Source organism: Macrotis lagotis, chromosome 1 (genome assembly GCF_037893015.1).
Source record: "Macrotis lagotis isolate mMagLag1 chromosome 1, bilby.v1.9.chrom.fasta, whole genome shotgun sequence".
NCBI classification, from domain to species: domain Eukaryota; kingdom Metazoa; phylum Chordata; class Mammalia; order Peramelemorphia; family Peramelidae; genus Macrotis; species Macrotis lagotis.
In genome coordinates, this window is record NC_133658.1 from 36521457 (window position 1) to 36665635 (window position 144179).

General features: G+C 37.9%; 2 protein-coding genes and 3 pseudogenes across 3 annotated transcripts; 1 reads left to right on the forward strand and 4 right to left on the reverse strand.

Moving 5' to 3' along the window:
• Positions 1–21258: 21258 nt before the first annotated feature.
• On the reverse strand, positions 21259–82551 carry LOC141495669 (uncharacterized). Of its 2 annotated transcripts, none has more exons than XM_074197277.1 (5): positions 82349–82551; positions 45708–45780; positions 32112–32238; positions 31268–31363; positions 21259–28175 (listed from the first exon to the last, which is right to left on the reverse strand). In XM_074197277.1, exons 2-5 carry the CDS (start codon positions 45738–45740, stop codon positions 27226–27228), a joined length of 1206 nt encoding a protein of 401 aa, XP_074053378.1. In that variant the 5' UTR covers positions 45741–45780; positions 82349–82551; the 3' UTR covers positions 21259–27225. The 2 variants fall into 2 exon arrangements, with proteins under 2 accessions (XP_074053378.1, XP_074053371.1); XM_074197270.1 differs by lacking the exon at positions 82349–82551 and adding an exon at positions 46156–46951.
• Positions 59624–59974, reverse strand: LOC141495676 (mitochondrial import inner membrane translocase subunit TIM14 pseudogene; annotated as a pseudogene).
• Positions 61635–79142, reverse strand: LOC141495661 (uncharacterized). The gene is made up of 3 exons (XM_074197258.1): positions 78525–79142; positions 66493–66619; positions 61635–63612 (listed from the first exon to the last, which is right to left on the reverse strand). Exons 1-3 carry the CDS (start codon positions 78654–78656, stop codon positions 61649–61651), a joined length of 2223 nt encoding a protein of 740 aa, XP_074053359.1. The 5' UTR covers positions 78657–79142; the 3' UTR covers positions 61635–61648.
• Positions 82552–82826: 275 nt separating the features above from the next.
• On the forward strand, positions 82827–88194 carry LOC141501429 (methionyl-tRNA formyltransferase, mitochondrial pseudogene; annotated as a pseudogene).
• An 11751-nt stretch (positions 88195–99945) lies between these two features.
• LOC141495685 (uncharacterized) lies at positions 99946–118483 on the reverse strand (annotated as a pseudogene).
• Positions 118484–144179: the final 25696 nt, after the last annotated feature.

Here is a 144179-nt window from a genome sequence, read left to right on the forward strand (position 1 = left end):
AAAAAAAAGTAACAAGACCACATTAGTTATTGGACACACAGACTCCACAAATACTATGGTGATGTGGAGGGATCCCAAGGACAAGGTACAGAAAGGCCCTGATAGATTATTAAGGGGATGAGGATATGTTTGTGTATCCACAGGTCATGGCAAAGAAATGGTCTGTGTCCTGGAAAGAAACATCTGACTTATCCATAAAAGTAAAGAAGATGTACATCCAGGAGCCCCCTAGGAAGCAGCAAAAATGGAGATTTAGCAGACTACAGAGAAGAAAAATCCACTCATACTACATTTGATTTTACTCATGGGAGGTCTCATGGTGACAAAAGACGAGGAATTGAGATGTGCATTTATAAATAACCCATCTTGGGTTAGAGTAATTACTTGGGGAGAAAATTTTCCAGAATTTATACTCCTGGCAATGTCTCCAGGTGTTTATTAAAGAATTTGATGTTGTGGGAAGAGGGAATATTTCTGTTCCTCAGGCAAAAATTAGTTTTACAGGGATGGCTAGTGAGACTCGTTTGTTTTGGGAAAGGAGATACACCTCAATATTGCATCAAATTAAGGACAATCACTCTGAAATTTTTCATCCCCTCTGTAGTTTGGACATATATATCAGCAGACAGTGGACCATACTTTTCATATTAGGTATACCTAATAATATTACTGCTTATGTTTCTTTACCTCTGCATCATAATTCTAGACCATTATATATTAATGGATCTTTAGGGTATAATGATTCTTTTATATACCCTCCTCTCATACAATGTCAGACACCATTTAGGAAAACGTATGTGAAAGATGGGAGCTGAGTTGCAGACATGGATAAGCCAAGACAACAAACACCTGACGTCATATGGAGGATGGGTTGCACCTGAGTAGATATCATTGAAAGGACATCCTGAAAGTCAGTTGTAGAAGGCAATGGCAGCAGGATACAGGCAGATCAACTTTGATGCCTGGGTGTGGGACAATGGAACTATGCAAGCATGCTTAGGAAACAATCACACATTTATGTTTGGGAATAGACTGATTAACACAACTTTTGAAAGATGGAATGTTACCTGTCTTAACTGTACTGTGACTGAATGTATAGGTCCTGATGTTAGGAATAACTTCACTGTATTCATTATCACTAGTCCACACTTCACACTTATGTCAGTGAAGAAAAAGGCTTAGTATTCATCTAGAGCTGATGAAGTATTGAACCATTTTATAAGTAAAGAGAATAATGCAGTACAAGTTCATCGAGGAAAAAAAGATGTGTTAGTTGTATAGTTATGGGTGTAGTAATGTCACTAAGTGTTAAAATATCCTCTGTAGAGATGGCTATGTCAGTCTCTACAATGCAAAAATCAGAAAGCTGTAGCAGAGTTTATAGAAGAGTTAAGTAAAAATATTACTCAAAAATTTCAAATTCAAAGCAGAATTAATGAAGAATTTTGTCACATGGTAACAGGATTGAGGGATACCATTGTGGCTGTTGGCAAAGAAATGGATGTATTAGAAATCATAATGAATATGAAATGTGATTATAGATATTCACTTTTGTGTAACACCTGTTTTGTATAATGGTACTCATTATGTTGGGAAAAGAATTAGAAGTCATCTGAATGGTTTATGGTGAAACTCCTCTGTTGCCCTTGATATGGAAGATTTAAGAAAATTAGCTAAAGATATGGACCGTGCCATTACTTAGGGAACTTATGGCTGAACAATTGTATAACTGGTTCAAGAATAGAGCCCCTTCACTTCTCTATTCCTCATTGGTTTATGATAGGTGTTCCCATTATAGTAGCCATACTTCTATTGCTATGTAGTGTCTCACTTATTGGCAACTTTCACAAAGCTGTCTGTCCGGGTGCATTATCTGCATTTGCGAAACAAGTAAGGGGGATATGTAGAGGATTGGCTCAGAGTGTTGAATTCACAATCCAGGCCTTATCTTAGCTAGTACCTGCTTTTGTGGGAAGCATGCTCAGAGATTGCTGCTACAGTTCTGCATGAATCCTGAAGATTTAGGCAAATGCTAGATAAGGACCCTGAGAATCGAGAGAATATCCAACTTGGGAAGAAAATACGTCTGAAAATATTATACACAGTTATGCAGGTGCAGAGACCAGTACTGAGTTAGACAAAGCAAATCCCATACCCAGGACGTGGTAAAATAGCGCACAGAAGTCTGTGACCAGATCAAAGGGTACAATTGTCACAAGCTTGCATTTTTGCTTAAATATCCTTTGTGGTTTTTATCTTTAAATATTCTGGCTCTTTGGACAATAAACGGATTGCTCTTTTGCAGTGCCTGTCTGCCTGTGTCTTGTTTCTATACAGCTTCTCACCAAAGCAGTGGGGACATTGGCCATTCCCTACACTGAGTTATGATAGGTCAGTCCCAAATCCTTACATTTATGAGGAATCTCTAAAAGAGGAGTTCTCTGATATTAAATACCTTCCTCAGACTAAAGGACTTCCCACTTGACTTACACACTATTCTTGTGAATGAATTCTTAGATGCCGAGTAAGTTGAATTCTCAGTCTGAAGGTCTTCTCACATTCATCATTCTTAAGGTCTCTCTCTAGTATGAATGTTCTGATGTCAATCAAGATTTGCTTTGATACTGAAGGCCTTTCCACATACATGACATTCATAAGGTTTTTCCCCAGTATGAATTCTTTGGTGTTGAATAAGTCCTGAGTTATAGGGGAAAGCCTTCCCACATTCCTTACAGTCATAAATAATCTCTCCAGTATGGATTCACTGATGCATGTAAGTAGTGTCTTACTCTTGAAATTCACTACATTCATATGGTTTCTCTCCAATATGAATTATTTGATGTATAATAAATGCTGAGTTATAAGAGAAAACCTTCCCACATTCCTTATAAAGATTCTCTCCAGCATGAGATTTCAGATGTACAATAAGGTATGTCTTTCTCATGAATGTCTTCTGACATTCACTGTCATAATGTCTTTCTCTAATATGAATTCTTTGATGTCAAATAAGTTCTGAGTTGTATGAGAAAGTCTTCCCACTTTGCATACATTCAAAAAGAACCTTTCCAGTTTGAATTCTCTGATGAATAGTAAGGTGCATCTTATTCTTGAAAGACTTCCCACATTCATTACATTCATGAAGTTTTTCTCTAGTATGAATTCTTTGATTTTCAAAAAAGTTCTGAGCTGCTGAAGAGGGCCTTCTCATATACCTTAGATTCATGAGGTATCTCCCGAGTATGAATTCTCTGATGGACATAAAGTTGTGTCTTCTGTTTAAAAGTTTTCCCACATTCCCTGCATTCAAAAGGTTTCTCTCCAGTACAAATGCTCTGATGTTGAGTAAGATTTGCTTTCATATTGAAGGCCTTCATATATATAATATATATATATATATGTATATACACACACATTCATAAGGTTTTTCTCCAGTATGAATTTTTTGATGTCGATTAAGTTCTGAGTTACAATGGATAACTTTCCCACACTCTTTAAATTCATAATGAAATTCTTCAGTATGAATTTTCTAGTGTACAGCAAGATGTTGCTTACTGCTAAACACCTTCCCATATTCACTACTTTTATAAGATTTATCTCCAATAAATTCTTTGTTTTCTGAAAAAAAAGAGAACTGATTAACCCTGTTATTTAAAGTTCTTAGTTGACCAAATTTAAAGCTATTCCCTTACCTTCTCACTTTGGAAGGCTAGTCTCACTGTCTTTTACTTTTACTTTTACTTTTTACTTTCATCTAGGATAAAGTTACGTGGAGGGATGAATGAACCTTTACTGTAAGTGACTAACATTTGAATGTAATAAAGAAAGGAAAGGAAAGACTATCCATAAAAAGTCGATGATTTTGAGAGGCTGCAAATGTATTCTTGCCAATCTAGGTAAAAATAAGAAAAGAAAAGACTGAACAGAAAGCAAAAGGAAAATTGATGAATTTAGGGTGGAGGAGAAAAGATAGAAAGAGGCATGAAGGAAACAAAGTAAAGAAGGAAAGGGAGTCATATCAGTTGATTATTGCCAAAAATTTACTCTAAAAATTTAACATATCTGCTTTATATAGAATTGATTCACATTTTAATAGTATCAATATAGCTATTTTTAATAAGAGAAATTATTACTAATTCCCTCAAACCTTACTGAAATGTTTACTCAAAAACTCAAATACTTGTATACAGAGAAGTAAAAATTGAAAATAACTTGGATCTATCACCAAATAGCCATCAGAAGAATGAAGACACTTCAAAAGTATAACAAATTTTGGCAGTTATGCTGACATTTTCCAGAAAATAATATAGGAGTTTCAAGTACAGCCATATGACTTTTCATGCCCTTTGACCCAATTGTCCCACAAGCTCCATCCTCAAAAGGTTATTGAAAGCAAATAAAGATCTCTTCAAAAATATTCACAACATCTATGTGTGAAATAGTAAAATATTAAAAACCTACATCTTTAAAGACAGGGCTATGGCTAAAAATGTCCTGTTATATGAACATATTAGTGTGGCTTAAAGCATGTATTCAAAGCATAAAAACATAGAGACATATTTCATGGGAGATTAAAAAAATATTTAATCTTAATTTCCAGTAAATTAAAAAGGAAAGAAATATAATCATAAAAATAACACAAAAGAAAATATCAGAAGGTAACTCAGGGCATCTTGCTAATATTTTAAGTAATCTGTGTATTTTAAATGGGAAGATGAATTAATGGAAAAGAGATGGGAAAATGTCTCCTTAAATCAATCTTCAATAAACATAAGGGAAATGCCTGCCCTGTACTGAGACAACAACTTTCTTTGAGAGTGGAGGTACATGTGAGTAAAGAGATACATAAAAAAGTAACTTCATAAGCTAAAAAAATGAAGCTTTAAAGCCTTAGCTCCTTTCCGCAGTCCTAAGGAACTTTAATAAGACTAATTTCTTTAACATTTTACAAGAGCTTTGACCTAAAAAAACCAACAGAGCTGGATTTTGCAATAATCCATTTCCTTGATTTTTATGTAGTCACCTGAACAGTTGTTTCTTGGAATATCTGTTTCTGGAATCCAAAAGTCTTCCTTTCTTTCCAATTGATCACACTGGCTTTAAAACTGCAAATCCTGTTTATTAAAAATGAAAAAGTGCTAGGGACAATCACCTCAGAATCCCATCATAGAACAGAGAGATTAAAGATTCCAAATCTTTCTAGAAAAATTTGAAATTAAAGGTGCAGTCATGGAGATAGCAATGGATGCAATTGGACTTTTTAAGTAAGATCTTTCCCAGGTATCAGTTCAAATGTGAATCCTTTGATAGTAGGGACTGTTTATTTTCAAAACAATGTATTGCCTGGTGCATAGAAGGCACTTAAGAATTCTTCTCCCATTATATTGGAAGCTCCTTGAGAGCAGGGACTATTTTTGTATTTCTTTGTGTCCTCAGCACTTAGCCCAGTGCCCAAGATTTTTTTGTCAACCATGGAGGACTCAATGGGCAGACTAGAGGGGAAGGCAGGTTTTTGCTTGTTTGTTTTTAAAGTGGCAATGGGGAGAAGCATCCATAAAACTTCATAAAGAATTAAAAACAAATTCAATTTCTCTTTGAAAATAAGGATACGTGCTAGGAAGATCGAAGGAGAATACAAAGGACCAGTGAAGGATATTTTGTATTCTGGAGGAACGGGTTAGAGAGCAGAACTAAGGAAATATAGTTCATTTAACTCATTCCATACACAGACAATGAAAACACTTTATTTGAAACCCACCTTGGGATTAAACCGAAAACTTTGGATTTGAAACAACAGAAAGGGACAGATTCAATCTCAAGGATAACAATAAATCAAGAAATCAGTTTCCAGACATGCTAAACATTTTTCTGGCAAGATGTAGCACAAGTACTTTGTTTCTTGGCTACAAAAAACCTAGGAATATCTTTTTTTGTATGTCAAAGAATAACTGTTAAACTCTTTTAAGATCTTAAAAGTTGTTATACTGTAAAAAGACTTCAAAGGAACAGCTGTTCTTACCCAAAGAGACCAAGTTCTCCAGCATCACATCCCTGTACAGCTTTTTTCTGAGACAGGTTCAAATATACCCACTCCTCCCAGGTGAATTCACAGTCACATCCTTGAATGTCACCAATTCCTGAAATATCAAAAATATTGAAGTCCTAATGTTGATGCTCACCCTTTATTGTCTAAGAAGATCATGACATTAGGAAAGTGAATCCATGACAAGCAGATCAAGTGGATTAAAGATAGGGAGGGCTTTACCAGCTCCTCAGCAGCTGTCTCAGTCCAGAGTGATTAAAATGGTTTTTTATTAAGATATCTTAACAAAATGGCACACCTTCCTCATGGTAGGAGAGAGGGGCAGGGAATTCCCAAAATGCAAGGTCTTTCATGAACTTTCAAAGGCTTTGCTCCTGACCCCTCATGCCAGTCATAGGCTGGGGTCACAATCTAAGTGATACATTGGTCCCCATACATATTGCCTGCCCTGCTCATTATACTAATGAGTAAGAAAAGTAGATCTTGAGCATGGAAAGGAGAAGGTCAAGACTAGGTTAACTTAAAACAGGTGGGGCAGTTTTTGATCAAATGGAGGCAAAATGTTTTATCTTAACTTAGTATCTGATAGATCTGTACTTTGAGCCCATGTCCTCTAAATTCTGAATTCAGAGTTATTCTCCTTGTACCAAGCCCAAGGTTAAAATTGAGTTTATACACAAAAACATTCACAAGAGTACTCGTTTGGGACAGCAAAGAACTAGAAACCAAACTAAATTCTTACCAATAAAGAATGGCTAGGAAAAAATAGTATATGGATACAATGAATGGACTATTAATATATAGTAAGAAAGGATAAATCTGACTGAGAAACATTGGAAAATGGTACATATTATGAAATATATAGAGCCATCAACATTATACACAAAGAATACAAAAATAATTTTTTAAATGAAAAAGGTACTTAACTCAGAGCAGAAGATGGAGAGCACTAGAGGAGAATAGTCAGATAAAAGCACTCTAAAGGTTTACCTGCATTTCCATGGTATAAAAGAGGGTAAAGTTTGAAGAGTAAGAGATTTTTTTTTCCAGAAATGACTGTGGTGAAATAGCACAAAGCATTAAAAAAAAAGAATTTTTTTTTTATAATAGCTCCCTAACCATTTAGTTTATCAATGTACTGGACTAGGCTTTGAAGAATCTACCCTCTTTTTTTTAGTTCTGTGGTGCCTTCCCCATTCTCTAAAATTTTTCAGGGCCAAATGTTAAATAAAGGCTACACACTAAAATACATTATAGACTTCTTTCCAAAAAAGTGGATCCTGTCTCTTTTTAATTTTGAGAGAAATTATTTTACTAGTTTATTAATAATCAATGATTAAATTGGGATTCAGGCTTTTCTCCTTTATTTTCTCATTAAGGTTCAGTTCCTATAAAAAGTCAATCTCTAAAAAACATGACTGATTGAGAATAACACTAGCCCTCAAGGAACATGCTTTTCACTCTTAGGTGAGATCACCATCCAACTTGGATTTAGAGTATTAAAAGAATCAGGTCTTAGCCTGAGGAAAAGAGTCCCTGTCCTTATACTCATTTATTAGAGTTCAGGGTAATCCAGCTCATGAAGGAGAAAACCAACCAAATGGTCTTGATGGAGATAGATTCCCCTGTCCAGGTTTCTGGAGGTGACTGAGTCCCATGATCAAGCCAGTTCTGAGGAGGAGATGAAGACTTATAGCCCAACTCCTCATTAAATGTCCACAAATCAGTGATTTCCACTTGTCAGGTACATTCCCTTTCAGTCTCTCTATAGCTTGTCTTTGGTTAGTAAGAAAAATCACTGGTCATCAATTTAGTAATTGCCAGTCAGCCTAATTAATAAATAATTAATTACCCAGAAGCTCTTTCTGTCAGGGATTTACATTCATTTCACCTTGGCTTATATACTTCCTGTTGACAACTTTAAGCTCCAAATTCAAAAACCAGAATTTTAAAAAGTAAATAAATATATATGTAATTTAATATTGTATATATAATATTTTAAATATATCTATATCTTTTAAATATATACATAATATAAATATATGTATATATTTATAATATATATATATATTTGTAAGGCAGTGGGGTTAAGTGACTTGCCCAGATCACACAAGGTAATTAACAAGTGTCTGAGGCTGGATTTCAACTCAGGTCCTCCTGACTCCAGGACTAGTGCTCTATCCACTGCACCACCTTAGCTGCCCCTCAGAATTTTTTCAAAGAGAAGCCAAGGCCTAGGAAGATTTTAGTTTTTTAACCTTGTAGGTATCCTTCCTTGTTGCTATCATGTCTAAAACATGATCCTCCTTTTTCTCTACTTTCCTGCTTGCCTACAAATCTTTTGCTACTATTTAGCACCATAATCAGTTCTTCTGAGTTTTCTATTACTTTTTTAAAAAAGCTTTATTTCTTTTTTTAATCATCCTTAACTAATATTACTTAAATCTATTGTAATTATCATGATGTGTTATGCTTCAATTAAATCAGTTATTAAGAAATATTTAATTCTCAAATATAAATCATCTGACACACAGACTAATGTTTTCTTTATCCTTTTCTAGCTTTTACTCTTTAGTTTAATTCACTTTAACACAGCACTTCCCCAAAAAGCAGTGTTTACTATTTGTCAGGCATTATCAGATTCCAATATGGTTTAACAAGATTAGCTAGGTGGTTAAAGGACCTGCTATTTCTCTTGGGAACAGGAATTGTTTTCTACCATTAATAGCTAGACTGTTACTATCCCTAGGAAAATGCATTTTAAACTCACTACATCCTTGGAAAATTACTAGTCTACTGATCAGTTCACAAATAGATTAATATTATTCTGAAGCACCAAATATCATTTAATTTGACCAATCAACTCTTTTCTTATTAACTTAAAAAATCCAAATTTTATCTTACTTTTAAAATTATTAATTTTATTAAATGTCTTCATTTTATATATATATATAAGAAAAATTTTAGCATTCATTTTTAGATATTTTGAATTATAAATTCTCTCCCTTCTTCCCATCTCCCTTCTTTGAGAAGGCAAACAATTTGAAATGAATTATGCATGTAAAGTTATACAAAATATACTTCTATATTTTATTTTGCAAAAGAAAATATACAGGTAGACACACACACACACACACAAATTGAAGATATTTTAAGAAAATATTCTTCAGGGGCAGGTGAATAGTAAAAAAGAATAGAGCACTGGTCCTGGAATCAGGAAGACCTGGGTTCAAATATGGCCTCGGATGCTTGACACTTTCCAGCTGTGTAACCGTGGGCTAGTCACTTTACCCCCAATTACCTTGGAAAAAAGAAAAAATGTATTCTTCAATCTGAATTTGGAGTATATATAGTTCACTTTCTGAAGTAGGATAGCATTTTTCATCAAAGATCATTCATGGATCATTCTTTTGAATGGGGCAGCTAAGTCTTTACAGTTGATCATCTAAAACAAATTGCTGTTATGTGTACTGTGCTTTTGTGTTCTGTTCACTTCACTTTGCATGAGTTCACATAAGTCTGCCCAGGTTTTTCTGAGTGTTTCTTGAATATAATACATCACATTCATATATACCACAATTTGTTTATCCAATTCCAAACTTATAAGTATTCCTTCAATTTCCAATTCTTTCCTACTATAAAAGAGAGTTGTTATAAACATTTTTACCCAAAAAGGTCCTTTTCCCATTTTGGCTCTCTTTGGGAAATAGACTCAGTATAGCAGTATTTGCTGGGTAAAAAGGATTTGTAATTTTAAAGATTTGGGGACAAAGATCTAAATTGTTCTCCAGAATGGTTGGAACAATTCACAACTCCACCAACAGTATATTGGTGTCGCAATTTTTCCACATCCCCTCCAGCATTTGTCTTTTATCTTTTTTGTCATGTTTACCAATCTGTTATGTGTGAGATGGTACCTCAGAGTTGTTTTAATTTATATTTCTTTAATTGTTAGTCTTTTAGACACTGGCCCTGGAATCAAGAGGACTGGAGTTCAAATCCTGCCTCAGACAATTGACACTAACCAGCTGAATGACCTTGGGAAGTCACTTAATCCTAATTCCCTAGAATTCAGACCCATCTTCAGTCATCCTGATTCATATCTGGCCACTGGACCCAGATGGCTCTGAAGGAGAAAGTGAGGCTGGGGACTTAGCACAGCGCCCCTCATTCAGATCCAATTCATTTGCATGTCATGGTGTCACCTCCCTAATATCATGGTCTTCTTCAAGAATGAAGGACAGGAGACAGCTAAATGGTGCAGTGGATAGAGTATTGGTCCTGGAATCAGGAAGCCCTGAGTCCAAATCTGACCTCAGACACTTAATAATTAATTAGCTGTGTGACCTTGGGAAAGTCACTTTAACAACATTGCCTTGCAAAAAACAAAATTAAAAAGAATGAAGGACAAACATCATCAGTCATTTAAAGCATTGTCACATAGCTTTGATTTCTCCTGAGTACTATCCTTTTTCCATCTATCAACTAGAGAATGGCTCTTATTTTTATAAATTTGGCTTGGTTCACTACCTTTGTGAAAAATGAGACCTTTATTAGAGAAACTTGCTATAAATTTCTCTATTTTCTTAATTTTCTTTCTACCTTTTTGCTGTATATTAGTTTTAATTGTTTAAAAGCTTTTTGATTTCATATAATGAAAATTATTCATTTCACTTCTCGTTTGACCATAAAGTCTTCCCTTATCCATAGATCTAAAAGGGCCATTTTTCTATGCTCTTTTAATTTGATGATCATCATTTGTGTCTAAATTATTTACATTTTGATTTTTCTATTCATATGTGTTGTGAGATGTAGACATGTACCTTGTCTCTGTCAAACTACTCTTTAGTTTTCCCCTAGCAATTTTTTCAAATGGAGAGTTCTTTATCATAAAAATTTGGATCTTTAGATTTATCAAATATTAGATTACTAGGATCAAGGGGAGCTAGGTGGCACAGTGGATAGGGCACTGGCCCTGGAGTCAGGAGTACTTGAGTTCAAATCCAGCCTCAGACACATAATAATGACCTAGCTGTGTGGCCTTAGGCAAGCTACTTAACCCCATTACCTTGCAAAAACTAAAAAAGAGAGAGAGAGAGAGAGAGAGAGAGAGAGAGAGAGAGAGATTACTAGGATCATTCAGTACCATGTATTTGTTTATCTAATCTATGCTCTTGATCTAATACTGTTTCTTGGCTAGTATCAGATTATTTTGATGATTATCACTAGGATATAATTTGAAATCTGGTAATGCTAGGTTACTTTCTTTCACATTTTTAAAATTATTTCCTTAATATTCTTGATCTTTTGTTCTTCCACAAAAATTTTGTTATTTTTTCTGGCTCCATGAAATATATCTTTGGTAGTTTGGAATGGCACTCAATAAATTAACTTAGGCAGAATTGCAATTTTTATTATATTGACTGGGCCTACTGAGCAATTAAAATTTCTCCAATTGTTTAAATATCTATTTGAAAAGTTTTATAATTATGTTCATTTTTCTTTGTTTTTTTCCTGTCAAATAAACTTCCAAGTATTTTATATTGTCTGCACTTATTTTAAATTTCTTATTAGGACTTTGTTGGTAATAAATAAAAATGCTCCTGATTTACATAGATTTATATTGTTAAATAGAAACTCTATTAAAGTCCTTCATTGTTTGATAGTATTTTTAGTTTGATTCTTTAGAGTCCTCTAACTTTACCATCACATTATCTGCAAAAAAGTAATTGTTTTATTTTCTCACTATTTAGTTTTATTCCTTCAATTTTGTTTTTTTATTGCCAGAGCTAGCAATATGAGGACAATACTGAATAATACTAGTGACGATAGACATCCTTGCTTCACCCCTTACTGAATCTATCCTCATTACAGATAATGTTTGCTCTTGGTTTTAGATAGATATTATTTATCATTTTTAAAAAGGGCTCCATTTATTCCTATGTACTTCAGTGTTTTAGCAGAAATGTTGCACTTTGTCAAGTTATTTCTGCATCCACTGATATATTTTTGTTTTGTTATTGATAGGGTCACAGACTTTCTTAATCATTAATGTCTCTTTCATACTATTTAATTCTTTCCTAATCACTATTGTCTCTTTCATACTATTTAACTCATAATTAAAATCTCAGACTCAAATTCCAGAATACCTATGGCCTATATCAGTGAGTTTCTGTGCTTCCCAAGTAACCTCTTTCTATATATAACCATAAACAACCTGCTTTGAATTTATGACAATCTTTGTAATGCTTCATTTTCTCTTACCACTTAGTGAAGTACGATATCAATATTTGTGACAGGACCCAAATGCTTGACTCTGGGGTCACAGACATTCCATTAATTTGCAATATTGATATTTGTGTATAGTCTGACTGGATCCAGATGCTTGACCCTGTCACAGATATACCATGAGTTGTCTAAAACTTCACAAAGCACCCTTGTTAGCCCAATTACTTGCTGTATCTGTTAAACCATGTCCATGCCTCCCTCTGCCCCAGAGGTGGCTGAAACCATAAGGTAGTAATTTCCACCACCCCCAAATCTGTGGGAAGTCTGTGAATTCCTCATCCCCACTATCTCAGAAAATAAGTTCTAACATTACACAAAGACCCTGACCCTCTTCTTACCCCTATCTATGTGGAACCTTATGACAGGACAATATATCTAACTGTTGTCTTTGCTTCTGTAACCTGCTTGCTCTCAGTACCTCCCCCTCAAAACACTATAAAACCCTATCCCCTGAATACTCAGGTACTGTGTGATTTGGGTACTCAATCCCCAGACAGTCCCCGGGAATAAAGATCTCCAATTTTATCAAATTCTGGTCTCTATCTCACTCTTTGGGTACAACATTAGCATATGACTATCACTCCAAGAGAAGTTTTTTTCTTGCTGTTTTGTTTCAACCATTATATAAGAACTTAAAAACAAAGAATTCTACATTTATGCAAAACTGTGGTATCTAACTCTAATGGAATATTATTGTACTATAAGAAGTGAAAAGCAGGTTGATTTCAGAAAAACCTGAAAAAATTTAGAGGAACTGATGCAAAGTAAAGTGAACAGTACCAAAAAAAAGTTGCATATAGTTAATAGTAATACTGTACAATGAAGAATAGCTATTTTAGCTATTTTCAGTAATACAATGATCCAAAGGACTAAAGATGAAGCATACTACCTGCCTCCAAAGAAAGAATAGATATTCTTTATATATAGGAAGAACCATGTTATTTTTCACTTTCTTTCCTCTTTTTTCTTTTATTTGAGTCTTCTTGTACAAAATAAGTAATTTGGAAATGTTTTACATGACTGCACATGTATGAACTATATCTGACTATACCATCTGAAGGACGGGTGGGAAGAGAGGGATAGAATTTAGAACTCAAGACTTTTTTTAAAAGTTTAAAAATTATTATAGCATGTAATTGGGAGGGGAAATAATATATATGCATATGCATGTGTGTTTATGCATATGTATGTGTATAAATATGTCCACACACATATTAACCAACACAGTCCATATCTGTATCAAGATGAACATAGATACAGGCTGTAATGGGTAATACAGAGCTTGATATTGAAGTCGTAAACATGGATAGGTTTTTATGAGATGAGATTTATATAGTTATGAGGAAACTTTGGTGCTCTTACTCCTAGCTCTGACCCACTGCTCAGTCTCTCCCACTGTCAGAGTTCTTCAGTATTTAACTAGCATTTATTAAGTATATAACATGGGCAAGGATCTAAGATAAGAACTGAAGTCATAAAAGGAAAATAAAATATTCCCTGCTTTCAAGGAGTATACATTCTGGTAGAAAGACTGTTCACACTTCCAATATCAAAAATATAAAACATATACACAAATTGTGAAATGGACTCAAAATGGTGAAGTCAAACTTTTCTACTATTCCCTTCCAAAAATCTTTAAAAGAACACAACAAATCAAAACAAGAAATGATGCAGGAAATAAAAGTCAGGATGAGACATTTTTCTATCCCAAGATAACTTAGGTCAGAAAGAATAATTGTGCCACAAGCAAGAGCTGGCTTGCAGAAACAAGCTCTGGACCTAGGAGATGCTGGTGGAGGTGTCAGCAGGAACTATTTCCAGAGCTCTATTTGCCTAAAGACAGAAAAAAACTGGATAGTCAAAAAAAATTACATTGGACTACTCTATGGGTTACTGGTATGGGTCTGGAGACTTGAGGCACTTGGCAACTCCACTATGCAGAATTCACTTGAAAATTCAACTGGTCCTGGGGATTTTTCCTAGGGAGTTTATTTATTACAATTTGAAAAAAAAGGGGTAAAGAAAGAGTACTTCTAAATTCCTTCTATGACACAAATATGGTTTTTATCATTAAACCAGGGAGAACAAAAAGAGAAAGAAAGTAACAAACCTATTTTCTTAATGGATACTGAGACAAAAATTTTAATAGAAAATATTAGCAGGACATTACAACAATATAGCATAAAGTTCATATAATACAATCATGCTGTATTTTTAGGTTTCTTTTTTTTTTTTGCAAGGCAAATGGGGTTAAGTGGCTTGCCCAAGGCCACACAGCTAGGTAATTATTAAGTCTCTGAGGCCGGGTTTGAACTCAGGTCCTCCTGACTCCAGGGCCAGTGTTCTATCTACTGCATCACCTAACCGCCCCTATCATGCTGTATTTTTATACCAGATTAGGAAAAGTAAAAGCATAACTGATGATGTTCATAACAAAAACAACCATGTTTATTTCAATAAACAGAAAAAAGCTTTCGACAAAATATAACATCCAATCTTATTAAAACACCAGAAAGTATAAGAATAAATGTAGCTTTTATTAAAATGATAAGAAGTATCTATCTAAAACCAAGAGTACACATGATCTGTAATGAAGATAAACTATTATTCTTCCCAGGAACATCAGGTGAATTAAGGATGGACACTACCAACTTTTATTCATTATTGTACTTCAAATGCTAACTATAATAAAGAGACAAGAAAAAGAAACTGAAGGAATAATGGTAGGCCACAAAGAAAAAACTATCATTCTTTATAAATAACTCTAGAGAATCAACTAAAAAACTAGTTGAAAAATGAAGAATTTTAGCAAAGCTGGATGATATAAAATGGGTCCACAAAATCATTTCCATATATTGCCAACAAAACCCAACAACATGAGATAGAAAGAGAAATTCCATTTAAGATAACAGAAACTAAATGAACATAATTATAAAACACTTAAAAAAACAACAGATCTAAACGATTAGAGAAATATCAGTTGGCTAAAAATAGCAACTCTACCTAGGTTAATTTATTTAGCACAATCAAATTACTATATAATGTTTTATAAAGTTAGGAAAAGCAATAAAATTTATGAGAAAAACAAAAGGTCAAAAATACTAAAGGAATCAATTTTTAAAAATTGTACAGGATGAAATGGAATAGATTAGGAATACAATATACAGAAGTAAATGACCACAGTAATCTAGGGTTTGATAAACCCAAATATCCAAGCTATCTGACAAAACTGTTACTATATAACTATTTGACAAAAATGATTGGGAAAACTGCAAAGCTGTCTGGAAGAAACTAGGCATAAACCAACATCTCACATTGGATATTTAAAGTTAAAAATGGGTACAAGATTTAGATCTAAAATAAAAGGTAAAACAGTAAGTAAAATAATACTTCCAGGTGTTTTTAATAGAAAGGAGTCTCGTATCTCATGAAAAGCTTTTTCTGCATTTGATATAACAAAAACTGTCAGTTTTTTTATATTGTTGATAGTTAATTTGTCTTCCTTATGATAAATCATCCTTGTAACATTTTTAGTACTAATCCCATTTGATCATAATGTGCAATCTTTGTAATATGTTGTAATCTTTTATCTAGGATCTCATTTAGAAATTTTGCATCCATATTCATTAATGAAATTGGTCTTTAATTTTTTTCCTTGTTTTTGCTCTTCCTGATTTGGGTATAATCATCATATTTGTTTAATAAAAGTAGTTTGGTAGGACCCCTTTTTTTGCCTATTCCAAATAATTTCTTTGATTTTGAAATTAGTTAGTTTATATGTTTGTAAATTCATCTAGTCCTATTGTTTTTTTTCCTGAGCATATTTATGCCTTGTTCAATTTCTTTTTTTAAAAAATAGTTCTTTTTAGATATTCTATTTCCTCTTTTGCTAATCTAAGCTGTATATATTTTTGTAATCTTCCATTTCGCTTAAATTATTCAACTTATTGGCATATAATTAGGAAAAACAGCTGCAAATAGCTGCACATAATTTCTGTAACAATCTTTCTTTTCACTCTTTTCCTGTTTGATACTATTTTCATTTTCTTCTACAAAAAGAGCCAGGCACGGGGTGGGGGGGGGACGGAGCCAAGATGGCGACAAGAGTGGATCATGTCTTAGGTGCTCTCTCATAAATCTTCAAAACTAAGGACTCTAACTAACTTTTCGAGAGACAGAACCCACAAAGGGACCCAGAGAGGCAGTTCTCCTACTCAAGGTAACCTGGAAAAGGGCAGAAAGGCTCTGCTCCCCGGGGCCGGAGGGGCAGCCGGCAAGAGGGGTGGCCCACTAGAGCCAAAGAACTTCAGCCTCCCGGAGGCAGCCCCAGGGCGCTGGGAGCCTCAGCTCACAGCAGCGGGGGAGTCTCCTGAGCTGCACCCAGGGGAGCACCGGGCACAAAGTGGGGGAACAGCGGGGGACCTCTGCCAGAGCCAGCACGTGGAGCCCAGCCCTCGGGGCACACAGTGAGCAGCATGGTCTTTCCACAGCCTAGACCCTGAAACAGAAGCAAGTGGAGCCCATAAGCAGGAGCCCCCAGGGCATGAGCCCATTGAGCTGAGGGAGGGGAGTGAAGAGAGACTGCCAAGCTCTGTCCTCTGCCCCTGGAACAGGACTCTGGGGCTGTGACCACATTCAGATCCTGATTGCAGTGTAGCCCCCCCCCTCATAGAACAGCAGGGGCCCCCCACCTCGGCCCCGTGGCAGAGGTGGGGCGCTTATGGTCATTCATAGACCAGGAGGGAGGACAGAGCCTCACGCACTGAGACCCTTGTGGGAGTGTCCCAAAAGCACCCCAAACCAGGCCCAGTCTGGGAAAATGAGCAAGCAGAGAAAAAAGAGGCACACCATTGAGAAATATTTCTCCTGTGAGCCCAAGAAGGATCAAAATACTCAGTCTGAAGATGAGGAAGCACAAGCTCCTGCATCTAAAGACTCCAAAAAAAAAAACAGAAATTGGGATCAGGCTATGACAGAGCTCAAAAAAGACTTTGAAAATCAAATGAGAGAGTTGGAAGAAAAACTGGGAAAAGAAAGGAGAGAGATGCAGGAAAAACATGAAAATGAAGTCAGCAGCTTAGTCAAGGAAATCCAAAAAAATAGCATGCTAAAAACCAGCTTAGATCAAATGAATAAAACAGTTCAAAAACTTATTGAGGAGAAGAATGATATAAAAAGCAAAATTGGCCAGATGGAAAAAGAGATAAGAAAACTCTCTGAGGAAAACAAATCCTTCAGACAAAGAATAGAACTCAGGGAGATTGATGAATTTACAAGAAATCGGGACACACTACTTCAAAACCAAAAGAATGAAAAATTAGAAGAAAATGTGAAACATCTCATTGAAAAAACAACAGATATGGAAAACAGATTTAGGAAAGAATTTAAAAATTATTGGAATACCTGAAAGTCATGATCAGGAAAATAGTCTTGACATCATTTTCAAAGAATTACTACAGGAAAATTGCCCTGATATCCTAGAAGCAGAGGGCAAAATACAAATGGAGAGAATCCACTGATTCCCCCCGAGAAAGAGATCCCAAAAAACCAACCCCTAGGAATATTATAGCCAAGTTCCAGAACTCCCAAGTCAAAGAGAAAATCTTACAAGCAGCCAGAAGGACACAGTTCAAATACCATGCAGCTGCAATCAGGATCTCACAGGACTTAGCAGCAGCTACATTAAAACCTCATAGGGCTTGGAATATAATATTCTGGAAGGCAAAAGAGCTTAGAATGCAACCAAGAATCAACTACCCAGCAAAAATGAATGTCCTCTTCCAGGGAAAAACATGGACTTTCAATGAACCAGGGAAATTTCAAATGTTCCTGTTGGAATGGCTAGAGCTGAACAGAAGGTTTGATTTTCAGATACAGGACTCAGGTGAAGCATGGAGATTAGAGAAGGGGAAAATATGAGGGACTTAATGAGGATGAACTGCATGTATTCCTGCATAGAAAAATGACACTGATAATACTCATATGAACCTTCTCAGTTAATAGAGCAGGTAGAGGGAGCTTTTATAGTTGAAGCACAAGAGAAAGCTGAATTCAAAGATAAAATATGGTGTAAAAATGTAGTTAATAGAAAAAAGGGAAATGTAATGGGAGAAAGGAAAAGGAGAGGGGGAATAGGCCAAGATATTTCATATAAGATTTTTCTTTATTACAATGAGCTATTGCAATGATATGAAAGGGGGGAAGGCAAGGGGGAATGAGGGAATCTTCACTCTCATCAGAGGTGGCTAGAAGAGGAAACAGCATATATACTCAATGGGGTATAGACATCTGGAGTAAGGAGAAAAGGGGGGACAGGGGGAAGGGATGGGGATGTGAATGGAGGAGGAGAGGATGGACCATGGGGGGAGAGTGGTCAGATGTAACACATTTTCTTTTTTACTTCTTGTAAGGGGCTGGGACTGGAAGGCCTGTCTGGGACCATAGGGCCAGGTGGATGCTGGGCCTAAGAGGTGGTATGGGGGCTCAGGGCCTCTTGGCCCCAGGGCCTGGGACCTGTCTGCTGCGCCACTCAGCGACCCTACAGCAGAGTCAGAGTAAAAGGAGAGAGAAAATATAGTATATGGTAGTGGAGAAATATGAAAGGAGGGAGTTGTGATCAGCAATGGCAATGGTGGAAAAATATGGAAGTAACTTTTGCCATGGACTTATAAAGAAGCACATTTTTATTATTATTATTTTGGGGGGGTACAGGGCAAATGGGGCTGGGTAGCCTGCCTGGGGCCGCATAGCAGGGTGATTGTTGGGTGTCTGAGGCTACCTCCCAGCCACCCCTACTATTATTACTATTTTATTTTAGTTTTGGTCTTTTTTTTCCTTTTTTTTTTTTTTTTTTTTTTGGTTTTTGCAGGGCAGTGGGGTTGGGGTGGCTTGTATGTCACACAGTTGGGTGATTGTTGGGTGTAAGGGGCTGGATATGGGCTTGGGTGCTCCTGGCTCCAGGGCTGGTGCTCTGTCCATTGCACCACCTGGCTATACCTACAATTATTACTATTATTTTTTTATTTTAATTTTTTTCTCTCCCCTTTACTTTATCACTCAAGTGAGTCTATTTTTTGGGGGGGAGGGGTTAATTTGTTTACTCTTAAACAAGAATATTTTATTAATGTATAAGAAAACATTATTTGTACAAAATGAGAATCAATATTAAAAGAAAAAATTTAGGGGCAGCTAGGTGGCGTAGTGGATAGAGCACTGGCCCTGGAGTCAGGAGTACCTGGGTTCAAATCCAGTCTCAGACACTTAATAATTACCTAGCTGTGTGGCATTGGCCAAGCCATTTAACCCATTTGCCCTGCAAAAACATAACAATAAATAAATAAATAAAAGAAAAAATCGAATAATGCCATTTGGAAGAATTATACAAGGATAAATTACTCTTCAGGGGTTCAGTATTTGATCTGGGAAATTTTTTTTTTTTTACCAAAAAACAGTTTAGGCCAAGCTATTGTCTAAAACAGACATTCCTTCCTCCTGGTGTGATTTAATGTTCTCTGGAATCTGCCAAGTTCTGATGAGAAAGAGCTTTACCAAAAAAAGGAAATCACTTTATATTCAGTTTTCTCTCTGGTTCACAGATTTTAACATGCTTCTGGCTATGCAAATAAACACTGTTGAAGGGTTGTTGACAATCCACACTGAAAAAAGCTTAAGGTCTTGGAGAATTATTTCCTAGAATTTGGAGAGATCCATATTACATCGTTCCAAGTTGAAAGACTAGACACCAAGTCTTATTAAAAATACTGCTTGTAGGGGTGGCTAGGTGGTGCGATTGGATAAAGCACCAGCCCTGGATCAGGAGGACCTGGGTTCAAATCCAGCCTCAGACACTTAATAATGACCTAGCTGTGTGGCCTTGGGCAAGCCACTTCACCCCACTGCCTTGCAAAAACCTAAAAAAAAATATTGCTTGTATTTGGAACTATGCCCATAGGGCTATAATATTGTCCACATAACAAAGATAAAAAGGGCGGGAGAAAATAGGCTCCCTATGTACAAAAAATATCTCTGAGCAGCTCTTTTTGTGGTAGCTGAGAATTGGAAATCAAAGTGTTGCCTATTGAGGAATGGCTAAACAAGCATTAGTATATGCCTGTAATTGAATATTACTGTGTTGAAAGAAATGACAAACAGGATGATTTCAGAAAAATGTGGACTTACATGAACTGATGCAAAGTGAAGTGAACAAAACCAGAACATAGAATTATGAATTCCTTGGCTATTCTCAGCAATACAATAAGACAATCCCAACAGACTCGTGATAATACTTACTATCCACCTCAAGAGAAAGAACTGAATTTGTTTGAATAGTGAACTGAAGTATGCTATTTTTCAATTTCTTTCACCTTTTTACTGAATCCTCTTATACAAAATGATTAATTGGAAATGTTTACAATGATTGTATAGGCATAACTTATGTGTGACTTACTGTCACATAACTTACTGTCTCATGAAGGGATGGGGAGATAAAGGGATAGAATTTGGAACTGAAAACTTTTTAAAAATTGTTTAGAATTATTTTAGTATGCACTTGAGAGAAAATAAAAATATGTACGGAAAAAAGAAGAGCCAGGCGGGGAAGGTTGGGCCAGGCATGCGCATGAAGTGCCTGGACTTCCGAACTACGATTCCCAGAAGGCCTTGCTCACCTCACTGCTGTTTCCTAAGCGGAAGCCGGGAGATGAAGGTCCCTTCGAACAACACTTCCGGCTTTTTTCCCGCCTCTTCCGTGCTTGGCGGCGGCCGCTTTCCTATTCCATCCTGAGCCGGACTGGGGCTTGAAGAGGGGAGGGCGCGGCGGGGCACCGGGGGCAGCGCATGCTCAGTCGTGGAGGTCCCAGCTGCGTGGGCAGGCCTGGGGGCGGGGCCCGCCTCTGGCCCCGCCCCCCGCCCGGTCCTGGTGCCCGCTCCTTCTGCAGGGAGGCGCGGGCCCCCGCCCAGGCCCCTCCGGGAGAGGCATCAGATCCCCCGACTCCCGGGCTTGGCACACGCACCTGTCCGTGTCTACTGGTAACCCTCGGGGAGGGCAAAGAAAGAAAAAATTAATATAACTTTATTCTATATTTCAAAGGAATAGCAAGTTGCACATAACATTGGCATTTTCAGTGCGATTATCTTATACTATATTATGGCAAATTTGTGTTTTCCGTAAGTTAAAATTTATTATATTAAAATTTATTTTTAATACATATGAAAGTGAACAGAATTAGGAGACGGCTAGGATAGGCACAGTAGCAGCACTATTGTACCAAAGGCTAAGTGTGAACGATTTAGCTACTCTGACCTGTAACCTACAGTGATCCACAAAGTCCAAAAGACTCACCCCAAAATTAAGAGAATTGATGAACTTTGAGTGCAGACTGAAGAATATTCTTTTTCATTTTTTTCTTGCTGTTTTTTGGGGGCACCAGTTCTAATATGGAAAGATTTTCCATGTCTTCATATGCATGATGACTATCCTCAATTGGTGCGGGGAAGGATTAGAGAGAGGGAAAAAATTTCGAAGTCAAAATTCAAAAAAAAAAAAAAGGAAATATAATTTTTTTGAGACAAAAGGATATCTAAGTCTCTATGGTATCTTTTAGCTCTAAATATATGATTCTAGTGACCAGAATTTCTAGGATTATACCATATGAGAAAGAAATGTCTCCCATGGTGCTTGGGCTGAGACAGGCCTTCCAGGCCTGGCTGTCAGTAGAGGAGACATTCCTACCTCTTGGGGCAGAGCAGAGGCCACAGGAGGCAGAGGTTCTAGAGAAGAAATGAGCACTGTGAGAATTAGGGGTCACGCTGTAGTTGTCCCCTAAGCACAGGCAAGAAGTGGGGGGACACAGGAGGTCATAGTCCCTGTTGCTCTGTCTTTACTCACTTTTTTTTTTAGGTTTTTGCAAGGCAAATGGAGTTAAGCATCTTGCCCAAGGCCACACAGCTAGGCAATTATTAAGTGTCTGAGCACGGATTTGAAATCAAGTACTCCTGACTCCAGGGCAAGTGCTCTATCCACTGCACCACTAGTGGCCCCATCACTATCTCTTAAGAGACAAAACAGAAAAAACCAGCTGCATTTTCAGGAGGGCAAGGTACTAATCCCTGTAGTAAAAAGAAAGGTTTCCCATATGAGGGGGTGGTACCAGGAGGATGCTGGAAGGTTATGAACCTCAGCAAAACCTGGACCAAGTACTACACAAACGATAAGAGTTTATTTCCTTCCATCTGGGAAACCAGGGAAGGCCCGAGGTGGGGTGGGTGGGGGTGTCAGGTCCTGGTAGAGTTCATGTGATGAGTGGCATGGAGAATTGGAATCCACCTCGATTATACCTAGATGCAATCCTTCAACTAACTCCCATATTGATTCTTTTCTCTTTTTTTTGGGGGGGGGGGGGAAGCTACTTGCCTCTTTCCTTTCTCATGCCTGAATCCCTGAGTTTTACTAAGAATGTTTTTCCCTCCCAACAATATATTTTCCTTCTCTTTTTGATGTAGTTTTTCTTAGCCTCTTTGTCCCATCTCTCTGTTACTTAAGACCTATAACTAAACAGGTTTTGCCTCAAACTACAACCTAGGAAAATCCTGGCTTTAAAAAAGCCGAGGTCTCCCAACAAGTTCTGGGTCTTTCCCAATTGTACTGATCCATAAATCTTCTATTTAGACCTAACAAATTGTCAAATATAGAAAAATTTTATATTTATGGGGATCTGAAATTTCAACCAAACATTCCCATCCTGTAGCTGAATGTGGGTCCAACTATGTTAAAAAACACTTCAGAATTCACAAGCTGTTCACATTCTCCGATCCAACTAGCTAATTCTACAATTGAGTTTAATATCTTGAGCTATTTAGTGACAACAGAAAAAAAATCCACATACAAAAAACAATTCTTAGTGCCCTCCCCATTTCTCATTTCCAACTACATTCCTAAAGATTGAGGATTGGCTGCTTAAGTTTTAAGAAATGAAAACCATTCCAAAAGATGAAGGGATTTTTTGAGTGATATAGAATGACAAGTGCAAGATGGAAGAATAAACATGATTATGACAGCTAATTATTAACATTTTAATTGGTTAGAAAAAGCAGATTAAAAAAGATTTGGTTGGTGAAATGGCATGGATTTGTAGGAGGGCTGGATGTGAATTGTTTTTGCCAATTATTGCCTCAGTGACCTTTGTTAAATCACAGCCTCTGAAAGATTCCTCATCTAAAGGATAAACTTCAACTAGAGTGAGACCTGTAATGTCCCTTCCAGCTCCAAATCAGTTAATATTGGACAATATTACCAAGGCATTATATAGCACATAGCTAGAAGATATTGCCACTCTCTTATCATGTTTCATTAATTTTTTGACATTGCTTTTTAAAATTTTAATATGCAGCTCCTGATTCCATCCCTTCTTCCAACCACTTTGGTAACCATTGAGAAGGCAAGAAATACAATTAACTGTTTTACAAGAAAAGTCAGGTAAAATGTTCCAGGAAAAATAGCATGAAACTTAAAAGAAAAATGTGCTTCAATCTTATCCCTCTGTAGAAGATATTTTTCAAGATGATCCTTCGGAGTTGTGGTGGATTAGATCAGAGTAGAAAATGTTTTCAGATTTGATTATTTTTACAATATTATTATTGTATAAACTATTGCTCACTTTCTGTTCATTGATTTTGAATTCATATCAATTTTCTGAGACTTTTCTGAAACGAACCCTTTCTATAATTTCTTAAATGGCAAAGTGGTACTCAATCACATTTCATTTTCGATAACTTGTTCAGCCATTCACCAATTGATGGGTATCCCCTCAGTTTCCAAATCTTTGACACTACAAAGAATTGATAGATTTTTGTGCATATGGGTCATTTTCCTTTGATCTCTTTGGGATACAAAACTAATCATGGTATTGCTATTTCTAAGGATAGGTACAGGTTTTATAGACCTCTGTTCATAATTTCAAATTGTTCTCCACAATGGTCAGACAAATGCACAACTCCAACAGTAAGAGTTCCTGTTTTTCCATAACTTTTAAAAAATTTGCTATTTTCCTTTTTTTGGTCATAGGTGACAGAACCTCAAAGCTGTTTAAATAGCATATCTCCAATATTACTGATTTAGTGCATTTTTCCAATTGATCTTAGGTTACTTTGACTTTTTTTTCCTCTGAAAAATGCCTGTTCCTATTTTTTGACCATTTATCAATTGGAAGATGCTCTCATTTTGATAAATTTGGGCTTACTTTCCTTTATGTTTGATATGCGAGACTCTAACAGGGAACTTTGCTGTCAAATCTTCTACCCCCACCCTTTCATACCCCTACTGGCTTATTTTGATTTTGTTGGTTGTTTGTGCAAAAATTTTCATTTTACATAATAAAAATTATCGATTTTACCACCTGAGAACTTTTCTTTTGTGTGATCATGAACCCTTCCTATACCCCACATCTATGGAATTGACAGGTTAATTTCTCCAATGCTCCTCCTGAGCAATGATTCCTTTTAACCCCTAATGCTACTACAATCATTATTCATCAGTGTGATATAATTCCATTAAGGGTAGTGTAAGTTCTGTATATTAGACCGCAGAGATCTAAACTGCAAGTTGGAAGCTCACTTGCTTAATCATAGTAAGCTAACTAGAGATCCTCCATCCTAGTTATGGTGACCAAACTCAGCATGGCAGAGATGACTCAATTATTACATCAGAAGACCCCAATTTTTTTTTACATTTCCAGACTCCTTTTGTCTATCTAACATGAGCAAGTGATCATCTTATGTCCACTGAGTCACTAAAGATAACTCATGTTTTGCCCAATCTCAGATCCAGTGCACTGCTGACATATATTTCTAGTTGACGCATCATTTTTAGCCCTCAAAGCAAGGTCTATTAACCAATGGGATCCTATACTTAATATACTTACCTCAAGAATGTTAGATATCAAGCTTTATAAAAATAAGGCACTGGAAGAAAGGAATTTGACAAAGCATAGTAAGATCTGAGGTCCACTGCAGTAGAGGGAACCATTGGCTCAGGGCTCAGCATCAGTGGTTTTTCTTTCATATTGGGCAATGCTCTACATTCTTCTAATTTGTATATCATGTTATCCTTTATGTCTAAATCACATACCCATTTTGAGCTGATCTTAGTATATGATTTAAGTATTTAATGCTCAGTTTCTGCAAGACTACTTTCAAGTTTTTAGTATTTTTTTAAAGAAAGAACAAATAACTGGAATTTTCAGATTTACTTAACACTAGTCTACTGAGCTCATTTATTGCTATATATCTATGTACCTAATCTATTCCACTTCTCAATCACTCTATTTCATGTTTGGTACCAAGTTGATGTGGAGATGACTTTTTAGTAGATTGAGATCTGGTACTACCAGGATCCCTTATTTCACATTCCCCATCCCATTTTTTGCCTTGAAATTCTTGACCTTTTTTTCCTCCAAATGACTTATTTTTTCTTCTTATTCTATAAGGCAGTTTTTTAGCATAGTATGGCACTGAATAAGTAAATTAATTTAGGTAGCATTATAATTTTATTGTAGTAGCTCCTACTCACAAGCAATTAATATTTCTCTAGCTATTTAGGTGTCTTATATGAGGAGTATTTTGCACTTGTGTTCTTGTAATTCCTAAATGTGTCTTGGCATACAGACTGTCAATTATCTTATACTGATTGCAGTTGTTTTAAATGAAATTTCCTTTTTTTTAATTTCTTCCTTCTTGATTTTGTTGTAGGATATTATGCTGTTCAGTATCATTTATACCCCATGTACTGTACTCCTGGTCAGTTCCCATCTCACTGTCTATACACCTCTCTGATTTTCTAAGTTCCTTTTGTAAATACAAGTCACATTAACTTTTCTTTCACTTTATCAAACTGAATTCAGTTTGGAGCTTTTAAAAGAAAGGTATTGTGAAGGGAATTTGTTAAAGAGAATTTAGCAAAAGAAAATTCTGGTTTCACTCTGGCTCTGCCCTGGGTTTAAGTTTCAGCCTTCTAATATTCAATAAATGTCTATCATTTGTTTTCAGTATGAGTTCTCTGATGAATATAAAGGACTGTCCACAGTGTAAAGACATTTCCATATTAAACTGTTTTCATAAGGTTTGTCTAGTAGGAATTCTCAGATATCAGTTAAGTTCTGTGGTCCCACTAAAAAAAAATTCTCATTCATGTTTCTCAACAGCATTAATTTCCCAGATATCAAGTATATTCTGAGTTCAGATAAAGGCATTTTCAAAGACATTACATTCATAATTTTGCTTTCCTGTAAGTACTCTTGGTCACTGAATAAATTCTGAGTTGTAATGGAAGACATTTCCATACAACTTATATTTAAAAGGAATTCCTCCAGTACCAGTTCTCTGATGCACAGTATGTTGGTTCTTATTCTTGAAGATCTTCCAGCATTTATATTCTTAAATTCTCTCAAATACATTTTACTCTGATGCAAAATAGTTTTTGAACTCATGAAGAAGATATTTCCATACACATTATATTCAAATTTTTCTCTAGATGAATTCTCTGATGCTGAAAAAGCTCTCTCTTCAGTTTAAAAGACTTCCCTCATTCATAAGGTTTCACTCTAGGATTTCTGATGTTACAAGTTGTTTCTTCACTCTAAATGACCTTACATTCATGATATTCAGAAATGGATTTTCTGCTGTTAAATGATTTCTTCACTCTGAAGGTCATTCCACATTCATTTATATTCAAAAATGTTTCACTACATTATGAAAATTCTGATGTTGTATAAACTCTAAATTCAGGAAAAAAGACTTTCCTACATTCATTACATTAAAATTTTTTTTAACTTTATGATAAATTCACTGATGTTGAGTAAGCACTGTGGTTTTAGTCAGAAGATCTTCCCACTTTCATTACATTCCTAAAGCTTCTGTCCAGTATGAATTTTCTGATGCTGAACAAGTTGTGACTTCAGTCTAAAACCTTTCACACATTCATTACATTCATAAGGCTTCTCTCCAGTATGAATTTTCTGATGCTGAATAAGCTGTGACTTCAGTCTGAAGGCCTTCCCACATTCATTACATTCATATGGTTTCTCTCCAGTATGAATAATCTGATGTCGCATGAAATCTGAATTATAAAAGAAGCCTTTCCCACATTCATTACATATCAGTGGTATATCTCCATTATGAATTCTCTGATGCTGAGTAAGCTGTATCTTCAGTCTGAAGGGCTTCCCACATTCCTTACATTCATAAGGTTTTTCTCCAGTATGAACTCTCTTATGTTGATTAAGTTTGGCAACCTGACAGAAAGTCTTCCCACATACATTACATTCATAAGGCTTCTCTCCAGTATGAGTACTCTGATGCACTATGAAATCTGACTTCCAATGGAAGCTTTTTCCACATTCATTACAACTAAAAGATTTCTTCTCTCCAGTATGAATGCTTTTATGTTGATTAAGTTGTACAGTAAGGCGGAAGGCTTTCCCACATTCATTACATTTATAAGGTTTCTCTCCAGTATGAATTGTCTGATGTCGGTTACATTCTGATTTGAAATAGAAGGCCTTCCCACACTCGTTACACACATAAGGCTTTTCTCCTGTATGAATTGCTTTATGTGCCTTAAGTGATATAATGCTACTTAAGATCTTCCCACATTCATCACATTTATAAGAATTCTCTCTATTATGAATTTTCTTGTGTGCCTTAAGTGATGTGTTGCTACTTAAGATCTTCCCACATTCATAAGGGTTCTCTCCAGTATGAATATTCTTATGTGCCTTAAGTGATGTACTGCGACTGAAGCTCTTCCCACATTCATTACATGCATAACGTTTTTCTCCAGGAAATTTTTTCTTCTCTGAAAGAAAGAATAAAGGCATTGATTACCCTTTTTTTGCCCTCTTTACCAAGGTCTATAGTTCCTCAAAAATTTTGGAACTATTCTCAAAACAGTTCTACCTGAGAAAGCTACTTTCAATAGTGTTGGAATAAAGATCACAGTTTATCTGATGTGAATTAATATTATGTGAAAATATTATGACTCATAGTGTGTATATATATGTTATATGTTATGTGTTATATGTATATGTATATATATGAATTGATTTAGATAGAAACTACTTGGGGGATGAATAAGCATTTACTATAATGTAAGCAAATAACATTTAAATGGAATACAGAAATGAAAGATCATTCACAAAAATCATATACCTTTAAGATTCTGCAAATATATCCTTACTATCTGAAGACAAAATAAGAAGGGAAAGCATGAACAGAAAAGCAATGATTTTGGAAGGAAGAAATATAGGAAGAGTCATCAAATTAGCAGAATAAAGAAATATGAGGAAAAAGGGATATCAGAAAACTTTGGTCATAAATTTCTAATAATCCAACGTTTATACTTTTTAAGGAACTGATTCAAATTTATTAGAGTACGATTCAATTCCAAAAAAGAAAATGATCAAGACATATAGGTATTTTTCATTGAAGAAATTATTAATAAGTTACTTGAATAATTACTCAAACTTAGGTAATCGAAGACAAAATGAAACAATCTGGATATAGTAACAAATAGACATCAGATTAGCACAAATATTTCAAACTGATAAAAATTTTTGGCAATTATGCTGAAATAGGTTCTTGTTCAGCTGCTCTTACCATTTCTCCAAAAAATAACAAAATAACTTAACCTAGTGCTACAAAACTTGACCCTGTGATCCTACTACTACTAGTTCTTACACTGTCAAAAGCATTTTGAAGAAAGTAAACACTAGGGGGTGGCTAGGTGGCACAGTGGATAGAGCACCGGGCCTGGAGTCAGGAGGACCTGAGTTCAATTCTGGCCTCAGACACTTAATAATTACCTAGCTGTGTGGCCTTGGGCAAGTCACTTGACCCCACTGACTTTCAAAAACCTAAAAAAAAATTAAGAAAAAAAAGAAAGTAAACACTAAAACCCATTTAAGTTCAATGATAGAGTTATGGCTAAACAAATCATATCAAAGTGATGCAGGGGAAAGATGAAGAGAATTGTGAATATAGAAATCAGGTGGACATGTAAATTGACTACTGTACACTCTTAAAATATAAACTGACTAGCATTGTTTAATGTAAAATTTATATCCTGATCACCTTAGACTTCACCTTCTACCTAATTCCAGATCCAGTAAGGGGAAGGGAGTTCACCTTTTGCCCTCTGGATGAGAAGCAAGACATAAAAACCTGGATTGGACTCAGGGTCGCAATCTTCTCTGACCTGCTGGCCCATCCAACATTGCTTGAATGTTCTTTTTTCTCTCTCTCTCTCTCTTTCTCTCTCTACCTATCCCTTCCTATGTGTTGTAACTATTTTAAATAAATTTTTGCTTTATTTCTACCCTTGCTTTTCTGAGCCTGAATAATGTTTCTTCACAGGCAGAACTGAATTCAAGTAGCCAGCGGTACACAATGGTGAGTCAGCCAGGATAAAAATTCTCGGCCCAGACTTGGAAAAATTGGATCAAGCTCCAAAGGTGAGAAGCACACCCTTTTTTTAGATCCTAGACTTTTAGAAAAGTGGGAAAATTATTGGACCTCTAGCCCTCCTGTGTTCCTTTTTCTGGAAAACAAAAAATGTTGAGTTTTGTGGGAAGTGAACTAAGCTGATCTCATGTGGTCACCCTTGTGTGGGCCTGCCCTGTGTTGTTTTTGGCTGCCCTTATGTGGGCCTACCCTATTTTATTCAGACTAACGCAGTTAGACAGTTCTGAGGTGGGTTTGGTTTATACCCCACTGTGGAGTGAGGGTTGTTAAGGAAGGTCTTTTGGCATATGTTCAATTGACGTGTTTGCCTACTTATGGAGAATTAAAATATGGGGAAAACTTCATACCACAGACTCTCTCCCCACCCCCTCAAGCTGTGTGCTTGCTCCTTGAAAGGAATTAGATTTGATTAGCAAACTATCTTGAGCTCCTGGAAATTATCTTTGAGTGGAATTTTCTTTCTTTCTCTTTGAGGGACTTCCAGCCAAGATGGTGAAGACAGGTACAGTTCTAAAGTCTCCTGATCTCTTTCAAATGCTGGCTCTCTCTCTCTCTCTCTCTCTCTCTCTCCATACACACACACACACACACACACACACACACACACACACACACACACACACCTATCCCTTCCCATGTTTTGTAACTTATTTAAATAAATTTTTGTTTTATTTCTACCCTCGCTTTCCTGAGTGTGAATGATGATTCCTCAAAGGCAGAACCAAACTCAAGTAGTCAGCAGCTACAATAGTGCCTTTATATACAAAATTTTAAAGCATAAAGCAAAACAAGATATGTAAAATGACAAAGTGAAGAAAAAGGAATTAGCTTTGTAAAGCAAGTGTGTCCAAACTGTTGCCTGTAGGTAGGATGGAGCCCATTAATGTCACCTGAGTAGCACTGTGGTAGTGTGGGTGGCACTGTATTCACAAATGGGTATTGAACTCTGAATGGAGTTCTTGGCAGGTTTTGTTGGCAATGCTGCCTAGAAGAGCCAAAAGGTTGGACACCCCTGCTTTAAAAAGCAACAGTAGCAAAGAAACATAATAATAAAAAAATGGAAGAAAATATTAGGAGACTTAGAAGAAAAAAGTTCATATTAATACTTTAAGTGATGTGCTTATTTTAAAAGAGAGAATGAATTGATGTAAATAAGACTGAAGAATACCTACATAAGATAATCGTCGTCAAAGAATAGAAAAGAAATACATTCTCTGTATTGAGGCAATAATATTTTTGAGAGTAAAGGTACATGTGAGTAAAGAAATGGATAAAAAAATCTCTTTAAAAATAGTAATCTCTAATCAAAAGAACAAAAGAAATTTTACTAAGACCACCTTGTTCCACATTTTATAAGAACTTTGACTTAAAATGATCAAAAGACTTGTAGTTTAATATGACTGATTTGCTTGGTTTTTATGTAGTCACCTGGACAGCTGCTTCTTGGGATATCAGTTTCTGGCTTCCAAGATGTTCCTTTTGTTTCCATTTGGTAAATCAAATCTGGTTTAGAAACTTCAAATCCTGTTCAATGAAATGGAAAAAATGCTAGAGATGGTAATTTAAGAATTCTAACTTAAATTATTTAAATATTCTACCCTATGCTTAGTAGAAAGGTGTAAGAATAAAGGTGTAAGAATGAGGGTGCAAAATGGATCTTCTATCGTATAGGGCCCTAAATTTGTTTGAATTTTTCTTACTTTTGTTTAACCAGGGACCACTCCAGAGGCTGGCTGAGAAACAATGTAAGAATTTTTATTTAAGTGGAGGGCAGGAAAGAGAACTGATATCAAGTAAAAGATTCATAAAATTTAATGAAAGAGTCCAAAGCTACTTAAGCTTTTTTTTTTGAGGGGAAAAAAACAGTAGGCATGGTAAAAATGACTATGACTACTAAGCTCCTTGATGGCAAGGGCTATAATATGTAAGAATGATTTTCACAGTAGGACTTGAGGAAAAAAAGTTCATTTGAAATACTACTTCCTTAGACAATGGGAATATTTGCATATGAAGATATCGCCACCTTGATTAAAGTGGAAATCTTGGTTCTGATGCAATACAGGGAATCTAGGACAATAACAAAACAATTAGTCAATCTTCACTTATACTAAGCAAAGATATTTTTTACCAGGATAAAGGAAGCATAAGTATTCTGTCTCTTGATTACAAAAGAATTAGGAACAGCTTCCTTTTGTATGCCAGAGAATAACTTTTAAAATCTTGAAAGTGTCCATAGTATAAATCAAGACATCAAAGGGGTAACTACTCTTACCCAAAAAGACCAAGTTCCTATAATTCTCCAACATCACATCGCTGTACAACTCTTTCTGGGATGGGTTCAAATGTACCCACTCCTCTAGAGTAAATTCCACAGCCACATCCTTGAATGTTACTGAATCCTGAAACACCAAAAATATTTTGATTATCAGGTATTTAAAAATTCCTCTTCCTTTAGACTGTAAGCTCCTTGATGTCAAGGGCTATTTTTGCCTTCCTCTATATCCTCAGTATTCAATATAGTGCCTGGCATATAAAAGTTTCTTAATTAATGCTTGCTGTTTTTAGTGGCTCTAATGACACCAAATTTACAATCCTCACTCACGGCTACTACTTTTACCTTTTGAGCTCAAGCAGGAATATGCCTAAACTGTTTCTACTTGCTGAAATTTTAAAAAAATGCAAAAGTAAAACATAGTTGTATGGTTAATGCATAGGATATAAGATTTTCCATGGTAAAGCCTTATAGTTTATTTACAGAGAATCACTGACCCCCAATTCACCCCTGATGTACAGGGAGGGGAGATGAGCAGGACTGATCTCATACACATATTTAAAACAGCTTGAGCATTTAAAAGAATCACAGAATGTCCTAGACTGGTCGTGGCCAAACTCTCAAGGCCATACTTGATTAACATTGCCTATCTCTTCAGGAACTAGTCATTCGTGAATGTAAACACCATAATTCTTGGAGTTTGGGGAGGGGTGGCTCCCTCCTTGGACAACCTGGAAATTTTAGTTTTATTCTAGAAAAAATTGGCAAGAAGCCTTCTTTGTTCTCAAGCTATACAAGACCTAATTAGACCTTAGCCTAATTGGAGTCTCATCCATGGAGAGGATGACCTGCCTGGGACCTTCCTGATCGGGACTCTGGAGGCTGTACCCCGGGACTCCTCAGCCACTATTGATTCAGATGTTGAAGTTCCCCCAATTTGGTGATATTTTCTCTTAATATCTATATTTATGTAGGCTTTGCTCTTTTTACTATACTGGGACTTATTGGCTACTTTTGCTGTAAAACTGATTTATTTCCTACCTGTCTTATAATCACTTTATTAAATATACTTTTTTTGAGTTTTGTTGGTGTAAGCAAGTCAAAACCAAAATTCCTTAATCACATAATAGGCCTGAGTATTTCCTTTGAGCAATCATTATACTCTTTTCACCACCTAGCTGCCCCAAAATAGATCATATTTAAAAAAAGAGGAAAAGACTCATAACATACAAAAATATTGTGTAGCAGTAAAGAATTGAAAATTGAGGGAATGGCTGCTGAACAAGGTATGGCATATGAATGCTATGGAGTATTATTGTAAGAAGTTGTAAGTGGTCTGAATTCAAAAGAGCTTGGAAAGACCTGAATGAATCAATACTGAGTGAAGTAAGAAGAACCAGGAGAACATCATACACAAGATGTCCTCAGTACAGTGATCAAAGACAGGTAAAGTCTTATCACTCCATCAAAGGAATGGGGGGAGGGAAGGGAGTGAGGGAGATAAATGTGGAACTCAAAGTCTTACCAAAAAAAATGCAGAAAACTACCCTTGCAATTAGTTGGGAAATAAACTTTAAAAAATTTTAAAAAAATAAATTATTGGGGGGTGGCTAGGTGGTGCAGTGAATAGACCACGGGCCCTGGAGTCAGGAGTACCTGAGTTCAAATCTGGCCTCAGACACTTAATAATTACCTAGCTGTGTGGCCTTGGACAAGCCATTTAACCCCATTTGCCTTGCCAAAAAAACCCTAAAAAAAAAATAAGAATAAAAAATAAAATATTGGGCTATCTGAAAAGCATCAAAGAAAAAAGCTAGATTTCATAATTTTAAGAAACCATAAAGAAAAACTGCTTAGACCTAGGGGACAAAATAAAAAGTGAAAGAATCTACCAATCACCCTCGTAAATAGATAGCCAAAATAAACCTTCTCAAGGATATTATAATCAAACAGTAACAGTTAGCAAATCAAGAAGAAAATACATCCAGAAACCATTTAAATATCATGGACCCATGGTTAGGCTTAAATATGATTTAGTAGCTAACACGTTAGAAGAGTAGAGGCCTAAAAAAACATTTTTAGTAAATACCTAAGATATTTTTAGTAAATAACTAAGATATTTTTGGTAAATATCTAAGATAATTTCTGCCATTCTGATTACCATTTTTCCCACCAAATTTTACCAAATGATGAATTCTTTTTTTTTAATTTTAATTTTTTAGGTTTTTGCAAGGCAAATGGGATTAAGTGGCTTGCCCAAGGCCACACAGCTAGGTAATTATTAAGTATCTGAGACCGGATTTGAACCCAGGTACTCCTGGCTTTATCCACTGTGACACCTAGCCGCCCCTAAACGATGAATTCTTATCTCAAATTAAACTACCCAGAAAAAGTAAATAATAATCCTTCAGGGAAAAAAAAATGAATATTTAATGAAATAGAAGATTTTAAAGCATCCTAATGAAAAGATCCGAACTGTTTATTTATATACACATCCAAACACACACGCAGTTTAAAACAAAAATGATCTTATTGAAAAAGGAGAAGAGGATAAAGATAAAATGGGGGAAAGTCACATAATTGAAAGGCATGATTAATTGAATCAATGGTCAGAAACAATGTGAAATTTTATGGAGAAAAATAGCAAGAAATTCAGATGAAGAAAAATACACAGTAATTATAAATGTCAAAGGGAATGAGATGAATTCTATATAAAACAGAAGGGGACAGCAGAATGGACTATAAATCAATATCCTTTAATTATTCTTTTCCACTGACCCAGTAGTATTTTAATTCCAATGGATACTAATCATGTCTGATCATATCAATTTGGTTTATAGATGGCAATTCAATGGAGGCATAGCTCTATATAAATAAGAGGGGGGTGAAATTTATATTATTGATTACTGAGTAATAACTAAGAATTGCAACAATTCAACAGAATCAGAAATTAAAAAAAAGTTAGATTTCACCATATAAGTCTTAGTTTAGAGAATTTAGCTTCTTCATTTTTCTGGACTATAGCCTCAATTCTCACTTCAGAAAGGAGGATGGAGCATGATAAGAAATTGGTTGCTAAATAACTGGACTTTCCAACTTAGAGGATAACCAACACTGGACTTTCCAGAGAATGATGATCAACTTCATGTTTTCCCTGTTGCTAGGGCACCTGGAAATCCCCTACTGTGAATAAGACCAGCTGTAAGCCCACCTTTATCTCTGATATGGGTCAATTATTGTCTTACTTTTGTTTTAATTCCAGAAAACAGCTCTGTCAGATGCAACCCTAGCCTCTGTGGATCCTTGAATCTCAATTACTGGCAATTGCTAGCCTTGGTAATAAATGAACTATGCTTGATAGCTTCTGCATCAGCTTCTCTTTAGCACATTTTTTTTAACATGACACATCACAAAACAAACTAAAGTTAAAAGAATAAAAGAAAATGTTAAATATCTCATTGGAAAAACAACTGACCTGAAAAATAGATGGAAGAAAGGAAATGTAAGAATTATTGGTCTACCTGAAAAAAAAAAAGATCAAACAAAGATACCAGACATTGTAATTCCAGGAATTATCAAGGAAAACTGCTCTGATATTTTAGGTCTAAAATTTATAAGGGAAACTAAATCAACCACTGACTGAGATAGTGAAATGCTAGGAATATTATGGTCAAATTCCAGAGCTTCTAAGTTGAGGAGAAATTATTGCAACCAGTCACAAAGAAACAAGTCAAATATCACAGAACTACAGTCAGGATCACACAAGATTCAATAGATCCCATGCTAAAAGAGCACAGAGTTTGAAGTAGATATTCTGGAAGGCCAAGGAGCTGGGAACAACCTATCCAGGAAAAGAGGATAATCCTTCAAAGGAAAAACATAGACATTTAATGACACAGAGAACATTCAAGCATTCATTTTTTTCCCCTTTCAAGCATTCTTGATGAATAATCAGAGATAAATGGAAAATGTGGCATTAAAGCATAACACAAATAAAAGAATAAAAAGGTAAACATGAAAGAGAATGATAAGAAACTTAACAAATCAAACCTTACATTATCATGGGAAGATGGTACATATAACTCCTAAAACCTTTATCATTATTATAGCAGTTAAAGGGAAGCTACAGATAAACAGAGGCTACAGATGTTAAGTAGACAATGTTGGGATGATTGAAAAAAATAGATGGGTGGGACAAAGGTATGCAGTGGGAGAAGGGGAAAGAAGGTGGGGGAAAAAATCTCAGTAAAAGAATCACAAAGCAAAAACACTTAAACTGGAAAGGAAGACAAAGCAAAGCTTGAATTCCACTCCCATGTGATTCAAAGAGGAAAAATAATATAATTTGTGGGATACTGAAACCTATCTTGTCCAATGTGAAACCAAGATGGGAAGGGGATAAGAGAAAACAGTGGAATGATAAGAGGAAGGGCTGGTTAAGGGAGGAAGCAGTAATAGGCAAAAAAAAATTTTGATAAGGAGAAGGGTAAATAAAAGAAAGAAGGATAAATAGAAAAAAAAGGATATTCAAGGAAATGAGTTATCTTAACTATGAATGGGAACAGTCAATTCGCTTATAAAACACAATTAGAATGCAAAATGGATGAGAAAGCAGATTTTAAGAATATGCTGAATACAAGAAAAACATCTGGTGGGAAAAAAAGATACACAGTTAAAATAATGGGCTACTGCAGAATCTATTATAGTTCCACTGAAGTAAAAAGGCAAGGGTAGCAATCATTACCTCAGAGAAAGGGAAACAAAAATAAATCTAATTAGAAGAGATAAACAGATAAAAACTACAAATTACTAAAAGGTCCTGGAGACCATGAAGTAGTATCAGTATTAAACCTATATGTACCAAAAGGCATAATTCTTGAAGAAAAAGTTAAATGAGTTACAGGAGGAAATAGTAAAACTATGCTAGTAGGGTACCCCAACATTTCCCTCTAAAAACCAGGCAAAATCTGACCACAAAATAAGTAAGAAAGAAGTTAAGGAGATGAAAAGAATTTAAGAAAAGTAAGCCATGGTAGAGTTCTGGAGAAAACTGAATGTAAACTGAAAGGAATAAACTTTTTTCTCAACTATGAATGGTACCTTCACAAAAATTCAAAATGTATTGGTCATAAAAACCTCTCAGATAAAAACAAAAGCAGAAAAATTAAGTGCATTCTTTTTGGATCATAATGCCATGAATATAATATTCAACATTGGAATCTTGGAAGTATAAATTAAAAATTAAATGACAACTAAATAACCTAATCCTAAAGAATGTGGCAAATAAATGATAGAAACAATCAAAAATTTCATTGAAGAGAATAATAATGAGGTAACATACTAAAATTTGTGGACTGCAAGAAAAGCAGCATTTCCAAAGAAAAAAAATCTATCTCTAAATACTGACATGAATAAAACAGAGAAAGAGCAGATCAATGAATTGGGAATGTAATTAATAAAAACTAATAAAAGAACAAGTTCCAAATTGAATCTTTAAAATCAAAGAAGGGATTAATAAAAATTAAGATAAAAAGCCACTTGACTAATACAATTAGCAGAAGATTTAATGAAAAATCAATAAAAAAAGATAACCTAGTAGTTGATCTGACTAAAAAATTCAAAAAATCACTATCAAATAGAAAACATCAACAAGGATGATGAAACTAAAGCCATTACAAGGTGTTGATTTGCCCAAAAATGTGTTAGTTATACAACTGACAATCTAAGTGAACCAGGTAAGTTTTTACAACAATGTAAACTTCACAGATGAACAAAAGAGATAATACTTAAGTAACTCTACTATTGAAAAGAAAACAACTTAAGAAAAAAATCCCCTTAGACAGATTTTTAAGTAAACTCTATGAAATTTTTAAAGAATAAGTAATTCCAATATGATAGGAATGATTGGGGGGAAATATGGGTAAAGGAGTCCAATCAAATACTTTCTTAATGAAAATGTGTTTTTTTTTTTCCTTAAGAAAGAGAAAAAACAGGGCAGCTAGGTGGCGCAGTGGATAAAGCACTGGCCCTGGAGTCAGGAGTACCTGGGTTCAAATCTGGTCTCAAATACTTAATAAATACCTAGCTGTGTGGCCTTGGACAAGCAACTTAACCCCATTTGTCTTGCAAAAAACCTAAATAAATAAATAAATAAGAGCAAAAACAAAAGAAAACAACAAAACCAATTTCCCTAATTAATATTAAGGTAAATTTTAAAGACTATAATTAATAGGAGATTCCAACAATGTATCACAAAGATCATACATTATACCAGGTTATATTTATACATTAATGCAGAGTGGGTTCAACATTAGGAAAATGGGGGGTGTAGCCAAGATGGCATCAGGAGACCAGCCTCCTTCCTTAGAAGCTCTCTCCAAAATATTTCAAAAACTTTAAAATTATGATTCTAAATTTTCAAGAAACAGAACCCACAGAAAGATCCAGTGAGGCAATTCTCCAGCCCAGGAATAGGAAAATAGTGGGAAGGCTCTGTTCCACGGAGTTGGAAGGGGCAGCAGCATGCCTGAACTAAGGAGCTTCCAGCTTTCTGGAAACAATCCCAGGGCTCTTGGGTCCCTGGGAGCCTCAGCTCCTAGCAGCAGAAGTAGTTTCCTGCCCTGCCAACACAGGGAGCACCGAGCACAATTTGGAAGATCAGCAGGGGCCCTCTGCCAGAGCAAGCCTGTGAAGGCCGGCCCAGGGAACTCAACAAGCAGCCCAGATCCAGGAAACAGAAGCAAGGAGAGGGTAAGCCGGAGCCCCCAGGCAACTAAGTCTTGAGTGCTCAGCCTAGGTAGGGGAGTGGACAGGGACTGCTGAGATCTGTCCTTTGTACCTGGAATAGGATTCTGGGGCTCTGACAACATCCATAATCTGATCACAGTCTAGGCCCCCCATAGAACAGCAGGCCCCACCTCAGGCCCGTGGCAGAAGGGGTGCTCTTGTGGTCATTCACAAACCAGGAGGGAAAACAGCTTCACACATGGACACCCCTTGTGGGATGTCCCAATAATACTCAAAAGCTTAGGAAGCACCCCAAAATCAGGCACAGGCTGGGGAAATGAGTAAGCAGAGGAAAAAGAAGAACACCATTGAGAAATACTTTGTCTATGAGTCCAAGAAGGATCAAAATACTCAGTCTGAAGATGAGGAAGTACAATCTCCTGCATCTAAAGACTGCAAGAAAAATGGAAATTGGGCTCAGGCTATGCCAGAGCTTAAACAAGATTTTGAAAATCAAGTGAGAGAGATAGAAGAAAAATTGGGGAAAGAAATGAGAGAGATGCAGGAAAAAAACATGAAAAATAAGTCAGCAGCTTAGTCAGGGAGATCCAAAAACTGCTGAAGAAAATAACATGTTAAAAATCAGGATAGGTCAAATGATAAAACAGTTCAAAAAGTTGTAGAGGAGAAGAATGTTTTAAAAAGCAGAAATGACCAGATGGAAAGAGATATGAAAGCTCTCTGAGAAAAATAAATCTTTCAGATGTAGAATGGAGCTGAAGGAAGCTGCTGCCTTTAAGAGAAGTCAAGACACAATATTTCAAAACCAAAAGAATGAAAAGTTGGAAGAAAATGTGAAACATCTTGCTGAAAAATAAAACTAATCTGGAAAACAAATTCAGGAAAGAGAATTTAAAAATTTTGGAATACCTGAAAGTCATGATCAGGAAAAGAGCCTTGACATCATTTTTAAAGAATTCCTACAGAAAAACTGTCCAGATATCCTAGAAGTAGAGGGCAAAATGGAAATTGAGAGAATCCACCAATCTCCCCTGGAAAGAGATCCAAAAAAAACAACCACCAGCAATATTATAACCAAGTTCCAGAACTCCCAAGTCAAAGAGAAAATATTACAAGCAACCAGAAGGACACAATTCAAATATCATGGAGCTGCAGTCCAGATCACACAGGACTTAGCAGAAACTACATTAAAGGCTCATAGAGCTTGGAATATAATATTCTAGAAGACAAAAATAGCTTAAAATGCAACCAAGAATCAACTACCCAGCAAAACTGAACATCCTCATCCAGGGAAAAAGATGGACTTTCAATGAACCAGGGGAATTTCAAATGCTCCTGTTAAAATGGCCAGAGCTGAACAGAAAGTTTGATCTTCAAATACAGGATTCAGGTGAAGCATAGAGAGTGGAGGAAAAGGGGAAAATATGAGAGACTTAATGAAGATGAACTGCTTGTATTCCTGCATAGAAAAATGACACTGATGATACTCAAATGAACCTTCTCAGTTAACAGGGCAGGTAGAAGGAGCTTTTATAGATGAAGCACAGTAGAAAGCTGAATTTGAAGATATAATGTGGTGTAAAAATAGAGTCAACAGATAAAAGGCAAATGTAATAGGAGAAATAAAAAGAAGAGGTGGAATAGGCTAAGATATTTCATATAATAAGATTTTTCTTTATTACAACGAGCTATTGCAATGATATGGAAGGGGGGAAGGCAAGGGGGAATGAGGGAATCTTCGCTCTCATCAGAGGTGGCTAGGAGAGGAAACAGCATATATACTCAATGGGGTACAGACATCTGGAGTAAGAAAGAGAGAGGACAGACAGGGGAAGGGGAGGGATGTGAGTGATGGAGGAAAGGATGGACCATGGGGGGGAAGAGTGGTCAGATATAACACGTTTTCTTTTTTTTACTACTTGCAAGGGACTGGGATTGGATGGCCTGTCCGTGACCACAGGGCCAGGTAGGTGGTTGCTGGGCCTAAGGGGTGGTATGTGGGCTTGGGGCCTCTTGGCCCCAGGGCCGGGGATCTGTCTGCTACACCACTCAGCTACCCTACAGCACATTTAAGAAGAGGGACAGAGTGAAAGGAGAGAGAAAACATAGTGTATGGTAGTGGGGAAGTATGAATGGAGGGAGTTGCGATCAGTAATGGCAATGGTGGAAAAATATGGAAGTAGCTTTGGTGATGGACTTATCCTAAAGAATGTGATCCACCCACAACAGAGCAGGTAGTGTTGGAACACAGACTGAAGCACATTATTTATTGTTATTGTCATTATTATTATTATTAGGGGGGGAGGTTTGTGGGAAAATGGGGTTGGGTAGCTTGCCCAAGGCTGCACAGCTGGGTGATTGTTGGGTGTCGGAGGCCGGATTTGAACCTGTGTGCTCCTGGCTCCAGGGCCAGTGCTCTGTACACTGCATCACCTGGCCGCCCCATTACTATTATTATTATTATTTTATTTTATTTTGTTTTGATTTTTAGTTTTTTTCAGGGCAATGAGGCTTGGGTGGCTTGCCCAGGGTCGCACAGCTGGGTGACTGCTGGGTATCTGGGGACAGATTTGAGTTTGGGTGCTCTTGACTCCAGGGCCCATACTCCATCAACTGTGTCACCTAGCTGCCCCTCTTATTATTATTTTTTTTTTAATTTTTTTCTTCTTTCCTTTACTTTATTGGTCATGAGGGTCTATTTTTTGGGGGGAGGGGTATTATGCTAACTCTTAAACAAGAATACTTTAGTAATGTATAAAAATATAATTAAATAAATGTAATTTTTTAAAAAACGCTTAAGTCAAATGATAAAACAGTTCAGAAAGTTATTGAGGAGAAGAATGCTTTAAAAAGCAGAATTGGCCAGAATTAAAAGGAGATAAGAAAGTTCTCTGGGGAAAACAAATCCTTCAGATATAGAATGGAGCTAAAGGAAGCTTATGACTTTGCAAGAAATCAAGACAATAATTCAACACCAAAAGAATGAAAAATTAGAAGAAGATCTGGAAAACAGATCCAGGAAATATAATTTTAAAATTATTGGGATACCAGAAATTCATGATCAGGAAAAGAGCTTTGACTTCATTTTTAAAGAATTTCTATAGGAAAATTGCCCTAATATCCTAGAATCTGAGGGCAAAATAGAAAATTGAGAGAATCCACCAATCTGCCCTGGAAAGAGATCCAAAAAAACCAACCCCCTAGGGATATTATAGCCAAGTTGCAGAATTCCCAAGTCAAAGAGAAAAAATTACAAAAAGCCAGAAGGAAACAATTCAAATATCATGGAGCTACAGTCAGGATTTAGCAGTATCCACATCGAGGCTCATAGGGCTCGGAATACAGTATTCTAGAAGGTAAAAGAGCTTGGAATGCAACTGAGAATCAACTACCCAGCAAAACTGAACATCCTCTTCCGGGGAAAGATGGACTTTCAACCAAACAGGGGAATTTCAAATGTTCCTTTTGAAACAACCAGAGCTGACCAGAAACTTTGACCTTCAAGTACAGGACTCAAGTCAAGCACAGTGAGGGAGGATGAGAAGGATAAATTATGAGGGATTTAATGATGATGAACTGAGTGTATTCCTGCATGGAAAGATGATACTGATAATACTCATAAACCTTCTCATTTAATAGAGCATTTAGAAGGAGCTTATATACACAAGGCACAGGAGGGAACTGATTTTGAAGGTATAATAAATTGTAAACATGGAGTCAATGGGTGGAAAGGAAATGTACTGGGAAAAAGGAAAGGAGAGGTAGAATAATGCCGGGTTTTTATTTACAACGCCGGCTTCTTTATGCTAGTCCGTCCTCTTACTCACCAGTCCAACGCATGATGAGTCTTCGGGGTACCTCCGGCCCCCACTCTTTGATGGGGGAAGAACCAGACAGAGCGCCTGAGGTGGATAATGAGTCTTTATTCTTCTGTGATCACATCCCGCTCCCGCCCAACCTCTCAGCAGACACTTTTATCCCCTCTGTCCTCCCTCCCATGAACTCTTACTCAATGAGGGGCCGAGTTCTGTAACATTCCCTTATAAGGTGATTATGTTTCCCCCGCTAAGCGACCGCCAAGCCTCTTCCCCCCGCCCCCAACAGAATAAACTAAAATATTTCATGGAAAAAAGTCAAGAAAAAGCTTCTGCAATGGTATGGAAGGAGGGAAGGTGAGGAGGAATGAGGGAGCCTTCATTCTCATTGGAAATGGCTCAGAGATAAAACAACATACATACTTAACAGGGTACAGAAATCTAGAAGGAAAAAGGAGAGAAGGAGGACGAGGGGAGGGGGGGATGTGAGTGATAGAGGAGAGGGTAGATCATGGTAGATGATAGTTAGATATAACACATTTTCTTTTTTTACTTTTTTGCACGGTAGTGGAAATGGGTGATCTGTCAGGGACCATCACAAGTCTGGGTGGATGCTGGATCTTTGGGGTAGGATGTAGGCTTGGGGCCTCCTGGCCCCAGGGCTGGTGCTCTGTCCACTGAGCCACTCAGCTGCCCACACCACATTTTTGAAGAGGGACAGAGTGAAAGAAGAGAGAAAATATAATAGATGGTAGTGGGGAGGAATGGATGGAGGGAATTATAATCAGCAACTGCAACTGCGGAAAAATATGGAAGAAGTAACTTCTATGATGGATTTATGATAAAAAATGGGATCTAATCTAGTGGTTCAAAAAACCAGGGATCCAAGCTTTGGGTTCAAGAGCTCACTAGCTGATAAAAACTGCTGGGAAAACTACAAAGTGGGCAAGAAACACTAGGCATAGATGAACATCTCACAAGGTATATATACCGATATATGTCAAAATAGGTATGATTTAATTATGAAGGATGATATTATTAGCAAAGTAAGAAGAATTTACCTGTCATATATACAGGCAGGGGAAAAATTTATGACCAAACAAGAGACACATAAGATCACAAGCATAATTTTGATTATATGAAATTTAAGTCTTTGCAAAAACAAAATTAATGCAGCCAAAACATAAAGATAAGCCAGAAAATGAAAAAAAGATTTTACAGCAAATTTCTTTACTAAACCACTCATTTTTTACATATACTGAACAAAACTTATAAAAAGCATTCCCCAGTTGACAAAAAAAGGTCAAAGGATATAAACAAGCACTTTTCAAAGGAAGAAATTATAGCTAGAAAAAATGCTCGAAATCATTAATAGGGAAATGCAAATTACAACTGAGAGACAGCACCTGATACCCCTCCAATCAGCTAAAATAAGACCAGAGGTCAGAAAAACTTGTATGAAGTGAGGCAAAGTAAACTGAGAACAATCAGAACATTCTGTACATTAACAGCAATACTGTAACAATGATTAACAATGAAAGACTAGTCTAATCTGATCTATACAATGATCCATGAAAATGCCAAAGGATTCATGAGGAAAAATGAAGAGAACTAATGAACTCCTCCTGCAGATTAAAGCATATTTAAAAAAAAATATTTTATTTATTTTTGATCTACATGAAGCAGTAGATAGAGGTCAACAATCACTTTTATTGTGAGGTTTTGAATTTTACATTTTTTTCCTTCCTCTTTTCCCTCTCGACAAAAAGCAATCTAATATAGGTTATACATGTATGTATAACCATGCTAAACATAGATCCACATTATTCATGTTGTGAAGGAAGAATTAAATCAAAATGGGTAAAGGAAATCTGAGAGAGAAAAGCATAATACATAAGACAATTTTTAAAAAATTGAAGTAAGTAAGCTTTGATCTGCATTTTTTTTAAAGGTTTTACTCATTTGTTTATTTATTTAGTTTTTGCAAGGCAATGGGGTTAAGTCGCTTGTCCAAGGCCACGCAGCTAGGTAATTTTTAAGTGCCTTAGGCCGGATTTGAACTCAGGTACTCCTGACTCCAGGGCCGGTGCTCTATCCACTGCACCACCTAGCTGCTCCTTTGATCTGCATTTTAACTCCACAGATACTTCTCTGGATGTGTATGGTATTTTCTATTTTCCATCACAAGTCGTTTAGAATTGTCTTTGATTATTGTATTGGTGAAATGAACAAGTCTATCACAATTGATCAGTGATGCTGCTGATAGTGTGTATAATGTTCTTCTGGTTCTGCTCAGTACATTCAGCATCATTTCATACAAGTCTTTCCAGGCTATTCTGAAGTCCTTTCTCTCATGATTTCTTATAGTACAATAGTGTTCCATAATATTCAAAGACAATGATTTGTATAGCCATTACCTAACTGATAAGTATTCCCTCAGTTTCCAGTTCTTTGCCCCACCAAAAAAGAGCTGTTATAAATATTTTTGTACTTCTGGGATTTTTTATCCTTTTTTTTGGTCATACCTTTTGGATACTGACTTAGTAGTTTGATTGACCTTTGGATAGAATCCCAAATAATTCTTTAGAAAGGTTGGATCAGGTCACAACTCCACTAACAATATATTTGTGTCCCAAATTTCCCAAATTCTTTCAAATATTGATCATTTTTTTATTTTAATCAAATATATTAAAGCATATTTTTCAAAGTCTCTTTATTCTTACATTTTTTTCAACATGGCTAATATGGAAATGTATTAAGTCTTGACATGTATAATGCATAAGCTATTTGCATTCTCAATAGGTGGTAGAGGGGCTACAGAAAAAGAATTTGAAACTCCAAATGTTTAAATATTTTTTAAAAATCAAAATAATTATAAGGTAATTTCTGTGTAAGGGAGGGATAAATAGATGATTTCCATCTTATCTCTAAGCTCTAACTATGATTCCCTAGCACTCACAATTTCAAGGGTTATGGCAGAGGAGAAAGCTCCGAACTAAGATGGGTGTTTCAGGGAAGAAGCAATGTCACTCACCCTTCCAGGCTGGGCTGTCTGCGCAGGAGCCATGCCCTCTTTCTCAGCGCTCCCACCAACAAGGGCAGAGGTTCTGGGGAGCAAAGAAGACCATGAGAAGCAGGGGAGACCTTTAACGGGCCCAGGGTGGGGAGGTATCAGGGAGGGCCCGGAAAAAGGTCGTTTCTCCTCTGGAGGGGGCGCTGAGTTCAGGGCACTATCTCGCTAGGGATAAGAGGGGGGGTACAGACAAACACGACGCTTGGGGGCGGGGAGTGAGTCACCCGCGGAATCAGAGAAGGCTTCCCGGAGCGGATGATCCCCAGGAGGATGCTGGAGGAGAGCGCAGGCAGTCTGGGGCAGGGACCGGACTGCACTGAGGCTGCGCGGCCCAGGGGCCTCTGGGAGGCACGGGGGCGGGGCCTGCTTTGATCCCGCCCCCCGGACTCCACCCCTGCCAGGAACTCACCTCTGCCCATGCGCGGCCCGGGCGGCCCTCAAAGGGCGCTGAGCGGGTCCCCGCCTGGGCCTGGCCCGCCCCTTAGCAGATCTATACAGGACAGAGAAGACGAAAGGACGAACATGACACCCGGGAAAAGGCAGAAATGCGGCCGGCGGAAGGGGTCTAACCAGTCCTCCCTCTTAGGAAAATGCTAGCAGGGCGCGCGCGGCCTTCTGGGAATTGTAGTCCTGCAGGCTAAGGCGCGTGTGGCCCCGGCCTCAGGCGCCTATTGCGGTTTCACCCGGCCGGGGCCCCGGAATTTCCGGCCACGGAGGGACGCGAGGGCTCCGACCTCCGACGGGGCGGCCTGCGGAGCCCCTCCGAATCTCCCGCATCCCCGCCAGCACTCAGCAGTGCTCGGCAGGCTCTGCCTCGGGCTTCCTACGTGCCGGGGTCCTCCCAAAGGCAAGGAAGGGAGAGTTCCTCCCTTAAAAGAACAGGCTGAGGCTGGAGAGCCCGAGGGAGCGTGCGCCGCACGGGAGGCGCGGAGCGCGCCAGCCGGCAGCCGCCAGGAACGAAGCTCGACGGAAGTGTTGGCTTTGGGCCTCCGGGGGACACCCCAGGCTACGGGCAGGGCCGGGCCCGGGCGGATCCGGGGAGGGCAGGGGGCCGAGCCGCTTCCTTATGGAAGACTGACCCCCGGGTGACTGAGGGGGATCGGGAGCACGTGACTGCCGCTAGACAGCGAGTCATTGGTGGAGAGGCGAGGGGCGGGGTTCCCCCGGGAGCCTGCCCCGGAAGCGGGCGCCCTCACTCGCTTACGTCAGCGGAAACCAAGGGAAGGGGCGTGTCCGAGGTCCCGGCCACGTGGGCCTGAGCCCCGCCCAGAAGTCTCCATGCACCCCAGGGAGACACTGGGGCCCCCCGGGACTGAGTCTCTCCGGAGGGAGACTGCACTCTTCTGCCCCGCTCTTGTCCGGCCTGTAGCCCTGTTGCCCGGGGGGGGCCTCCGCCGCCTCCCGGACCCGGGGAGCCTGGAGGAGTGTGCGGCCCCGCCCCCGCGCGGCCCCGCCCCCGCGCCTGACGTCAGCCCTGGTGCCCCGGGGCCGCCCTTGGGCTCGCGAGAGGAGCGGGCGTGGCCGCGCAGGCGCTGCCGGGACACGGGCAGCCTCAGGAATGGCGGGAGACCGGGGAGCAGGAGCCTCCGTGTGGTTGTTCCGCCCCGTTCAGTTCGGATCCAGTTCGGGGAGCTCCTGGCCGAGATCCCGCAGTTTGCCGTTCCTTCTCCAGCTCCCTTTAGGGTGAGGAAACCGAGCACTGAGCCAGGAGAAATGACCTGCCCCACCGGTGACGAAGCTAGGAGGAGTGGAAAGGCCACATTTGCACTCGGGTCCTGCTGTGATAGCTGTTCTCATAAAATTCTAGGCTGTGTTTCCAAATGCTATTGATGCGTCTGTTTTTATATGGCCTTCCCTAAACAAAGAATCATTCCTTATCATACGGAATAAAAAGAGAGAAAGAAGTTTAAGAAAACTTATTGACACATTTATTGGCCGAGACAGTGTAAGTCATATTACTTGTTTCCCTAGCTCAAAGACAGGCCACATGGTGAGAGGCCCAGGGTGCTCCACTTGGGTTAAGAACATGAGAAAGCCCCATTCTTCTGGACGGGAGCCCGGAAGAAGCAAGTGACCTCAAAGGTACAGTGCTTCCTATTAAATACCTTTCTGTGGTAGGTTGGACTCAGGGTGGCACTTGAGCCAGTTACCTCCCAATGACAAGCTATGCCCAACATGTCACTTCCTGTCACACCGGCCTCTAGGCCAAATTTAAGTGAAGGGGGAAATGGAGGACAAGATACAAACAAGTGTCAAGGGGAGGCAAGATACAATCAACAGAGGGTCAGTTTACATCTCAAGGAGTGGGGAACCTTCACCCATTTAACAAGATTTAACAGTATTTAAGCTCAGTTTTTGTTTCTACTACATTGATAATTCTCCACGTCATATCCCTGCATCAAGTGTAGCATTTCTTTTTTGAAAGTGCCAAGCACTAGATCATTGAGATATTTCTGATGAATATACAGGTCTTATATGGTACCCCCTGTGTTGTTTTGGGGACCCTCTAGTGTGAGAGCATTGGGAGTTTTGTTTGGAATTTGGGGGCCTCTCGTTGGAAATATTCTCAATTTATGTTTTGTAGGTATTTGTTTTAAATTATGTTATATGGGGTACAGTCTTGCTGTCTTATCTCTTTAATCTCCCTCTTCAAATTGGATTGTTTCTTTTTCCAAAAACTCACAATTTTGTGCCACAGGACAGAATTTCCTGAAAACTGTTGATTTTGAAGGAAAAAGGTCTTTTGTTAAGTATGTCTGATTGACCGGAAGAGTTCGTTTTCTCTCTCTCTGGGTCTTTGAAGGGTATTCTATAAAACAGGAGAATGGATTCCTGAGTAGGACTTTGGGGATAAAAATAGGTCATTTGACTCATTCCCTGCTTAGACAATCAGAACACTGTGAATGAAATATGCATGGGAATTAAAAAGAAAATCTTGGACTTGAAACAACAGAGGAGAAATTACATTCTCAAGGATAGGAATGAGTGGGACCTTAACTTAGTGAAGCCTCCCTAATAGTTTTCCCAAAGCCAAGTCAGCAAGAGTTGCAAAGTTTCCACTTGCCCAAGAACAGGTGTTAAGAGATTATACAGCACTGTGCGCATTGAGTTCCATATATGACAGGATATAGAATCACCTCTCTGATAGGGTAAAAAATCTATCTCTTTGACACGGTACAACTGAATCGAATAATTATGCAAACAGGGCTGTAAATGCTTTGCTCTGATTAGCTAGATACTCATGGAAAGATTGTGAACCCAGCTATTTGACCAATAGGTAGTGGACCAGGGGTTTGGAAGTGTGGTGGAGACTAGGATAAAAGGGGCTTGCAGGCCTTGTACTTTGTTTTCCTAGAGCTGTAACTCCTGTTAGAGAGGTTGTACTTTTTGTTCTCCAGTTAGGATCCTCTGACTATTCTGTCAAAGCTGTAACACCTGGTTCTGATCCCATACAGCAATAAATCAAGAAATCAGTTTACAGGCATACTAAGCAAAGAACCTTTTCCTGAGAAAAAGGTAGCACAAGCAATTTGTCTCTTGGCTACAAAAGGTTAAGAAATATCTTCATTGTTTGTGCCAGAGAAAAACTGTTAAACTACTGAAATTTTTCATAGTATATATCAGGACTTAAAATGGGTAGCTAGTCTCTCTCTCTCTCTCTCTCTGTCTCAGAGAAAGATCAAGATCCATAGTTCTCCAGTATCACTTCCCTGTACAACTTTTTCTGAGATGGGTTCAAATGCACCCACTCTGCCAAGGTAAATTCCACAGCCATACTGAATGTCACTGATTCCTAAAATACCAAAGTATTTGTGCTTACCCAGATATAGCTCTGTTATGAACAAACTGCTTGCCAGGAGGGTGAAGGAGTTGAAGGTACAGCAAGTGGTACAGGGAATTCTGGCAAGTGAGTCAAGCACACTGACTCCCTTTTGTGATTCAGTTCTGAAGGCAGTTCTCTTTCTATTCAATTCTAGATCTAGTCCAACTTGTCTAGTGAGAAAAACTTCATTCAGATATGGGATTAGGGAAAAAACATACTGCATTGTTTGAACATAGTCCTGTGTAGCTGGGAAATGAAATGATCTCCAATTGCTGTTTAGAGACCCTTAAATAAGAATTTAGGTGATGCTTACCAGAAACTCAGTCAGATCCAAAGACTGATGTAAGGTGTTTTCTCAACAATTGTACACCTTTTTTTTAAAGTTTTTGGAAGGCAATGGGGCTAAGTGACTTGTTGAAGGTCATTATTAAGTGCCTGAGACTGAATTTGAACTCAGGTCCTCCTGACTCCAGGGCTGGTGCTCTATCCACAATTATACATCTTAAGCAACCCATACGATAAACAAAAACTGGCCCCATACTGAACATTTGGTTATTGTTTCCATGTTTCTTTGATCATATACAGAAACTTGGGGTGAATGAAAAGGGTCCTTTTTCATTTTAGGAAATTTAATCTGTTCCCTCCCTCCTAACATGGGAAGTCCTTAATTTTTCCTCCAATTAGAAATTACTTCATATTTTATTACTTGCTTTTAAGCAATTGGTCTTAGATCTGATTGTTTTTAATGTTTAAAAGTATGTCCCCCCCTATATTCAGGGTCCAGTCCTAAGCTGAGACAAGTAACTGATGCCAATTTGTTGTGTAATTGTCACAAACTGCTTAATAAACGTATATACTATTTGAAAACAAAGGACAAAACATTCATAAACTGATATGCCCAAAAAATTGACTTTTTTTAAGTCATTTCATCTTTCATTTGCCTCACAGGAATTATTTCATTTATTTATCTGTATCCCAGTACAGTTCCTGGTAACTCTTCCAGAAAGAAATGACAAATAGTAGTATGTATAGAATGGTTTTACACAAATGTAATATACACATATATACATATTTGTGTCTAATGGTAGCTGTTTCTAGGATTGGGGGGGAGGGAAAAAAGAATTAACATGATAACTTTATTATATATGTAAAAGGAATAGCAAGTTGTACATTGCTACACAACATTGCCATTCTCTTTCTCTCTACATAAGAGCTTTGCAGGTCCATGTGGAATTATCTTTTCTTAATTATACTGTGTTTTATAAATGCTTGTTTTATTCTGTCAATTAAAAATTAAATAAAAAGTTTAAAAATAATTTTTGTTTAGTTTGCAAGTTTATTAAGGACAGCAGCTATTATTGTCATCCTTTGTATCCGCAACCTTTTAAGCCAGTGACTGGCACTTTTAGGTGCTTAAAAAAATGTATATTGTTGTATATGGTTCCAATGACATCAATTTTAAATGTGTAGGTTTTTTTTCCAAACAACCTGCACACATGGCTCCTACTTCTGCCCTCTGAGGTGAAGCAGAAATCTAACTAATTCCTTTTTCATATACTGAAATAAAACAATGATAGCTGAAGATAGCTATCATGTGACTCTAAGTCTTCTCTTTCAGGTTAAACATCACCCTGATGTCTTCAAGCCCAAGGCAGTTGCCTTCCCCTCTGTAAATTTAATTGCTATTTCTTAATATATGTTGCTTTGAAGTGAATATGATTGTATTTAATTCTCCTATAATCATAAATGCAAAGGGCACAATCTGCCCTCTGTAATGGTCTGTAAAAAGGCTGTTAAAGGACCATTATTTTTCCAATTCACACATCTGTACCTGGAAAAGACTTTAGAGTCCTTATTTTCTCATTTTACAAATTAGGAAAGTGAAGATCATAGAGGAAAAGTGACTTGAGGTCAAAAGGGGAATAGCCAGGTCCTCCAGGTCTCAAATTCTGGGCTACTCTCACTGTATGATGTTGCCATTCTCTTTCTCTATAATCAGATCAAGGTCAGAACTAAGATTTTTATACAAAAACATTCATAAAAGCATTCTTTGGAGCAGCAAAGAACTAGAAACAAACTGAATTCAAACCAATGAAGAATAGCTAGAAAAAGATGCCATATGAAAACACTAAACTATTATGATAGTTAATAATATCAAATAAGAGGAATCCTGAGAAGCATTGGAAGATATGCATTAACTTACAGTGTAAAATAAGGAGTCAGACGCAGAATATAATGCATAAAATCTACGAAAATATTTTTTTTAAAAAATGAAAAAGATTCTGAACTCCCAAGTACTTGAGGAAAAAAATAATGTAGAATAAATTACTTATCAGACTTATGGAATAGTGACCAAATTATGAATAAATAAAAGAGGAAAAAAAACTTGGGTGTAAAATGGATAATTTTAATTATATTAAGTTTAAAAGTTCTGTGTAAATAAAACAAATATAGTCAAGATTAGAAGGAAAGTAGAAAATTGAGAGGAAGGAAATTTCATAGAATATATCAGTAAAGGTCTCATATCCAAAATATATAAAGAACTTTGTCAAATCTAAAAGGAGTCCAGGCCGCTAGGTGGTGCAGTGGATAGAGCACCAGCCCTGGAGTCAGGAGTACCTGAGTTCAAATCCAACCTCAGACAATAATTACCTAGCTGTGTGGCCTTGGGCAAGTTACTTAACCCCATTTGCCTTGGAAAAAAATACACTAAAAAAAATAGGAGTCATTACCCAGTTGATTGTCAAAAGATATGAACAGGCAGCTTTCCAGTGAAGAAAATAAAAAATTATCAACTATAAAAATGCAAATTAAAACAACTTTGAGATATCATTTTAAATCTATATCAGATGGGTTAAAATGATAGAAGGGGAAAGGGACAACTGTTGGAAAGGATGGGGGAAAATTGGGACAATCATTGTTGGTAGAATTTTAAAATGATCCAACAATTTCAAAGAGTGATCTGGAATTATGCCCAAAGAGTTATTAACTAAAATTTGTTGTCTCAGCAATACCACTATTAGGTCTCTTTCCAAAGATGATTGGAGAAAAAAAGAAAAAACACCTACATGTTCTGAAATGTTTACAGCAGTTTTCTCTTTGTGAAGGAAAAGAACTGGAAATTATAGGGAATGACTAATCAAGTTGTGGTATATGATTAGTATGAAAGAAATGAAAAGGTTTGCAAGAAATAGAGTGAAAAAATGAGCAGAAACCAAGAGAACCTTGTATATAATGACAGTAGTATTGTTAAGAATGTTTTTGAGTGAATGTGTCATCTCTTATTTTTATAAATATCCAAATTAACTAAAAAGGACATACAATTAAGGCCACTATCGAGGAAGAACAGATAATAAAAGAACATATAGGCTAATTTTATATAATTTATAACTATATACATAAATATGTACAACACACATATACATAATCACATCTATTTATAGCTAATGGAAGCAGTCTCTAGTGTAAAAGGGAGAGAAGAAAAAGGAAATTTCCATAATTTTATTATATATTTGAAAGGAATAGCAAGTTGTGCATAGTAGATTGGAAATTTCATGTATAGCCATTTCTTATTGTATTGTAAAAAAATTTCAATAAAATTTGTTATTTAACAAATTAAAAAATACTTCACTTCTCAAAGCAGAGATAAACACTAAAGGAGAACAATTTATGAACTGCCAGTTAAAGTCACTGTAATTGATACTTTTGTGCAACTGTTTCTTTGTTATAAAGGAGTTTAAAACTTGATGGGTGAATTCATTTACAGATGAATAAAGGAAATTTCCTAATTGCTTTCTAAGCATTTTTACTAATGTATTCTAGGAAAGTGTCAGAATTCAGGCTAGTCACTGGAAAGTCAAATACTAAAGCTGCAGCTTAAATACTTTGGTCAAATGAGAGGATGAGACTACTGGAAACAATTCAGATGTTGGGAAAGACAGAATAAAAGGAAAATGGCAGATAGAATAATGGAATCAATGCACATGAACTTGGACAAACTTCAAGAGACAGTGGAGAATAGAAGTGTCAGGCAGCTATGGAGGATGGGGACATGAAGAAGCAGACATTTAGATGACAAACTCTTACCTTTTTTAGAGGGTCTTTCTCAGTTCCCTTCAATAATAGTGGCTTCCTTTTGAAATTTCATTAATTCTTCCTATCAAAGCTCACCACTACACTGAGTCTTTGGGAATTTCAGATATGAATTATTTGTATATAGTTGTTTAAATGTTATTTCCCTCTTCTAGACTAAGTTTCTTGGGTGCAGGGACTGCCTTTTGATTTTCTGTAAATCTCTAGTACTTAAGTGGCCAGCACAGCAGGTGTTTCATAAACATTTTCTGATTTGACTCCTTCCTCTTAGACTTTGAGCTCTTTTCTGGGCAGATTTCTCTTCACTAGTTGCACTCCCAGCCCTTAACCCAGTGTTTTACACATAGTAAGTATTTAATAAAGGCTTTTCCCTTTATTCAGGTATCCATTTCTAGAATGAGGGATGAATACTTCCAGAGACCAAAGCTTTACTGAGACAGAATCTTATAGACCAGTAAGTGGAAGCTCTTCATTATAAAGATTTCAGATTGGCAAGAAGGATGCAAATGGTAAAGTAGATGCTGTGACTGAGGTCAGAGGGAACTGTAAAAACCTTATTGATTAAAGTGGATTCAAGTAGTCCTACTGCTTCAGCACAACTTAAACCTAAAAAACTCAACTAAATAAACTAATGTAACTTTAGTTGCAGACAGTACAAAATGATAGACCATATATGACTCTAGTAAGAGATTCTTTGGAAGTGTTTCTTTTAAAAACAAAACTCTGTATGTAACAAGAACAATGAGAAAAATGGCTCTTTTAAAAAATAATTTTCTAAAAACATATTAAGGCTGAACTAATTCTACTTCATACTTTTCCAAGGTCTTGACCTGATCTATTTTTCTCTGACATGCATGCACCTTAGATTACAGAAGGATAAACAGACACACACACACACAAAAAAAAAATAGAAAAAGTGGAATCATAGGATTTGGGCAACATAGCTACTAAGGCAAGGGGATAATTCTCTGCAATGGCTTGTGGGACTGCCATAAGACAAGCACCTAGAGAACAAACTATTAGCTAGTCATTCTGCTAAACACAAAAACACTCCAATGAAACAAGATGGCCTTGAATGATGCTGAGGAAAGCGTCAGGGGATAAAGTGCTAGAAGAAAATAGGGGCAAAGAGAAGGTTTTAGGAGAGGAAGGCAGGGGTGTAATTGAAAGGGTAGTAATGCAGATTACCAGATTGTTTGTCCCTGAAAGGAGGGGAGTGGGAAGGGAGGATGGTAGGAAAATGTATACTTTATAAAGTGGATTTATGTTGAAAAACGTCCATAACATGTAATTGAAAAAAATAAAATTTCAGTTAAAAAAAAAGTGTAGTAACCCAAAACTAGAATCCATAATGAGCTCTGGAGGATGCTTTGAGTTCTAGAATTATGACCCTATAGTTTCTTCTTCCATCAGTTTCTTGGGAGATAACCCAAATATGGGTTCTTAACCTGGGGTCTGGGGTTCATGTGGTCATGGATGAAAAAATTAGATATTTGAATATAATTATTTTCTTTGTTGTTTGTGTTTTATTTTATGCATTAAAAATATGATTTTAGTCAGTATCCTTAAGTTGCACTAGGCTGCCAGATTCGTCATAACAAGGGTAAGAACAACTGCTCTAAGAGTTTTAAAAAAAAGTTTAAGCCAAACAAGGCTGAAATTTTTTTGTTACCTGGACTCCACTGAGTTGTCTGTGGTTAGTCCTAAAAAATATCATCAGTTTTGCTATTTTACCTTTTTTTTGCACTTGTCCCCTGGATACTTTGCATACTTTTAATTTCTCCCATTTTCATAATCAGGAAATTCTATTGTTCTAGGAAGATAAAGCTATACGATTTAAGTTTTGATAACACTAAAATGCCCTAAGACTTCTTGGACATCCTATAACATGTCCCTCATGAACATTATGTATCATTTTAGAAAATAAGAGTTGGTTCAACTAACTTCCCTGTTATTTTGACTATTTCTCAGGAATTTCAAGTTACTGGAAAGTCACATGCTGACTCAGTAACCAGTCTCCTTGGCAATGGCTCTGGGGGAAAAAAATCACATTAAGTCATTAAGTAGAAGGCCAGTTGAAGCACTGAAGCCTGGATGGCCATTCAGTTTCATTATCACTTAGAAATACAAAAGGATTTCTAGGTCAAGTCATATTCAGTGGCAATGGTTATAGACTACACCCTCTCAGTCCTGTGGACCTGGTACCACAGCAGACTATTAGTTAATATAGTAATTATGTACCTCCCACAGTGCTCTAACCCTAACAAAATCCTCTCTGGCAGCCTAATCAGTAAGGCTGAGCTAACCCACCTGTCCTTCACCCTGCCATCTGTGACAAGCCTTGGGTCTGGACTAGTTCCCATGGGACCCTGGTGGACTCTGTATTCTTGGTCCCACTTTGGCATACCTATGGGGCACATTGTTACTGTTGTAATTGAATAGAGTGATATTTTATTTTTGAGGTGATGGTTTAAAAACATTAATGGTCTTGCTGTGAGATTTATTTTATCTCTTTCCCTTATATTTGAGAAGAGGACTATACGTAACAGTATAAAATGAGGACAAAGTCTGCAAAATCTACCAAGTACCAGGCAATTTTTCTCATTGGAATGCCATTTTGGCATATCTTTAAAATGAGGAAATTTGTTCTGACTGTTCTTACTACCGTGAAATTCCTCATAATTCTTTCCTTTGAATCAAAGAAGGCAAAAAAATAATCCTTTTTTCTACATGATAGTCCTTCAAATACTTGATTAGCAGGAAAATGGATCAGAGCCCAAAGCACTGAACAAAAAGGAAATACTGGCCCCCCCCAGGCTCAGGATTTTGGGATTTGAAAACTGTTTATAAAAAATACAGTTAGCATTTCTATACTTATAGTTATCTGTTTTAATCCAAATAAAAACCTCAGTATGTGAATGCCATTCCCCATTTTACAGATTTTGAAAGAAACTAAGGCAGAGTTGCAACATTCCATGCTTGGCAAAATGCAGTTAAAAAAAGTAAAAGCAGATAGGGAAAGGAATTTAGAACAATGAAAAAGGAGGTTCCTTGGGGTGGCAATGAATTTCTCTGCCAAATCTGGAGTTTTAGGGGTTTATTTTTTAGTATTCCCCATGCCCCCAAAATTACATAAGTGGGACCCAAATCAATCTACCTGAGAAGAAACAACGCAAATTATTTCACATTTGCTCTACAGTACCTCATTTACTCACATCAGCACTTGCTGCTATTGTGGGAGTGGAAGAGTTTAACTCAAGTCTCCTGGGTTCCATCAGTGTCCTTGTTTCCAATAAAAATCTATTGGGATCATCTAATAAAGGTCTGTTATTTTACAGCTGAAGAACTCGGATAGGTAAAGTAACTTGTCCAAGGTTCCACAGAGAAGTAGTGGGTTAGTTCTTATCATCTAAGATGACCCAAACCAGGGAGTCAAGCAGACACAGGAATCTTGTAGATCAGAGTTCAGAGACTTCAGATGTAGGTGAGAAACCAATGTGATGTTTTGGTTGCAGAATAGAAATCTCTGCAAAAATGAATATCAGGAAGGTGGGATAATTGTACGGAGATCACTAAATCTGCTAATCCCCCTCAGACCCATGACTCCCTGTCAAGATTCTACAAGAAGGGGCAGCTAGGAGGCACAGTGGATAGAGTACCAGCCCTGGGGTCAGGAGGACCTGAGTTCACATCTAGCCTCAGAAACTTAATACTTAGCTGTGTGACCTTGGGCAAGTCACTTAACCCCATATCCTTACCAAAAAAAAAATTCTACCTTGAAATCTCTCATCCCATCCACCCCCTCCTCTCAAATGTCTAAGATACTATCTGGTTAAGCTGAAGATTCAGAGTCTGACCTGACTTGAAGATTCTCTGAACAAGAACCTATTAATAGTCTCTTAACCTTGAGACAGCATCAGTGTGGTGGCTGTTGTCCTGTGTACTCAAAGACCAAAAGGACATAGCAGTTGCCCAACAGTAGCTGATCAGATCAATACAATCTCAGAAGCCTCTTCCACTGTCAGGCACAGTAGTCATATGAAGAGTTGGGAGTGGTACATCCATATAGGTCTAAGTCAAAGGACCTGTATGGCATGAAAACTCCTCCTACTATTTTTAGTTCCCTTACCATGTTGGCTAAGCTGTCTCCCATTATCTTCATGATAAATCATTTGTACCACATTTTCTGTCCAATTACCTATAGGAACAAGGTCTTATACAAAGTCCTAACTCCTCTTGCTGGTATCTGTACAATATTTTTCTCCCTCTTCCATCTAGCAGGGCATGGAAATAGAATTAGAGAAGGAAGAAGATATCACTGCCTATTCAGGTTATACAGAGTGAATCATGGTCATAGTCAGAACCATAAGGATGCTGGTACTTGTTTCTCTGCTTCTGCTGCTGTGCTTAAAGAAACCCTAGGTATAGAGATCCATTATTGTTTCAGAGAATCCACTTGAAGCTAGGGAAGAGGAATGAGAAGAAAATTGGATTGAGAAACAAACTAAAAAAACAAAAAACAAAAAATTGAGGCCAGTCACAAACTGACTTCATAGAATCACATAATTTGAAGTAAAAAAAAAACCTTGCAGGCTCTCTACCCCAAATCATGTTTGAAAATGAATTTCCTCCATGACATAGCATTAAATGTCCTTCACAGCCTCCACTGAAGTTTTAGGTAGATCAAAATGCTTGGGGCAGCTAGGTGGTGCAATAGATAGAGCATTGGCCTTGGAGTCAAGAGCAAAGGAGTTTGAAACCTGTCCCAGAAACATACCACTTACTAGCTGTGTGACCTTGGGCAAACCACTTAACTCTGATTGTCTCCCATCCAGGGCTATTTCCAGTCATCCAGATGGCTCTGAAGGAGAAAGTGAAACTGGTGGTTTAGCACAGCACCCCCCCTACTCAAATCTAATTCATGTGCTTGTCATGACATCACCTCCCTGATGTCATGGCCTTCTTCAAAGATGAAGGACAAACATCATATCTAACTGGTAAATCAAAGCTAAATCTGACTCGTAATTTTTACCAATCACTCCTAATCTTACCCTCTGGAGCCAACATGAGGAAGTCTAACCCTTCTTGCATGAGATAGACCTTCAAACAAATCAAATAACCAAAAGCAGTTATTAAGCACCATCTCTGGGCCAGAATCTGAGCAACAAAGTGGCCAAGGGCAAAGAATCAAAACCCGATTTCCAAAAAGTTTACATACAAGTATGTTTGTATACATACATACACATATAAAATGTATTTTAAAATGAATTCCAAATTTAGTCATTGAGAAGGCAAGCAATATATCAATTATAATGTGAAATCATGCAAAACATATTTCTCTATTAGCCATGTGATAAAAAAGTAAGAAAATTAAAAAGTGAAAAATATACTTCAGTTTACATTGTGAGTTCTCTCCCTGGAGGTGGACAGCATTTTTCATCATGTCCTGTGGAATTGCCATAGATCATTTTCTTTATCAGAGTAGCTAAGCCATTCACAGTTGATCATGTGATCACCATTAAACCATGGCTATTACTGGGTCCATGGACCTCCTGGTTCTGTTTACTTCACTCTGCTCCTAGGTTTTGCTGAAACCATCCTGCCTCATTTCTCATAGAACTGTAATATTCCATCACAACTGTATACAACCACTTCCTTCGTCACTGAGCAATTGATAGATCCCCTCAAAAGATCCACTACAAATATTTTTGTACACATTGGTCTTTTTGCTTTTTCTTTGATCTGTTTGAGATATAGACCTGGTAGTGGTATTGCTGTGTAAAAGGGTATGCATGGTTTTATAGTCCTTTGAGCATGGTTTCAAACTGTTCTCCAAAATGGTTGTACCAGTTCTGAATTTTTTTTAAAGAAATATTACAGCTTTTATGAAGTTATTATAAAATATCAGGACTCCTACACAAATTGATATATATATAAATTTAAAATTATCTGTGTACTAATTTTACTTCTTAGCTTGACTTTCTAATAAATCTTTAGCTTCATTGAATTTGGCCACTACATAAGGAGATCCTCTTTTGTCTGGGTGGTTTAAAAGCATGATTCGTCAGTGAGCATCCCTAATTTTCCCTTTACTGGCTGTAGGACTTACTCCTAATATTAGTGCTGCTTCTCGCTTTGTCATTTGGGGTACAAATCCGCCTCTGTAATAGCCACCACTGAAGGCACATTTTGGTAGACTTCGAATAGCTTGCTTTACTTGAGGCTCCAGATGCTTCATGGTTTGCAAAACATAGCAGCCTGCAAATCCTGCAGCGGCAACTGTCAGTCCAACTGCTACCATTGTGCTGGCCATGGCTGGGCCCCACTGCACCCCCAGTGCAGGCCACTCCGCCACCTCGGCTCCCACAGCGCCCAGAGCGCCCACACCGGGGTCACCCACAGCGGCTCCAGTTCTGAATTCTTTCCATATGCCCTACAGTATGTGTCATTTTCCTTTTCTGTCATGTTTGCCAGTCTGAGGTAGTAGGAGGTATTACCTCAAAGTTGTTTTCGTTTGCATAGTCTAAATAATAGTGATGTAGAGCACTCTTTCATGAGTTTTGATTTCATCATTGAAAACTCCCTATTTATATTCCTTAACTATTAAGGTTTTCATATATCTCACTAATTAGATGACAAGGCAACTGACATAAGACATATGACAATTAGATGACAAGGCGTAGAAGTTCTTAGTTTATCCTGGTATCTATCTAAACTAAAATGATTTTCTTTAACATTTTACTGTGGCAACCTCAGCCACAGGTCCCTTTAATTCTGTTTTAATTAAGCAATTCCAAATTTTTAGGGTCCACAAGTGGCTACCCAAATGAATATGAACAGAAGCAGCACTAGTATCATCATGACACAGCCCAAATTGTGATAAATTCCTCAAGCACTATCATCAATTATTAGTCAAATATTAGATTCAGGTTCATCACATGGCCAAAAGGTCATCTTTAAGCATATTGCATACCATATGCTCAGGGATCAAAGTTAATACTTAGGCTCTCTCAATACAACCAACACTCAGTAACATCTGGATCAACCAGCCTAACCTCTCCTTCCATAAAGTTCAATTGGAGGATAACACTAAATCTTTGCCCCTGCAGAGGCCTCTGTAGAGAAGAGGGATATGGAATCTAAATGTGCCCTTCATTCTCAAAGAAAACCATGACATTATGGTGGTGATGCCATGACAAGCATGTGACTGGATTTGAGTGAGGGGAGTGCTGTGCTAAGTCACCAGCCTCACTTTCTCCTCCAGAGCTATTTGGGTCCAATGACCAGATATGAATCAGGACAATTGGAGACAGCACCGGATATGAGGCAATCAAGATTAAGTGGCTTGACCAAAGTCACATAACTAATAAGTGTCTGGGGCCAGTTTTGAATTTCAGTCCTCCTGAACCATCTAGCTGCTTAAATAAAGCCTCTTTGAACTTCATCTAGGGACTCCAAATCAGTCTAATTAGCTGAGGGATATTCATACATGCCTTACATTCATGAAGAATGACTAATATAAATTATCTGAAGGATATAATTTAGTAGCTTAAGAGTAAGGACTTCTCAAACTCAAAAGGATTCTCTCCAAAATTCATTTTTTTTTCTGTTGACCACATTGTGTCTTCAGGTTGAAGTTCTTCTCATATCTATTGCATTCTTAAAGAGTCTCTCTCTGGTCTGAATGCTCTGCTGTTTGAGTAAGATCTACATTCAAGCAGGTCTTTGCTTGTACCTTACATTCATAAGGTATGAATTAATATCTAATTCCAATGCACATTAAAATGTGGCTTCTTCTTGAAGGCCTTTCCACATTTACTACTTATATAAGGTTTTACTCCAGCAAGAATTTTTAATGTTAATAAGATTTCAGTTACAAGGGAAAGCTTTTCTTTTACATTCATGAGGAATCTCACGAGGAAGAATTCTCTTATGGACATAAAGGAGTGTGCTCATTCTAGAGACTTTTTCTGAGTGTATTACACTCTTAAAGTTTCTTAGCTGCATGAATTCTTTGATGTTGAGTAAGTTGTATCCTCACTCTGAAGGTCTTACCACATTCATTACATTCATATGGTTTCTCTCCAGTATGAACTCTCTGATGCCCAGTAAGATGTGCTTTCCTCCTGAAGGCCTTCCCACATGCAGTACATTCATAAGGTTTCTCTCCAGTATGAATTCTTTGATGTCGAATAAGTTCCGAGTTGTATGGGAAAGTCTTCCCACACTCCTTACATTCAAAAAGAGAACCTCCAATATGAATTTTCTGATGCACAGTAAGTTGCATCTTACTCTTGAAGTCCTTTCTACATTCACTACATTCATAAGGTTTCTCTCCAGCATGAATCCTTTGGTGCCCAGTAAGATATTCCCTCCTCCTGAAGGCCTTCCCACATTCACTACATTGATAAGGTTTCTCTCCAGTATGAATTCTTTGATGTCGAGTAAGTTCTGAGTTGTAAGGGAAAGCCTTCCCACACTCTTTACATTCAAAAAGAATGCCTCCAATATGAATTTTCTGATGCACAGTAAGTTGTGTCTTAATCCTGAAGGCCTTCCTACATATAGTACATTCATAAGGTTTCTCTCCAGTATGAATTCTTTGATGTCGAATAAGTTCTGAGTTGTATGGGAAAGTCCTCCCACACTCCTTACATTCATAAAACATCTCTCCAGTATGAATTCTCAAGTGTACAGAAAGTAGTGTCTTACTCCTAAAGGCCTCTGTACATTTATTACATTCATAAGGTTTCTCTCCAGTATGAATTCTCTGATGTACAATAAATGCTGAGTTGTAGAGGAAACCCTTCCCACACTCCTTACATTCATAAAGAATATCTCCAGTATGAATTCTCTGATGTTCTGCATGATGTCCCTTTCTCCTGAAGGCCTTCCCACATTCACTACATTCATAAGGTTTCTCTCCTGTATGAATTCTTTGATGCTGAATAAGTTCTGAGTTGTAGAGAAAAGCCTTTCCACACTCCTTACATTTATAAAGAATGTCGCCAGTGTGAATTCTCCGATGCACTGTAAGTTGTGTTTTACTCCTGAAAGTCTTCCCACATTCACTACATTCATAAGGATTATCTGCAGTATGAATTCTTTGATGTTGAACAAGTTCTGAATTTTGGTGAAAAGCCTTCCCACACTGCTTACATTCATAAAGAATGTCTCTAGTATGAATTCTCTGATGCTCAGTGTGATGTCCCTTCCGCCTGAAGGTCTTCCCACATTCATTACATTTATAAGGTTTCTCTCCAGTATGGATTCTAACATGTGCTGTAAGTTGTGTCTTACTCCTGAAGGCCTTCCGACACTCACTACATTCATAAGGTTTCTCTCCAGTATGAATTCTCTGATGCATATTAAGCTGTGCTTTTATTCTGAAGGCCTTCTTGCATTCACTACATTCAAACGGTTTCTCTCCAGTATGAATTCTCTGATGCACCGTAAGATGTGACTTACTCCTGAAGGCCTTCTCACACTTAATACATTCATAGGTTTTCACTGCTGTATGAATTCTTTGATGTTGAACAACTTCTGAGTTGTACAAAAAAGTCCTCTCATACTCATTACTTTCAAAAAGAAACTCCCTAGTATGAATTCTCTGATGCACAGTAAGTTGTGCCTTAATCCTGAAGGCCTTTCCACATTCATTACATTTATAAGGATTATCTCCAGTATGAATTATCTGATGTCGAGTAAGGTTTGCCTTCATGCTGAAAGCTTTCCCACATACACTACATTTATAAGGTTTCTCTCCAGTGTGAATTCTTTGATGTCGAATAAGTACTGAGTTCCAGTGGAAAGCCTTCCCACACTCCTTACATTCATACAGAAACTCTTCAGGATGAATTCTCTGGTATACAGCAAGTTGTTCCTTGTTCCTGAAGGTCTTCCCATATTCACTACATTCAAGGAGTTTATCTCCAGCAAATTCTCTGTTCTCTGAAAGGAAGAATAAAGAGGTAATTGATCCTGGCTTTTCCTCCTTTTCCTAAGGTTCTTAGTTGCTCAAAGCTACTCTCTTGACTTTCCACTTCAGAAGGCTAGTTTCACTGGTCTTTCAATAATGTTCAGTTTATCTTCACCCTTACTTTACTGTGAGTGGATGTCATTTGAATGGAATAATACTATTGCAAAAAGATAGATGACTATTGACAATTTCTAAATGTTATCATCTGAGTTGAAGGGAAAGAAAATAGCCAATTGGTGAGTTTAGATTGAGGAGGAGAAATAGATACATGAGGTAAACTGAATAAAGCAGAAATATAAGGAGGGAAAATATGAAAGTTGTTGCCAAAAATGGCCCTTAAAAATCCAATATATCTACTTTGTAAGGAATTTATTGAAATTTGTAAGAGTTAGACGTAATTTTTAGACATGAATTTTGGTGAAAAGCCTTCCCATACTTTTTACATTCATAAAGAATGTCTCCAGTATGAATTCTCTTATGCTCAGTATGATGTCCCTTCCACCTGAAGGTCTTCCCACATTCATTATATTTATAAGATTTCTCTCCAGTATGGATTCTAACAAGTGCTGTAAGTACTCTGGTAATCAAAGAAGGAAAAATGAAAACAGCTTGAGAGCATCACCAAAGACCCATCAAATTGGGAAACATATTAAAATGATAAACCTTGGTACATAATGAAATAAGTACTAACTGAGCAAAATACTAAAAACCTATAGGATATAATGATAGGATATGGCTCAACAAGCCTTATCATATGAAGATATTATTGTGCCTTTATAAAGATATTTTCAAAGGATAAAGAAAAACAGGATGACATATAACATGATAGACTGAAGAAAGGCAATTATGTTAGGATTAAATATTTTAAAAAGTAACAGCAGCAAAGCAACATAACCATAAAAACAACAGAAGCAAAAAAGCACATTAGTTAATATCGTAAGTAATGTGCTTATCTTAAATAGAGAATGAATTCATGCAAATGAGGCAGGAAAATGCCTGCTTAAGAGAAGATAATCTTATCCTTGTCCTTACCTAAACATTTTCCTTACCAAAACAAGAAATCTCTCTGAGCATGGAGATACAGTTCAGTAAAGAGATACATAAAAAAAGGTAACTTCAGTGGAGCTGTGAACTCATCCAGCCTTTCTGGAGATCAATTTGGAATTGTGCCCAAAGGGCAATAAAAATGTGCATACCCTTTGATCCAGCAATACCACTACTGGGTCTATACCTAGAAGAGATCATGAAAAAGGATAAAAACATTACTTGTACAAGGATATTCATAACAGCTCTGTTTGTGGTGGCAAAGAATTGGAAATTGAGGGAATGTCCATCAACTGGGGAATGACTGAACAAATTGTGGTATATGTACATTATGGAACATTATTGTTATTATTAGAAACCAGGAGGGATGAGAATTCAAAGAACCTGGAGGGATTTACATGAACTGATGCTGAGCTAGATGAGCAGAACCAGAAGAAGACTGTAAATCATAACAATAACAGCAATGGGGGTGATAATCAACCTTAATGGACTTGCTCATTTCATCATCACAATAATCGGAGACAATTTTAGGGGATCTGTGATGGAGAATACTATCTGTATACAAAGAAAGAACTGTGGAGTTTAAACAAAGACCAAAGACTATTTACCTTCAAATTAAAAAAAAGATGTTGTCTTATGTACTATGTAATTTTGCTATCTCTTATATCTTATTTTTTCCTCAAGGGCATGATTTTTCTCTCAATACATTCAATTTTGATCAATGTATAGCATGGAAACATTGTAAAGATTATTAGATTGCCTTCTGTGGGGGGGATGGGGGAGGGAGGGAATATTTGGGGGAAATATAAAATTCAAAATATTACAAAAAATGATAGGTAGAAACTACTATTGTATATAATTGGAAAACAAAATATTTATATTAAAAAAGCTAACTTCTTGATCTTAGAAATTAAGTTTTAATACATCAACTCTTCTTGACAGGTCTGAGAAGTTTTAATAAGATCAACTTGTTCAACATTTTACAATGCTTTGACCTATAACAACCAATAGATTAGTATTTTGCAGTATCCCAAATATTTAGTTTTTATGTAGTCACCTGGACAGTGGCTTCTTGAAATATCTGTCTCTGTCTTCCAAGATGCTTTCTTTATTTCCAACTGGTAGATAACATTTGTTTTGGAAACTATAAATCTTATTAATTGAAATTGAGAAAGTCCTAGAAAGTCATCTCAGACAAGAGTTCAGTAGTAATATGTTAGTCGATTTGGTCTGAGTTTTTTTAATTTTTTTAATTTTATTTTTTATTTTATTAAAAAAAGGGAACTCAGGTTGGTTGGAGAGAATTTTTTCATTTTTTTAGGTGACAGGGAAAGAAGAAATTACATATTTTTAAAAGCACCAATAAAAAGTATGCTTTCAAAAATGTTGGTTCTAAGTTGTAGTTTCATAAACAGTATATTTTAATACTCGGAAGATGTCAAGGATAGTATACAGTTGCACCAAAGGATATTCTATATAATGGGAGAATGGGTTACTGAGTAGGACTTAGGAGAAAAAAAACATTGTTTGACTCAGTCTACATAGACAATGGGAACTATAAGATCTAAACTGAGATTAGAAAGAAAAATTTGGGACTTGAAGCAACAATGAACAGAAGATATATTTTAAAGAAAAACAACTAAAGAAATGTTTCCAGACATACTAAGCAATGACCTTTCTCCCAGACCTTTCTCCTGGTTACAAAAGGATGAGGAATATTTTCCTTTTATATGCCAAAGAATGATTTTTAAAATCTTGAAGGTTTTCATAGCATCATATCAAAACTCAAAAGGGGTAGCTGTTCTTACCCAAAGACACCAAGTTCCTATAGTTCTCCAGCATCACCTCCCTGTACAACTTTTTCTGAGATGGGTTCAATTGTACCCACTCCTCCTGGGTGAACTCCACAGACACATCCTTGAATGTCACTGATTCCTGAAATACCAAAAACATTTGTGCTTACCCAGATATAGCTCTGTTATGAAGTTGAAATAGAAACTGCCTGTAGGGTAACCATATGAGGACAGCAGGTGGTAGAGGGAAGTCTGGCATTTGAGTCAAGGACACTGACTCCATTTTATGATTCAATTCTAGAGGTAGCTCAGTTCTTTTTCTATTCAATTATAGGTTTAGTCCAATTTCTGACTTGTGAGAAAACTTTATTATATGGGAATGGGGAGAAAATACTGCATTGTTTGAATGTCGCCCTGTGTGGCTAAGAAATGAAACCACTTCTGTGTTTAGAGACCCCTAAGGACCTAGGTTACGCTGAGCAAAAACTCAGTCAGATCCAAAAAAAGAATTGATGTAAGGAGTTTTCTTATAATTGTACATCTGAAGCAATCCATAAGTCTTAACTGAAAACTGGCCCCATACTGAACAATTAATTGTTGATTAGGAAAAAGAAAAGGAACCTACATATTCTAAGATATATTTAGTAGTTGTATTGGCAAAGAACTGGAAATTGCAGAGCAAAAGGGGAATGGCTAAAGTTGTGGTACATGATTGGTCTATTTTTACTTTTACTTTTCTAGATCAGAATTGCTACACTTAAAAAAAAACTCAAGGTGAAGCATAATAGATTGTATTCCAGCCCCTCACCTTTATTCTGTGTCTCCCTGCTTTATGTGTGTGTGTGTTTGATTCTGGCTTTTGATTCACTCTGCTATCTATTTCTATTAAATGGGAGCGTTCATCCCATTCACATTCAGTTATGATTACTACCTGTGTATTTCCCTCTACCTTTTGTTCCTTTTAGTCCTCTCTCTCCTTTCATCCTTTCCTTCCTCTCCAGTATTTTCCCTGTCTGCCACCTCTTCTATATCTGCCCTCCCCCTATCAGTACACAACGTGCTTTTCCTTAATCTCCTCCCCTCCTACTTGCCTGTCTGATAAGAGATTTCTATATTCCGGTTGTTTATATTATTTCCATTTTGAGTCAATACTTATGAAAGATTCAAGCAATGCCCATTGCCCACTCTCCCATATTCTTCTCTACTTTAGTAGTGATTCTTATACATGCCCCTTTATGAAATAATTTATCCCACTCTATCTCTCCCTTCCTTTTGCACCTAAGGTACTCCTCTTTCTTATACTTTATTTTATGTCATTCCCTCAAATTCAACTTGTACTTATACCTTCTGAACGACTCTAGCTGCCCTATTCGTGACATAAATTTTTAAGAATTACAATGAATTTCCTTCCCAAGTAGGAATGTTAACAGTTTCTCTCTCTTTTGAATCCTTTGTTTTCTTTTCTCTTTATAACTTATTTATACTTCTCTTGCATCTTTAAATTGCATCTCAAATTTTTGGTTTACTGCTAATCTTCTTAAGAAAGCTTGAAATCCTTCTATTTCAGTGAATGACTATTTTCCCCCTTGATGTATCATGCTTAAGTTCTGCTGAGGAATTGATTCTTGGCTCTAAGTCCTCACTCCTTTGCTTTCCAGAATTTCATATTTCATGACAACACATCCTTTAACATTGCAGCTGCCAAATTCTGTGTAATCTTGATTGTTACTTCCCAATAATTGAAATGTTTCTTTCTGGCCACATCTAGTTCCTTTGACCTGTTCTGAAATCTGGCTATGATGTTCCCTGAAGATTTTCTTTGGGCATCAGTTTCCTGTGGATTCTTTAAATGACTATTTTTGCCCTCTGATTGTAGGATGTCTGGGCAGTCTGCCTTAATAATTTTTCTTTCTTTTTTTTTCAAGGCAATGAGGTTAAATGGCTTGCCCAAGGCCACACAGCTAGGTAATTAATTATTGTCTGAGTCCAGATTTGAACTCTGGTACTCCTGACTCCAGGTCCAGTGCTCTATCCACCTAGCCTCTCCTATAATTTTTTAAAAGATGCTATCCAGGTCCACCTTTTGATTACTGCTTTCAGAAGTCCACTGATTCTGAAATTATCTCTGCTGAATCTATTTTCCAGGTTAGTTATTTTCCAAGAGATATTTTACATTGTCTTCCATTTTTTTTCATTCTTTTGAATTTGTGTGATTAATTGTTGATGTCTCCTAAAAGTCATTACCTTCCACCTACCCAATTCTAAATTTTACAGTGGTGATTTTCTTCAATTAGCTTTTGTACTTTCTTTTCCATTTGGCTGTTTATATTAAGGAATTATTTTCTTTAGTAGGTTTTTTAAATTTCCTTTTCCATTTAGCCAATTCTACTTTTTAAGCACCTTTCCAAGTTGTTGATTCTTTTTTCATAATTCTCTTGCATCACTCTCATTTTTTCTTCTATCTCTCTTAAAAGACCTTTGGGGTCTTCCATGAGTTCTTTCTGTGTCTGAAACCACTTTCTGTTTTTCATAGAAGTTTTACCCATGGATGTTTTGACACTGTTGTCTTCTTCTGATTTGCCTTCCCTGTCAACATAACTTTCTGTGGTCAGATTCTTTTTTTATTATTTTTTTCTTATCTTTGTTTTCTTCTGAATCTGGACTATATTCCCTGGGTGGAAAGGGCACTTGGATCAGTGGCAGCAAGCCCTGCCTGTTTACCAGTGCTGTGCTGATGATACCCTGAGATCCCCAGGGATCTGATGTTGTATGGGGGGGGGGGGTGGACTGGAGGGTGGCTGATGCTGCTGGAGGTTGTAGGGATCTGTCAGCTTACTGGTGCTGAGTTCTACTGGCAGTGTCTGGCATGTACTGAGTCTGATGGGGTTTTTCTAGGATTGCCTGCAGCTACACTGAAGCACTTGGCTTTCTATTTTTAGAGCTAACTGCTTGCTCAGGGCTATGCTGAAAAACATGGTGGACTGGTTATTGGGAGGTTGCCTGCCTGCCAGGAGCTGCACTGATGCAGGTGGAGGTGTGGCCTCTGGCGCACCACTGAAGCACAAGACAGCTTTTAAAGCTGGCAGAATCAAGACCCATGGAGGATCCTAATCTAGACACTTGTCCACTCTTCTACTCTAGCACTCAAGATCTCCTGCTGGTTTGCTGAGGTGGTGACTGCTGCTGCCCTGCTTCCTTAAGTTGACATGGATGAGCTTCCCTTCACCACCTCTTCTGACAGTCCTCCAAGTTTCCTGGGCTAAAAACTTGTTTCACCCCATCCTTTTTACTGTCCTGGGGCACTACATCATGGGATGAACATGAGAGAGCTAAAATGATTTACTGTTTACTCTGCTATCTTCCATGATTTCTTATATTAAAATGGTTTTCTATCATTTTTATACTTCTATTACTTTTCTAACATCTTCAGTCATTCCACAACTGAAGAGAACCTCCTCAATTTTCCATTCTTTCCCACCAAAAACAGAGAGCTTCTTTAAATGTTTTTGGACATATGGGTCATTTCCTCTTTCCTGGATCCCTCTGTATCTAAATTAGTAGTATTGCTGCCCAAAGGTACATCCAAAATTTAGTAATTTTCTCAGCTTATTTCAAATTTCTTTCAAGAATGGCTGGACCAATGCATAACTCTATTCATAGTATTATTAATGTACTTGTTTTCCCACATACCATACAGAATTTCTCACATTACTTATTTTGTCAATTGGGCCAATCTGATGAGTGGAAGGTGGAAATCTCAGAGAAACTTTAATTTTTCTGTATTCCTATCTTATTATTGCTGTTATTCCTATCCTATTACTATTCTTGCCCTATTATGCCTAATTATTTCTATCCTATCTTTTTAAGAGAAATGTGTCATATCTTGTCAGAAACTATACCTACTGATATAACAATATTATTTTTATTATGTTAATAATATAGTCTATTATATTAACAGTTTTCTTAATTTTGAACAAAATCTGAATACCTAATATAAATCCAATCTCATAATGGAAAATCTTGATGAAATGGTGCTTTAATCTCTCCCTGCTTTGGGGAACATCATATTTATTTGTAGAAGGAATTTGGGATCCTTTCTTTTTCTGTATTTTCAAACAGATTATGTAATATTAGATGTCTGATAGAATTCACCTGGAAATTCAGGTGGATTCCAGAGGTTTTTGATTTTTCTTTTCATCCTCTTTAGAATTTCATCTATGTGGGGCAGCTAGGTGGTGTAGTGGATAATGCACCGGCCTTGGGGTCAGGAGTACCTGGGTTCAAATCTGGTCTCAGACACTTAATAATTGCCTAGCTGTGTGGCCTTGGGCAAGCCACTTCACCCCATTTGCCTTGCAAAAAAAAAAAACCTAAAAAAAAGAATTTCTTCTATACATTATTTAATTCCTTCATCAAAAAGTTTATTTAAATCCTTTATTTCTTGATCAGTTAAATTGGGTATTATCCATATAGAAATGTATGCATTCATTAATTTTATTTAGATGGTCAGGTTAATTGGTAAACAACTGGAAAGAATAGTTTCCAATGTTTTATTTCTTCATTGGTTATAAAATCTTATTTTTATTCATTTTTGATACAAGCAATTTTGTTTTACTCTCTTTCTTACTTGCCTTTTCCCTATGATGTGGGGAGAGGAGCTGGATTAATAAATTCTTCCCAAAGCCCCTCTTTATTGAGGCCTTAGGCTTTCCAAGGCAGCTCTTCATTTTTTATTGGCTATTCTGCTTAATTTCAAATACAACATAATGCCTCAAGGCTGGGTTCCCTATCCTAGCCCTCCTTGTTTTCAGCTTCCTTTATTAGAAATTAAGTTTTTTGAGGACAGGAATTGTCTTTCCTTTTCTTTTATGTATTCCCAGTACAAAGTATAGTGGCTGGCATATAATAGGAGCTTTACAAATGTTTGATAACTATTAGTGAATTTTATGTCTAATTAATGTGGGTTTTTTCTTTTACTATAAGTGCAAAAGGCACTTATGCTGGTAAAGCTATCAATTAGCAGAGCCACTATAAGAAACAATTTGGAACAAATACACAAAATTACTCAATTGTGTCAAAGCAAGACTAGGCATATATCCCCAAAGGCATCAAAAATAAAAAAGTAGAAAAGGAATTGAGTACGAAAATATGTCTGAGTACTTTTTATCATAAACTATTAGGAACAAGGAAAACTCATCAACAAGGAAGTATCTGATCATGAAAGGTGAGATTTTTATCGCCCTTACAGCTTTAGTATTTTTATAACTTCATTTTATGGTATTTTTTGGTAATCATGATCTGAGACAATGAAAAAGCAAAAATTGATTTACTAAAAAAGAGAAAATCAGTGGAACAACATCCTGCTAAAAGGTACCATAGTCAATGAAGTCATAAATATACTAAAGATACAAGCATCAAATGGCATAGCATCCAAATTTTTAAAGCAAAACTTAAGAATTACAGGAATAATTAGATAGTAAAATTATATTAGTGGAGGACCTCAATTTTTCCTTTTCAGAACTAGCAAAATCTAACCAAAAAATAACCAAGAAAGGAGATGAATAATCTTTTTTACAAAATGTTGTTATGACAGGAAAAAACAGCATGGGAACAAAAAAAGAATACACCTTTTCTTCCACTATAAAGAATGTGTGTGTGTGTGGGGGGGGGGGATCAAAGAACAAATCATATAATTAAGAAATTCATCAATGACAATGAAAATGAGAAATGGGGGTGGCTAGGTGGCTCAGTGGATAAAGCACTGGCTCTGGAGTCAGGAGTACCTTGGGTTCAAATCTGATCTCAGACACTTAATAATTACCTAGCTGTGTGGCCTTGAGGAAGCCACTTAACCCCACTGCCTTGCAAAAACTTAAAAAAAAGAGAGAGAAATTACAAAATTTGTGTGATGCAGCTAAAGTAGTTTTTATAGAAAGTTGTATATCTCTAAACTCTTATACCAATGAAAAAAGAAATCAATAAATTGAGTGTGTAAAAAAAGTAAAACTTGAAGAGTCAATTAAAAATTCCCACTAAACCTAAAAACAAAAGTCCTGAAATCAAGGAAGAGATCAGCAAAATTGAAAGTAAAAAAACAACAACAATGAATTAATAAAATTAAGAATTGGTTTGAAGAAGCAATAAAGAAAACTGTTAATCTGCCTTAAAAAAAATCAAAATCACCAGGATAAAAAAATTAAAAGACTGAATGCATCACAAATAAAGATGAAACTAAAGCAATTATTAGGAGCTATTTTAATAGAATGTTTACCACTCAAAAGGACATTGTAAATGAATTGGACAAATTTTTACAAAAAATTAATTGCCCAGATTATAAGAAGAAACGTAATATTTAAATAATATTATCTTAAAAAATGAAATTGACCGATCTATAAATAAACACCTAAGAAGAAATCCCTAGGTCCAAATTGATTTTCAAATGAATTCTATGAAACTTTCAAAAGCCAATTAATTCCAATACAAAATAAATTATTTGAAAGATTGGATAAATAACAAATACAGTTTTGATAATTAATCAAAAGAAAGCAAAAACAGAAAAAACAAGAAACCAATTTCCCTAATGAACACTGATGCAAAAAAATTTAAAGAAAATATTAGCAGGAGATTCTGGCAATAGTGTAAAGATCATATATTATACTCAGACTGCATTACTCAATGAATGCTGAGCATATTTAATATTAGGAAAATTGTAACATTTATGATGTCAGATCCCAAATAACAAAAATCATATGTTGAAATCAGTAATTGCAAAAAAAGCTTTGGACAAACTACAATAAACATTTTTATCAAAAATATTTTATGAAACGAAGTATTATCTATCTAAAATCATGAGCAAGTATGATTTGTAATGAGGAGAAACTAAAAACCTTCCCAAGAACAGCAGGTAAAGCAAGAATGATTATTATCAACTTTTACTCAATACTGCATTAGAAATGCTAATAATTGTAAAAAGATTAAAAAATGAAAATGAAGGAATAATAATAGATAAAAGTTAAAAAGTGTCACTTTCTAGATGATGAGAATTCTAGAGAATAAAGTAAAACACTGGTTGAAACAATAAAACACTTTACCAAAATTAAAGGCTATAAAAAAGCTCATATTATAGGATCAACATTTTTATATGTTAGCAACAAAATACAACAGAAAGAGAGAAATTCCATTTAAAATAACTACAAGCAGTAAAAAAAAAAAAACGCATGGGAAACTACCTGCCCAATCACACTCAGAAACTTAAACAAACATAATTCCAAAGCTTTTCAAATAAATAAACACAAATCTAAACAAATGAAGAAATACTAATTGCTCTTGGTTAAGAAGTCAAACTAAAACCGACAATTCAATTTAAATTAATTTACTTATTAGTACCATATCAAACAACTAAAAAAAAAGTTTTATAAAATTAGAAAAAATAAAATTTCTTAAAAACAAAAGGTCAATAGTATAAAGGGAACCAGTTTTAAAAATGTGCAAGGGGGTGAACTAGCTGTACCAGATCTCATTATATCACAAAGCAATAATCAGTATAACAATCTAGTGTTTGATAAACTCTAAAATCCAAGCTTTGGGGACAAAAATCTCACTATTTGAGTAAAACTGCTAGGAAAACTGAAAAGTATCTGACAGAAACTACACAAAGACCAACATCTAACTTCATGTAACAAAATAAGGTCATAATTTAGACAAAAATGATGATATCAGAAGTAAAGTTTGGGAGCATGGGAAAATTTACCTGTCAGGATGAATAAAGGAAGAATTTATGACCAAAGAAGAGATAGAATCAGAGAAAAGTAATTTTAATTTCATTAAATTTAAATTTTTGCAAAAACAAAATCAATGCACCCAAAATTAGTAAATGAGAAAATGGAAAAAAAACTTTTTACATAACATTTCTTCAATAAAGTCTTTACTTCTCAAATATGGAGGGAACTGAGTCCAATTTGTAAAAATAAGAGCCATTCTCCATTTGAAAAATGGTCAAAGTATATAAACAAGCACTTTTAAAAAGAATTAAAAACTAATAAGTTATTTAAAATGCTCTAAATCATTAATAATTAGAGACATACAGATTAAAACAACTCAGAGATACCACTTTATACCTATCACATTAGTTAAAATGACAGAAAAAGGTAAATGCAGATGGAGTGTGGAAAAACAGGAAACTAATGGACTATTGGTAGAGTTCTGAATTGACCCAACCATTGTGGAGAGCAAATTGGAATTATACTTAATAAAGGCCCAGAGAAATATAGATTAAAAACTAATCGGAGATTAAAGAAGATAATCTTTATAAATGAGTGGGTTAACAAACAAATCATAGAAATGTTCAGTAATTTCATAAAAGAGAATGACATTAATGAGACAAATGCCAAAAACTATGGGACATAACAAAAACAGTGATCAAAGGAAAATTATAGCACTAAATGCTTACAGCAATAAAATGAAGAAAAAGCAGCTCAATGAACTGTATATCAATTTCATAAAAATTAAAGATGAAATTAATAAGATTGACCGTAAAAAAGTCATTCAATTACTAAACAATACTAGGAGTTGATTAAAAACAAATAAAATAAACAAGTAGTTAATTTGATTGTAAAGAGAGAAGAAAATCAAATGAGTAGGACCAAAAATGAAAAGGGTGAATAATATATCATAATAAAGATGAAATTATAAAAGACTTATAAGAAGCTATTTTATAAAATTGTATGCCAATAAATTTAACAATTTAAGTGAAATGGAAGCATATTGACAAAAGTATAATTTGCCTAGATTAGAACAGGAAATAGACTATCTAAATAGAGCACTTTAAAAATAGAAATTGAACACAGCATAAGAAAAAAGCATCAGAACCAGATGATTCTACACATTAATTGTATCAAAGTTATACATTAATTCCAAAACAAAGAAATTATCTGAAAAAAACAGGAAAAAGAAATCCTATCAAATTGCCTTTATGAAGCAAATACGTAATCAGGAAGAATAAATAAGACAATTCATTAATGAATATGGTACAAAAATGCTAAATAAAATACTGGCTGAAATATTACAAAAATTTAATACAAAGATTATACATAATGATCAAGTGGGATTTATACCAGGAATGCAGGGATGATTTAGCATAGGGAAAAGAATTAAAGGACTGATTTTATCAATAATTATCAATAATTTTATCATTTTATCAATAATTATCAATTTATCAATAATTAAAAAGCAATGATTATGTCCAAAGATTAAGAAAACAAACTTTTGATAAACTCCATTGTCCATTTTTGATAAAAAAAAAACACCTGAAAGTATTGATATAAATGAATTTTTCCTTAAAGTGACAAGAAGCACTTATCTAAAACTATCAAGAAGTATTATTTATAATAAAAATAAGCTAGAAGACTTCCCAGTAAGACCTATGGTGAAACAACGATGTGGATGCCCATCATCACTGGTATTATTCAGTATTGTATAGGAAATCACAGTAATATCATTAAAAGAAGAGAAAGAAATAAAAGGAATACAAATAGAGAATGAGGTTAAAACAACCTATCTCATTCTGCAGACAATATTATACTTGAAAAATCCCAAAGATTCCCTTTAGTTGAAACAATACAGTACGTAGCAGGTTATAAAGTAAATCTACATAATTCATCAGCATTTCTATATATCACAAAACAAAATTCTGCAATAAGAAATAGAAAAAGATATCCCATTTAAAATAACTCTCAATAGTTAAAATTCTTTTTTTTTTAGGTTTTTGGAAGATAAATGGGGTTAAGTGGCTTGCCCAAAGCCACACAGCTAGGTAATTATTAAGTGTCTGAGGCTGGATTTGAACTCAGGTACTCCTGACTCCAGGGCCGGTACTCTATCCACTATGCCACCTAGCCACCCCGATACTATAAAATTCTTGAAAGAACTTGTTCAAAAACAAACCAAAAACTAAAGAAATAAAATTATACAAATAAAATAAGATTTAAATAATAGTAGAAATTTTAATTATTCATGGGTGGGCACAGTCAATATAATAAAAATGCTAATTTTAGCTAAAATAATTTACATATTCAATACCATCCCATTTAAAGTATCAAAAATAATTTGCTGAATTACAAAAATAATAACAAAATTTATTTGGAAGAACAAAAGTCAAGAATATCAAAAGAGCTAATAAAAAAATGTTAAGGAAGCAGGTTTAGCATTATGAGTTCTTAAAACTCTGCTATAGGACAATAATTATCAAAAATATCTGGTTAATGGGCAGCTAGGTGGCGTAGTGGATAAAGCACCGGCCCTGGAGTCAGGAGTACCTGGGTTCAAATCCGGTCTCAGACACTTAATAATTACCTAGCTGTGTGGCCTTGGGGAAGCCACTTAATCCCATTTGCCTTGCAAAAAAAACCTACTTCTAAACTAAGGACTTTAACTAAAATTTCCAGAGACAGAACCCACAGAGGGACACAGTGAGGCAGTTCTCCTACTCAAGGTAACCTGGAAAAGAGCAGAAAGGCTCTGCTCCCCAGAGTCGGAGGGGCGGCCCGCCAAAGGGGTGGCCTACCAGAACGAAAGAACTTCAGCCTCCCAGAGGCAGCCCCAGGGCGCTGGGAGCCACAGCTCACAGCAGCAGGGGAGTCTCCTGAGCTGCATCCCGGGGGAGCACCGGACACAAAGTGGGGGAACAGTGGGGAACCTCTACCAGAGTGAGCAGGGGCAGCCCCGCCTTCAGGGCACACAGCCAGCAGCATGGTCTTTAGGCAGCCCAGATCCAGGAACAGAAGCAGGCAGAGCTGGTAAGCAGGAGCCCCCAGGGCATGAGCCCATTTTGCTGAGGGAGAGGAGTAAAGAGAGACTGTGGAGCTCTGTCCTCTAGCCCTGGAACAGGACTCTGGGGCTCTGAACACATTCAGATCCTGAAAATAGTCTAGGCCCCCCCCCCATAGAACAGCAGGGCTCCCCCCACCTCAGCCCTGTGGCAGAGGGGGGTGCTTATGATCATTCACCGACCAGGAGGGAAGACAGAGCCTCACACACTGAGATCCTTCTGGGAGTGCCCCAAAAGCTCAGGAAGCACCCCAAAAATAGGCTTAGGCTGGGAAAATGAGCAAGCAGAGAAAAAAGAGGAACACCATTGAGAAATACATTATCTATGATCCCAAGAAGGATGAATATACTCAGTCTGAAGATGAGGAAGCACAAGCTCCTGCATCTAAAGACTCCAAGAAAAACAGAAACTGGGCTCAGGCTATGACAGCTCAAAAAAGACTTTGAAAATCAAATGAGGGAGTTGGAAGAAAAACTCGGAAAAGAAATAAGGGAGATGCAGGAAAAACATGAAAATGAAGTCAGCAGCTTAGTCAAGGGAATCCAAAAAAATGCTGAAGAAAATAGCATACTAAAAACCAGCTTAGGTCAAATGGATAAAACAGTTCAAAATTTATTGAGGAGAAGAATGCTTTAAAAAGCCAAATTGGCCAGATGGAAAAAGAGATAAGAAAACTCTCTGAGGAGAACAAATCCTTCAGACAAAGAATAGAATTCAGGGAGATTGATGAATTTATTAGAAATCAGGAATCAATACTTCAAAACCAAAAAATGAAAAAGTAGAAGAAAATGTGAAATATCTCATTGAAAAAACAACTGATATGGAAAACAGACTTAGGAAAGATAATTTAAAAATTATTGGAATACCTGAAAGTCATGATCAGGAAAAGAACCTTGACATCATTTTCAAAGTATTACTACAGGAAAATTGCCCTGATATTCTAGAAGCAGAGAGCAAAATAGAAATGGATAGAATCCACCGATCCCCCCGAGAGAGATCCCAAAAAAAACAACCCCCAGGAATATTATAGTCAAATTCCAGAACTCCCAAGTCAAAGAGAAAATATTACAAGCAGCCAGAAGGACACAGTTCAAATATCGTGGAGCTGCAGTCAGGATCACACAGGACTTAGCAGCAGCTACACTGGAAGCTCGTAGGGCTTGGAATACAATATACCAGACGGCAAAAGAGCTTAGAATGCAGCCAAGAATGAACTACCCACCAAGGCTGAATGTCCTCTTCCAGGGAAAAAGATGGACTTCCAATGAACCAGGGGAATTTCAAATGTTCCTGTTGGAATGGCCAGAGTTGAACAGAAGGTTTGATCTTCAGATACTGGACTCAGGTGAAGCATGGTGATTGGAGGAGAGGGGGAAAATATGAGGGACTTAATGATGAACCGAATGTATTCCTGTATAGAAAAATGACACTGATAATAGTTATATGAACCTTCTCAGTTAATAGAGCAGGTAGAAGGAGCTTTTATAGTTGAACCACAGGAGAAAGCTGAATTCGAAGATAAAATATGGTGTAAAAATGGAGTCAATAGAAAAAAGGGAAATGTAATGGGAGAAAGAAAAAGGAGAGGGGGAATAGGCCAAGATATTTCACATAATAAGATTTTTCTTTATTACAATGAGCTATTGCAATGATAATGGAAGGGGAGAGGCAAGGGGGAACAAGGAAACCTTTGCTCTCATCAGAGGTGGCTAGGATAGGAAACAGCTTATATACTCAATGGGGTATAGACATCTGGAGTAAGAAGGAGTGGGGAGCAGGGGGAAGGGGTGGGGATGTGAATAAAGGAGAAGAGGATAGACCATGGGGGAAGAGTGGTAAGATATAACACATTTTCTTTTTTACTTCTTGCAAGGGGCTGGGATTGGAAGGCCTGTCCGGGACCATAGGGCCAGGTGGATGCTGGGCCTAAGGGGTGGTATGGGGGCTCAGGGCCTCTTGGCCCCAGGACCAGGGATCTGTTTGCTGCGCCACTCAGCTATCCTACAGCAAAGTCAGAGTGAAAGGAGACAGAAAATATAATACATGGTAGTGGAGAAATAAGAAAGGAGGGAGTTGTGATCAGCAATGGCAACGTGGGAAAAACATGGAAGTAACTTTTGCGATGGACTTACCATAAAGTATGTGATATGACAGAGCTGTAGATGTTGGAACAAAGACTGAAGCACATTTTTTATTATTATCATTTGGGGGAGGGTGAGGGGCAAATGGGGCTGGGTGGCCTGCCTGGTGCCGCATAGCAGGGTGATCTTTGTTTGTCTGAGGCCGGATTTGGACCCGGGTGCTCCTAGCTCAAGGGCCAATGTTCTGTCCCCATCCAGCCACCCCTACTATTATTACTATTTTATTTTATTTTGAGTCTTTTTTTTCTTCTTTTTGGTTTTTGCAGGGCAGTGGGGATCAGGTTGCTTGCATGTCACATGGCTGGGTGATTGTTGAGTCTATGGGGCTGCATATGGGCTCAGGTGCTCATGGCTCTAGGGCTGGTGCTTTGTCCATAGCACCACCTGGCCATACCTACAATTATTACTATTTTTTAAAAATTTTTTTTCCTCTCCCCTTTACTTTATCACTCAAGCAAGTCTATATTCATGGGGGGGAGGGGGTATTTTGTTTACTCTTAAACAAGAATATTTTACTAATGTAAAAAAAACATTTGTACAAAATGAGAATAAAAAAATAAAATTAAAAAAGAGTGTTGGCAAAACTGTAAAGCAGAATGGCAGCAACTAAGCTCAGACTAATAGTTTAGGCCATTTATCAGCAAAAGGTCAAAATGCATGCATGACCTAGGTATATAAAAGAGATATTACAAGAAAATGGAAATACTACTTATTAGACCCATGGATAAGGCAAAAATTATAAAGAAAGAAGAGAGTGAAAGCAAAGGGAGGTGTAAAATGGATAATTATAATTACATTAAAAAAAACGTTCTGTACAAATAAAACAAATTCAGAAAGAAAGCAGAAAATTGGGGGGGGGATTTTTATAGGCATTGGCTCTCAGACAAAGGACTTACATCTAAAATATATGAAGAATATGAATCTTTCTCAAATGATAAATGATCAAAGTATATGAATATTTTTCCAATGAAGAAAACAAAACAATTTCTACTCTTGTGACAAAATCATTATTGATTAGAAAAATGAAACTTAAAACAATCTTGAGATACCATTTTACATCTAACAGATTAAAATAATTTTTAAAAAAGTGACAAATGTTGGAAGGAATGTGGAAAAATTTGGAGGCTAAATCATTGTTCATGGAATTGTGAACTGACTCATTCTTTTCAGAGAACAGTCTGCAATTATGACCAAAAAGTTAATAAATTATATGCCTTTGACCAGACATAGCATTACTAGCTCTATTTAGAAAGATCATTAGGGACGAAGGAAAAGATCCTATTTCTTCCAAAATGTTTACTGCAACTTTATTTGTGGTGTCAAATAATTAGAAATTGCAGAGATGCCTATCAATAGAGGAATGACTGAATAAGTTGTAGTATATGACTGAAATGAATTACTACTGCAGAATAAAAAGTGATGATCTCAATGATTTTAGAAATACATGGGGGCAGCTAGGTGGCACAGTGGATAGAGCACAAGCCTTGGAATCAGGAGAACATCAGTTCAAATCTGCTCTCAATCTTAGACACTTAATAATTACCTAGCTGTGTAATCTTGGGCAAATCACTTAAGCCCATTGCCTTGCCAAAACCAAAAGAAAAAAAAAGAAGTACTTGGAATAACTTGCACAAAATAATGAAAAGTGAAATGAAAAGAACCAAGAAAACATTGTATGCAATAATAGCAATAGTTTTCAGACAGATTTTGAGTAAGTTATTTTGATTATTATAAGTACCCAAATTAAGTAAAAAGGACATATGGAGGAATACACCATATGTTATCTAGGGAAAGCACTGATAAATGAAAGTATGAATAAAATAATTTTATACAAAGACCTATATTTATATTACACATACACCTATCTGTGTCTATTGTTAGCTGCCTGGGGAGGAGGGAAAAAAAAGAAAAAAGAAATTTGCATAATTTCATTGTTATTTCATTATGTAAGGAATAGTAAAGTCGTACATAAAAGATTTTCAGTTTCAAATGAAATTATTTGCTTTATTATACTATGCTATGGGAATGCTTGTTTTATTCCAAAAACTAAAAGTAAAATAAAAGTATGCGAAAACTAAGCAGAATAAAGGGATCTGAGAACAGCTGCATCAGTACTGTGAAAGACAGTGAAGCGTGAAAAATCCAGAAGACTCGTAAAAATGTGTGAAAGAAGAATAGATAAACTTTTGAGTGGAAATGGAAGCATATTCGCTTTCAATGTTTCTTGCAATTCTTTTTTGAGTATCATGGCTAATATGGACATGTTATGCATAATAGCTAGGACTATTTTTGCCTTCTCCATGGGTGGGGGAAGCACTAGAGGGAGAAGAAGAACGTGGAAGTCAAAGTGAAAGAACAAACAAATCCCCAATGAACATAAGGTCACTGATCTGAGAAGAGAGGGTAGAAGAGCTCTAAGGCGTCCTTCAGCCTCTGACGTGGCTCTGGCGTCCGCCACTTCTAGAGGGCAGTTGGTGAAGAGACGCGCGCCCCACTCACCCGTCCGGACGCGGCTGCGGGCCCCGAAGCCCTCCCGTCCTCGGGGCGCCCCTCCTGGGGGCAGAGGGGGGAGAAGCGTTACAAGGAGACAGAGAGCGGGGGCTCCGCTGGAGGCGCCCCCGGGGCACAGAGGCCTCCTCCGCCGCGGCTCGCTCCGGGGAGACGGAGCAGGACCCGGGGGCCCCTCCCTACGGGGCGGGGCGGGGGAGGCCGGACGGGCCACGCGGCCCCGAGAAGGGGAATCCGACTCGACTCCGGCCGGCTCAGGCCGCGTCCGCCCGGACCCGGGTGCGGGCCGCCCCGAGACCCCCGGGAGCGCCCCCGGCCCGGCCCGGCTCGTGCCCCCGGCGCACGCTGCTCCCACTGCAGCCCTGCCTGCTCCGGCCCGCTTGGGGCAGCTGCTCACCAGGTCGCCGCTAGGCTCCGGAGAACACAGGGAGGATGCCACCAGCGAGAGGGCAGAGACCCAGAGGAACCGGAAATGTCGGGTTAGGAGGGATGTGCGACCCTCCCGCCTTGTGGGGAGCAAGGCCTGCTGGGAATTGTAGTTTGGAAGCAGAGGCACCTTCTGCGCATGCCTGCGGCTCAGCCTCTGTCTGGCCTGGCACGTGGCCCTGCCTCCCTGCCCGCCGCGCCCCCTCCGCTGCCCTCTTATCTGCCACTTGCTCTTCCCAGCCCGCTGGCCCCCGGGGCGTCCCGAGTGCTGGGGTCTCAGACCCGGAGGGGCCCTCGGGCTCCTCCAAACCTTAAGCATCCCCGCAGCCGGTCAGCAGCAGTCAGCACGTGCTAGTCCAGGGCTTCCGGTCTGCCGGGATCTTCACACAGAACATGAGACGCGGGAAACCTTGTCTCCTAGAGAACCAGGCGGGGGCGGGTCAGGGCGCATGCGCACATCCGGGACTTCGAGGGAGCTGCAGCCTTGGTGCAGGCTAGACCAGAACGCGGGAGGGGGGCGGGGGGGGGGCGGAGTCACGGAAGCCGGGCTGGGGAACATCCGGGAGAGAAGGGCCCGGGCCCCGGGGGGATCCGGGGACTGCGGGGACGAACCTGCGCAGGAGGCAGAGCCGGGGTTCCCCCGGGAGCCTGCCCCGGAAGCGGGCGCCCTCACTCGCTTACGTCAGCGGAAACCAAGGGAAGGGGCGTGTCCGGGGTCCCCGCCACGTGGGCCTGAGCCCCGCCCGGAAGTCTCCATGCACCCCAGGGAGACACTGGGGCCCCCCGGGGCTGAGTCTCCCCGGAGGGAGACTGCACTCTTCTGCCCCGCTCTTGTCCGGCCTGTAGCCCTGATGCCCGGGGGGGGCCTCCGCCGCCTCCCGGAACCGGGGAGCCTGGAGGAGTGTGCGGCCCCGCCCCCGCGCGGCCCCGCCCCCGCGCGGCCCCGCCCCCGCGCGGCCCCGCCCCCGCGCGGCCCCGCCCCCGCGCGGCCCCGCCCCCGCGCGGCCCCGCCCCCGCGCGGCCCCGCCCCCGCGCGGCCCCGCCCCCGCGCGGCCCCGCCCCCGCGCCTGACGTCAGCCCTGGTGCCCCGGGGCCACCCTTGGGCTCGCGAGAGGAGCGGGTGTGGCCGCGCAGGCGCTGCCGGGACACGGGCAGCCTCAGGAATGGCGGGAGACCGGGGAGCAGGAGCCTCCGTGTGGTTGTTCCGCCCCGTTCAGTTCTTCTGATCCAATTTGGAGATTTCTTTTTTTATTATTATTATTATATAACTATCTTGCTTCCCAATCGTACACGATAGAAGTTTCTGCTGTGCGGGGTACAGTCACCCCAAAGTAAATCCTCAGAGCCTGGATCCGAGCAAAAGACAGCTTCCTTGTTGCTTTTCTCAAGAAAAGCTCGAACAGCACAGCGGATCACACCACGCGGTGCATTTGAGTAAGGGTCGAGGGGCCCCTAACCTCAGGCTCCCAGCCCAGCCCACTCCCCTTCAACCCACGGCTGGCACTCGGGGTGTACGATCTACACCGGCAACATGTGGTGGGATCACCTAGAGGTCCTAACGTTTTTTATAATGTTTTTGACAGGTGTAAATGAAATTTATGGTCAAGATATAGGTCAGGATGCGCTTGCAAGTCAAAACGATCTTCTGGACAAACACGATATTGGGGTCCCAGGAATGCAAGGCTTCTAAGCATAAACAATCTTTTTAACTCTAAGAGGACTATACTTCACATTAACCCATTCACTACCAATTTTTTTTTTTGCAAGATTTTGGAATTTACAATTTTTCCCTTCCAACAGAAGGCAATCTGATAGTTTATACATTAGTTTTAGTGTTATGCATAGATCAAACCTGAATGTGTTAAGAGAAAATACATATCCTTAAGGATGAAAGAAAATATTCAAGATAGACAAATTATATAATAACATAAGTCAACTTTTTAAAAATTGAATCTAATAATCTTTGCTCTTCATTTAAACTCCACTTTTCTTTCTCTGAATATAAATGGTATTCTTCATCTCAGATCCCCTAAAGTTGTTCCTGATTATTGCATTAATGGACTGAGCAAGTCCATCAAGGCTGATCATCACCCCCATGTTGCTGTTAAGATGTACAATGTTCTCCTGGTTCTGCTCATCTCGCTCAACATCAATTATTGCAAATCTTTCCAAACTTCTCCGAAATCCCATCCCTCCTGATTTCTCATAGAATAATAGTGTTCCATAGCCTACAATTTGTTCAGCCATTCCCCAACTAAAGGACATCCCCTTAATTTCCAGTTTTTTGCTTCTACAGAGCTGCCATGAATATTTGCAAACATGTGAGGTTTTTACCCTATGACCTCTTCAGCATACAGGCCCAATGGTAGTATTGCTGGATCAAATTTGTATTGCCCCTTAGGCATAAATTCAATTTGGGGTTTTCTTGACGAAGATCCTGAAGTTGTTTGCCATTTCCTTCCCCAGCTCATTTTAGAGGTGAGGAAACTGAGCACTGGACAAGGTTAAATGACTTACCCTGTATCACAAAGTTAGGAAGTCTATAATGCCAAATTTACACTCGGGTTCTGTTGACTCTACTTTTAAGGACTCAGCCACATTGCTGTTCTCATAGGCTAAAAGAGTGCTTTTGTTGGACAAAATTCTTGTTACTATTTTCTTTTTTTTTAATTTTTTGAAACTTTTATTTTTTTAAGGCAATGGGGTTAAGAGTGACTTGCCCAAGGTCATACAGCTAAGCAATTATTAGAGTCTGAGGCAGGATTCCAGGGCCAGTGCTCTACCCACTACACCACCTAGGTGACCCTTTTAGTTTGTATTTTCAAATGCTATTAATGTGTTTTTATATTGCCTTCTCAGCCAAAAAAAAAAATTTGCCCTTCCCTATACAAAGAATCTGCCCTTACGATAAGGAATAAAGAGAGTGAAGACGGTATAAAAACTCTAATTGACACATTTAATGACTCAGACAGGATAAGTCATATTTCTTAATCATTACCTACTTTATCTAGAAGGAGAGAAAAAAGAATTCAGAAAGAAGGAACAGGTTGTCTTTCTTCTCTTGTTGAGAGAAAAAGCATATTTAGAGATATTGTAACTTTGAAATTTAGAGACCACTGGCCCTGGAGTCAAATGTGTTCAATGTGACCTCAGAGACTTAATAATTACCTAGTTATGTAACAGTAGGGCAAGTCACTTAACCCCATTGCCTTAAATAAATAAAATTTAAAAAAAAGAAAATTAGAGAGGCAAGATTCATTTTATAATACCATTCTTTCAGAAAACAGCCCAGACAAATTAAAAGAAAGTCAGATTTACAACATGTTTTATCTTAAAGGTGTTTTATACCACAACCTTGTTATTTAACTATAGATTTTTATTTTCAACCACATGGGGGAAATGAAAATGTCTTCTCACTTCTGGTCTCCTTTTCCAATATATGACAATCAGTCAAGTGAAAATTATAAAATATAAGAGTTTAGTTACTGTTAAGTGAAAAACATGTATTTCTTAATTGTTTTCCTAGGTCAGAGAATGTTTTTCTAAAAATTTTTGGGTTTTCTAAAAATCTGCTTAAAAAAACTTATCCAAAAAAAATTTGAAACCTATGACTATTGCAGCATTAAGTGGTTTCTTATAAATAACTCTTCCTTCACTACCCTTCATTTTTCTGAAGGAATGATGCATCTGTTTTTCCCCCTATAAACTTTTTCTTAATTCATGTGCATTTCATTACTGGATATATATTTGAATGTATGCTATAGGATATAAGAAAGTGTGTTTTTTTATTTAGGTATAAAAATTGTATTTAAAAAGTTATGTTTTTGTCAGAATGTAAAGTACTAGGCATTAGAATGATCTTAAATGTTATGAAAGAAAAGTGCTTAAGCTATAATTTTGATATATTCTTATTAAATTGATCAGAATCTTTTCTAATATTTGAAAATATATATTTTAACAGTAAGGAACAGGAGAGGAGGCAGAATACTTTGAATTTATAATATCTTTTACTTTAAAATCATAGTACAAAAAAATCAAATATCTTCTTGTACTCTAGATTTTGGGAAAGAAAATTTGAAATAATTCAGTGGGAAGATTCAGAGGTATCATCTCATGTAGTAAAATGCCATAGGGAAAAGTCAGGGGGACAAAAGGAGATAAAAGAAGCTTAGCAATAAAATGTACAGAGGGGAAGAGAAAAAAAAAATTCCAATCTAGTGGAAAAATGAATTTTGTCTGGACAGACTACAAACTCACCCTCAAAATCAGACTGAAAAAAAAAAAGAAATGTACAGACATAAAAGCAAGACCAGATAAAAAGCACTGTATGAGTATAGATAGTATGGTACTGAAAACCTTGTGTGAGGAATGTTAAAACTCAGAGTAAACTGAGTATGTAATGAAGACTGAAGATGACAAAAAAAGATGTTTTTTAAAGTCGTTAGGAAAAAAGTAAATCAAAGAAGTGAAAAATGATTACATGAAACAGTAAAATCTCAGTTTTTATTTTTATCTTCTATTCTCCCTAAAGGAGAATGATATTTGTAATTAAAATTATAGAAATGATTGAGAGTGGATAATGACATCCAGCTGCCACTGATTAATTCAAGTCACCTCACCCAGATGTGATTTCTCAGTGACTGTCAGAGATATTTGAAAGATCATGGCAAATGAGAGAAGTGCCACAAAAGTGAGTTAAGGCAATTCTAGACATTAGAGGTCAGTACCCCTCGCTGGGGCCGCGGCGCCGGCCTCCGGGGGAGCCCGCGCCAGTGGCCGGGCCTCGGGGACGCCCGGTGGGCGGCCCCGGCGACTTTGCCCAGGGGCACTGCGGGCGCTGAGCCAGGCCAGGGGAAATCAAGGGGACCAGCTAGTAGAAAATTTATAAGTTAGAAGTGGTCACAGTTCCCTCCCCTTCCCCAAAAGGCCCGCCCGTGAAAAGTTGCGCCCTTCAGGCTCAGCTTCCAGTCCACGAAGGGCCCAGCGTGGGATCTGGGGAGTTCGATGTCGCAGTAGTGGCTTCCTTCGGTCGTCTTTTGAGTGAAGAACTCATTGTTAAATTTCCATATGGCATGTTGAATGTCCATCCCAGTTATCTCCCGAGATGGCGAGGTCCTGCCCCTGTAGTCCATACAGTGCTTCATGGAGACACAGTTACTGGGGTAACAATTATGCAAATCAAACCTAAAAGGTTTGATGTAGGTCCAGTTATTAAACAAGAAGCAATTCCTGTACCACCTCAGTGTACTTCAAAGGAATTAGAAACAGTTTTATCAAGGTTGGGTGCCAACATGCTTATTTCAGTTTTGAGAAATTTACCTGAAAGTTTAAAAAGTAAAAGGCAGCAACCAACTGAAGGAGTAACATATGCTCCCAAAATCTCCGTGGCCATGAGTTGTGTAAAATGGGAGGAGCAAACTCCTGAGGGAATATTACGGCTTCGGCGGGCCATTGGCAGCATGATTCCACTGCAGACACTCTGGATGAATAGCACCATTAAACTATTGGATTTCGTGGAAGTTAATAGTCCAGGCCTTTCTGATCAGAAACAGTCTGTTCTTCCAGGAACAATAATATACAACAAACAATCATAAACACTGTTGGTTTGTTGCAAGGGAGACTGGATTGGCATACAGTCAATTATACTAAAAAAAAAAAACTTACAGCTGATGATTTCTACAATGGTTATTTGCACCTTTGGTTCCAGCAGAATTCCCAAGACCAGCTGAAGGACTGCAGATTTAGAACTCTCAACCTTAAAAGAAAAGTGGGAAAGAAACTAAATTGTTGCTATGCAACAGTGCACTGAGCATTTAGGGAAAAGATGGACAAAAATTTACCATCTGTGATTTAATAAATCTCATTTTTTAGAAATTACCACTTAATTTGCTGAAAGCAGCATCACTCCAAGATTATTTGCTACAGATTTTTAAAAAGGCAATAGTTTCCACTTTACAAAACAACTGACTACTTTAATGGCTAAGGTAATTTATTAATAAATGCATTTTTGTTCTATTAGGGAGTAAATAAAGTTGTATACTATTGCAAAAAAACCCCAAAAAACAAAAAGAGGTCAGTAACAATTGTGCAGAAAGGGATGGAATGAAGAGTCAACATGACCAGCAAGAACAAATTGTGTTGAATTAACTTCATTTTCTTTTTTTTAAGGCAAAATTGCTAAGCAAACCAAAAAAAAAAGAATGAGGATATAGTTTAAATTTTCAGCAAATATATGTCAAAGCATCTCATAATCTTGTGGAGAAAAGGGGAAAATATAGTTTAATTAATAACAATCAAATGGATTCAGAACTTATTGAATGATCTGAATCCAAAGAGGAGCTATTGCTGGGTTGCTGTCAATGTGATAGGATATTTCCCAGTGCAGTATCTGAGGACCTGTAGTAGCTCTGTACTATTTCACATTATGATTAATGACTTAAATCAAGACACAGAAAACATAATCATCAATTCTGTAGATGACACAAAGAAGATGATGACTCAGGATCCACAGTTTTCTCAGACTATAGCCCTAGGTTGAATCCAATGAGATGACATTCAAAAAGAAAAAAACTGGCACTCAGATATACAAATAGTCAACTTCATATATACATAAGATGAAGGAAGTACAGATCAATCACAGCTCTGTGAAAGACCTAGGGTTTTTAATAGGCTGCAAACTCACAATGAATCAGGAGTGGGATGTAGGAGCCAAAAAAGTGAAAGTAATTTTGATCTGCAGTAAGAGGGTCCAAGAATAAGGAGGTTGTCTCAATGTCCTGGTCAGAGCACATATGAAGAACGTATCTTCTAAGAAGGACATTGCTAAGCTGGAGACTATTCACAAGAAGGCAGTCCTGACTGCCTGAAATAAGAGGTTCAATCAGTTATCAGAGAGAGGATTGTTAGCCAAGGTGCAACATGATAACTTCAAGAATATGAAAGTCTGTCATGTAAAAAAAGAGATTAGACAGGGCAAAAGCAGCAGTGTGAATGGTACAAAATGGGAAATTTAGACTAATTTTCAAGAAGTCTTTCTAACAATTAGAGCTATCCAAAAGTTAGATAAGGTCATCTTTGGGGTGTTTGCCAGTAGGTATGAAAATAAATTCAACTTGGCCTCAGACACTGACTTAGTTATGTTACCCTATACAAGTCATTTAACTGTTTCCTTCAATTTCCTCATCTGTAAGAAGGAAATAACAAACCACTCCAGAATCTTTGCAAGAAAGTCCTAGATAAGGTCATAGAGAGTCAGATAAGTCTGAAATAAGTCAATAACAACAACAAAAAGTTAGACTAAGTTGCACTGAACAGTAGTGGATTTCCTCTTGATAGAGGTCTTCAAGCAGAGATCTCCATGCCAAGATCACTCCTCTATTTTTGCCCTTCTCTTTTTATAAAGAGAAATAATAAACAGGATACCTTGTTTTCCAGGGCTAAGGCTCAGAAAACAAGCTGTGGCTTAAGTTTGGCATAGCAGCAGTCCTTTGTGCTAATCTGGATGAACTCAGCTGCAGCTAAATCACTAAACTGGAGATTCTGAACTGGAGTAAGCATCACATCTTTGTTATGAAACCCTGCTATGACTGAAATTTTTGATCACTAAGCAAACTTGGCTCATTGTTGCTATCCTACCCCACTATTGCTGTTACATCTCAATTCTTGATTCTTTGTCTAGCCACAACTATTTATATCAAGGCTTAGCTTTTCTGCCTTGGGTCTCCTCAGTCTTAGAGTAGACCATGGCCCATGTGTCTAGTTTCTTTTCTCCTATAGAATAAGGAGGACGTTTAGCCAATTGCCTCTTGCTTAAAATTGCATGATGGTTGAAATATATTTTGCATGATGGTTGAAATATATTTTATTTGGAAAAATAATGTTTAATAGACAATGGAGTTATTTTGGGAATGCTTATGACACATTTAGGAGACAATGAATGATCTGTTTTGACTGAAGGTACAGTGGAGTCCCATGATAAATAAGGTGCTACACAAAACGTCCCAGACAATATTTTCTCCCCTGAAAAATGGATAGTCAATATCTTTTGACCCTGAAAAGATAAAAGGATTGGAAATTGAAGTGATCTTCTGTATCATTAACCATTAAGGGCAAAACATATCCTTTAGTCTGAATATTTTCCATGATGTGACAGGAGACATGTAAAAAGGAACATTCCCATGTCATGAGCCATAGAAGTAACACAGCAACTGGAAGGTCAGTTCCCCCCCATGGATCATGCTGATTTCTATGCTCCTTTCTCCCACTTCTGTCCTGTTTCAGAGCCCTTATTGATCATCCTGTCAATCTCTCAACCACAAGAATCTGCAATGAGCTGAGCACAGTATTGAGAGGAGGTCAATAGCTCTGGATCTCAGGTAAGAAAGGAAAATACACTATGACCATGTGATCACAATGTGATTTATTCTCATTTTTATATCATATAAAGTTCCTTAGTGAGCTTTGTTCTTATTTATTCATTAAAATTATTAATTTTATTAAAATTGTTAAATGCTCCCCTTTGACTGTACAATACTTAAGAGTCAAGTAATTACCTGGCCCACTGACTTTCCTTGAAAGTCATTGAGTTTAGGTAAAATTTTAGAAAGCCAGAAGAGAGATTGTGGTGACTCAATCTCCAATCTCCTTGTCTGTATCTCCAAAGAATCACCTTGTCCTGCAGGCAATGGAGAATAAGCACCAACTACTTTCATGGATACCTGCAGAATCCAGGAAAGGCCCCCAGGCTTCTCATCTGTAACACATCTAGCCTGTCCTCTAAGGTCACTGTCCATTTCCATGGCAGTTTGTCTGTTTTCTTCGTCACAACCAGCAAAGTGAAGACTAAAGACATTGCAATCTCCTACTGTCAGCAGTGGTGTCAATGTGCCTCCACAGTGCTCCAACACTGTACATAGACCTTCCCAGACAGTTTCAGCTCAGAGGAGCAGCTACATCTTCCAGGGTCCCCAGGAAAATGAAGTCAATGCTTTGTATTCTGTACTGAGCTCACGTATGGGAATCCTACATCCCACTAATGCACTCTTGTGGGAATTACAATCTAGTCTAACCATTCTGAAGAACAATTAGGAACAATGACCAAAAGGCTATAGCCTTTATAGAGATATATCTACATATTTTGATTCAGCAATACCATCATTGTATTTCCTCAAAACCTATCTGGCTCAGGGCTCTGTCTTTGTGACTTCTATTTCAATTGAGCAATTATAATCCCCATATTCTTCCAATTTATATCATGTCATCTTTTATGTATAAATCATATGCCCATTTTGAGCATATCTTAGTATATGATGTAAGATGTTCAATATTTAGTTTCTGCCAGACTTGCCAGTTTTCACAGCACTTTTTTTCCCCCAAATAATATTTAGGTAACACTAATCTCATTTACTGCTATTTATGTGTGTGTGCCTAATCTACTTCACTGCTCAATAACTATTTCATATTTGGTATCAAATTTATTTGATGATCACTTTATAACATAGTTTTCAATCTGATACTACCATACCTAACTATACATCACCTCTGCTCCCACTGTTTTCCTTGAAATTCTTGACCCTTTTGTTCCTCCAGATGATTTGTTTTTTTCTTCTACTTCTATAAGGCAGTTCCTTAGTATGGTATGCATTAAATAAGTAAATTAATTTAGGTAGCATCATAATTTTATTACACTTGATCAGTCTATCCACAAGCAATTAGTATTTCTCTAATTATTTAGATCTCTCTTATTTGAAAGTGCTTTGTATTTGAGCTCATTACAGTTTCGGGGAATGTCTTGGCAAACAGACTGCCAAGTATTTGAAGTTACTGCAGTTATTCTAAGTGGAATTTCCTTTCCTAGCACGTCCTTCTTGGTTTTGGTTTTCTTTTCTCATTGCATATGTTTATTCCTTCAATTTCTTTTTTATATCTTATTGCTAAAGCTACCATTTTCAAGTACAATATAGAATAGTAATGGCAATAATGGATATCATTGTTTCACTCTTGATCTTACTGAAAAGGCTTAGTTTATCCCCAGATAATACTTACTCTTGCATCAGAAAAATATAACTTAGTTTAAATAACATTCCATTTATTTCTTTACATTCTATTGTTTCAATAGTCAGACGTACTGTATTTTGTCAAAAGCTTTCTATATTAATTTCTTTAATTTTTAGAATTTCTAATTTGATATTTAATTGGGGATTTTTAATTTGTTCTTTATTTTTTTAGTTGCATATTTAGTTCATTGATATCCTCTTTCTCTAACTTATTCATGTAAGCATTCAAAGATAATATAGCCTGAGAGCTGCTTTGAGTGAATCCCATAGGTTTTGTTATGTTGGTTCATCATTGTCATTATCTAGGATAAAATGATCAATTCTTCCTATAATTTGTTTTTTGGTCCACTCATTCTTTAAAATGAGGTTACTCAATTTCCAATTTGTTCTGGGTCTATAATCTCCTTAGCCCAGTATTGCATATGACTTTTATTGCATTGTGATCTGAGAAAGATGTATTCACCATTTCTGCCTTTCTACAGTTGATCATTAGGTTTTTATGTCCTAGTACATGGTCAATTTTTGTATAAGTTCCATGTACTGCAGAGAAAAAGGTCTATTCTTTCTATCCCCATTCCATTTTGTTCATGGGTCTATCATATCTAGGTTTTCTAACAATCTATCTCCCTAATGAATATAGATGCAAAAATAGTTTTTTTAGGTTTTTGCAAGGCAAATGGAGTTAAGTGGCTTGCCCATGGCCACACAGCTAGGTAATTATTAAGTGTTTGAGACCAGATTTGAACCCAGGTACTCCTGACTCCAGGGCCGGTGCTTTATCCACTGCACCACCTAGCTGCCCCAGATGCAAAAATCTGAAATAAAATCTTAGCAAAACGATTACAAGTTATCACTAGGATAACACATTATGATCAAGTGGGATTTATCCCAGGAATGCAGGGTTGGTTCAATATTAGGAAAACTGTTAGTGTAATCAATTATATCAACAACAAACCTATCAGAAATTATATGATCATATCAATAGATGCTGAAAAAGCTTTTGATAAAATACAGCACCCATTCCTAGTAAAAACACTAGAGTGTAGAATAAATGGACTGTTCCTTATAATAATTAGCAGTATCTATCTGAAACTATCAACAAGCATTTTATTCAAAGGGGAGAGGCTAGAGACATTGCCAATAAGATCAGGAGTGAAACAAGGGTGCCCATTATCTCTACCACTATTCAATATCGTATTAGAAATGTTAGCTTCAGCAATTAGAGAAGAAAAAGAAAGTGAAGAAATTAGAATTGGGAAGGAAGAGACAAAACTCTCACTCTGCATATGACATGATGGTCTACCTACAGAATCCCAAGAAATCATCCAAAACACTACTGGAAACAATTAGCAATTTTAGCAAAGTTGCAGGTTATAAAATAAACCCTCATAAATCCTCAACTTTTCTATATATGTCTAGCAAGATACAGCAGGAAGATCTAGAAAGAGAAATCCTATTCATAGTAACCTCAAACAATATAAAATACCTGGGAGTCTATTTGCCTAGACAGACTCAGAAACTTTTTGAAAACAATTATAAGGGGCAGCTAGGTGGCACAGTGGATAGAGCACTGGCCCTGGAGTCAAGAGTACCACTTAACCCCACTGCCTTGCAAAGAAAAAAAACCTAAAAAAAATTATGAAACACTTCTCAACACAAATTAAAACAGATTTAAATAACTGGGCAAATATCAACTGCTCATGGATAGATAGAGCTAATATAATAAAAATGACAATTCTACCAAAACTAAACCACCTGTTTATTGCCCTACCAATCAAAATTCCAAAAAATTACTTTAATGAGTTAAAAAAAAGTTGTAAGTAAATTAACATGGAGAAATAAAAGTCAAGAATTTCCAGGAATTTAATGAAAAAAGTGCAAAGGGGGGGGGCTTAGCCCTACCTGATCTAAAATTCTATTATAAAGCATCAGTCATCAAAACTGTTTAGTATTGACTAAGAAATAGAGTGATGGACCAGTGGAATAGACTAGGTGCATTAGCAGTAAATGATTATAGTAATCTGCTGTTTGATAAATCCAAAGAGGCCAGCTATTGGGATTAAAAGTATCTCTTAGAGAAAAACTGCTGGAAAAATTGGAAGTTAGTATGGAAGAACCTTAGATTAGACCAACACCTCACACCCTTCAAATGGTTAGGGACTTAGACATGGAGAATATGACCAAAAACAAACTAGATGATTACTCCAATCAGAGCAATTAGAAAATCTTTTTAAAATAGAGTTCCAAATACTCTATTCCTATTATTGAGAAGACAAGCAATATATTATATATGTGAAATCATGCAAAACATATTTCTCTACTATGTCAAAACATGTCTTAAAAAGCAAGAAAATTAAAAAAGCAAAAAAGATACTTCAACATTGTTTTTAAGTTCTGAATTTGGACATTTATTAACATGAGAAATCTGGAATCATCTTAAATCATTTTCTTGAGCAAAGTTGCTAAGTCATTCACAGTAGATTGTGATGATTATTAAAATATTGCTTTTACTGTGTAGAAGGACCTCCTAGTTCAGCTTAGTTCACTTTGCTTCTATACATAAAGGTCTTCCCAGATTTTGCTAAAATCACTCCACTTCATTTCTCATAGCACAATAATATTCCGTCATAATCATATATAACAACTTCCTTAGCCATTTGATGACTATCCCTTCAATTTCCAGTTCTTTGCTGCCACAAAAAGATCCACTACAAATATTTTTGTACATGTACTCCTTTTCCTTTGATCTATTTAGGATACAAACTTAGTAGTGGTATTGCTGTGTTAAAGACTGTGCACAGTTTTATAAGTTTCAAACAGTTTTTAAAGTTTCAAACTGTTCTCCAAAATGGTTGCACCAGCTCTGAATTTTTCCAAATTCCCTCCAAAATGTGTCATTTTCCTTTTCTCTCATGTTTGGCAATCTGTTTTACTTTGTATTTCTCTAAACAATATTGATATAGGAGTAACTAGTTGGCACACTGGATACAGCACCTGTCCTGGAGTCAGGAGGACCCGAGTTCAAATTTCGACTCAGACACTTAAATTCCCTGTGTGACCCGGGGCAAGTCACTTAATCTTGATTGCCTCGCATCCAGGGCCATCTGGCAATTGGGCAAAGAGGGCTATGGAGAAGAAGTGAGACTGGTTACTTGGCATTCCTCTCCCAAATCTAAATCATGTACTTGTCATGGCATCTTCTCCCTGATGTTACGGTCTTCTTCAAAAATGAAGGACAAACATTAACTCCATTACCTTGCAACCAAACCCCAAAAACCCACAAAAACAATAGTGACATACAATACTTTTTTATTATAATTGATAGCTTGGATTTCTCCATAAACATCATTGAAATTTTATTCAGGTCTTAATAAGATGACATGGGTAATGAAAAATGGCATTATGACAATTAGATGAAAAGGCATTATGACCTTAAAAAAGGCCAGTTTAACCTGAACTAAAATGATTTCCTTTCCTTTAACATTCAGAGAATTGAGCAAAAATATAGTGCATCAACCTATGCCAAAGAGTACTGTTGATGCTTTGTTTAAATTAAGGTGATTCCAAATTTTTAGAGCCCACAGTGGCTACCCAAATGAATATGAACAAAAGTAGCACCAGCAACACCAGAAGTACAGCTCAGATTATGATATATTCTTCAAGCACCATCAACAATTACTGGTAGAACATTAGGCTAAGGATCATCTTATATACAAAAAGTCATCTTTAAGCATCTTGCATACCATATGCCCAAGAATTAAAGTTAATACTAAGGCTCTCTCAATACCACCATCTACTTCTGGCTATGCCAGCATAACCTTTTTCCTCCCTAAAGGCTGATTAAGGATAATACTAAATCTTTGCCCCTTTAGAGACCTCTGTAGAGGAGAGGGGTATACTATATGATATAGACTCTTTGAATTTCATCTAGAGACTCAGAATGACAGCCTAATCAGCTTGGGGATCTTCCCACATGCTTTACATTCATGAAGAATCACTCTAGTATGAAGTTTTTTTTCCAGTTGATATTTTGTTTTTCCAATTACATGCTGAGAAACTTTTTCAAGATTCATGCACAAGCATATGCATATTTATAAGTTACAAAATTTCCTTCCACCATCTTTTCCCTCTCCCAATGGCAAACAATCTAGTTAACATTTTACATATAAATTTGTATTTAACATATTTACAAATTAATCATTTTTCTGTATGAGGAATTAGGTCTAAGGGAAAAGAAAGAAAACCAGGAAATAGTAAAGAAAAACAGAATTTTTTAAAAAATTACTTTATTATTTTAAGGCAATGGGGTTAATTATTAAGTGTCTATGGCTAGATTTGAACTCAGGTCCTCCTAACTCCAGGACCAGTACTCTATCCACTACACCACCTAGCTTCCCCAAGAGAAATTTTTAAAAATGTGAATGTTGGTTCATTCAGAATCTGCAGGTTTTTCTTCATTTTGTATTGTTTATTCTTCTTCTCATTGGGGATAACATTGTCCATAGCTAGTCTGCAAGAGGTCCAAACTGACTCCTGAGAAGAGCTGCATCCATCAGGGTTGATCATCTAACAATGCGGTTAATATCTATATTGTTCTCTTGGTTTTCTGCTCCCTACTCTCAGCATCAGTTCCTGTAATTTGTTCCATGCTTCTCTAGAGTCTGGCCACTCATTCTTTTAGAACAATGATATTCTATAACATTCATATGCCATAAATAGTTCATCCATTTCTCAATGGATAGGCATCTAATTCTTTGGCACTACAAAAGCTGCTATGAATATTTTGGAACATGTGGGACATTTCCTGTTGGGGGCGGGGGGAAGAGGCTTGGCGGTCGCTTAGCGGGGGAAACATAATCACCTTATAAGGGAATGTTACAGAACTCGGCCCCTCATTGAGTAAGAGTTCATGGGAGGGAGGACAGAGGGGATAAAAGTGTCTGCTGAGAGGTTGGGCGGGAGCGGGATGTGATCACAGAAGAATAAAGACTCATTATCCACCTCAGGCGCTCTGTCTGGTTCTTCCCCCATCAAAGAGTGGGGGCCGGAGGTACCCCGAAGACTCATCATGCGTTGGACTGGTGAGTAAGAGGACGGACTAGCATAAAGAAGCCGGCGTTGTAAATAAAAACCCGGCAAGTGGCACCCGGAACAGGGACCTAATTTTGCTAGGGAACGTCTGAATCCGCTGGTCGGATTCTCCAGACAGCCTCGGTCGTTTCCGACCGGGAGGAAGGAGAGGGTGTTTACTCTCAGATATTGCCTGAAGGACATACCCCTATTGTGTTGACTATGCTTCCTTTCTCTTCCCTTTCTCCTTCTGCTCTAATCACGCTCCTTGCCGTGCTGGCCTGTCTGATTGTGCCCTGCTGCCTCCTTCTCTTTTGCCGAACAGGAACTTTCCAGTTCTGCCACCTGTTAGGATTGCAGCCTCGGCTAGTAGACAGCATGGGGGGCCGGAATAGTATTCCCGCCTTTCAGCCGGAGGAGAAAGGGGTCGTTGCAGCGCAGCTTTATAAACTCTGCGCTAAGCATGGCCGTAAATTACCTATCAAGACGTGCCGTGCTTTTGTTGAGAATATCTGGAACATCTGCCCTTGGGTGCAACATAGTGGGATCCAACCAGGTAAATGGAAGGTGGTAGGGCAGCAGATGGCCTCCTATGATGACACCTGCCCGGGAAAACTGACCCCTGAGGATTTTACAGTGTATAAGATAGTGGATGCAGCCCTGCATCCCCAGAAGGTGACTTTGGCACGAACAATCAGCACTCAGGTGGGTAGCTCGTTGGCGGGATCGGATTCAGAGAGCTCAGAGGAAGAGGGAAGGCCACCCCCTCCCCTGTATCCATGGGAGGAACTTAGAAGAAACAATGGGGGAACAAGGGGCCCCCAGGGAGAAGAAAATGCCGCATGCCCCTCCTTACCGAGACAGAAAGAAAAGGGGGAGGGCGATGAATGTGGCACACTTAGAGATTCAGGGCCGGAAGTTTCCGAGCACGGGAAGGGAGGGGTGCAAACAGTCCTCAGGGGTGGCAGGAAGAGGAGCGTGAGTAGGTGGGACCAGGAGGCTGCTGACGAGGAGGGAGGGGTCCGCGCTGATTGGACAGCTGCCGCGCCCCAGACTTGGCGGCCCAGCCAGGAAACAGAGGCAAAAAATCCCCCGTGTTCCTTGTCCGCCCTTCAGAGATCCCCTCAAGGGCTCCGCCCATCCGGCCTACTTGCCGCGAGTGCCTCCATAGCAATAGAGAAAGGGGAGGAGGTGGACTGGGATGACTGGGGCCTCTACCCGGTATTTACGGACCCCCTTACCGGAGCCCGAGACTACCGCCCTGTCCCTTTTAAGATGCTTAAGGAACTTAAGGAGGCCGTGACTAAATACGGCCCAAGCTCCCCTTATGTAAAAAGACTGATGCAAAACCTCTTTGCTACGCACCCTTGGACCCCTGCTGACTTTGACGAAATTGCAGCCGCGTGCCTAGATGCCTCCTTATATTTAGCTTTTAAGGCTCAGGCCCGCAGAGAGGCCTCTAAGCTGGCAAAATCCCGGGGTTATACTCCCCTGGATTTAGCCATTGACCTCCTGTGTGGAACTGGAGCCTATAATGACCCTGCTGTTCAGGCCCAGTATGGCCAGTTTGAGCTAGAGACTGTTAAAGAAACACATGTTGCAGCTTGGGATAAGATTGGAGCCATGAAAGGGGGGAGAGCCACACAGAAGTTGGTTGGGCTGAAGCAGAGAGCAGATCAGACACCCCTCTCATTTGTGAACGAGGTTAAAGAGACCTTGATTAATGCCCAACCCTACGGGGTGAGAGGAATTTCTTCCTTTTTCAGGCCTTCTGATCGTCGTAGGGATCCTTGGAGGTGCTCCATCTGAAGGAAATCCGACATGGGGAATACTCCGAGTTATTCCCTCTCCCCTTCTGGTAGCACGGAACTCCCCGATCTACCCTCGCCTGCTAGTGACCAATACATCGATGGGGCTCCCTTCTGCATATATGGACCCCGCTGAAGCACCGGTCCAGAACTCCTTCTGCTGGGACCTGAACAGCTCCCTATGTTTCGACATCGGGGAAGAAAATCGGTCCTGGAACTTCAACTCCACAGGGCAGAACGATTTTAACTATAGCACTGCCCCGACTGACCCCTGCGTCGGCCTTTTCCCGCAGACGACTGTCAGCCCAGCAGGGACAAAAAAGGGGACCCAGCTCCGAGGCCTTCTGGGTTGGCGACCCCCTGGTGAATCAAACTCAACGGGACTTCACGATTCCTCGGTGGGGCCCCTCATGTGTGGCCACAGGGGAAGACATCGAGGATCCCATACCATGGAGGGATTGCCAGATGGCGGGAGGATACCCCCTTGAGGGTGAACAAGGACGCTGATTCTGGGAATCACCCTACTTCTTGTCTGTTTCTGCCGCCTAGCTAGGCGACAGAGGGGCTATATGCTTCTTACTCAGAAAGCCTTCATGGCCATGGAGACGGGGGAGGATCCCCAAGTCTGGCTAGCCGCCATGCATGACATGTGACACCTAGGGGTAAGACGAGGTAAACCCCAAGACGGGCAACCTCTCCTAACCCAGCCACCTAAGACAGGCCCTGAGGGTGTCGGGCGCCTAGGACGGGCAAGGTCCTGGGTTGAAGGAGATGACCTAAGACAGGGTTCCTCGCCCCCGGCTATCAGAGGCCAGTAGAAATGACACCGCTTAAGGCTAACCTCAGCACCGCTTAAGGTCACACCAAGTGATAACCTTGTAAAACAGAAAGGGGGAGATGTTGGGGGCGGGGGGAAGAGGCTTGGCGGTCGCTTAGCGGGGGAAACATAATCCCCTTATAAGGGAATGTTACAGAACTCGGCCCCTCATTGAGTAAGAGTTCATGGGAGGGAGGACAGAGGGGATAAAAGTGTCTGCTGAGAGGTTGGGCGGGAGCGGGGATGTGATCACAGAAGAATAAAGACTCATTATCCACCTCAGGCGCTCTGTCTGGTTCTTCCCCCATCAAAGAGTGGGGGCCGGAGGTACCCCGAAGACTCATCACGCGTTGGACTGGTGAGTAAGAGGACGGACTAGCATAAAGAAGCCGGCATTGTAAATAAAAACCCGGTAATTTCCCATTTTTTTATTTCTTTAGATATAAGCCTATTTGTATTTCTGGGTTAAAGGGCATGACCAGTTTTATTGTTCTTTGGGCACAGTTACATATTGCTCTTCAGAATGGTTGGATCAGTTCACACCTCCACCAACAGTGTCTCTCACATCCTCTCCAACAGTGATTGTTTTCCCTTTTGGTCACCTTAACCAATCTGACATGAGGCAACACCTCATAGTTATTTTAGTTTGCATTCCTCTAATCAGTAATCATATGAGAAAATGCTATGTGTATGTATATATGTATGTATGTGTGTATATATGTATATATATATATATATATATATATATATATATATATATATATATTTAGAGAGAGAGAGCGCTTTAATTTCTTCATTTGGAGACTGCCTGTTCATATCTTTTGATCATTTATCAATTGGAGAATACCCTGAAATCTTATGAATTTGATTCAATTCTTGAGACCTTTACCTAGGTGTGAAAATTGTTTCCCAGCTTTCTGTTTTCCTTCTAATCTTGCTAGCATTGGTTTTATTAGTGCAAAATTTTTTTTATTTTAATGTAGTTAAAATCATCCATTTTGCAATTAATCTGACAGATAGAGTATCTCTTGATCTATTAATTGCCCTCTACGTCTTTGGTCCTTTAAGCAGGGTCTGAAATTGTTCTCAAAAATGGTTGAACCAGTTCTGAATTGTATCCTATTTTACCATATGCCCTCCAGTATGTGTCATTTTCCTTCACTGAGATGTTCCCGAATCTGAGGTGTTTCTTGAAACTTCATTTGCATAGTCTAAATAGTGGTGATTTGGAGTACTTTTTCATCCTTATTGAGAGTTTTGATTTCTTCATTGAAAATTGTTTATATTCCTTAACTATAAAGGAAATCTTACTTAGGTTTTCCTGTGTGTCATTAATTAGATGACAAGGCAACTTGTGACTTATCACATATGACAATTAGATGACAAGACATATGACCTTAGGAAGGTTATAGTCCATCCTGATATTTTCTGGACTAAAATGTTTTTCTTTTCTTTAACATTCACAACATTGGACAGAAATCATACTTTATCAATCTCCACCACAGGCTCTTGTGATGCTTTGTTTTAAATAAGATGATTCCAAATTGTTAGGATACATAGTTGGATAACCAAACAAATATGAGCAGAAGCAGCAGCAGCAGGAACACAGCTCAGATTATGATATATTCCTCAAGCACCATCAACAGTTACTGGTAGAACATTAGGCTCAGGATCATTTGCATACTATATGCCCAGGAATTAAAGTTAATACTAAGGCTCTCCCAATATCACCATCCATCCAGTAACCTCCGGCTCAATCAGCATAATCTCTTTGTCCCAAAAGACAGACAGGAAGATAAGACCAAATCTTTGCACCTTTAGAGGCCTCTGTAGAGGAAGATGGATATCTTGTCCTATGAAACCTAAATATAAACTCTTTGAACCTCAACTGGAGACTCAGAAACTAGGTAGCTCAGGGATCTTTCCACATGCCTTATATTCATGAAGAATTTATTATAGGATGAATTCTTCAATGGACATAATATAGTGTCCTTAACAGTAAAGACTTCTTAAACTCAAAAAGGTTTCTCTCCAGAATACATTTTTTGATGTTAAGCAAATTGTGTCTTTAGACTAAATGTCTTCCCATATTCATTGCATTCATAAGGTCTCTCTTCAATATGGATATCTCTTGTCAAGTAAAATCTACATTTAGGGGGCGGCTAGGTGGCATAGTGGATAAAGCACCAGCCCTGGAGTCAGGAGTACCTGGGTTCAAATCCAGTCTCACTTAATAATTACCTAGCCATGTGGCCTTGGGCAAGCCACTTAACCCTGTTTGCCTTGCAAAAACCTAAAAAAAAATCTACATTTAGGCAGAAGACTTTTCCTTGCACACTACATAAGGTATGAATTATTTGACTTTGAGGAAGATATGACTGGTGATAAAAGGTCTTTCCCCAAGTTTCACATATGAGCTCTCTGATGCACAGTAAGATGTGGCTTCTTCCTGAAGGCCTTCTCACCTTCATTACTTATATTAGATTTTTCTCCAGCAAGAATTTTTATGTTTAATAAGATCTGAGTTGTAATGGAAAGCCTTCCTACACTCCTTGTATTCTCACTCTGAAGGTCTTTCCACGTTCATTATATTCATAAGGTTTCTCTCTACTATGAATCTCTGATGCCCAGGAAGATACTTCTTCCTCCTGAAGGCTTTTCTGCATACAGTATCTTCATAAGATTTCTCTCCAGTATGAATTCTTTGATTTTAAATAAGTTCTGAGTTGTATGGGAAAGTCTTCCCATGCTCCTTATGTTACATTATGAATTTTCTGATGCACTGTTACTTATATTTTACTCTTGAAGTCCTTTCCACATTCACTACATTCATAAGGTTTCTCTGGTGAATTCTCTGATGTCGAGTAAGATATTCTTTCCTCCCAAAGGTTTTTCCACATTCATTACATTGATAAGGTTTCTCTCTAGTGTGAATTCTTTGATGTCGAGTAAGTTCTGAGTTGTAAGGGAAAGCCTTCCCACACTCGTTACATTCAAAACGTATGCCTCCAATGTGAATTTTCTGATGCACAGTAAGTTGTGTCTTAATCCTGAAGGCCTTCCTACAAATAGTACATTCATAAGGTTTCTCTCCAGTATGAATACTTTGATGTCGAATAAGTTCTGAGTTATATGGGAAAGTCCTCCCACACTCCTTACATTCATAAAGCATCTCTCCAGTATGAATTCTCAGGTGAACAGAAAGTAGTTTCTTACTCCTGAAGGACTCTGTACATTTATTACATTCATAAGGTTTCTCTCCAGTATGAATTCTCTGATGTACAATAAATGCTGAGTTGTAGAGGAAACCCTTCCCACACTCCTTACATTCATAACGAATATTTCCGGTATGAATTCTCTGATGCTCTGCATGATGTCCCTTCCTCCTGAAGGCCTTCCCACATTCATTACATTTATAAGGTTTCTCTCCTGTATGGATTCTTTGATGTTGAACAAGTTCTGAGTTGTAAAAAAAAAAGCCTTTCCACACTCCTTACATTCATAAAGAATATTACCAGTGTGAATTCTCCAATGCACTGTAAGTTGTGTCTTACTCCTGAAGGCCTTCCCACATTCACTACATTCATAAGGATTATCTCCAGTATGAATTCTCTGATGTTCAATATGATGTCCCTTCCTCCTGAAGGTCTTTCCACAATCGCTACATTTATAGGGTTTCTCTCCAGTGTGGATTCTAACATGTGCTGTAAGTTGTGTCTTACTCCTAAAGGTCTTTCCACAATCACTACATTCATAAGGTTTCTCTCCAGTATGAATTCTCTGATGCTCAGTATGTTGACCCTTCATCCTGAAAGCCTTCCCACATTCACTACATTCATAAGGTTTCTCTCCAGTATGAATTCTTTGATGCACTGTAAGATGTGTCTTATACCTGAAAGCCTTTCCACATTCACTACAATCAAAAGGTTTCTCTCCAGTATGAATTCTTTGATGCACTGTAAGATGTGTCTTATACCTGAAAGCCTTTCCACATTCACTACAATCAAAAGGTTTCTCTCCAGTATGAATTCTTTGATGGTGAACAAGTTCTGAGTTATAGAGAAAAGTCTTCCCACACTCCTTACATTCATAAAGAATATCCCTAGTATGAATTCTCTGATGCATAATAAATTTTGTCTTAATCCTGAATGCCTTCCCACATTCAGTACATTTATATGGATTATCTCCAGTGTGAATTATCTGATGTCGAGTAAGATTTGCCTTCATACTGAAAGCCTTCCCACATACACTACATTTATAAGGTTTCTCTCCAGTATGAATTCTTTGATGTCGAATAAGTGTCAAGTTCCAGTGGAAGACCTTCCCACACTCCTTACATTCATAAAGAAACTCTCCAGGATGAATTCTCTGGCATACAGTAAACTGTTCCTTGCCTCTGAAGTCTTTCCCATATTCACTACATTCAAGGGGTTTATCTCCTGCAAATTCTCTGTTCTCTGAAAGGAAAAATAAAGAACGAATTAACTCCATCTTTTTTTTTTTACTTTTCACAAGTTTCTTAGCTGCTCAATGGCTTTAGAGCTATTGTCTTGCCTTCCCATTTAAGAAGGCTAGTCTCACTGGTCTTTTAATAAGGATTAATTTAGATTATGTGAACATATGATGATTCAAAGGCAAAAAGTGTAAATGAATTGACTTGGGATGAAATTATCAGGGGAGATGAATGACCCCTTATTCTATTGAAGTAGAGTGTTCCATTTGAAAGGAAGAAGTCTACTGAGAAAAAACAGATCGCTGAGAACTTACAAATATTTCTATACCATATGAGTGTGAAAATAGGAAGGGAAAAGACTGAACAGAAAGAGAATAGACAAGTGATTAGTTTAGAATGAGTAGAAATATAAAGAATGAGGAAAACATGACAATTGTTGCCATAAATTTCCTTCAAAAATCCAAAATACCTTTTGTAAGGAATTAAAATTTTAAAAACTAAGACAAAATTTTTCACAAGAGAAAGTGTTAATAACCTGAAATATCATTCAAACTCCGGAAATCAAAGAAAGTAAAATGAAAACAGCTTGGAGGTATCACCAAACAGCCATAAGCTCAGGACTGATGCTTTAAAGCAATAAATTTTGATATTTATGTTGAAATGGGAACTTATTAAAACTACTGCTATCATTTTTCTGAGATGTAACATAGCAATTTCAGTTATGGCTAGGAAACTTCATATTTCTTAACTTAATGGTCCTAATTACTAGGTCTATATCCTCAAAATGTTATTAAAACAAAGAACTCTCTCTAAAACTTTCACAATAGCATTTTAAGAAACAGTAAAACACTGAAAACCCTTGGGTCCAATGACAGGGTTATGGCTAAACAAATCCTTTCATATGAATATATTATTGTATCTTTATAAATATAATTTCAAAGAATGAATAAAAATATATATAACTTGATAGGAGAAAAGGTAATTACATTAGTAATAAATATTTTTAAAAGTAACAGTATCAAAGCAATATAATCGTAAAAACAAAAAACAAAAGAGCACATCAGTTAATGTCATTAGTAATGTGCTTATTTTAAAAGGGAGAATGAATTTATGCAAGTGGGGCAGGAGAATGTCTGTTTAACATAAGATTATTTTTGATGAACAGAACTCATTGCCCTTACTCAGAGAAGAACTCTCTTTGAGAGTAGAGGTACAATTCAATAAAGAATTACATTAAAAAATGGTAATTTCTTGATTTGAAAAAAATTAAGTTTTAAAATCTTAGCTCTTCCCTGAGAAGCTTTGATAAGAACAACTGGTTCAACATATTACAAATGTTTTGATCTATAATGACCAACAGATCATTATATTGCAATTAACCACATGTTTAGTTTTTATGTAGTCACTTGGACAACTGTTTCTTTGAATACATGCCCCTGGCATCCAAGATGCTCCCTTTCTTTCCAACTGGTAGATCACATTTGGTTTGGAAACTGTAAATCCTGTTAATTCAAAATGAAAAAAAGCTAGGGAGTCATCTCAGAGTTCTATAATAAGAAAGATAGATAAATACTCCTTCTAAATCTTACTGGAAGGGTAGGGGAATTACCTAAAGGCATCTTATACCAACAAGGGCACTCTATTAATTGATTTTGTTGAGAAAGTTTTTTCCAATCATGGGGGACTCAATGTACAAGTTACAGGGAATTTTTTTGTTGTTGTTTTAGGTGGGAGGGGAGGAGAAATTACATGCATTAAAACACACCTATAAAACTTTTAAAAGTACGTTAACAAGAATGTTCTAAGTTGTAGTTCTATCAACAGTATACAAATACTAAAAAGACCTCAGGAACAGCATAAAAATGCTGAAGAATATTCTATATAATGAGAGAATGGATTACTGAGTAGGACTTAGGGAAAAATAGTTCTGAATCAGTCTTCTTAGACAAAGTGAATAATATGCATGATAAAATCTGCACTGAGATTAAAAAGAAAATTTTAGAATTGAAGCAACAGAGGGGAAGACATTTTCAAGGACAACAACAAATCAAGAAAGCAAGTCATACTAAGCAAAGACCTTTCTCCTAGAAACAGGTAGTCCACATAATCTATCTCTTTTCTACAAAAAGAATGAGAATATTTTCCTTTTATATGCCAAAGACTAATTTTTAAAATCTTAAAAGTTCTCATATACTCCGAAGTGGTAGCTGTTCTTACCCAAAGAGATTAAATTCCAATAGTTCTCCAGCATCACCTCCCTGTACAACTTTTTCTGAGATGGGTTCAATTGTACCCACTCCTCCTGGGTGAATTCCTGAAACACCAAAAACATTTGTTCTTACTCAGGTATAGCTCTGTTATGAAATTGAATTAGAAACTGCTTGCCAGTAGGGTGAGGGAAGAAGGTATTAAGACAGTAAGTAATAGAATTATGGCAATTGAGTAAAGCCCACCGACTCCATTTTGTGACTCAATTCTGAAGGTAACTCAATTTTTTTTCCTATTTCAATTATAGGTTTAGTTCAACTTCTGACTTGTGAAAAAACTTTATTCAGTTATGGAAATGAGGAGAAAATCCTACTGCATTGTTTGAATGTAGCCCTGTGTGGCCGAGAAATGAAACCACCTCTGCTATTTAGAGACCCCTACCTAAGCACTTAAGTTATGCTGCTCAGAAATTCAATCAGATCCAAAAAAAAATTGATGAGTTTTCTCAGAATTGTATATCTCAAGCAACCCATAAGTCTTTACTGAAAACTGGCCCCATACTGAACAATTAATTATTGATTAGGGAAAAAGGAAAGGAACTTATATATTCTAAAATGTGCATAGCAGTTGTATTAGAACAGAATTAGAAATTGCAGAGATGTCCATCAATTGAGGAATGACTAAAGAAACTGTGGAATATGATTGGTCTATTTTTGCTTCTATTTTTTTCTAGACTGGGATTCCTACACTTTATTTTTTGAAACTTCAGGTGAAGCATAATACCCTTGTGTTCTAGCCCCTCTTTAATTTGTGTCTCTCTGCCCTATGTGTATTTGTTAATAACATTTATGATTCTGGTTTTTGATTTATTCTACTAAGTGCTTCTAGTTTATGGGAGAGCTCATCCCATTCACATTGTTATGATTACTACGAGAGTTCATCCCATTCACTAGGATTACTACTTGTGTAATTCCCTCCATCTTTTATTTGTTCCAGTTTGTCCTCTCTCCTTTCACTCTTTCCCTGCTCTCCAGTGTTCTTCCTATATCTTCCATCTCCTCTAACTGCCCTCCTTTCTGTCAGTACCTACCCTGCCTTTCCTTAAGCTCCTCCTCTACTTGTCAGATAAGAGATTTCTATATACAAATGCTTGTTTATATTATTAACATTTTGAGTCATTATTGATGAGAAAAAGGTTCAAGCAATGTCCATTTCCCATCCTCAATATTCCTATTTTAGTAGTGCCTCTTAAACATGCCCCTTCACATGAAATAACTTACTCGACTCTACTTCCCCTTCCTTCTGCACCCAAATTACTTACTCCTCTATTTTTAGTCCTTTAATTTTTTTGTCATTCCACCAAATTCATCATTATACCTCTCTTGATCCCTCTCCCTATGCATATTTCTTCCAGCTGTACTATTCATGATAAGAATTTTTAAGAATTACAATATTTTGGGGGGACAGCTAGGTGGCAAAATAGATAAGAGCACTGGCCCTGGAGTCAGGAGGAGCTGAGTTCAAATTAGGCACTGGGAACCTAGCTGTGTGACCTTGGGCAAGTTACTCTAACCCCACTGTTTTAAATAAATTTTTTTTTAAAAAAATTGCAAATATTTTCTTCCCTTTTAGGGTTGTAACAGTTTAGCTCTATTGAATCCCTCATGTATTTTTCCCCTTTATTATCCATTTATGCTTCTCTTATATCTTTATATTGGTCTTAAATTTTTGGTTTGTTCTAGTCTTCTTATGAAAGCTTGAAATCCTTTTATTTCATTGAATGATCATTTTTTTCCCCTTGATGTATGTATTATGCTTAATTTTGGGGGGGGAACTGATCTTTCGTCCTAGTTGTAGTTCCTTTTTCTTCCAGAATATCATGTTTTAACCTCTCATTCTTTAATGTTACAGCTGCCAAATTCTGTGTAATCTTGATTGTGACTTCCTGATATTTGAAATATTTCTTTCTGTAATATTTTTTCTTTGACTCAGTCTGAAATTTGGCTATAATGTTCTTTGGAGTTTTCCTTTAGGGATCTCTTGAGTTTATTGGTGGATTCTTCCAATGCCTAATTTGCCCTCTAGTTGTAGGAAATCAGGACAATTTTCCTTGATGATTTCTAGAAAGATGCTATCCAGGTCTACCTTTTGATTATGGCTTTCCAGGAAGTCCATCAATTTTGAAATTCTCTCTACTGAATCTTCTCCAGGATAGTTATTTTTTCTATGAGATAGTTTATAGTTTCTTCCATTTTTTCATTGTTTTGAATATTTGTAATTGATTCTTGATATCTCATAGAGTCATTAGCTTACACCTGCCCATTTCCTAAATTTTACAATGTTGTTTTCCTCAATTGGTTTTTGTACATTCTTTCCCATTTGGCCAATTGTAGTGATGTTGGAATGGTAGTTTAGTTTGAGAAAGGACCTCAGTATCTTCTCTTGCCTGGTAATCTTCAAAATCTTTCTAAGACAATTTAAATGGAAACAATTCAGTTTCCTGACACAGCACTGGTAGACTGCCCAGGTTTCACAGACATACAGCACTGAGGTCAGCACAACAGTTCTGTAGACCTTCAATTTCATAGTCAGTCTAATACCTCTACTCTCCCATGCTTTCTTTCAGGACCTCCCAAATACTGAGCTAGCTCTGGCAATGTTTCAACTCATTGTCGATGTGTACCTCCTTGGAAAGGACATTCCAAGGTAAGTGAACTTGTCCACAGTACTCAAAACTTCTCCATTTGCTGCAATGGATGGGGTGGTTCTGGTTGATGAAGTACCTCTGTTTTCTTAATGTTAATTGTGAGAAAAAAATTAGCACAAGCAGCAAAGAATCAATTCATACTTGGTGCATCTCAGCTTCAGAAGCTGCATTAAGTACATCCAATGGTATAGCATCCAAATTCTTAAAAAAGTTGAAGGAGCTACAGGAAGAAATAGACAGCAAAACTCTACTAGTGGGAGACCTCAACCTCCCACTTTCAGATTTAGATAAATCTAACTATAAAATAAACAAGAAGAAAGTTAAGGAAGTAAACAGATTGTTAGAAAACCTGGACATGATAGATATATGGAGGAAACTGAATGGGGATAGAAAGGAATATACTTTCTTTTCTGCAGTACATGGCACCTTACACAAAAACAGACTAGGTACTAGGGCATAAAAACCTAATAATAAATGGCAGAAAGGCAGAAATAGTGAATACATCTTTCTCAGAACACATTGTAATAAAAATCATATGCAATACTGGGCCGGAAAGATATAGACCCAAAACTAACTGGAAACTGAATAACCTCATTTTAAAGAACTGAGTGGACCAAACAACAAATTATAGAAAGAATTAATAATTTTATCCTTATCCTAGATAATGACAATAATGAAACAATATACCAAAACCTACGTGATATACTCAGGGTGGCTGTCAGGGAACATATTATATCTTTAAATGCTTATATGAATTAATTAGAGAAGGAAGAAATCAATGAACTAAATATGCAACTAAATAAATGAGAGAAAGAACGAAATAAAAAACCCCAGTTAAATAACAAATTAGAAGTTCTAAATGTTAAGGGAGAAATTAAAACCAAAGGCTGGTTTTTATGAAAAAAAAAAACAATAAAATTGTTAAACTTCTGGTTAATTTGATTAAAAAAAAAGAAGAAAACCAAATTGCTAGTATAAATGAAAAAGGTGATATCAACACCAATGAGGAGGAAATTAATGTAATAATTCGGAATTATTTTGCCCAACTTTATGCCAATAAATTTGATAATCTAAATGAAATAGATGAATATTTACAAAAATGTAAGTTGCCCAGGTTAAAATGGGGAGGAAATTAAATTCCTAAATAACTCTATCTTGAAAAAAGAAATTCAACAAGCCCTTATTGAACTCCCTAAGAAAAAATTTCCAGGGCCAGATGGATTCACAAATGAATTCTATCAAATTTAAGGAACTGGTTCCAATTCCATATAAAGGCTTTGGAAAAACAGGTGAAGACGGAACTCTGCCTAACTCTTTCTATGACACCAATACAATGCTGATACCTAAACCAGGAAGAGTTAAAACAGAGAAAGAAAATTATAGACCTATCTCCCTGATGAATATAGATGCAAAATTCTTAAATAAAATTTTAGCAAAACAACTACAACAAGTAATCACTAGGATAATACACTATGACCAAATAGGATTTTTCCCAGGAATGCAAGGTTGGTTCAATATTAGGTAAACTATCAGTAAAATCAATTATATCAATAGCAAACCTATCAGAAATCATATGATTATATCAATAGATGCTGAAAAAGCTTTTCACAAAGTACAGCATCCATTCCTACTAAAAACAGTAGGGAACATAGGAATAAATGGATTGTTCCTTAGAATAATAAATAGTATCTCTCTGAAACCATCAACAAACATTACATGCAATGGGGATAGGCTAGAGGCATTTCCAATAAGATCAGGGGTGAAACAAGTATGCCCACTATCACCACTACTGTTCAATATCATTTCAGAAGTGTTAGCTTACACAATAAGGGAAGAAAAAGAAATCGAAGGAATTAGAATAGGGAAGGAAGAGACAAAACTCTCACTCTTTGCAAAAGACATGATGGTATACCTAGAGAATGCCAAAAAATCATCTAAAAAAAATACCAGAAATAATTAGCAGCTTTAGTAAAGTCACAGGATATAAAATAAACTCTCATAAATCCTCAACATTTCCATATATGACTAGCAAGATGCAGCAGAAAGAGCTAGAAAGAGAAATCTCATTCAAAGTAACTTCAGACAATATAAAATACCTGAGGAGTCTACCAGTGAAGACAGACTCGGAAACTTTTTGAAAACAATTACAAAACACTCTCACAAATAAAATCTGACTTAAATAACTAGACAAATATCAACTGCTTATGGATAGGTCAAGCTAATCTAATAAAAATGACAATTTGCCCAAAATTAAACTACTTCTTTAGTGCCCTACCAATCAAAATTCCAAAAAATTACTTTAATATTAGAAAAAATTGCAAGTAAATGCATATGAAGAAATAAAAAGTCGAGAACCTCCAGAAATTTAATGAAAGAAAATGCAAAAGGGGGCTTAGCCCTACCTAATCTAAAATTATACTATAAAGCATCAGTCATCAAAACTGTCTGGCATTGGCTAAGAAATAGAGTGGTGGACCAGTGGAATAGACTAGGTGCAACAGCAGGAAATGATTATAGTAATCTGCTGTTTGACAGACCCAAAGAGGCCAGCTATTGGGATAAAAACTCTCTCTTCAATAAAAACTGCTGGAAAAATTGGAAGTTTGTATGGAAGAAACTTAGATTAGACGAACACCTCACACCCTATACCAAGATAAAATCAAAATGGATACAGGATCTAAACATAAAAAAAATATATTATAAGCAAACTAGAAGATCAAGAAATAGGTTTACCTGTCAGATCTATAGAAAGGAAAGTAATTTATGACCAAGGAAATGGAGAACATCATTAAAAACAAACTAGATAATTTTGGTTACGTTAAATTAAAAGGGTTTCCACAGACAAAATCACTGTAACCAAGATCAAAAGAAATGTAGTAAATTGGTTAACAATTTTTACGACTGGTGTTTCTGACAAAGGACTCATCTCTACATTATACAGAGAACTGAGTCAAATTTAAAAAAAAAAGACATGCCATTCCCCAATTGACAAATGGTCAAAGGATATGCAAAGGCAATTTACAGATGAGGAAATCAAAGCAATCCATAGCCATATGAAAAATTGCTCTAAACCACTAATTATAGGGGTGGCTAGGTGGTGCAGTGGATAGAGCACTGGCCCTGGAGTCAGGAGTACCTGAGTTCAAATCTGGCCTTAGACACTTTATAATTATCTAACTGTGTGGCCTTGGGCACACAGTTTTGCCTTGCAAAAAAAAAAAAACCTAAATCACTAATTATTAGAGAAATGCAAATTAAAACATCTCTGAGGTACCGTACCTCACCTCTTAGACTGGCCAATATGACCAGAAAGAATAATGATCAATGTTGGAAGGGATGTGGGAACTCTGGGACACTATAATATACTGTTGGTGGGGCTGTGAACTCATCCAATTTTTATGGTGAGCAATTTGGAATTATGCCCTAAAGGCAACAAAAATGCGCATACCCTTTGATCCAGCAATACCACTACTGGGTCTATGCTCTGAAAGAGAAGATTAAAAATAGTAAAAAAACATCACTTGTACAAAAATATTCATAGCAGCCCTATTTGTGGTGGTAAAGAATGGGAAATTGAGTGAATGTCCATCAATTGGGGAATGGCTTAGTAAACTGTGGTATATGTATGTCATAGAACACTATTGTTCTCATAGAAACCAGGAGGGATGGGAATTCAGGGAAACCTAGAAAGATTTGCATGAACTGATGCTTAGTGAGATGAGCAGAACCAGAAGAACAATGTACACCCTAACAGCAACAGGGGAGTGATGATCAAACTTAATGGACTTGCTCATACCAAAAGGGCAACAATCAGGCACAATTTTGGGATATCTACAATAAAGAATACCATCTGTATCCTGAGAAAGAATTGTGGAGTTTGAACAAAGACCAAAGACGTTCTATGTACTTTTAATTCAATTTTTTTAAAAAATGTCTCATTTTTAATTCTGTTATATCTCACACTATAAATTTCTTCCTTAAGAATATGATTTCCCTCTCATCACACTCAACTTACATCAATACATACTATGGGAATGATGTAAAGACTAACAGCTGCCTTCTGTGGGGGTGGGGGAAGGGAAGCAAGAATGGGGCAAAAATTGTAAAACTGAAAATAAAACCTTTCTAAAATTAAAAAAAATACTAACACATAGAAATAAATTCTAGAGTGGCACAGTCAACAAAAAAGTCAAAGACCTGGGAGTAAGAAGTGGCCTGTGGCCACACCTGTCATCTTTGGGCACTGGAGGTGGTGCCAGCAATCAAGCAAGAAGCAGCATTATCCAGAACAATAAGGGGACTGGGGATCCCTTGGCAATTCTATTGTGCATTTCAGAATTCCTGATGGCAGTTGCAAGGTAGAGATGGAACCTTGTGGAACAAGAAACCAAGAAAACAAGAAACCATCCTGGTCCAGGATGGAAAGATAGCAAAGGCTCTCATTTGTGTTCATAGTTCCAGGGAAGAGATAGTGCTAGTGCTTACATTACCAAAGTGTCTCAATAGAATGTAATAAAGGCTTATAAAATACGGTGCAGAGCTCTGGGCTTGATTAGGATATCAGCAGATTTAATTTCTTTGAAGAGAAACAGTTTAAAAAAAGTGCAGGAGGATGATCTAGCTGTATCAGATCTGAAATTATATCACAAAGCAATAATCATCCCAACAATATGGTACTGGGCTAAGAAATAGAGAGGCAGATCAGTAGAACAGATTAAATACACAATATACAGAAGTAAATAAGCACAGTAAACTAGTATTTGATAAACCCAAAGATCCAAGCTTTGGGGGCAAAGATCTTACTATTTGAGAAAAATTTCTAGGAAAATTACAAAGTATCTTACCAAAATTAGACATATTTCAACAACTAATTCTACATAACAAGATAAGGCCATAATTTAGACCTAAATGATGCCATCAGAAGCAAAGTTTGGAACCATGGAAAAATTTACCTGTCAGACCTGTGGATAAAGGATGAATTTATAACCAAAGAAGAGAGAGGATCAGATAAAGGAAAGTGAATAGTTTTGATTCCATTAAATATAAGGTTTTGCAAAAACTACATCAGTCCAGCCAAAATTAGAAGGCAAGCAGGAAAATGGAAAAGAGTTTTTATACAATGAGACCATAAAAAGCCCCATTTTTCAAATATGGAGAGAACTATATCAAATTTATAAAAATGAGTCATTCTCCATTTGGAAAATAAGTCAAAGAATATAAATAAGCATTTTTCAGAAGAAATCAAAGCTAACAAGAGTCATTTCAAAATGCTCTAAATCACTAATAATTATAGAAATGTAAATTAAAATAATTCAGCAAAGCCACTTTACAACTACAAGATTGGCTAAAATGATCAAAAAAGGGTAAATGTGGAAAGGATATACAGAAAAACAGAGAAACTAATGCACTTTTGGTAGAGTTGTGAATTGATTCAACTATTCTAGAGAGCTGTTTGAAACTATACATAATAAGGGATCACAGAAACATAGATTAAAAAGTAATTGGAGATTAAACAAGCCAATCTTTTTGAATGTGTGGCTTAACAAATTATAGAAATGATTTCATTAAAGGGAATAACAATAACAAGATAACATACCAAAACTTATGGGATGCAGCAAAAGTAGTGATCAAAGTAAAATTTATAAATCCAAATGCATATAGCAATAAAATAGAGAAGCAAAACAATAAATTGGATACCAATATCCAAAACAATTAAAGATGAAAATAATAAAATTGGGTGTAAAAAAGTTTTTGAATTAGTAAATAACACTAATGGATATTATGGAAAAAAGATAAGCAATTGGTTAATTTTATTATAAAATGAGAGAAAATCAAATCACTTCACTTGAATCAAAAATGAAAAGAGTGATTACATCACCAACAACAATGAAATTAAAACATTTATAAGAAACTATTTTTATCCAACTGTATGCCAATAAACTTAACAATTAAAGTGAAATGGGTTATTTACAAAAATATAATAGTGTGAACCTAAAACTTTAAGAAATTTTTAAAAACGGTGTTAAAATAAAATGTCAGAAAATATAGGATAGACATTTCAAAGTTTTATTCTCGAAGATCTTACCTCTAACTTACAGGTAGAGACCATTCTGAAGTAATGAGCATACTCTGAAGTGGTAAAGAGTTGGATTTTATACAGAAACAGAAAAAAGGGAAAAAAAATCATTAAACTTCTTAGTGACCCAACCCTAGAGGCTGTACAATATCTCTGCCCAAAACTGCTCCTCAAAGATTATCATCTTTGTACAATAATTATCTGAAATTTTTGTTGCCTAGACCTGGCAGGGTAGTCTCCCAGTGTCCTGCTTTTGTCTTTCTAAGTTTGTAATTAACACAGGAAGAGTTGTCACAATTTCTAGTTAGAGAAACAAAATGACCAATATGAAACCTGAGCAGCTTCTAAAGAAAATTAATTTTTTCCATGATATAGTATGAATAGATTATTATAGCTTGACATTAGAAAACAGAATACCTAAATAGACCTATTTTAGAAACAGAAATTGAATAAGGCAAAAGAAAAAAACACCAGAACCAGATAATCTTACACATAAATTCTATCAAATATTTATACATTAATTCCAAAACAAATTATTTGAAATTTGAAAAGGAATCCTAACAAATTTCTTTTATAAAACAAATATGATACTGTTATATAAACCAATGAAGAAATCAAAAGAAAATCTAGTCATGTAAAAAATGCTCTAAAATCACTGATTAGAAAAATGAAACTTAAAACAATCTAGAGATGCCATTTTGGGGTAGCTAGGTGGTGCAGTGGATAGAGCACTGGCCTTGGAGTCAGGAGTACCTGAGTTCAAATCTGGCTCCAGACACTTAACAATTACCTAGCTGTGTGGCCTTGGGGGCAAGCCAGTTAACCCCACTGCCTAGCAAAAAAAAAAAGCGTAAAAAAAGATAGCATTTGACTTCTAACATTGATTTAAATGATTAAAAAATAAAGTTACACAAATTGGAAGGAATGTGGAAAAATTGGGAAGCTAATTCATTTTCCGTGCAATTGGTTCAACCATTTTAGAGAACAATCTGGAATTATGACCAAAGAGTTATTAAATTACCTATTACCTTTGACCAGTAATACCAATAACTAGGTCTATTTCCAAAGATGGTTAGGGATAAAGATCAAGAACCTATATGTTGTAAAATATTTATAGCAACACTCTTTGTATTGGAAAATAACAGGAAATTGCTGATATATCCATCAATGGAAGAATGGCTAAATAAGTTGTGATATAAGACTGTGATGAGATATTCTTCAGTATAAGAAGTGACGAGCTAAATGATCTTAGAAATATATAGAATAAATTGCAAAAAATAATAGAGTGAAATAAGCATAATCAAGAAAATGACATGCAGTAACAACAATATTGTCTTAAGAAAGACTTGAATGAATATTTTATTATAAATATCCAAATTAACTAAAAAGGGCATATGAACATACCATCTATGTTCAGAGAAAGAACTGATAAATACAAATGTATATATAGAATAAAATTTTCATATACACATCTGTGTATACACACCCCTATTTGTGTTTATTGGTGGTCATGAGGGAAAGATGAAAAAAGAAATTTAGATGATAACATTATTATAAATTTAAAAGGAATAGTAAGTTATACATAATAGATTTGCAGTTTCAAGTTTTTATTATACTGTGTTATGGAAATGCTTGTTTTGTGATAAGGGACATAATAAGGGGAAGTATGGGCTCAGTAGCATCAATATTGTAACAATGACCAGCTGTGAAAGATTTAGCTGCTCTAATTAATCATTTCTCCGATCCATGAAAATTCCAAATGACTCGTAATAAAACACTGAGAAAGAACTGACGAACTTTGAATGCAGATTAAAGCATATTCTTTTTCATTTCTTCTTGTAAGTTGTTTTTGGATCATGGCTAATATGGACATGTTATGCATAATGCCTTCTCCATGGGTGGGGGAAGGACTAGAGGGAGAAGAAGAATGTGGAAGTCAAACTGAAAGAACAAACAAATCCCCAATGAACATAAGGTCACTGATCTGAGAAGAGAGGGTAGAAGAGCTCTAAGGCGTCCTTCAGCCTCTGACGTGGCTCTGGCGTCCGCCACTTCTAGAGGGCAGTTGGTGAAGAGACGCGCGCCCCACTCACCCGTCCGGACGCGGCTGCGGGCCCCGAAGCCATCCCGTCCTCGGGGCGCCCCTCCTGGGGGCAGAGGGGGGAGAAGCGTTACAAGGAGACAGAGAGCGGGGGCTCCGCTGGAGGCGCCCCCGGGGCACAGAGGCCTCCGCCGCCGCGGCTCGCTCCGGGGAGACGGAGCAGGACCCGGGGGCCCCTCCCTACGGGGCGGGGCGGGGGAGGCCGGACGGGACACGCGGCCCCGAGAAGGGGAATCCGACTCGACTCCGGCCGGCTCAGGCCGCGTCCGCCCGGACCCGGGTGCGGGCCGCCCCGAGACCCCCGGGAGCGCCCCCGGCCCGGCCCGGCTCGTGCCCCCGGCGCACGCTGCTCCCACTGCAGCCCCCGCGGCCCGCGCCCGGCTGAGTGCCATCCTCCCCGGTCACAAGCGGACTCACGAGGCGCCAGGAGTAGCGGGCAGCACTGAGAGGGGCAGAGACAGAGAAAGCCGGAAATGTCTCCGGGTGACGGGGCGCCTACTGCGCCTGCCCTTACGTGGCCTCCTGGGAATCGTAGTTTAAAAGCTGAGGCACCTTCTGCGCATGCCTGTCAGCCTCTCTCTGGCCTGGCACGTGGCCCTGCCTCCCTGCCTGCCCCGCCCCCTCCGCTGCCCTCTTTGCCACTTGCTCTTCCCAGCCCGCTGGCCCCCGGGGCGTCCCGAGTGCTGGGGTCTCAGACCCGGAGGGGCCCTCGGGCTCCTCCAAACCTTAAGCATCCCCGCAGCCGGTCAGCAGCAGTCAGCACGCGCTAGTCCAGGGCCGGACTACGTGCCGGACTTCCGGAAGGAAACCAGGGGATACCAGGCGGGGTCAGGGCGCATGCGCACATCCGGGGAGTTGGCGCAGGCTAGACCAGGCCGCGGGAGCGAGGCAGGAGGGAGAGGCGGAGGCACCGAAGCCGCGCGGGGGGAAATCAGGCGGGCGAGAAGGGCCCCATTTGGATCCATGCGGTCCCGGGACTAACCTCTGAGAGGCCGACGCGACGTCACCCCGGCGACCTCCGGAGCACGTGACGGTCCCTGGCCAATGAGCGATGCGCTGACCCGCTCCCTCTCCGCGGGCCCCAGGCAGACCCGGCAGCCGGCGCCATTGCTATCCCACAGTCCCCCGCGGTCGCCCGGGGCCTGGGCTGCGTGAGGGCAGTAAGGCCGTGGCGCCGGCCACCAGAACCGGGAGGGGCAGCGCTTACCGGCCACAGGGAGCCGGCGGACACAGCGCAGGCCTCCGCACCCAGACCCCCGCAGCGGCCGCAGCAGGCCTGCCGCCGAGGAGGCGAGGCCCCGGGGGATACATGCCCTGCACCAGCTTCCCCCTCCGATAGGCCTCTGCAAGCCCAAAGCACGCGGCGCTGTCACTGTCACTAGCAGCTGCTCTGTACTCCCGTAACGTTGAAAGAATTGTCTGGGGGGGATTGTTGCGCCTTGCCAGGGATTCGTGCAAACTCACAAATAACAGGACATACAAAAATGTCCACGTTTCCAAAAAAACGACACAGAACCAAATTAGGAAATTATAGGTTCAGTCCTGTCCTGTTCTTGATCCTATATGAGGTTTTCTTGGCAAAAATAATTACCATGATGAGAGAGAAGATCAAAACAAACTTAGAAGATACCAAAGTCAAAACTTACATCTAAAAAAAACATCAAATAAAAAGATAAATTAACCTCAGGCCATGGTAGAGCTCTAAAAGGAATTTTTTCTTTTTAGGTTTTTGCAAGGCAATTGGGGTTAAGTGGCTTGCCCAAGGCCACACAGCTAGGTAATTATTAAGTGTCTGAGACCAGATTTGAACCCAGGTACTCCTGACTCCAGGGCCGGTGCTTTACCCACTGCACCACCTAGCCATGCCTCTAAAATGATTTTAAAAATCAACTAAGTGAGGCAGAGGGGAAAATTGAGAAGAAAGTTAAAAAAAAAATCAAAATTCTTGGTAAAGGAGAAAAAAAAGTTCTAAGAAAAATAACACCCTAAAAAACAAAATAGGTGAAATCATAAAAAGAGACACAAAAATACAATGAAGAGATGAATGTGTTGAACAGAAATGATCACATGGAAAAGAATATACAGAAATTCATTATAGAGTATAATTCCCTTTGTATTTTTTGGTTTTTACATTAATATTTTTAGAACAAAATAAGCATTTCCATAAGAGTATAGTAAAAAAGGTGCTTATACATTAAACCATAAATCTACTAAGCACATCTTTCTTTTAAATATACAACAAAAGTATCATGTAAATTCCTTTTTTCCTTTTTTTTCTATCTCCCTTGCCTTAGAATGGGTTACCATTTGGCAAAAATAGGGATATGGGTATATATGAGTGTGTCTATGTGCATGTCTGCGTGTATATTTGTATGTATGTAAATTTTTTTATAATACTTCTATTTATCAGTTCTTTCTCTGAAGTCCTTACAAAGCAATAATTCCTTGAAAGTTAGATTTGAGCAAGTGTAAGCTAATTTATGAGACATCAAGAAACAAAACAAAATCAATAGAAAGGACAAATAAAAGAAAAATGTGAAATAATTCATTGGGAAAAGAACTAAACTGAAAAATAAATCCAGGAGAGATAATTTAAGAATCACTGGACTACTTGAAAGCATAATCAGAAAAGGAACCTGGACATCATCTTTCAAGGAATTTTCAAGGAATACTACCCTGATATTATAGAATCTAAGAGGAAAACAGAAATGCAAGAAACCACCAATCACTTTCTGAAAGAAAACGCAAAATGGAACCTCCAGGGTATATTTTAATCAAATTCCACGGCTCCCAGGGCAAGGAGAAAATGCTGCAATCAATCAAAAAGTTACAGTTCAAATATGGCAACACAATCAGGGTAATACAAGATTTAGCAACTCCTACATGAAAAGATCAGAAAATTTGGAATATGACTTTCCAGAGGGCAAAAGAGCTAGGATAAAAACCAAGAATCACCAATCCAGCAAAACTAAATATAATCCTTCAAGGGGGGAAAAATGGCTTTTCAATGAGATAGAGTACTTTCAAGCATTCCTGATTACAAGACCAGAACTGAATAGAAAATTTTACTGTCAAATATCAATTGAGAGATGCATAAAAAAGGAAACAGAAAAGAAATAATATGGGATTCATTGGAGTTACACTGCTTACATTCCTACATGTAATTCTAAGTACTTTCTCATTTAGAGTAGTTAAAAGGAATATGTATAGACATAGGTGTGAGCAGAATATTTTCAGATGATTATCTAAAAAAAGAGTGAAAAGCGGAAAGGAAGGTTTAGAATGACGTAGATTATCTGTCATAAAAGAGGCCTTAAAGAGATTTTACAGTGGAGGAGGAAATGGGGAGAGGGAGAGGAACATGTGAACCTTACTTTCTTCAGAATTGGCTCAAAGAGGGAATAATATATGAGCTCAGCTGGATGAATAATCCATTTTACCATACAGAAAAGTAGGAAAGGAAGGAGATAAGAAGTTGAGCTGATAGAAGGGAGGGGAGATTGAAGGAAGTAAAAGTCAGAAGCAAAACACTTTTCAAAATAGTGAAAGGACAGAATGGGGGGGGGGAATAAGATGGAGGGAAATATATTGTAAACATTACTGTAAACTATGTTTTTCTGATAAATGCCTCATTTCTCAAATATATAGGGAACTGAGGCAGATTTATAGAAATAAGATTGATCAATTATCAAAGGATATGAACAGGCAGTTTTCAGATGAAGTAATCAAAGCTAGCTATACTCAAATGAAAAAATGCTCAAAATCACTACTACTAATTAGAAAAATGCAAATTAAAACAAATCTGAGCTACCAACCCACCCCTTTTATATTGGTTAACAAGATGGGGAAAAAAGAAAAATGTATGACCAGACGTGGAAAAATTAAGACCCTGCAGTACTGCTGGCTATATACTGATCCTGTTGTTCTGGAGAGCAATTTGGAATTATAGTGAAAGGATTATATAATGAAGCAGGCCTTTGACAAAGCAATACCATTTCTAGGTATTTATTCCAAAGAGATAAAAACAAAAAAAAGTTCCTCTATGTACAAAAATATTTATAGCAGCCCTTTTTTGTAAGGGCAAGAAATTGGAAATTGAAGAAATGGCCATTTGATTGAGGAATGACTGAACAAGTTGTTGTATATGATTGTGATGAAATACTATTGTGCTATAAGAAATGATGAATAGGATGCTTGCCAAAAAAACTGGAAAGACTTACATGAACTGATGCAAAGTGAAATGAGGAGAACTAGAAGAGTATTGTACAGAAGCAGCAATATGGTGTTTATTGCTGGTGTTAATAACTATGACTAAGTTAGTTATTCTTAACAATACAGTGATCCAAGATAATTATGAAGTTCTTATAATGAAAAATATCCATTTCTAGAGAAAGAACTGGTGGAATCTGTATGTTGATTGAAACATAATTTTTCTTTTTTTGCTTTATTTTTCTTGGTTTCTATGTTTTCCTTCACATCATGACTTATGTGGAACTGTTTTACATGATTGTACATGTATAATCTATGTCAAATTGCTTGTTTTCTCAATGAGGGTAGAAGAATTTGGTGATCATAATTTGAAAAAAATTTTAAACTGTTTTTACATGTAATTGAAAAACCAATAAAATATTATATTAATAATATTGTTTGAATCTAGATTTTTATGGTAGTAATTATCTAATTCAAAACTTATCATAATGATCAAGCTGACCTGAGATATGCTCCAGGGAAGTCAGATGGCTGTATGGAATGGCTTAGATTAAACTCAAATCTTGTTTTGACTCCAGCCAGCTTTTTTAATCCATACTTTGCCCAAATTGGATTGAATGTTCACACTTATGAGTTGATATACATATCAACTTCACCTGGGAATTGCCCTTTTCTAAAAACTGCCCAACTACATACACACTCGCAACCAGCTATTTGTCCTTATACCCTTGTCTGAATGCTATATATTGTCGTTTAAGGTAGGTGGCCACACTTTTTCCTGGCTTTCTTCTCTGCTAAACTGACAAAATTCTTTCTAACCACTTTTTAAAATTTGGGGTTTGCTTTCAACCAACACCTTCTTTAATATCCTTTTCCAGTTTTCCATCATTTCCTCAAGTCACTTCCTCATTCCTCAACGAATTCAGAACATGTTTTCTCTCTTTAACTCTTGCCATTATTCTAAAGCATTTTGATGTCCAAGCAAACTCTCCCTCAAACACCTTAACCACCATTTTCAACTTTAACACTTCCCAGGAGCTATCCCTCCACTACACCTCATTTACTCACAAAGATTTGTCATACCACTGATCTTATCAGAACCCAAAGTTATATATCACTGCCATGTTAAAGAATTATGAAATCCCCTTTTTCAATCATAATCTGTTGACATTTTACCTCTCCCTATACAATTATACAATCCTGCTTTTCAATCATACAGTTACTGCTGATCCCTTGACCTGATTCTGGAATTTTATTTAAACCTAGCTTAGGAACTTTAACTTTTTTGGGAGAGGATAAATGTATTAGGAAAGATCTTGGATTCTTTTAACCAAATTCTCATGTTAATGTTTAACATATGCTGTGTTGAAGTAAGAGAGGAATTCCACATTTAAATTCTTAAGCTCCTTAAGGCCAGAAACCTCAATAAGACCTGAAACAGGACTAGGGAGGCTGAAGATGTCCAATTCCTATTCATAATATTAACTATGCACAGATGAAAAAGGAAACCAATAAAGCAAATGAACTAACAAGGTTCAAACTATGGGCCCCTTTCAGTAGCAGATGATCCCCTAAATCAGCTGTACTAGATGGCACAGAGAGGTTTTTGGTAGTAGGCTGTATTACTTTTAGTGATACAATATTGATCAATATTGTTAATCAATATAGTTAATTGATAAATATCAGTTAATCATGTTATCACAGGGTGTTAAAAGCAAAGCTCTGGATTAAGCAGGCGGGAATTTTCTTTTTCAGAAAGGAAATAGTACAATAGGGAAATACAGTAATGAGGATCCTGCCTCAGGCCATCCCAAAGTCACCCCCAAGACTTTTTCTAGGCACAGACATACACTTTTAGCAATTCCCAGACTGTAGTACATGTGATTTTCAACTGTTGGCTTTATGACAATTCAGACAACTGTTCCTATAATCAAAGCTCAAAACAATAATAAATTACATTCCCAGTAATTTAGTAAAATTTCACTAACCACAATTTAATGTTTGAATATTATTCCTGATGTTTTCCTGAACATTTCATTTACCTTTTACTTATAAATTAAAAAAGCTTCCCATATTCTGGGGTGTCAGAAATACAAAAAACACCTGATAGTTTACTCATCATTAATATGATGAAGCTACATCTTTAAACCACCCTATACATTTTCATAATAGCCAAGAATTTCAAATGAAAATTTGCTATTATCATTATTATTATTTGTTTTATAACAAAATATACTTCATTAAACATTTAAAAGTTTTCAAATATCTATTTTAATCACTCTTTTAAAAGCCCAATAACAGCAATCCAGATTAAAAAATTGTTTTATCTAACAGTATTTCTGTACAATGGTCTCTCAAATTTCAAATTTAAGAGAATTCAGAAAAACAATAATAAAACAAACAATACTATGTATTTAAAACATGGAAAAAAACTTCAGATGACATCAATTACATTACCAACTTATATTACATTAAAAAATCATTAAAATATTACTTTTAGTGTTTTAAATCCATTTTACTCATCCAGCATGGAACAGTAACATTCACTTAAAGAAATAATAATAATACCAATAAAATGCTCAGCATTTCACTGTGTAAAGCACTTTACAATAAAGACGTTATTTTAATTTTCCCCTCAACTCTAGGAGGTAAGTACCGTAATTATTTTTCTCTTTATAGAGCAAGTTGGGACATAGAGAGATAAGATAATTTCCCTAAGATTACAAAGCTAATAAAATTTCTGCAATTGGCACATAACTCAAGTTTTCCTTATTTCTTCTAGCATTTTTTTTCAACACCTTTATTTAGGAATCTGCTCTGAGATGAGAGGGTTTTACAGAAAAAGAGGGAGAGGTTCTCTGACCTCAATGAGTCACAAACATGGTCAAGAAGTGTTAACAAGAATTTGCTATAAAATGCAAACTATCTTTTCTTCCTTCCTTCGCTCTAGGATTACTTCCAAACTAGCTACATTCCTTTATTACTCTAGAATAATTAAGGTGTTACTATTGCCACTTTTTAATTCACTTAATATTTTTTTCCAATTGCAAATAAATAGTTTTCAACATTCATTTTTATAAGATTTTGAGTGCCAAGTTTTTTCCACTCCCTTCATCCCTCCCCTCCCATATCCCCAAGGATGGAAGTAATCTGATATAGCTTATACATGTACAATCATATTAAACATTTTCATTTTAGTCAAGTTGTGAAGGAAGAATCAAAACAAAAGTGGAAAAACCATGGAAAAGAAAAAAAAGGGAAGATAGCATGCTTCTATTAGCATTCAGACTCCATAGAGCTTTCCCTGGAGCAAGTAGTATTTTCTCTTATAAGTCTTGAGATCATTGAGACTTGGATCATTCTATTGCTGAGAAGAGTTATGTCTATCATAATTGACCATCACACCATTGCTGTTACCTTGTACAATGTTCTCCTTATGTCACTCAGCATCACTTCATGTAAATATTTCCAGGTTTTCCTTAAATCTGAATGCTTATCATTTCTTATAGCACAATACCTTTCCATTACATTCATATAAAACATCTTGCTCAACCATTCCTTAACTGATAGACATTCCCTCAATTTCCAGCTCTTTGCCACCATAAAAAGATGATATAAATATTTTTATACATGTGGGTTCTTTTAATTTTTTATAATCTCTTTGGGACCTAGTAATGATAATGCTGGAACACAGTCTTATAACCCTTTTTTGTATAATTCCAAATTGTTCTCCAGAATGGTTGGATCAGTTCATAATCCAACAACAATGCATTGGTTTACTTATTTTCCCATTTCTTCTCCAACATTTAACTTCTTCCTTTTCTGTCATATTAGCCAATCTGATAGGAGTGGTATCACAAAGTTGTTCTAATTTGCATTTCTCTAATCAATAATGATTTACAGCATTTTTTCATATGCCTATAGACAGCTTTAACTTCATTTGAAATTTGCCTACTAATATCCTTTGGCTATCAGATGGGGAATGACTTGTATTCTTATAAGTTTGACTCAGTTGTCTAAATATTTTAGAAATTAGGACTTTATCTGAAACAGTGCTATAAAAACTGTTTATTCATTTTGTATTTCATAATGCTTGCTATCTATTGTTGTCATAAATTCTTCTCTTCTCCATAAATCTGACGGTTAAGCCATGCTTTGTTCACCTAATGTGCTTATAGTATCAATTTTCATGACGTAATCATATACCCATTTTCCCTTGATATTTGATGTGAGATATTGATCTATGCCTAGTTTCTGCTATACTTTATCAGTTTTATCAGCATTTTTCCTCATATAGTGAATTTTCGGGTTTACCAAAAAGTAGATTACTATAATAATTTACTGTGTGTACCTAATCAATTATACTGATCTACCATTCCATTTCTTAGATAGTAGCAAGTAGTTTTGATGATTGCTGCATTTAATATAATTTTAGATGTTTCAGCTAGGTCACATTCCTGTGCAACTTTTCCTCTTAGTTTCCTTGATATTTTTGATCTTTTATTCTTCCAGATGAATTTTGTCTTCTCTTTAAGATATTTTGATAGTTTGATTATTATGACACTAAATAAGTAAATTAAGTAGAATTATCATTTTTAATATATTAATTTGGCCTACCCATGAGAATTTATATTTTCCCACTTGTTTAGATCTAACTTTATTTGTCTGAAAAGTGTTTTTAATTGTATTCATATAGTTCCTACTTGGCAAATGCACAACTCCCAAATATTTCAAATTGTCCACAGTTAGTTATTTTAAATGGAATTTCTCTTTCTATCTCTTGCTGTTGGGCTTTCTTAGAATATATAAATGCTGATGACTTATGTGGGTTTATTTTATATTCTGAAAATTTGCTAAAATTGTGAATTATTTTTAGTATTTTAGTTGAATCTATAAGTATACATCATATCATCTACAAACAATGATAGTTTTATTTCTTCCTTATTCTTATTCATTCAATACATTTCTTCTTTAATTATTAAAGCTAAAATCTCAAGTACAATATTGAATAATGGTTGTGATAATGGGCATCCTTGTTTCACTCCTGATTTTTGATGAGAAAGCTTCTAGCTTATCCCATGTTGTCATTTACTTTTAAAACTTTTAGAGGTTAATTCTTATTTTTTCTTAAGACTAATTCTAAGGATCACTATCCTATATATTAAGATATTTTAGAAGGAAGTGAGTTACTGGAATTACCCAGAGTCTCAGGTGCCCTCACTGCAGTCTTAAAACTCCTTGATGATTAATCTCTAAACTTCCAAAATCTACCAAAATGTTTTTAGCAATTCTACAAACTTTCATTATATGACTTCAGGTTTTTTTTGCAAGGCAATGGGGTTAAGTGGATTGTCCAAGGCCACACAGCTAGGTAATTATTAAGTGTCTGAGGCCAGATTTGAACTCAGGTACTCCTGACTCCAGGGCTGGTGCTTTATCCACTGTGCCACCTAGCCGCCACGATTATCTGACTTTAAATCTGTGATTCCAACATTTCCAAAGCTGATAGTTAAGTGTTTTGACACTTGCCCACAGAGCTGAGGTCCGTGGCGACTTTTCTCCCCCTCTGCCCTTCTATCCTATTGTCACTGCAATACATGCCTGCCTCTCAGGGAGAGAGGAAAAGCCTCAAGATATTTTACAGGCAGCTTTAGTTGTAGAAAAGGCCAGAGCAGAGAGCCCGTGCCACCTCACTGAGGTCTGCAATGAGGGCACTCAAACTGATGAGAAATACACTTGGCCCCCTCCTCCTAAGCCCTCCCCGGATCCTCCACCAGAAACCCCCCCCCCCCCCAAAAGCCTCCTCGTCTCTACCCTGAGTTGCCTCGGGGAGATGACTGGATCCAACTCCCCAACACTCTCCCCCAGAGCCACCCTGGACACGCAGTAAAATACCTGACAAGCACATTGATGATAACCCCTGGGGCCTGAAACATCCAGATGCTTCCCCTGCCCCCTCAGCACCTACTAATGACTTCATGGAAGCCTGCCAGATGAGAGATTCCTGCTGGGGTGCATTTTCCCCCAAGCCAGAACCTTTCACTCAGGCTTTCCCAGTTAACGCTAACCCTAAGCCACAAAGACCCTTAAAGTGGTATTCCACAGATGCTAAGGTCCTGGAAAGGATGAGGAAGGTTGCCAGGGAGGAAGGCCTTAATAGCCCCTACTTGCAAAGCATGTTAGACACTTGGAGTATTGATCTTAATTGCCCAGGGGACTATAAACAACTCATGTGGACCCTTTTAACCCCTGAGGACTTTCTCATGTGGAAGGCAGCCTTTTATGATGAATGTGAACAACAGCCTGAGCGCAATAGTCGCACTGGTGTCCAGCTAACCTTTAACATGCTGGCAGGGGAAGGGACCTTTAGTACTATGAACATCCAGTCCCAGGGCCCCCCAGAGTACTTTGATCAGGTCAGGCTCTGTGCACTACGGGCTTGGCGTCACACACCACGATCAGGCCCCTCTAAAGAGCCCTTGCGCAAACTCATCCAAGGACTGAGAGAGCCCTTTTCTGATTTTGTTGCTCGGGTCCAAGAGGCTGTTGAATTTAAAGTCACTCACAAAGGAGCAGCCAATGCCCTCACTAAAGAACTCATTAAGGAAGGCTGCTCCCAGGAATGCCTGAGGCTGATCAATCTTTCTAAATCCACTCACACAGAAGATTGGGTTTTAGCCTGCCGGGATGTGGGGTCTATGACCCATCAAGCCTCCGCCCTAGCCCGAGCCCTAGAGACCTTGCAGATACAAGTTCAGAGTGCACAGACAGGGAACCAAGACAGGAAATGTTATGCATGTGGGGGAACGGGCCACCTAGCACGAGAATGTGCTAATCGGCAGCGCCAATTCCCTGGTGCTGCCCCCAGCCATGGGCCCCAGCCCTCACAGGCAAGGAAGCCAAGGACACCCTGCCCCAAATGTAAGAAAGGCTTTCATTGGGCTAAAGACTGTCGTTTGGATCTCGCTCTCCCTCCTCCTTCCCCCTCGGGAAACGGGATGTGGGGCAACCCTCAGCCCCGCGCCTAAGAGGGAACAACATCCTCTGGACAGCACCCATTCAACTTGGGCAGCCCAGGATGTCCCTAAAATTGTCCAGGTCAGTCTGGACTGGGGTCATTGACACAGGAGCTGACACCACTGTTATCCCTGCTGATCAGGCCCCCAGTGAATGTCCCACTGAAAAAGGACCCACCATCATGGGGGTCTGTGGGGAAACATCCACTCAGATGCTATCCAGAGACCTCCGATGGGAGGACTGGGAAGGTCATTCAGGATCCATCCGACCCCTCCTGGTACTGGGTGCTCCCCATGTCCTTTGGGGAAGGGACCTCCAGAAACAGATGGGTCTTCACATATCCACTGATGTCTCTACCGATCACCCCCAATTCTAGAGGCCACTGCTCCGCCCCTGCCATCCTTCCCTCCTTGACCCCCACCTACCCCAATGCAATGGAAGGATGAGACCCCCTTATGGACGGATCAGTGGCCTTTACCTACTATTAAATTGACTGCTCTCTGCTCCCTTGTCTCGGAGCAGCTTTCCTTGGGACACATTGTTCATTCCACCAGTCCCTGGAACTCCCCGATTTTTGTTATACCAAAAAAGGCACCAGGAGAATACCGTCTCTTACATGACCTCCGGGGACCCAACAGCCGGCTGGTCCCCATGGGCCCATTACAGCCAGGTCTCCCTCACCCATCGGCTATACCCAAAAACCAACCTATTTTTGTCATAGACATTAAAGACTGCTTTTACAGCATTCCCCTGCATCCTCAGGATGCTCTCTGCTTTGCTTTTTCCATTCCTGCTACAAACTATGAATCTCCAAATGACCGCTTTCATTGGGTGGTTCTGCCTCAGAGCAAGGCAAATAGCCCCACCCTTTGTCAGACTTACGTTGCCACAGCCCTCAAACCCATCCGTACCTACCCACATCTAACCTGCATCCACTACATGGACAATATATTATTGTCCCACCCCTCTCAGGCCACCCTTAAGACAATAGAGGCCTGGGTTATAGAGAGCCTTTCTAATTTTGGCCTGCAAATAGCTCCCGATAAGATTCAGAGGCACCCCCCATTTACCTACCTGGGCTTTAAGGTGCATTCTTCCTCGGCCCTCTTAGGCCGGCCAGTCATCACCATTCCAAAGACTCTCACTCTTACTTCCCTCCAGGAGATTTGTGGGAACATTAACTGGCTTCGCCCCTCCCTGCCTGTCTCCACTAAAGATTTGCAGCCTCTCTTCAACTGCCTTAGAGGCTCCCCTGATCCCTCTAGCCCCCGTGTGCTGACCAGAGAGGCCGTGGCAGCCAATGACAAAGTTAACTCGGCTTTACGCCTAGCTACCATCTCCCAAAGGGACCCTCACAAACCCTTCTCCCTGATTGTCTTTGCACACGTTGCCCTCCTCTGGCAGAGTGCACCCCTGCTTTGGATACACCTATCACGGTCCTCTCTTCCCCGTATAGCCTCACTGGTGTTGGCCTTGGCTCATCTCACCCTAAAGGGTCGGAAGGCTGCCAAAGTTCATTTTGGAACCGACCCTGATGAACTTGTCCTCCCCATACCCCTTCACCATATCCCTCACTGCTATTCTGACTCCCCTGACCTCGCCTTGGCACTCCTGGGCTTTGCGGGGTCTGTTGGTAACCATGACCCGCCCTCCCCTCTCCTCAAGGGGATTTCAGCACTCCCTGTCAGCACACTCCCCTTCTCATTTCCCTCCCCTCGACCCATTCCACAGGCTTATGCAGCCTTTACAGATGCAAACAGAAAGCACCTGGGCTATGTTATCTACAAAAATGGCTGTTTTGTTCACTCATGAGAGCCCTCACACCCAGTCTGTGCAATGGGGAGAACTGCAAGCCCTGGCCTTGGTCCTTGCCCACTTCCCCTCCGATCCCATCCACATTTTCAGTGACAGCGCTTACGCTGTGTGCAGACGCTTTCTAGCCTCCCCTTTGCATCCCTGCCCCCCAGAAGAGGCCGACCTCATCTCCGCTCTGATGCATTCCTGCCAGTCACTTCTACACAGCAGAGCAGCACCCTGGTTCCTCTCCCACATCCGTTCACATACTGGGCTGCCAGGCCCCTTGTCTGCAGGCAACAGTCTCGTGGACAATCTTATCTTGTTAACTACCCCCTCTGACCCCCTGCAACAGGCAAAGGAGCTCCACCACAGGTTTCATTTGTCCCCAGCATCCCTTCACCGTCTTTACCCTGATCTAACCATTGAGGCATGCAAACACCTCTCTCGACAGTGCAGTAAGTGTGCACCCTTTTTACCCCTCAGCCCACTCACTAGGACAGGAGTCAACCCTGGCAGTCTCTGACCCAACTCTTTGTGGCAGGCTGATGTCACTCATTTTGCACCTTTTGGCCGGCACAAATACATATTTACTTGTATTGACACTTTTTCTCACTTTCTTTTTGCTGAAGTCATGACTTCTGAAACTTCCAGAGCAGTTGTCACTGCTTTGATATCCGCCTTCTACACCCTAGGGGTCCCTCACACTATAAAAACAGATAATGGCCCCTGCTTTACCTCTTCCTCCTTTGCCACATTTTGTTCCCAGTGGAGAATTAAACATGTCACGGGAATCCCTCACAACCCACAAGGCCAGGCAATTGTTGAATGGACTCACGGCACGCACTCTCCTAAAACAAAAAGACAGTGATGCCCACAACTGGCATGGCCCAAAAATTGCCCTGCACAGAGCCCTCTTTACTATGAACTTCCTGACTTTTGATTGTGAAGGGTTTCCCCCCGCCTTTAAACACTGGGGGGCCCTTTTCCCGGCCACACCTCTGCCCATGGTTCACTGGAAGGATCCTATTTCTAACAAATGGAGGGGACCTAACCCTATCCTAACACAAGGGAGAGGGTTTGCTTGTGTTTTTCCCATAGATTGCACTGCCCCACTGTGGATTCCTGACCATTTGATCCGACCTGCCTCTCGAGATTACACCCCACGTCGCAGCCCTCACCAAAGAGATGCAGAGAATGTCGCTGAACAACAGTAGACGAGACCCAAGACGCAGAGGGAGGGGGAGGAGGCAATTTCCCCAACCTCCCACAGTGCTCCAGCACCAGCTCCTCACCTTGGCAAAAAGAGCAATGAACTTTAAACCCAGAGGACACTTGTCTCTTCACCAGCTCCTCATTACTATGCTGTTCCTGCTGAATACCCCCAAAGTATGGGCCACCCCACGATGGGCACTTATCCCTCCCCCCCAATTCTTTTACCCATAGGTTATGATGCATCTCTCTTCCCTGCACTCTTTGCCAGTAGTGGAACTGTGGGTCTCCCCACACTCTCACCAGAAGAACAAGCAGCTACACCGTTTCCCGGGACTCTTAACGTTTCCAATTCTGTTGGTTTCACCTTTAACTGGTCCTTTGCACACCCATACTGGGTCCCGCTATCCCGCTCATTTCAAGGGGACATTTTTGCTTTTGACTCTTCTGACATAAAATTCCCAGCTGGAAGTCTATGGAGATACAATGGTACTGGTGTGTGCTGGCCCAAGGATTTTAGAACACTGTATACTAGACCACCCCAAATTCCACACTCCCCTCCCTGCCCTCTTCTCCCTAACGTTGGACATTTCCCCCGGTTCTGGTCTCCACAGATCCCTTGGGCCCCATGCAGAGGCCCCTATGCATTCCGTATTGGTTCCCGGCTCAGTATCTATTCTGCTTTAGATGAGATTGGAGTACCCCCATTGAGATATAGACCCCCACCATATACAAAATACACCACCCTGTCTCAGGGCCCTCTGTGCGGCCCTTCACCCTGCACAGACATTAGACCTCTATTTTTCATGAGAGGGCTTGTCTGGTATAATGGAACTTGGGAAAAAATGGACCCTAGGCGGTCCAAGCTAGCACTGGTTGAGCCTACAATACAGCCAGAAAAATCAGTATTTTTACACAGTCAGGCCTGTCTCACACCCCCATTTTTCTGGGTAGCTACCAATCTGACCCCTGACCACTCTGATATCCTGAACTGCTCCAGTAATAATTCTTGCTATCTTACCTCCTGCACACTGCCTGATGCTGACACACATGTCCTGGTCCATACACCCAGGTATCTATGGATACCTGTGACCACTGATGGGTGGACTCAACAAGTTACAATCTATCACAGGGAATTCCGAGCCATTGGCCTACTTACCCTGCTCATAGCATCCCTTATTACATTTATAGCTTCTGCAGCCACCTCTATAGCCACCACCCTTGCCACCACCCCACAGCCGGAGGATATAGAGCACATGGCCAGACAAATGACTGGAATCTTTCACCAGCAAAATGAGGTTAATAATCTCCTGAGAGGAGCTATCCTTAACCTAAACCAACAGCTAGCCCTCACTAATGAATGAATCTCTTTTGTAGAACAGAAAATTAGGACCATGTGTGATGCAAGATATACCTCCTTTTGTGTGACACCGTTCCTTGTAAAAAACCTTTCCCATGCTCAAACTCTCCTCAATAGGCAGCTTTCCTCCCAGTGGGACTCCCACTTGCAATCCCTGCTTGCCAACATGACATATAAGGTCCTAGATCTCAATGACATGGTCATCCGATCACGACTAGATAGTGATTCCATAGACATGCTCTTCTATGATGTTTTTAGCTGGACTTCCCTAACCAAAATTGTTCTTGGGGTTCTTATTCTTATTTGTCTATTACTCCTCCTCTGTTCTTTGATTAACCGGCGCAGAGCTGCAAAAGCCCTCATCAGCTCTGTCATGACTATCCAGGCCCTCCAGGTCCTAAATGAAAAACAGGGGGGAGATGTGGGTACACAGGCTATTCTAACAGCCATGACACAAATCATCTCCAGGTAAAGCGCCACCTGGACAGTCTCAGGAGCTGGCTTGCCGCCCTGAGAGATAAGGTGAGCTGGAGTCCTTGGGAGCCAGAGTCCTTGGGAGCTGGACATTCTGCCCCAGTGTCCAAGGGCACTAGACACAGCTGTACCTTATCATCTCCTCCCCAACGTACCCTCCTATCCTGTAATGCAAGAAGCTGTACCTACACGTCGCTTGCACCCCCCCCCCTAACAATTACCTCATTATTCTTTGTTCTACCCCGGAAGACCTAACAGTATATATGTAATAGCTAAGCAATAATAAAATTGAGCTGGAGGCATAAGGCAGTAGTGGCTTGACTCCTTATTCTCAGCTCCCCTCCTGGAGGGAGGTCTCCACTGTGGGCCCCAAGGAAGCAAGCCACAACACTGCACAAAGAAAAATATTCTTCTCATATCATCAACCCCCCCCCTTATGATTTTTCACCTCCTATTACAATGTAAACTTGATGAGAACAAGTACAGTCTTAACATTCATACATGACTACTGGGGTCCTGGGCATCTCTCTAGACCAACTCAGATGGCACTAATACAAATGGACCACTTTACACAATTAATGGGGTGAGATGCAGAATGAGAAAGGGAGAATTGAGGAACAGTAAAAAGACAATTGCTTTAAAGGAGATTAAGATAAAACAACTGGGGACTAAACACAGTGTTTATTAAGGAAAAGGAAAAAACCTTCATTCATAAAAAATTAAGAGAAAATGGTAAAATCTATAAATGCAAATCATAAATTTAAATGTGAATGGATTATACACACACCAATAAAATGAAAACATGACATATTGGATAGAGAGGGTAGGGAAGAGAATTTTCTCTACAAATATTATCTCATTTGATCCTCATAATAGATCTAGGAGGAAGGTGCTATCATCCCCACTTTACAATTGAGGAAATCAAACCAGGCAATGCTTATGTAACTGGTGCAGATTCACATAGTCTGTGGGAAGCAACAAAAGGGAACAAAATTTACTGGAAAATACAACTTCTATCCCCCCCATAACTCTAGGTCATTGTCTCTGTGAACTCCTTACTGATTAAATCCTGAACTCCATCAACATTAAAAATGGCTTCACAAGTAATCAATTTAGATAGGGCACTGAACATGTATGTCTATAAAAATTTGAAATGTGGATTGCATTGCTGTCTTGGTGTGACATTTCAAAAGGTCCAAGAGACAGTGTTTCTGGGTAATTTAATCATTTTATTAAAAGGTCAGTAAATCATTAATAAAAGAACAGTCATCTGATCATCTCTCTTAGACCAAAGACCATCATGGCAGCAGACTAGTTTCCATACCCTTCAAAAGAGTACAACAAATAGAAATCAAATCTAATTGCTTAATGATTGAAGGTGGGCAGCATTAAAATGAAGGACTGAAGCTGAATATCCCTGGGATAGGGAAAGTATTTGTATTCCAGAGTACTCATAGCTTTATTTAGACTATCAGTTAAAAGAATAGTTACACCTACCAAGCCTTCCACAAGGGTGGGAACTTGAACAAGATGAGAGTTAATGCAATCTCATTATCTGTAATGTACTTCTGAAGAAAAACCAAACTTTTCAAAATGAGGAGTTTGAAAGAAGTGGAGAGCCTCTGAATCTCTTTAAGAGAGTGCCTGTTAATAATCATTTCTATCACCTGGTCAGTGACTTTTATGTTCTAGACATTCTATAAGAAATTAAGAAAGTACCTATACAACCTCTGGTAGGTTTTGGTCTTGGAGAGATGGTGATATAAACTATCACTTTACCAAAGCAATGGGAATTTCCTAAAGGACTTGTTAATGTCAACAAACCAATGTGCAGATCCTTTATGTATCAGTGGAGTACCAATATTAATTGAAACCAATTAGACTTTACTGAGAGAACTAGCTGAAAACTGCAGATCACAAACTGGAAATCAATTACCTTGTTTTACCCATCCAAGTGGCTTGTGTGAAGGCATATAAGAGGATTAAGTGTAGAAGAGACAATGGTCACAAGAGCACACCTTGCTCTTCAACCATTTAAGTGAATGCTAAGACATTTTAACTTTAGGAATTCACAGGTATTGGAGAAATGGAAAGTGTCTGAGACAGAGACCATGCCAAGTCCAAGATGCCATGAAATGGCTGATACACTGAAGGTGGCCTTACCAGTCCCTGTGGTCTCAGGACTTGAGTGATTGAGGCCCAGACAACATTAGTGCTGACTGGAGAGCAGCAAATCCGGGGGGAGGAGAAGCAGTTAATCCCCTGATCACAGGGAGCTGAAGAAAATCTGTCTCTTTTTAAATAACTTGCTATCACTTTGCCTGAAGACAGCATCATATAGTGGTTACAGATATATACCTCTAATATATACCTGTTGTATGATCTAAAACATAACAATTAAACATTTGCTATCCTAAACAAATCTCTTAAGGCTAGCAGTTGCAAAGGTGTTGACTTGTACTGGTTAGAGGGCATTCACTCACCTAGAAATTCCTTTCATCAATGAAGTAACAGGCCTCTATTCCTATCATTTTCTACTAATTCACTCCACCTCCCAAATTAAAGCTCCTGCTAAAAAAGCTAAGTTTAATCAAGAAATATAAATCATATCTGAAATTTTGACAATGTCTGAAAATGCAAGTCTCATTCTAAATTCAGTCTCTTAGTTCACTAATAAGACATGGGAGGAAGGCTTCATTATCAAACTTCTAAAGTGACAATTTTCCTAATCTCTTTTCAGGTACAAGCATATATTTAAAACTTCTGCCCCATACATTTCATGGGCAATTTGAGTTAAGTATAAAGGTGAATTTTGACTGTGATTGTTGAACTACTAACTTTTAGAAGCTACCTTCCATATAGGACAGAACACATAATAAGCACTTAATACTTGTTCATTTTGTAGCCATTTTCTCTATATTTCACCCCCACATTTTTCACGTAAATCCAGTAGCTTATAGAAATAAACTCTACTTCCCATTCTTTGTCTTCCTCTTCCTTTTGTCTAAGGAATCAAAATCCTAGACTTGCTATATATCATTGGATTTCAAGAGAACTTGACATTGCTACAAAAATCTGTGTGTAGAATAATTATAGCTGTTTTGAAGCAACAATGGGTAATTGCATCCCAAGAATACTCTCACCAGAAGGGTGAATGGTATTTCCTATGCCATTTGTAATACTTGTTATTAGAATACTCCAGGCATAATTCACTATGTCCTACTAATTGCCCCTTTATCACCTTGTAAATTCAAGCTTCTCCCTTGCAACTATCATTTGACTGTTTTAGACCATTCCCTAATTTTTCCTTTTTCATCTTGATCAAATGGTAAGGTTATGTACAGCTATTACATCTACTTTTGTGTCAGTGGTCACGGTCCATCTGCTCCTTTATGGTCACTAATAATAATTGCTTTAGTTATGTCAGAAAAACAACAATCTTCAACATCTTATTGCCTGCTTCCTTGTTCCTGGAAGTCTTAGAGGATAGCTGGTTTCCTGGTCTCCTGTCCCTAAAGGCTGGAAACATGCACAATATCCAGGAAACCATCCTTTGCCCTCCACACCAAATGCATTTCCTTCCTTCTGTTGGCTTTCTGGCCATGCAGATTTAGGCTTTCATCTCTTGTGAGATATGGATGTTCAGACTGAGTCACTTCCAGGAACCATTCAGACACTGAGATGGTTGATATCAAAGGATCAGTCCTGTAATGGCTTGCCACATTGTCTTGCACAGTATGTGGACTGGAGAGTAAAACACTGAGTTGACACTCTAAGAATTTCACTTTCTCTTTGACATTTCATGAGGTCTTTATCTGGGGGGCTCCTTTTGTTCTACACATTAAGCTCTAATAACTGTAGATCTGACACATGTACTTTTTAATTGTTACAAGGTAGCTGATCATGGAAATCAAATGCTTCATGATCTTGCGGATAAACTTTAGGGAAGTATTATGGGCCTTGATCTCTTTAAGTCTTTGGGAATGGAGTTATTGTTCAAGATGCCCTTTTTTGGTTGGATCCTACAGGAGCATCTAGAGCACCCCAGGAGTACCAATGTGATAAATACCAGTGGTACCAATGTCATAAATCCCCATTGCAATATTCCATTCACTTTTTTTTTAGGATTTTGCAAGGCAATGGGGTTAAGTGGCTTTCCCAAGGTCACACAGCTAGGTAACTATTAAGTGTCTGAGGCCGGGTTTGAACTCAGGTACTCCTGACTCCAGGGAAGTGCTCTATCCATTGCACCACCTAGCTGCCCCTTTCTTAATTGTAGGTTAGTAAGATTATTCTACTAATGTATACAAGAAGGAATGGAGAGAAAACATTCATGGTAAACAATGGAAGGACCTCAGCCTCTTCACCCACCCTCAAGGCATGAAATCAACTTGATGCATCATTCAAATTTTAACTTTCAGTTCTAAATTCTCATCCTTATTCCATCTATTACCTTGAACAATGGGAAGCCAAATAATAAGATACCATTTATAGACATAATCATGTAAAACACATTTCTACATTAGCCATTGCGGGGGGGGGGGGCAGAGGAAAAAATACAGGAAGCAAAAAATTTGCTTCAAAATCTGCATTCTGAATGAATCAGTTCATCATCTTTGGAGTTGTAGAGGTCCATTTATTGATCAGAGAGCCTATCACTATTGTTACAATATTGCTATTATCAATACATATTGTTGATTACCATTTGTGTAATACTCACCATTCTATTCTATTTCTCCTTTCTTTGCTTACCCTATCTAAGAGGCTGTTTTTGATACCCTTCTCTATCTACCCTTCTTATCAGCCCCTCCCTTGTTCTCTTAGCTCTGCCCCAGTGCACTTCTTTTTGGGGGCAAGATAAATTTTTATAGTAAATCTGTGCATATGTGTGTGTGTGTTTATTTCTTCCTTTTCTGAAATACTTCAGATGAGACTCAAGCATTGTCTGCTCCATCCACATTTTTCCCTATATTGTAAAAAATCATCCTCACACAATGTTTATGAGATAAATTTTCTCCATTCTCGTTTCCTTCACCTCCCAATGCATCTCTTTCTCAACCACCTACTTTTCTTGTAAAATTATCCCATTAAACTAACTTATACCCAAGCTCTCTAACTGTCCTATGGATGAAAAAGTTCAGAAGGGTTCTAAGGAGTATATGTAGGACTAAAAACAATTTAACCTTATTAATTCCCTTATGATTTCTCACTTATTTCTCACTTTTTATGCTTTTCTGAGTCTTGTGCTCAAGTGCTACTTAATTTTCAATAGTGGTTTTTTTTCCATCATGAATGCTTAAAAATTCTGTTTTATTAAATATTCATTTACCACCTCCCTCCCCTTAACATTATATTCAGTGTTCCTGGGAATGCCATTCTTGTTTGTAATACAAACTCCTTTGTACACTTTGCTATGTACACTATCAAACTCCAAGCACTCTGCTCCTATAGCTTATACAATACTTACTATGGCTCCATGGTAGTTAAATTAAATCTTTCTAGTTACTTGTACTATTTTTAATTTGACCTGGAAGGTCTGGATTTTTAGTAGTTATATTCCTAAGAGCTTTCATTTTGGGATCCAATTAATTAGGAAAAGTGCATTTTTCATTTACTATGTTGTCCTTTGATTCTATAATTTTGCTTTATGGTGTTGAAATATGACATATAGCCTCTTAATCATAATGTTTTTTAGGTAGTTCAATAATTCCTGTTATTTTTCCTTGGTCTATTTTCCAGGTCAGTTGTTTTCCTGGTACAATTTTTCACATTTATTTGGTTATTAGTTTTTGGACAATATTTTTTTTCTTGATGTCTCATTAAGTCATTAGCTTTAACTTGACCAATTATAATTTTTGGAAATTGAATTCTTCCACGAGATGTCTATACCTCTTCTACCATTCGGCTGATTCTCATTTCTAAGAAGCTTCCTGAGTTGCTAATTCTTCTGTCATGATTGCTTTTTTCTTTTCCTCAACTTAGTTCTATTTCTCTTTGATTTAAAATTTGCTTTATTAAAAAAATTCTTTTCAACTTCAATGAATTCTGTTTGGACTTATTTTCAATTGGCATTTTTTTTTTGAAGTTTTTGTTTTAGAGATTTATATATCATTGTCTTTCAGTGTGTCTACAGCTTTCCTGTGCACATAGAATATTTTATTGACAGGTTCTTTTTTGTAGTTTGATCATTTTTCTAGCCTGTTTAAAGTTTGGACTTCTTTTTAGTGTTGGGTTCTGATCAATCTCTGTGAGCAGCTCTCCTATTTGGTCTTCTGATTTTTATGTGCTACTGTTCTCTGGCAATAAGTCTAGGGACTTGCAAGTTTTTGTTGCTTTTAAGGTGGCATAATTTGGGTCACTGCCCTGAGGGGCTGCAAGCTTCATTGCTACTGTAACTGCTCTTCTCTGCCCTGGACCTGCATGTAACACATGGGTGTTGGAGCTGCCAAATGGTACCTGATCCTGCACTTATTGAACAGATGTCCCCTGGAATCTCTATTTGACCAAATGTTCAGTAATTCTTTGGGCATTAGAATGCTCAACATTGCTGGACTTACACCCTATGCACTACACTCTTAGTAAGTTCCCATCTCTGACTTCCTAAGTTATGATGGAAACGAGTCATTATGATTGTTTCTGCACTTTTTCACTCAGAATTGTTTACTGCTTTTAAAAAATCATTGTAGAGATAATGTGTTAAGAGAACAAAGCAAAAAAAAAATACTGGCTTCACTCCACCATCTTCCCTCTGACCTGTGTTTCAGTGTTAAATCCTTCCAATATTCACATCAAATGCATATCATTTCACTTCAATATGATTTCTCTAATACAGAGTAAAGACTGACAAATCTAAAGAAATTTCCACATTAATTGTTTCATAAGGGTTTTCTCCTGTAAGAACTCTCAGTACATTCTGTGGTCCCAACTAAAAATATTCTCATATTCATAATGTTTCTCAGCAGTATGAATTCTCAGATGTCAAATTAGTTCTGATTTCGGGTAGAAGGCCTTCTCAAAGACATTACATTCATAACTTTCCTTTCCAGTAAGGATTCTTTGTCATGTATTTTCTAAGTTGCAGTTGAAGGCATTCCCACACAGCTTACATTCATAAGGAATCTCCAGTAGCAATTCTTTGATGCACAGTGAGTCTTATTGTTGAAGGCCTTCTAACATTTATTACATTCTTAAATTCTGTCACATAAACTTTACTCTCTGATACAGAGTAACTTTTGAACTCATGAAGAAGGTCTTTTAACAAATACTGGATTGATGTTTTTTCTTCAGGGTGAATTCTGATACTGAGTAGCTATCTACACAATCTAAAATATTTCTCACACTCATTATATTCATGAGACTTCTCTACAGTATGAATTCTCTGATGTCCCATGAAATCTGAATTCCAAAAAAAGTCTTTCATACATTCAATACATACAAATGGTTATTCTTAATGATGAATTCTCTGATGCAAAGTTGTGACTTCAATCTGAGGCCTTCTCACAATTATTACATTCATAAGGCTTTCAGCATGTATTCTTTGATGTTGTTGACTAAGGTGCTGTTTCAGTCTAAAGGTCTTCCCACATTTATCACATTCACTAGGTTTCTCTCCAGAATGAATACTCTGATGTTGAGAATAAACTGTATCTTCAATCTGAGAGCCTTTCCACAATGATTACATTCATAAGGTTTCTCCCCAGTATGAATACTCTGGTGTCACATGAAATCTTTATTCCCAAAGAAGCCTTTCTCACATTCATTACATACAAATGGCTTTTCCCCATGATCAACTTTATGATGCTGAGTAAGCTGTGGCCTCAGTCTGAAGGTATCCCCAGAGTGTTCATATTCATAAGGCTTCTCTCCAGTATATATTCATTGATATTGAATAAATTGTTTTCCCAATCTGAAGGTTCTCCCACATTCATCACATTTATAAGGCTTCTCTCCAGTATGAATTCTTTGATGCTGAGTAAGCTATTTCTTCAGTCTGAAAGGCCTTCCATATTCCTTACATTTGTAAGGTTTTTCCTCCAGTGTGAATTCTTTTATGTTGAGATAGTTCAGCAACATGACAGAAGCCCTTCCCACATTCATTGCATTCATAAGGTTTCTCTCCAGTATGAATTCTCTTATGTTGAGTAAGTTGTACAGTAAGGCAGAAGGCTTTCCCACATTAGGGACATTTATAAGGTTTCTCTCCAGTATGAATTCTCTGATGTCACAGAAGGCTTTCCCACACTCCTTACATTCATAAGGCATTTCCCCAGTATGAATTTTCTTATGTGCCTTAAGTGATGTATTGTTACTTAAGATCTTCCCACATTCAACACATTCACAAGGCTTCTCTCCAGTATGAATTGCCGGATGTTGAGTAAGTTGTATCCTCTGCCTGAAGGCTTTCCTTCAATTTTTACATTCATAAGGTATTTCTCCAATATGAATTTTCTTAAGTGATGTATTGTTACTTAACATCTTCCCACATTCATTACATTCATAAGGTTTCTCTCAAGAATGAATTCTTTTTTTGTTGTTGTTTTTCTTTTTTTGCAAGGTAAATGGGGTTAAGTGGCTTGCCCAAGGCCACACAGCTAGGTAATTATTGAGAAATGCCTCAGAGAGGAAACAGCATACATATATAGACATCTGGAAGAAAAAGGAGAGAAGGGGGACAGGGGGAGAGAAGGGGGAATATGGATGATGGAGGAGAGGGTAGATCATAGGAGAGAATAGTCATATATAACACATTTTCTTTTTTACTTTTTGCAAGGTGGTGGGATTGAGTGGCCTATCCGGGACCACAGGGCTAGGTGGCTGCTAGGTCTCTTAGTGGGATCTGGGCTTGGGGTCTCTTGGCCCCAGAGCCAGTGGTCTGTCCAATATGCCACTTTGCTGCCCCACAGCACATTTCTGAAGAGGGATGGAGTGAAAAGGAGAAAAAATATAATAGATGGGAGTAGAGAGGAATGGATGTAAGGAATTAAAATCAGCAACAGCAATTATGGAAAAATATGGAAGTAACTTCTATGATGGACTTATGGTTAAGAATATGATCTAACCAAGACAGAGCTGAACGTATTGAAACACAGACAAAACACACTTTTTTCTCTTTCATTTACTGTATTTCTCATGAGGTTTTATATTTTTTGTGGGGGAGAAGGTAGGTTTACTCTTAAACAAGAATATTTTAGTAATGTGCAAATAAATTGAAGAAAATTTAAAAAACAAAAAATGTTAAACACAAAGGTATGTATACAATTTTTATTAAACTATTCGCTGTTGAGGGATGGTGGTGGGAAGGAGAGTGGTAGAAAAATGTATAACATAAATATGTAAGTGAATGAATGTTGAAAAACTTACATAACATCTAACTACAAAAATAAAAAATTAAATTTAAAAAAAGCCTCAGAACTGATTGAGCATCAGGGAAGCAGTTTACCAGTACCCATATTACTGAGGTAGAAGGGGAGGTCCTAAGACCCAATTAAAGGCATCAGCAAGGGCCTGGAACCAGCCCAAGAACATTGGAACACTGCAAAATTAAAGCCTAACTCACATAAAAGCACAGTCACAAACAAAAGATCAACAAATAAACGTAAAAAGAACCTGACTATAAAAAGTTATTATGTTGGGGGAAGCTAGGTGGTGCATTGGATAGAGTACCATCCCTGGAGTCAGGAGGACCCGAGTTCAAATCTGACCTCAGACACTTCATAATTACCAAATCTGACCTCAGACAATTCATAATTACCTAGCGATGTGGCCTTGGGCAAGCCACTTAACACCATTGCCTTGCAAAAAAAAAAAAATCTAAAAAAAAATTATGTTGGCATAAAGAATCTTGACACAAATTTTACAAAAGATAATGTGAAACTGGCAATGTATGAAGTCTCAAAGAAAACTGTAAATGGCCTTAAAACTCAAAAAGAAATACAAAAGTGTTTTTGGGGGTTTATTTTTGCAATGTAATGGGGTTAAGTGACTTGCCCATGGTCACACAGCTGGTTAATTATTAAGTGGTTGAAGATTTGAACTCATGTCCTCCTGACTCCAGGAGGTGTTCTATATACTGCACCACTTAGCTGCCTGTTTATAAGGTTTTTTTAATTTATTTTTATTAAAGATATTGAGTTTTACATTTTTCCCCCAATCTTGCTTCCCTCCCCCCTACTCCCCACAGAATGCACTCTGTCAGTCTTTACTTTGTTTCCATGTTGTACCTTGATCCAAATTGGGTGTGATGAGAGAGAAATCATATCCTTAAAGAGAAGTCTAAGAGGTAACAAGATCAGACAATAAGCTGGGTTTTTTTCTAAATTAAAGGGAATAGTCCTTGTATTTCGTTCAAACTCCACAGCTCCTTATCTGGATACAGATGGTACTCCCCTTTGCAGACAGCCAAAAATTGTTCCCAATTATTGCACTGATGGAATGAGCAAGT

Excerpts from the sequence above, each read along its gene's own strand:
- LOC141495669 (XM_074197277.1), bottom strand. The coding sequence starts at position 45,740 with ATGGCTCCTGCGCAGACAGCCCAGCCTGGAAGG. Across the intron at positions 32,239-45,707 it reads AGACAGCCCAGCCTGGAAGG|GATTCAGTAACATTCAAGGA; the intron begins GTGAGTGACATT and ends TTGGTGTTTCAG. Across the intron at positions 31,364-32,111 it reads TAGGAACTTGGTCTTTTTGG|GATTTGAAGTTTCTAAACCA; the intron begins GTAAGAGTAGTT and ends TTCATTGAACAG.
- LOC141495661 (XM_074197258.1), bottom strand. The coding sequence starts at position 78,656 with ATGCTTCACCTGAGTCCAGTATCTGAAGATCAAACCTTCTGTTCAACT. Across the intron at positions 66,620-78,524 it reads GAAGAGGACATTCAGCCTTG|GAATCAGTGACATTCAAGGA; the intron begins GTGGGTAGTTCA and ends TTGGTATTTCAG. Across the intron at positions 63,613-66,492 it reads TAGGAACTTGGTGTCTTTGG|AGAACAGAGAATTTGCTGGA; the intron begins GTAAGAACAGCT and ends TCTTCCTTTCAG.